A 144,179-nucleotide genomic window follows, 5' to 3' on the forward strand; every position below is an offset into this window, starting at 1 on the left:
TGGAAGCCCTTCAGCTTCAATGGTTTTCCAGCCTGAAACAGCATCCTTGATCAGCAAGGTGGTTGCAAGTCACAGCAAAACCTTTTGCATGCAGAAAGGAAACCATCAAAGAATAGATCAATTGATAAACTGATCAAAGGACTCCAGTGTTATAAGAGAAAAGATCTCATCAGCAGCACGAGGAAAATTACATCAGGAAAGTCAAAGGCAAAGAAAACAGACCCCAGCCAAGCAAATCTGGGAAAGCAGTGGCTAAGAAATCATGTGCAAAGGGCTCCCATGTCCATACAGAAGAATGGTCAGGAAATCAAGGAAACTAAGTGTATTGACACTGTTATTCACATCTGTGTATTTATTATTTATGAAAGGCCCATATTCCTGTTTTCTTCAGCTATCTAAAAAGGTAAGCTTTAAATCCAGAGTATTTGGAAGGCTGAAGATAGGACAGAGATGTCCTGAATCTGTTGATGTCCTACAGTTCATGATTCCAAAATCATACAGCAGGTGAGACATTAGAAAGTGTGCTGGAGAAGCCAAAGAGATGATCAATACTGCAGCTGACTTTGCCCCCATGTGCACAACTTAAATTCTTGCACCCCAACAAGTGTGCAGGTGGGCAAATCACTGTAAGGATGTAGGACCTCTCCTCAAAAGCAGAAATGTCCTAGAAAGTACCTCCACATTTGACTGCTCAGTCAAGTTGGAATCTTATTGCCATCACCACCACCACCACAGTTTCTATAGGCTTTATGGGAAAATAATCATTTTATTAAGAAAGCATCCCTTCTTTCACCCTGTATAACTCTTTATAGACTTGTTTTTAAACCCTACAGTCCTGGGAAGGTTGACATGGGCATTCAAGACTTCCAGGGCCCCAGTTCCATCCAGCAAAAAGCCAGGAGCCTTCAGTCAGTGTGCTTGGTTCTTTGAGCTCCTCTGGCTCCAGAGTCCCAGCACACAACTTGCCACCTACCTCTAGACAGAGACAGTGGCTACTTCTGTACTGTGAATTAAACTGCTTGGGGATATTGTCTGCCCCCAAAGCATCATCCAGGTGTAGCTACACACACTCACTCCAATCCCTCTTTCCCCAAAAACAGAATGGTATTGTCCATAAACTGTTTCAGGAACAGTGTTTGATCCACACCTTAATTCGCCAAACAAAACTGGGGCAGATGCTCTATGGGCCCAAACCATGCCATGGAGCCTGCTAACAGCAGGCTGAACTATTAGCCTCAGCTTAAGTCTGTACCTTGCCCAGCCACATTAGTACAACCAATCTTTCTGGAGTTTCTGGCACAAATCCAATGGTTCCCAGGGATGGAGCCCAGGGTGCAGGTTTAGTATTCTATCAGTGCGTCCAGCAGAACTAGATGCAGTATATCCAAGGAAACTCGGTGTATTTCTTGACTTTGCTTAGAGACTTATCAGTCCACTCCATTGTCCAGTGGCCTGCAGTCTAGGAAATACAAAATGCAGTACTGGATGAGGCCCCAGTAGCCAGCCTCATCAGTGGGTGCTTTGTGACTGGATCAAGGCTTCTTGACTCTAGGTTTCTATGGATGATTGTGCAGCCATTTCTACATATTACAGCTTAGGAATTCCACTACATCAAAAATCAGTGTTCAGTACACAGAGTGAGCAAATCCTGGCATTGTACCTGCATGTCCTGTGCCCCTCTAAGTGCTAGATGAGAAGACCAAGCTGAAAGTTTTTATTGCTCCATTTCCACAAAAGCTTTTCATTACATAAAGCCTCTGGACTGCTTAGTAGAATTGGGCAGAAAAAGAGGCAGAAAGACACAAAAAAAATAATCAAGCCTAACCTTTGATCTCAGTTCATCTGATAAAGCCCTGGCACAAGGCCTTCAAAAATAACTCAATATAGAACTCTGGAAGGATTATGCTGAACAAATGATAAAAGCACATGTCTTATTTTTATTGGCACTTTACAGACCCTGACCCTCTCATGTGCTGATTTCAGACAAAAAACACTTACTTTTTGCCTCCCAGATGAATTCCACTGGTCATTTTCCTACCATATAATTGTAAAGCCGCTTACATTATATATGGTGTGGCATCTTCCTCTCTCCACAGTGATCTCCAGACAACCCATCAGATTATGCTGAGGCTTTACAGCCAGAAAACATATGGAAGGAGCAGGAGTTCCTACTAACAGAGTCAAAACTACTCCACTGGGCTGGTGCACAAGCACCACATGCCAGTCCTCCTCAGCATTTCTCAGCTGAAGCAAACAGAGGCACTCTAAAACCAAGTTCTCTGCAGTCTGAACAAGATTGTTACCCATAATTCAGTCTTTGGCTTTATCCAAGTCCCCTACATTTGGCTTCTGACAACACAGCACCATAGTAGGCACCTGCTACAGGACTTGGTCTAGCTATGCACCATCTTCTGCATCCATCATCAAACCCTCTGCACACATTGCATGGCAGTCTTTACACATAGCCTCAGCCATCTTACGACTTTTGTGATAATATTTTTTTAACCATGGAGTTTGTCCTCTGAGTAGAGAGATTCTTAGTTGATCCTCTCTCAATCAGTTTAGAAATGATGGCATTGTTGAAGTGAGGGGGAGAACGACCATCCTATAATGCATCGAACTCTGAATTTATTGATCGATCAGTCACTTTAAATAACAGTGTTAATTAACTTCATGCATATTCCAAAATACAGCTTTATGATAGGCTAACAGAGAAAACTCTAACCACTCCTTTTGTTTTACAATACCGTTGATTGTTTACATCAAACAAAATCAGTGTTCTCACTGTGATACGAACGGTTCTCAAAACTTCCATAACTGTTCCCAGGGTGCCATCTTTTCCCAGAGAGGATGTTACCTTTGTTATGGGAAGACTGCCTGAGAACTTTATTGTTTATGCAAGGATGCCTGAGAGAGACTAATTGTTTATAGAAGTCAGGCTGGAAACTGCTTTGAAACTGCTTCACAGCTACCTGTTACTTTTCTCTCAGCTGCATGGCTTCGTGGCCTTTTTCTTTAAGCCATGCTTGAACTAAACTCCCGACATGGCATCATACCTGTAATTGCACAGTTTGGAACCACTGTCCTTTTGAAAGCACTCTTCAGTCTTTTTGGTCTATGTCAAGTGATGTAAAGAATGTACTGCCACTCTTTCCTGCTGTCCCAACACGGGTTTTCAAAGTTTGACTTCTCTTGACTGTACAGTTTTGAACAGTGCAATTCATAGTGTTAATCTCCCTACTGAAATCTATCCAATCTATCCTGGCAGAGAAAGGTGCCTTAAGGTCTCTTCTAGAAGACCACAGAAGATCACAGAATGTTTCAAAGTTCTGATTTCAGCTGGGGTAGAGTTAATTTTCTTCCTAGTAGGTGGCACGGTGGTGTGTTTTGGACATAGTATGAGAATAATGTTGATAACACTGGGGTTTTTTTGGTTATTGCCATGTAATACCTATAAGTCAAATACTTTTCAGCCTCTCATGGTCAGCCAGGACAGCTGACCCAAACTGGCCAAATGGATATTCCAGACCCTATGGTATCACGCTGAACAATAAAACTGTAACTGGTCAGGATAAGGGGATCCCTGCTCAAGGACGGGCTAGGCATCAGTCAGTGGGTGATGAGTAACTGCACTCTACATCACTGGCAGTGTGGGTGGGGGGTTTTGGAGCAAGTGGGTTATTTTTGTTTTCTCCCTTTTCATTATAACTGTCATTGTAATTGTTAGCATCTTACATTTTAATTATTAATATGTTCCTAAACTTCAACTGTTCTTGCACCAACCCATGCATTTTACCTTCTTCCTGACTCTCCTCCTCACATCAGAGAGAGAGGGGGTGTGAGTGAGCAGTTGTGTGGTACTGAGCTGCTGGCCGGTGTTAAACCACAACAGTCCTTTTTTTTTTGGTGCCCAGCATGGGGCAATGAAGGGTTGAGATAACAACAAGTACGATTATAGCATGTTAGAACAAACCAGTTATAAACATTCATTATTAAGTCACTGATCACAGTATTGATTTACTTGCTCTCAGAGCTGTTGTGCTTGTTTTCTGAGTTGCATCACGTTGTACTTTAATGCTGGTGTACGATAGGACAGAATTGCTGGTTATGAAACAAATCCGTTACTTGTACTCAGCACTGCTGTCATCTGTGTACTTTGTGAGCCGTCTACTGGAAACTATTAATAATAATATCTTTTACCTTTTCTCCTCAGAGAGCCAATCCATGGGAGAAACATCTCCACCTGTCTTCCTCTTCTCCTCCAGGCTAGTTACTACAGCTCTTGCAAATGTCAAATATCCTTGGGATGTTCAAACCAGCAGTTTCATTGCTGTGTCTTTTGACTGTGCTCCAGGTCTTGTTGAACACCTACTTAAGAAAACCACCCAGAGATCTGCCCTGAGATTGGACAGCTCTGAGAGGATGAGTTCATGGGATAGTGTGGGCAGCGGGTGTGCCTAGGACACTGGGTACCTCCAGCATTTTGGAACGTCCCCTGAACAAGCGCAGGATCCAGAAAAACTAGGAAAACACTTGGAAGAGGATGCCACCAGCCTGGCAGTTCCAGAGAGACGCAAATCACTGCAGTGTGCTGGGCCCTGGCCCATGAGCCCAGTTCAACACTAATTCAGGGTCCCCAAGGGAAAAGGATCTGCCTGGATTTGATGGCAGTGACAGGCACTGCAGCTGCTGCAACCCTGGCCCCAGGCCCTGCAGCTGCCCCGGAGCACCAGCCCTGCTGGTATCAGTCACCCCTTCCCACCAGGAGAAATGGACACAAGAGAGTTTGTTTAGCAAAGGAGAACAGAGCAGGGCCCTCACAAGAGCAGGAGGAAGAGGTGGAACAAGAGGGAACCACTCAGTCCCTGTCCCTGAGAGAGCTGTGGGATATGCAAAGAGATTTCAGCCATCACCCAGGTGATCACCTGACTGCTGGGATGCTGGGGAACAGGCTAGGAGTTACAATTAGAAGGATAGGGAAAATAGAATTCCTCTGCAATTAGAGGATAGGAAAACAAGCAGCTGGGATCACCTTCTAAGCTCTGGCAATATATTGATAATGTCATCATGTGAGGCACCAAACAGCAGAATCTTTTGAGAAAGGAAGGAAAATACTAAAAGCTATTATTTATTATTAAACATTTCTTAACTCAACCCATGGATTTTACCTTCTTTCCCATTTTTCTCCCCAACTCAATGGAAAAGGGAGCAGTATTAGCAAGTGGCTGTGTGGTACTTGGTTGCTGACTGGGGTTAAACCACAACACAGAGGGCAAAGAAAGCCTCAGGAGGGAAAGGTGAGAGCTAATGTGATTACAGATAGGTGCTGAAAATATATGGGCTATTTCCACATCACATAAAATCACAACTAAAACTTCCTACTGGAAGCTAGTAGAAGCAGTTCTTCTGTCTTCCTACTCATGCTGTATTAACCCTGGTGAATACAAGAGAAAATATCACTGCCCTGATGGCACTGCCATTCTTAAAAGTTCCTCAACCACTATTCCTCAGCCACACAGTTTTCTCAAACTGACCAGAAAACCTAACTCCAAGGGTTACAAATGGAAGCTAGATTGAGACTCATGAAAATAAACAGAGATAGAAATCAGTAAGGATTAATATCTCATGGAAGAGTTCCTCAGATCACCTGTAGCCATCACATGCTGTGGCAGCACTGAGAAATCACTTAAATCATTACCTTTTCCACAGATAGAGTTTTCCCCAGCTCACTCTGAAGCAAGTCACTTATATAACAGCATCACTGTATTTTCTGTTATTTTCTGCTAGATCAAGCCTTCCTGACTGCACTGAAAGGCTTCTTCCCATTTAATCTTTGTCAACATTTTACAGAGCCATCGTACAGTCACTGCTGCCAGTACCCCAGGTGCAGCAGTGCACACTTTATGGTGGCATTTTATGCTCCCATTAACAGAGAACAAACAGACACATTGGTAATTCACTGCTAACAGCTTTACAAGGTTTGAGTTTCAGTTACAGGCCATACTCTGCTTTATTACCTGCTACTCTGGTAGGACAATAACAAATAGTTGCATGCAATAAAAAAGCAGCAGTTAACGTTTATATCCTCTTTTAAGCTAAATTTTGATCTTGGGCTCCTTGCAAACCTAAAGCTACCTTACAGATAAGAATAAGCTGACACTCCTGCTCTGTTCTGGAAAACAAACCTTTCTGGCTCTCACCTCCTTTCTGACTGCTCCTTAAAATGCTAGGATGCTTCCCAGTCTCAGGTGAAATGGCAGGTCATGTAAGGACATAGTCTAGACTCCCCAGATAAGATGCAGCTCACTGCCCTGTAATTCTGAATGACATTTAATGGGATGTGAACTGAAATTACCTGTGAGGAGGAAAGGGCTTAGTCAAGGTCTGATCAGCATAACGAGAGATTCAAGCTCCCGAGGGAAGTGGTGGAGTCACCATCCCTGGAAGTGTTCAAAAAAATGAGTGGACCTGGCAGTTGGTGATACGGTTTAGTGGGCATGAGGTATCAGGGCAAAGGTTGAACTTGATTTTGCAGATCTTTTCCAACCTTAACAATTCAATGTGAGCTCTCTGGAGCCTCACAGAAAAAAACTAATCTCACAGAACATTTACAGCAAACTGCAAGAGAAAGGGAGGCAAGGAAAAACATCCTATCTTTCGTGATCAACACAATCTTGACCTTGGGTATATTGTGAAATCGGATCCAAACATCCAGGTGGACACAGCATACATGCAGAACAGCAGCATAGAGACCAGTGAATGTATGGGAGTTTGGGCTGTATTGGGCTCTTCAGGGAAGCTGCAGGATGTGGAGGTTTTCACAGGCACTTTTCACATGGCCAGTCTGAAGATTATGTGAATTTCTAATGTTTGGTGGGATATTGCCACTTTGCAAAACTAGCTACCCCTTTGAGTTGTAGTTACTGAGCACAGCAGTGGCAGTACAGGTGCACAAGGAATATGCCTGAAGGATTTTGAAAGCAAGTCTGTCCTACACCTTCCCCTACCAGAGATGAGGCAAGGTGTCACCCACTGCACAAAATCAACACAACTCCCTTAGTTGTCTCAATTTTATTCTTCAATTTCTGACAATCATCTTAACAAAAACCTACATAAAATAAATTTTTAAAAACCCTAAAATATAACTTTCATCCTGAATAAAGCCAGGAGTGAAGCCTCCATCAGTAACTGCAATGAGTGCACTGACTATATGAAACAAAAGGTGCAGTGGGAGCACACCTCAATAAAAACATTAAAGACACTATGAAGTCCATAGCTACTTCTTCAGCTCCTGTATATACTAAGGCAAGAAGTATTTACGAAGTTAGACAATGCAAAAGATCACACACTCACAGCTCTGCCTCAGCCAGAGATGCACAGAAATGACCAACACCGCTGGCCTGGCCCCGCGCTTTCTGCCCTTGACTAAAGGAGCATGGTGATAACCAGGGTGGAGGGTGAGGTTGATAAGACAAAGGTGGTGAAAGCACATGGGTTAATAGACACCAAGAACGTGACAGCACCACAAAATCACTGCAGCTGGAAGGGCTCTCTGGAAATCACCTGCTCCAAACCCCTACTCAACCCCCTAGGGACCTCTAGAGCCCATTGTCCAGAACCACATCCAGCCAGCTTTTGAAGTTTCCACTACCTCTCTGGCCACCTGCACCAGTGCTCAGTCACTTTCACAGTTAGAAGTGTCTCCTGACATTTACCCAAAACCTCCCACATTTCAGTTTATACCAAATGGTTCCAGCTCTGCCACTTGGCACCACTAAGAAGAGCTTAAGAGCTTGGCTCTTTACATCCTCCTTTTATACACATTGAGAAGCTCTTCCCGAGGTTTCTTCAGGCTGAAAAGTCCCACCTCTTGCAGCCTTTCCATATATGTGGGATGCTCATCTGTGTGGCCACTCAGTAGCACTCTCCAGTAACTCCATACCTCTTTTGAACCAGGAAGCCAGACTAGGATGTGTGGCTGCGGAATGGCTTTGCCAGTGCAGATGAGAAGGATCACCTGCCTGGGCCTGCTGGCCATGTTTTACCCAAGGGAGTACAGAGGGTTTAATGGCCCTTGCCACAGCTGATGTAAGAGCACCACCTGTCCTGTGGGAACTAGCAAGCACTAAAATAACCAACACCAAATGAGATTACTAGATTCAATGTAGACCTACATGAATATAAACAAATGAAGCACTAATTTCCATTTATTCTTCCTAATAAATGCATCTAAAAGTTTTGCTCATACTAATGTGCCTTTGCAAGAGCCAGGAAATGAAAAATACTGTAGTGGGAGTAGTTTGGTCCAGTGCTGTTAAAGATCTACACTCTATTTCCACAGAGACTTAAACTAAATAGCAAATAATCAAACCACCCCTCATAAAGTAGCCATTCTGAGCACAGAACAAGTAGCAGCATAACCTTTTATGAAACAAGTTACTGTGCTTTCCCCTTATTTTTCCTCTTGAGCAACAAGCAGTTTGCTTGATTAACTAGAACTATCCTTTATTCACAATTCTTCACCACCATCGCCTGTAATCAAAAGTTGCTTGTAGAACTTAGGAAAGACCACTAAATTGAAAGACTAGTATGTAGATTAAACTAATATCCTTGCTAAATAATTAATTAAGTTTTGGAAATGATAGCTAGAAATCCCCTAGTTTCTGGAACAGAAACCCCTCGTAACTAGACTATCAGAGTCTGGAGACAATTCCATCCTAAATCCAGATCTGTGGAAGCACTGGCTCTTTCCTGGAACTTCTACATTACCCAGCAGTGCATTTTTCTTCTTTCTTGGTAAAAAAAAATGAATGTTGGTGCTGCTCTGAAGACCATACAGCTTCTTCATACTCTTTCATTTTAGTTTCTAAATTAACAATTCCTATTACAATCGGTCACTTTTATATATACATCAAGTAAGACTGGGATTGGGTCAAAGGCCACAAGCATCAATCATGAGTACTTTAATCAGAACAATATGGATCAAGGCCAATGGAAATCAGAACATTGTGGGCTTTTGGTTTCCACTTCCCTACCTCCAAGTATGTTGAGAAGCCATTAAGGCAGAGTATACATGATTAATCCCTGATTAATGTCTCCTTTATAAAGGTCTTCTGCTATAAAGTTGCTACACAGCAAAGGAAGAAAGGTCACAAAGTAACAGCCCTAAGTGCAATATGAGACTAAGGTAAGGATCACACAGGGCAGCATTGCAAGCGCTCTAGCCCTTGACAGCTTTTCCATTTTTAACAGTGGAACAGGTAAAATTGTATCCCAGTAAAAAAACACTGCTGCAGAAAAATATCAACTACTTATCTGGAAAATTTTAAGGACAAACTATGAGAAAATATTTGGCTAATCTATGTAAAATAGCATTCATCAAACTTAAGGGGGTTTCCAGTAGAATGATTGAATACTGCACTCGTGTGGAGTGTGCCACACTACATAAGTGTGAAAAAAATCAGGACACCACCCTACCTCAGTAAAGAACAGGTTTGAGTCAGTTTTTGAATACTGATTGTATAGTCTGCAAGAAAACTTGGCCATAAACTGAGTACTTGAAGTCTTATACTTAAGCAAGAATTATAAAATTAAGTATGAACTGTTTAAAAGGACTTAAGGTGCAGAAACACTCTCCATTCCCCTGGATGAAAACCAGTATTTTCCACTTTTTCCTCCTTTAAGAGAGCTGCTTCATGTTCAGCTTCAGATAAAGTAAGGGTTTTGAAAGCCACTGGAAATGATACGTCTAACTACTTTGCCCCATTCTCTACCATGAAGACCACTCATTTACTGGCATCCTAATGAAACACCTATGCCACCTTTTGATATAACTTGACACATATTTCATCTCTCTCTACAGTGTACATGTATCGACTTCAGCAAGTGGGCCTCCTTTCATTAAGGGCAAAAAAGACAATATAAAATGCATTTTCCTTTACTAAAGTGGTATTGTTGATAGGAATAGCTGTTATGGGACAAACAGCTGTGTACCTGAGGCAAGGGGATGAAAAACCCCCAAGGGGACAGTTATTCTATATATAGGCAGCTCAAACACATTTGCTTATCTCTTGATCAAAATGACAAAAGATTTTTTTCTTTTTCAAGGTCAGCTTGTATTGAAAACCTCTGTAAAAACTCCCGTAATAGTGTAAGGTAGTACCAAAACAACACAGATAAATATTATTTTTCTTTAAACTGTTAAACTTTATTATAAATTAAAATTTCTTTACAAAAAATTGCACATAATTGACCACTCTTAGGTTCTGATGCACTGGCATTTGCAAAAGTTTCTTTAATCTTCAAGTTTAATAGTCTCTGCCATGAGTCCAATGCAGAAAAGGGCAGTAAGCAACCCTCTTAGAGCCTTCAAGTGCAAGAAGCATACTTGTGGCCACGGCAGTTACACTTTCCTTAAGAGCGGCTGCTTTTGTTTTAAATCCTGTAATGAAAAAGTCTCAAAAAAGGTTTAAAAAAGGAAAAAAACCCAAAATGGACTAGTTGCTTTTTACTGTAAACACAGCCCAGTAAATTAATCCCAAACACAGATCTCTCAGGCATCAGCGAGAGTGTCAAGTGAATCAGGAACAGCAAAACAAAGAAAATAGTAAATAAAAAGAAAACATAAAAAAATAAAGTCTGTCATTTTGATTAACTATACTTACGTAGATGATGTTATGAGAATCTGGCAGGGCCCAGAAGCAAGGCCAGACAGGGAGTTCATGTTTCCAGAGGAAGGTCATGTTAATTGTTTCCAGGTTCAAGGAAAGCAGACTGGAGACTTGATATGCTCAGCAATACTCATCTGCCTTACACAGATGCTAGGGCATGCATCAGCCTGAAGAATCATTCAACTGATTTTGGCATTTTATAGGACTTATGGCTGACCATACCCAGTGTTCAGAGATTCTTGTTTTCTGTTCTGTAAGTGTTTAAATTTAAAAGCTCATCTAGGCTGACTCCAACCTCTTGGCACTTGGAAACTAGTTTTCTCAGGTTATCAGTTTTACCTCCTCCTGATGCTTCAAACAAGAGTTGCTGAAAGAGATGGGGAAGCAGATATAAGATTTAGCCAGAGCCTGAGCATCACCACATCTATGGATATGGGATATGCAGAGAATTTATATGAAACCTCAAACTTAATCATAAGGAGAAAACATTACATCTTTCCACAGTGTTGCACATAGAGGTAACTTCTGAAGGGCTCTCTGATATAAATGATGGACCTGTAAAACAAAGGCAAGTATTAAAAGTCAGCACAATTTCATGCACGCAAAATGAATTATTTGAAGCACAAAAATCTCTTGCAATAATTTTTTAAATAGTTTTGAAGTGAAGCATTAAACTGGTACTAAAAGCAAAGGCAAGTTTATGTCTGACCTTAATTCTGACCCTTGTATGAATATGATTAGTTACATGAGGACTTGCTATTTTTCTTCACAAGATTCTTGCCTCATTCATTGCACAGGATGGAACACATTCAGGGAAGGAAGCAGCTTACTGAGTGTTTCTTTCACCACTCAATATGTAGTCTCAAGTCTTGTTTATTGCATATCATCACAATCCTGCAATGAAAATGACTGTTTCATGGGCTTTTTTCCTTCAGCATCTATCTATCTAAGCTTCAACAATCAGTTGCAACTCTCAAAAAAAATGGTTTTACCATTTTACGGTTCAAAACAGAGGACCAAAATATTTAATACTAGTACTTACTCAAGTGTCCTTCAACTACTGGTATCTTAAGTCCCAACTTCAATCAGAGTCACTAGGGGAGGTATTTGTTGGCATTTTAAATACTTGTACCCATTTTCATATTCTTTTAACAAACCTTTACATGACCTCTGAAGGAAATAAATGACAGGTTCTCCAGGAACAGGAAATCCAGAATCTGAATCACAATTCAATTTTAAACCAATATCCTACTTGCTTACTAGAATATCCAGTTATCTGGAACAATCACTGATTTGTGTAAACAGTTTTAAGTGCTCACTATATCCCAGACCAAAGACCCCCACAAAAACCCAACTGCACTGTGTGTGACTACTTAAGTCATAATTAGTGAGGTGGTTGCAGAAGAAAACCACAAGATTTCTTCTGGGTGTAATCCAGCTACAGTGTTTCACATATGCCTTCATTTAATTGGTTCATTTTCTTTAAGGGCCCTCTTTTTATGCATTTGACATATATTTTTCTAACCAAACAAATCAGAGCTCTTTTCAGTCACCAGCCTTACTACAGGCAGTGTTCTAAGATGTAGTCCATCTAATACAATGACTGAAGCAGGGATCTGTGATTAATTACAGATTACACCAAACCATCAACAGAGACAGAATTAAGGTTGAATAGGCAATTCAGCCTTTGATATCTCCTGACTTTGAGCTATTTGATCTAACAAATAAAGTAATTCTGCTTAGGGGATGTTCTTCTTAAACATTCTAGGAGACCATAGAAAACGAAAGAAAACATTTCATATGTGAGTCTGACAACAGCCATGCTACCCTTTATGGATCAGTTAAAGCTTTAACATTGATTCAGAAGACCACTGACAAAAAAGAAGGATGCTAAGAGTCAGCCACTATTAAGATGACACAAAACCAAATACAGCAGAGAAGTAGCTCAAATACCACAAGCAAGAGATGAATCACAAATCAAGGGCCTCATGACAGCCCCCACCCCCAAATACACAGATGGAAGAGTATTTTGAAGGTGACAGCAACAATACCAGGAAGATAATTCTATTTGAAAAGTGATGCAGTTGCTGTGCCAAAAAACCTCTTTGGTGTTTCTACACAGAGACATATTTCCCTACTCTAAGTATTAGTAAGTAAACCTATTATTTTGGAAAAAAGGAACTGGACTCTTGTGTGTGGTCAGGAACTATGGAAACTCTTTTCATACACTAGTTTGGCACCATTCCACCACCCTTCCAACTACTTCACAGAATAAAAGAATGGTTTAGGTTGGAAGGGATCTTACAGATTATCTAGATAACAAACCCCCTGCCATGGGTAGAGACATCTTCCACTGAACTAGACAAGGTTGCTCAAAACCCCACCCAGTCTGGCCTAGAAAGCTCATCCCTGGAAGCAATCTACAACTTCTCTGTGGACCCTGTTTGTATCTCACCACTTCAAAATAAAGCTGGTTTTTCTAATCTACTAAATCTATCCGCTTGAAGCTATTCCCTCTCACCCTAGTATGATGTGCTCTTGCAAAAAGTTTATCTCCAGCTCTCTTGTCCACTTGTAAAGACAGTCACTATCATCATCTTCCAGCATGAGTCTTGCTTCCCCCTCTGCTAGAACTTAAAATATAACAATCTCCTCCAGGTAAAAAGCAAAAAAAAAAAAATTGGGAGAAGAATATAGCCTTCCCAGTATGGGAAAGATACACAGAAAGAGCATGCAGTCACTATATAATCCATTCTACCTCAACTGTCAAAAACATTTCTCACACCTGAGGCACATGTTTTGGTGTCTATAAACAAGAGTATTTCAACTAACTAGAAATCTTGGATTTACAAGATTATCATTGTTTTGGATAAAGCCAAGGAGTGAGAAGTTTTACAGAATTTCATAATTACTCATTTTAGTACACTGTGTTGACTTACTTCTCTTTGTCCCATTAGAAAGCATTCGGCAGCAATGGCTCTGAGGAAAAGAAATATATAAAAACATTTATTCTTGAATTATTTTAAATGCCATTAATGGCAGAATACTGACTGTGGAATGGAATTACTAATTCCTTGAGAAGAAACTAACTTCCAATGAGATTAATCTATTGTGAAAATAGAAAAATAGCCATTTTTTAAAAACAACCTTACATGAGCAAGACATTTCAGTGGTTCCCCATTATGAACAAACACTGAAGAAAAAGATCAGTTCAGCATCACTGGATAATGGAGAATACCGCTATTGTGATATATAAAGGGGAGGGGTAGAGAGGGGGAGACAGAAGTCAATAGTTGAATTTTAAAAGGCAACTTTTAAATACATAATTCATATTTATCTGCATAATATCCATTCAGTTAAGTTTCCCCAAGAGGGAAATTTCATTTATCATTTTAAAGAAGTGACAGTACCTCTGTCTGCTGTAACGAAGTTACTCTCAAAATAAGCTTATGAAGAGAAGCTTCGAGTACAAGCCAAATTAGAAGGACATTTCAGATTTACCTTTGTGAAGTAAACCTTACAAACAAAAGCAATAGCTATGAAAACAGATGTATGACTGTTGCATTACATTTTCCAGATGGCCAGGCAAGTTGGGATATTATATGTAAACATCTTGGCTTGTAGTTTCAGAATCTGAACATTGCTCTCCTCCCAGTATCGCAGAAGTAGTCTGTAAAAGGCATTCATGAGAAAGGACCAGTGCTCTAATCACTTGGAATAGAAAAGCTATCCAAAGATAGAAACACATTACACAAAATACATTACACCTAATCTGAGTCAAGAGTTGCAAGTAGGAAAAAGCCCAAGCCACCATATACAAATTTGATATTTTCCTCAGAACAAAACAAGTTAAGATACACTTTCAGAGAATAACTAAAAAGTGCGAAATTAGAGAGAAAACATGATCTTGGCACATTACAAGTGGATTCACTTTTAGCATGCACAAGGTAACTACACATTTGAAAAAAGACAAATTAGCTTTATAGTAATGGGGCTAGGGATAATATTCAGTCAGTTCTGCTCACCCATTTCATGCAGTATCAACACTGTCTAAGGGAGCTGCAAGTTCCATCTAGACAGAATCGCAACTTGGGTTTAAAATGAAGCCATTCAACTTGATGTGCCAAAGGCAGGTGTGTCACACTCTCCCCCTGCCCACAACCACACGTGAGCCTTGCTCTGAGTTCTTTAGGGGTCACTCTTGATGATGAACAGTGTTTTGGGACTTCTCAATATTACTAAAATATTCATGTGTTCAGTGCACCTGAACACAGTAAAATATGGACTCTCATCCTGGGAGAGCACACTTTGAAACACTGTTCAAGAGCCAGTGCAATGCTTACATTAACTGGTTGTTTCCCATCAGATTTCCTTTAAATTATGATTTATCATTGCTAAATAAATGTCAAATTATGCTTAAGCATAAGTGTAGTTCTGGAACTACACTTGTAATAGATCATCAAGTAACAAAAATATTTTTATATATATCTGATGTTTCTCTACCCACTTGAAATTTTGACCATTTGAAGTCATCATGTCAATGCAGAGTTAATTTCTGTATAATTATAACCTGTCTGTAGACAGAACAGAACATTGTCAAGTCTAAGATTGAGGTGACGTCAGAAGGCACAATATGCCTCAAGCAACATGCAATGATAGAGGAATAGTTTTACTTCTGTAGTAGAAAGCAAATCATGCATATCTTGCACAAAAAACAATAGTTGTTAATCACCTGCCTTAATTGAAAGTATTTTTACATACCTCAGTGCAAGTCCAGGATTAGTAGGCATGGTAGAACAAAACCGTTCCAAGGTTTTGGAATGCTGTGATTTTGGAATGCAGCTCAAATAAAAAAGAATTACCTGTAGAATTTGAATTATAAACATTAATCCACTTTATAGTCTTGTTCTGCTAAGCATAATGGTATGACAAACTATGAACACTATGACTAAAATGAGTTGCCACCTTCAAACCTTATCCCTCAAGAATACATAAATCAATTTGAATAATATTACTTCAGTGTCAAGTTGCTAGCACCACCTATTTTAGTCTTTCTAGCCTGCATTTAATACATAAAGATAAATGCACTGCTTCCTAGCAAAAAGGGATCCAAGATTTCTGTAAGCTTTATTCTGTCTGTATAAGTGCTCAACTTCTCCCTCCTACTTAATTTCTTCTATTTCTCAACCATTATAACTTCTATGATCAAAACTCTTTTCATCTGCAGACCCCTCTTGTGTAACCATATCTTCCTTCCCTCACCAATTTTCTCTTTTCTCCAGAAAAAGATAATTTTTCATTACCATGTCATGAAGTTTCTCTTAGCATTACAGGACCTTTATTTGAAAAGGTGACTACTAGATACTCTTCTGCTCAAAACACTACTACACTCAGACACTTCCTTCTTTTGCCAGCTCTTAGTCTTCATATACTGGTGCTGGACTTGAACAAATAGATTACAGGTACCTGCAAACAGGTCATCAGCCACTTTGCTTAACTAAAACTGCCCACAGACACATTTTTACCTTATTATGAAACTCATAATTGGTCCAATAATCGGCAGTACTAAATGGAATTGGATATTGTGTGGGGACTGTCACCAGACATCTGTTCACTAGATCAGTAAAAAGCTTGAATTCTTGAACTTTGTTGCTGGATTCAACAACTTTGCTATTGAGAAAAACAAGGTAACTGGAAGAAAAAAAAAAGAAAAAAAATGGTTCTGGTAGTGTTCATTTAATGGTTGAGATTAATTAACTTTCTTCCGTTAAGAACTTACTCCAACCAAATGTTCTGAACAGTTTCCTGCTGCATCACTGCCCCCAGAGCTGCTTCATAAGCATCCAGTGCTTCACCAACACTTGCATGAAGAGACTGGCACAAACTGTTTATAATAAAAGATAAAAACCATTGTGTGTAACAATGACACAATTAAGAATTTCGCATTCTCAGATGCAAGAAAAAAACCAGTGTTTTCAGCTTAAATGTATCATGGACTAATTTATCAGTCAATTTATTAGAATGGTTAAGTCTCAAAAGCAGGTAACAAGGAATACCACGAAGTTTGAAATACAACCCTTAAAAGTAAGTATTACAAACTGTCTTCTACTCCTGTAAAGTACCCTTTACTAATACTAATAGGAATGCTGTGATTGCTGCAGAATATGGAGACAAGTCTTGAGTTTCCATTTTGAGAGCTCCAGAACAATACATTTTGAAGTCCAATTAAAGCCACTTGAGAAATAGCATCAGTCTCTGGCAACAAAGTTAGTATTTTGAAACAAACATTACCAGGATCTGGGGTAGAAATATACTGATTGCTTCAGAGGGAAAAAAAAAAAACTAACAAGAAAGGTCAAATCCCCCCCCCTAAATTTTCTTCAACAGTTTCTCAAAAAAACATACAGTTAGACCAACACACAAGACCTAATCAAAGACAGGAGCAGACACATTCTTAGATCAAGACACAGTAAAAACTTCATATTCCAAAGTGTAACATAAGAATGAAAAAAAAAAAAATTAAGGCTTGCAATAAGTAATGAGGGGGAAAATCTAACAACCTCATAAAGGAGTACACAGAAGTACATTAAGTGTAAATAGTGCTGACCTTGCTACCAAGCCCTCTTGACTAAAGTTACAGAATCTGTGGGTGATTCTACTCCTGCTTTCCCCAGGAATTATTAACTAAATCACCTATTTGCTACCCTTTCTAAAATAGTGTGTATATGCATTAGTGTGCAAACATGCATGCACACAAATGGTCTTTCCAAGTAAAACATTGTTATAAGACCTTTAAGGCTTTGCAGATTTCAATCTATTTTCACTTGGTAAAAGTCAACTTTTATGTTTTTGGTCCTCCATACCTAAAGAAAGGTAATATAGGTAACACAGGCCCAGGTACCTAGATACTTACTGCAGCAAAACTCAAAATGAGAAATACTCAATTATTAGCTCTGAAAGAAATTTAGGTACTCCCTCCTAGAAGAGGGTGCTAAAATACAGGAGAATCTGAGCTTAAGTCACCATATCTTATGACTAAATAGAGACCTAAAGTGTCTTAGTAATAATGCTTCTATTGTACAAGTGGTGAACCCAAAACTGAGCTTGTGAAATTTTGCTAAAAATCAAAATTAAGAAGTATTTAAGTTGACAGTAATAGACAGTGCAAAAAAATCCCATAAAGATAATCTTTAAATAAGGTTTTGATCAAATTTTCTTGAAAACTATACACTTTACCTCAAAGCTGTCCACCAATTAAAAACAATAAGCAATAGTGTTGAAGAAGTACTGTGGATTTTCACTCATTATGTGAAACAGTACCATCCTTCCCCTTTTACTTTTCTGAAAAGCCAAATAGCTACTTGTGAAGGCTGACAAACCTAGATCATGAAATGGTAAACTTCTTAAACAGTGTAAGCCAGCACCTCAGTAACCACACTTAAGTAACTGGTGTAAGCTACAGACAGCTAATAATGTAGTCTCTGGCAATCCTGTATACTGCTGCTATCAAAAGGAATGATGGAAGAAATAGAAAAAAAAAAACAAAAGAAAAAATATTGTGTATACATGACAAAGACATGTTCCATTATAACCTTTACAACCTCTTGTGGAGGAATAAGTCACCCTCCTGTATTACTTTGCTGTGGAGCTCCTTCATGAACAGCTAAAACAATGAGTCAAGGAGCTGGGGAGATCAGGACTAAACCGAATGGAAACTTACAGTAAAACTATTGTAAAATAAAAGGGAGACAACTGAAAGCCAAGAGAAAGAAAAACACTACTAGTAGCAGCAACCTAAACCAAAAGTAAAACAAAAAAACATTTTGAGATGAACACACCTATTACCATTCCTGTAGGTCAGAATTTCTGAAAGATTTCTCAAGTGGAAAATTTAAGCTGACATGCAACTCAGTTTCATAAAATTATCTCCATTGTGCAGCAGGCCAGTATGTTCTCTAAGGACTGGCCAATCATTTATTCAGAGAATCCAAAGTGATACACCCTCAGGCAAGTAATGAATGCTCTGCTTTTGAAAATGCAATTTTACTCAGACACAATAGCTCTTTCTCAGAAATCCCTGGGAAAATCTCACCAGTAGATCTGCCACAGATACGGGATTTGCTGGTTAACAACATCATCTGTGAGATGTTCTTTATAGAGAGGTGATGTAAATTCAATTGGCATTGGAAAATTCAAGAGATATCTACAAGAGAAAAAAGTAGTAGTAAACAAGAATAGCCTTCTACATGGAAGAATCCTATGTATATGTAACACTCAGTTACAAAGTCCAGTTCATGAAAAATACTAAAAAAATGCACTTCTCCTAGATTTCAGTTTAATTCTACCCAGATAAAATCTGTACAGAAAGCATTTCACAGAAATATAGAAGTAATTAATAAAGAAGGCATTCACTCTTTCACTATATATGAAGTTAAATGTTGCCCTATATGACAGACTCTCCTCTTCCTTCATAAAATGCATCAAGTACGTAAACAAATGCAAGCAAGAATAAAATCTAACATCTAACTTAGAGATAAAAACATTTCAAAAGCTCATCTGAATAAACTTTAGCATGGAAAGCTTTTGCTTTGAAGACCTTCACAAGCATCATAGGGAACTTGGCAGATTCCAAAACTTCTGTCTTTCAACTAGGTGCTAAATTTCCAGGGGGAAGTCATCAGGCTACATATGAAATCTGTATCTTCTCAACAATAATCTAATTAATAACATGCTGGACCTCTTGATGAAGGTCTTTTTCAAGTGCCTAAACAGTGTTATTTTAGATATGTAATTTTAGGCACCTAGCTTTAGGGGGGGAAAAAAAACCAAAACCAGCTTCGGTATATATATGATTGATTTTCATTACCCAAATCCAGACACTCAACATTTTTACTGTTTAATTTTTAGATATTCATGGCTCTACAAATTAGTGTCTGTGCAATAACAAGTGTAAACCTTATGCCCAAATCACTATGAGCTGAAGTTTTGGCAAAACATGCCATGCTAAAAAACACGAGTTTAAAAGTTCTAGATAACCATGCAATTCAAGAAAATGCCAATATTTCCAAACTTTAAATTATAATATTATTCTAAACATACCTTAAGAGATCCATGGGACCATGCTCTTGGCATGTATTCTCAAAGAAAGCTGCCACAAAATCTTGCAACAGTGGAAGAATACTGCTTGATCTTTCCTGTTTTGTTGTTGGGTTTTTTTTTAATGAAAAAAAAAATCAAATATCAACCTGAATATGGTGAGACTAATATAAGCAAAATAAATTACAAGTGGTGTGTCTATCTCTGCAATGCTCCACTGTCATCATTTTCTCACAAATGAAGTTTAAATGAGGCAGTCAGCAGTAGAAAGAAGATGAAAAAGTATTATATTGTGCTTTTACTTTCTGTTTTCTTTCTTAAGGATATTACTAACACTGAATTAGAACAACACCAACTATAAATCTATGGTTTTACGTAATTGCTAAGATTATCTTTTATCATGTCAATTGTCTTGCTAATTATACTTTTCCTATTTATAGGAAGGTGTAGTAGACATTACAAAAATATCACTAAGTTGATTCAATTTTGTAAGATTTTTAAACAACACACTGAGCCCAAACTTTGCAGAGCTAGCAGACCAGCAAGTTTTGAAGTGGAGTATTACCTGTGAAACAAGAAATTTACACAACCGATAAAAAATTTCTGCATTCTGAGGATTCTTCTCAAAAGCTCCAATCCACACCCTGTGGGCATTTTCACTCTGCTTCATCTGCAAATACAAGGTGGCCAAACTCTCCAAGAGCTGACAGTTGTTAGGGCAGAGCTCCAATAAAGACCTACAAAGTTCTGCAGCAGACTCCCACCTTAAAGAAAAGTAAAGGTTAAGTTTAATAAAAAAAAAAAAAAAGAAAGAGTCCAGTACTCCAGTTAAGAATGTCTTGAAACAGCTTACCTTTCAAGAAGTTTCAGCAAAGCTATCATGTTCCTATAGAGAGGAAAGCAGGTAGCTATTCTTTTGTCAGCCTCAAGGCTTTCATCAGTACATGTTTTGACTGCATCTACAAAACAAAAGTAAAAAACAAAGCCTTTACACCTGAAACAGTGTCAAAGTTATGTGAAGCCTTAACATAATAAAACGTCTCCTTGAACATAAGGAAAATACATAAGTGTGAAAAGATATTTCTGAGAGTGCTTTCTTTGCAAATTCTTAGAAACAGATGATCACCTTTGGAAAAGCTCTCATTACTTATCACCACAGTGCAAAGACAAAGCTTTCAGTTTCATCTCTTACTCCTTTTAAAAATAGGAACCATCCTACCAATGAAACACTAAAGCAATGTTACAGACAGAAGTATATCCCTAGATTTAAAACCACATTTCAGGATTTTCAGCATAGCTGCTGAAAGCTATTGAGGCAAAAGCTAATGCAAGGATATTCTTTTTCTCCTCAGCATAATAAAACCCCATTACCACAGCTAGACTGCCTTCACTCACACAGCTGGGCTACTCCACTAATTCTTGAGAATTTCAACACTGCATTACCAACAGCAGCATAGATATTTTCTCAGTGGCAACTCCATACTGCTGCTGGCTAACCACTTAATATTGACATTCAGTAATACTGAATAACAGTATTTGTCTGCTACTATGAAGTCTACCTCTGGCAGCACTACCATAAGCTAAGAATTCAATTTCTTCTATCTTCATTTTTCATTAAAAAAAAATTATTCAATTTACCTGAACAGTGAATTAAGATAAACAAATGCATTGTTCTGTCTCTTTCAAGGAAATACACTAATATTCCATGAAAGTAACTTCCCAATACACATATCCTACCTGAGGGGAAAAAGGGTAAGAAAAAATGACAGCTGAAGTTTGGTTTTATGCTTGCATAAGCCCAAGAAAACTAGCAATGTCATACAATCACAAGCCACTAACTGGTCTTTTTCTCTGAACTATCATATTCTACCAAGATAAAGCTGAACTGAAACCTCAGATGAAAAACTCAAGAGTGTTGCTTAAGCATCCAAGAACATGGATTTTCCTCACTATTCTGGTTAAATCAAAATGCAATATTCACTGGATTAATTCACTGGCTTAACATAGTCATCAACACTGACTTGAAATTCTGAAGTTGAATAATACTTCTTGAATTACAACATGTGAAGAAAATATTAAGTATTTATCACCTTAATCTTACCTTCAAACATAGCTAAAAGTGTATCAGGATCAGTCTTCACATCTTGAACTGTCTGCCAAGGTATTAAAAATGGCTCTTTGTGCACAATCCTTGAAGGACTGACATTAGCTGGATCATAGAACTTGACTGGGAGAACACCAAATTCAATTAGATGTATATAAGCCAGCCAAGCCAAGCAACGGTCACTTGCAGTAAGGTGTTCTGATATCATCTTTTCATTTGCTGATTTTAAAGCATTCTGTAAAGGGTGAAAGAAATACATCACATTTCAGTCAGAGTCTAAGATTTAAGAACAGGAAAAGAAAACAGGAAGAAGAGATTTTAATATTCTCAAAACTTTTCCAGAGAGTAGACTGGAACTAATTTGTTATGTAAATCAGAACCGTATTCAGCTTATGTGAATGTGTGGTTATTCACCTTATGCACAGTTTGTAGTAAAAGGTTCAAGAAAAACCACAGAAGACTGCTATTGCAAAAAGTGAAGAGACACTTTGAAAACACACATCTCCCAACATGTGTTCTTTCTGTTTTCCTGCTTTATTCTCCTATTACCTCCAGTTCCATAAGAAGTAATACAGTAGCTCTAGATACAACCCATCTACAATTTGGATTCAACTTGCTATATCCTACTAGGTCTTGTGCATTTGGGGTTGTCTGTTTGGCCTGGGGTTTTTATTTATTAAATTCTTGTTATAAAATTACTAAGTTACACCTATTAAAGTCCACCATCTCCAGACATGTTTTAAAAAACGTTTTGGAAACCTGAGAACAAGGATATTACTTGAAATTTTTCTACTGGTCATATGCAAAGATAGAAGAGTCCAGTTAATCTAGCAGATACTAAATAAAATAATTAGGGCATGCAATTAAATAAAGTCTAAACACAATTTCTTTCTAAAACACAACAGAACCTCATGACTACCAATGTGCCAACATTTTTCTGGACAAACACAGTAAGATCAAAGAATACATTTTTCAAGAGAACGAATATACTTGCAAATTTATGCAAAATTCAGCAGAACACATCCTGAAGTTGGCAAAAACTGGTGTTTCAAAAGCATTTCACTTAATACTTGAAAAATAAGTCCACAAAATACTTGAAAAAAATTGCTTTCAAGTTTTCCAATACACACTGCTATTTACTCTGAAGTAGCAGTTACTCCAAAATTATTCTCTCTGAAATACAATTAAATAATCTCATGCCAAGCCATTCTTTTCAACTACACATTTCAGATTCATTTAGGAAAAAAAAGTTTGACTTTGTGATGATGCTTTGAAGAAAGGTGAGGGTAACCAACCAGTGTAATTCCCCCTGGATTTCCATGTTGATTTGTCACAAAGAGTTTTTTCTCCAGAGCCCTGCTCTTTTTATGCATTCAGAGTTACATTTCTCAGTACATTTGGAGAAAGCCAGCACAGCACTGTGCTCTCTCATTCCAACTGGAGCCAGACAAAAGCCTGAGGTTCTCAAACTCTGAGGGCAGTGACAGGCTGCAGCAAGCAGCAAGTGGCACCTACTGGCAGGAATGAAACAACCTGTAACTGAAAGGACAGAGCTTCCACTCTGGGAGAGGGTGATGTCCATTTCTCACCTTCAGCCACCACTTTTATCATCAACACAAGAGTTAACAGTCACCTAAATTACTTCTACAGTCATAGTTCTGGCCTGAGATAACTCAATGACTTCAGGGTTGACAGGAGCAATAAAATCTAATTTAACAGTCTAGGGCAATTCTGTTAGATAGCTACTATGCTCTTTCCCAAGAACTACTGGTATGGTAATTTCTGTAGCAATTTTGAATACCTGAGACAATACTCTCAGACCTTTCACTGCAAAAACCTGATCTATGGTTTACAAGAAACCAAAAAATAAAGTATCTCCCTGGGAATTATTTTGAGACCTAGTAGTCTAGGCTATTAGCTACACAAACAAAAAAAAAGTAGGCAACAAAACCCTCAAAGCTACATGCAGCTTTTACAATGGCATCATAGCTCAAAGCAGAAGCCTCTACTTGCTGAAGAAATTCTCCTAAAGGAAGGCACAGCTCCACTAAAGTTCAAATTACCACAGTCACACAAATTAAAAAGGTGAAGCTATGAAAACACTCCTGGGGTGGTAACTTGGAAGTTACCTGCAGCAGAACAAGAGCATTCTGATGTCTTCCTGTAAAGAGGCTTAAATGAACCCTGTAGAGGAGTGTCTCCAGCAACTGAAAGGACACAAGATTTGGGTTTTCTCCTCCTCCTGTCACTTCCATTAAGAACTGCAGCATCCTCCCACATACATAGTCTTTTCCATCGAAGGAATTCTCCAAATTCAAAAACTAGAGAGAAATAATAGTAACAACAATCAAAATGCAAGTAAAGCTTCTACGTTAAGGTCTAAAAATCACACAGATCACAAACTTCAAATAATGCCTTTTGCTATCTTATCACGCCAAATTTTCATATTAAACCGCTAAAGATACCGCTTTTAATAGTACAAGAACACCCATGTTTTGCAATCAATTTAACACATTGATTTTAAATAATTTTTACTACCTGAGGAAAACTGATGATTTCTAGAAATAACCTGCAAGAACCTGAATAGTTTCATTTTCAACTTTTGATGTTTCCAAAATAGTACTTTTCATTTCACACTTTTCTGTCACGCACGCTGACTTTACAGAGTAGAAAACACATACTTACAGGAACATTTAATATATCATTTGGAATTTTTACTTACTGTCCACCAAATTTGATAAGAGGGAGCATATTCCACTGCTGTTTCACACATTTCCTGTATCTCCTCCTTGGTTCCTCTTTTTGAGAAAAGTCTGAGGTAATGACACCAAATTTCAGGATTTTCTTTGTTGCTCTCCAGGGCTCGAGCCAAAACATTTAAAGTAGAATCTAAACACTCAGATGAGGAGCTGTAGAAATTAAATATTGAAAAAAGGACTCACATCAGTTGTGCTGGTATTATGACTTCCACTGTATCAAATACGAAAATGGATGTTTTTAATTAGAATGGAAGTCACACACAATATCTTTTCTTAAACATTGTCCTTTACTACATCAAAGCTCCAGCAAGTTTTCAAGTTTCAGGTTAAGAGGTACAATTGTTATAGTGCACAGAAATAAGTACCCTATGAAGACTGCCAATTCAAATAAAAGAGTCCAAATTAACTGAAAATTGGTAAGATTGATCTCTAAGCAATCAGGATATAAAAGCATTTACATCATAGAGGCTTAAGAACTTAAGTAGATACTTCAGAGGTGTATTAAAGTAAGTTAGATTTTCGTTAAATATTTAATTTACTTTCTACAATCATTATATATAAGTCTTTATTTCAGCATATCATAAAGGTTCTGCCTCTAAGACATTAAAAAACCTGAAATTTTATTTTTTAAATAAAAAAATCATGAGACAATACCCACCAAGTAATATAAAATTAGCTGAAATAACTGATTATACTGCAAGCCACAGAGACAAGCTTTAATGCATAAATACATCTTCCATCAAACCACAGAATGTTTCTGAGGTCCCACTTATTCTGAAAACATCTTTAGAAATTATTTTGCATGGACATGTATGAGAAGAAATACACAAGTCTCAAAAAAAACCTAACACAGTTAATCATGCATAAATCGGAAGATTTCCCAATCCCACTACTTTCACTTACTAGAGCAGTCAAATTTCTTCAGAGTACTGAAGAAGCAGGAATGGGAGAGGTGGCGTTTTAAGAAAAGGATGTACATATCTTCCACTAGGGTTTCTCCCTTCTCTTGATTGTTTCCCAACTACACTTATATTCAGAAGGCATGCTCTTCTCATGCTGCTACTTGCCAGCAATACTTGGATTACCGGCCTTCCCAGTTCTACTCCTTCTATTGTTCAGGCACCTACTGATACAGTTAAACTGATTTGTTTCCTAATTTCCCACTATTCACAGTTTAAACAAGGCTTTTAAAGTAGAGCTGCTCCTCTCCATTCCCCTTGCTTCCTGCTACAGTTGCTCAGCTGTACCTCACTATTAAAACTGAAGTCAATCATCATAATGGATGAAACCATCATGACAGACTTCCTATTCAAGTGATCTGATTGCCAACAGAAACTTGGTACTCTGCAGCATAATTTTAAGGAAGAGAAGCAATTGAAACTCAGGAAATTGAAATTTTAAAAAAATATCACAAAATAAGAAACCAAGTGCTCAAGTGGATGATTTCTACAGGGATAAAACCAACTATCAAAACTGTCCTTTTAAGAAAGATGGCTGATGAAAGGAATTTCAAAAATTATTGCAACCATTCAGTCTGTAGGGGAAAATGATTTGAGTTCATTGGCCCATTTTTACTGCTGGAAGTACAACATTCCATTGTCATCTTACACAGAGCACTTTTCAAACATGAACAATTACTTCTCCCACACTACTTACCATCAACTTCCATTCTGAAAAAGAACCTACCCAAAGATAAACCATCAGTGTAATTTATTACTCATACACTGCACTAAATATAATCTATTTTTAACCTGCTTAAAGTAATGCATTATTTGTGGCATTGTTGAAGGAAGTTCTTTAATATCAAATAGGAAACTTGATCATAGCAGCAAGGGCAAATGTAGCAAGGTCTCATATGTAACAAACATACCCTTCATTTTGATTCAAGTATTTATATGCAAGTTTAATCCAAAGCTGTACATCACAGGGGTTTTCTTGGACACTTGCTTCCAAGTTGGAAATGTCATCAGTCTCACTTGTAAAATACCGGACATCGTCTGGAGTCACCACAGTATCAAGCACTGGAACTCTTTTTTTATGTTCTGAGGGATGGGCTGTAAATAATAGACAAATTTTTTAAAAAGAAAATTTCCTTTTTAAAACAGTAGTGACCAGTAACTCTCACAAGATGTGGCATTTACATATTTCAAGTACTCCCATCAATCACAAGTAAATAGCATTATCTCAGCATTCTTCAAACTGTATTGCTTGTAGAGAACTGGTTATATTCCAAATGTGAAAGAATGAAAGAATTAGCTGTAAAGTTTGCCTTGATCAACAGACACCAACTAAGGCAGTTCATCAGGCAGCATTACGAACTAGACATATTTGACAAAGAAAAATTTATCTCAACTCTGAGTCTCAAAAAATCCTTTTTAGAGATTTGCTAACAAATCCTAAAGCTCCTACCTGCAACAGTCACGTGTGAAATGCTATCAGGTTACTGATGCTCTAGCAGCTTCCAAGTCTCAAATGCTGCTTAACTGGCACCTTTTTTAACTCCTGACCTCACACCAAATACAAAATCTGTACAAATGTAAGGTAACTGAACACTGATGTTTTATTATTTAAAGTTCAGGGGGAGGAGGAAGGAGAAAGCAGGGCTGTTGAAGCAAAATAAAACTTTTTTAAAATCCTAATGGTATATGGGCAAGACTGAAACATTCTAGGGAAACAGTTCCTTATGCTCCTTATAAGAACAGATAATTAGACATTCCACCCTAAGTTCCAGTTACATTAAAGAAAAAATCTAATAGAATTACAAGTGTAGGTCAAAACTTTACCTAAAAAATTTATGCAAAATAAAGTCTGCATACAGGAAGTAGAAAGTAAAGAAAGCTATTAAATAAAGCCCTGGCTTTCTCAAAAAACCCTTTAAAAAATCAAGTGTTAGAAAGAGGTGGGTGGGTTTTTTCCTCTAGTATTCATTTAAAGGGTGCCACACATCCAGATTACCATATTTAATAGGTCCAAACTGTTCCTCTTCACTGCTGCTACTATCTAACAGAGGTTTTCTCCAGTACTTAGGTCTCCATTTTCTTTTCTCTTTCCAAGTTGTATGTGGAGGGGCTGTAAACAAAGTAGTAAAAATTCTTTCAATTTCTTTCTGTATTCAAGAGTAAAATATTTTTCCTAATAAAGATTTTAGATAAAAAGATGCTGTGAGTTCAACAGAAAGAAGTGCATAAATTTCAATACTACTTACTTGAAATTTATTGTGCTTAAGTGCATAAACAAATTCTACAAATGGAACTCCAAAACTATTGTATTATTGCCTTAAACTCTGTAGACTTTGTTACCATAATCAGAATTTATAATACTGAGATAAATAAATTATATTAAAATATATTTTTGGTTTACAAAACCATCAAGGTATACTCATACAGTTTTTACTCATTTATATACATTGTATTTAATCTACCAAGCTACTTACTGTGACTTTTACTCTCGTTGACGTTGCTGGCCAGAAGAACAGCCATCTGATCCACTGACATACGATCTCGGTTTATACCAAAAAGTTTTTCAACATATTTTTCTGAAACAAGTATATGTGCAGCTTAGGTAAGCATATAGATTAAACAATTAAGTAACTTAACAGTAATTTAACACAATCTATGATAAATTTATGAAATATGACTGCTGTAAGAGGCATGGTAATTTAACATCCTAGCACAAAAAAAATGAAAAATAACCAAGTTCTGTTTGGCCACTTGCCTATATGGCAAAGGCATTGTTATAAAACTCCAGCTCCACTGAAACAGGTCCGTCCAGTAGTTACAAAAACACTGAGGAAGGAGAGAGGTAAAGATTCCATGCTCACTGCTCCCCAACACCCTGAATCCCAGCAATACTTGTTTTTAATGAAATGTTCCTCAGACCAGTGATTCTTTTCTTTCTGTAAGACACCAATGTAACTACCCACTACAAAGGACTGAAACGGACAACCAAAGAAACTTCATATAGCTGTATCTTATATATTGCTTCACATCAAAGTCCTTGCACCTAGAGCTTTTAACGAAACTCATTCCCTTCAGAAAATAATTTTTAGATACAAAAGAGAACAAAAGACTCAATAACCTGTGGCAGTGCTGATTTCCTCATCAGTGCTTTTTTCTGAACAGCCAATGAGCTCTAAATTGTAAGACAGAATATCCTGAAAGAGCTGCTTACGGCTAAGAGTGCAATCTTTCATGTGCTGCCTAAAACAAATAAATAAGCAATTAATACATTTATCATAGCAACAAAATATTAAGAAAGTTTTAGTACACACTTGGGTGAGGCATAAAGAAAATAATACCCACAGAAAAAGTACTGTTTGCTTTGAAAGTTGGTTAAATCAAAGTTGGTTAAATGTATTTCTACATGAAACTTTTCTAAACCTTTCTCTCTAGGCTTTTTGTAAACTTTTCTCTCTAGGCTTTTTGTAAACTTTTCTCTCTAGGCTTTTTGTAAACTTTTCTCTCTAGGCTTTTTGTAAACTTTTCTCTCTAGGCTTTTTGTAAACTTTTCTCTCTAGGCTTTTTGTAAACTTTTCTCTCTAGGCTTTTTGTAAACTTTTCTCTCTAGGCTTTTTGTAAACTTTTCTCTCTAGGCTTTTTGTAAACTTAAGCCTACAGCACAGTATTTAGAACTTTCCAGTTCAAATAAAATAACTATAAGAATTAGATATCACTTTATATCTTAAAGAGTCTAACAATGGTCTGATGACAGCAGCTAAAAGCTGATCCAGAATAAAGTTCAGTCCAGTTTTACCAGTAGTTAGGTTTCCATACTGAGTATTAAAATTAACATTTTATCACAGCACTTTCTTGTCAGGGCAGTACAGGTCAGCTGTGTTTGTTCATGGACATATTAGGCTTTGGTTTTCCTGAGCCTCTGCATCTTTGACAGTGGTCCTGCTTCCCCATTGTACTTGCTGTCTGGACAGGATGTTCCACCAGAGGAAGTGCTCCTTGTGGAAAAGGCGTCAATTAGTTGTCCAACTGACCCTCACTCCTACTACCTCCCTTGTAGGCACAAGATAGATTGATTTGTTTAGTTATGTGCTTGCATTTGTTTTATAGCTTTTCCAAATGAGTAAAGCAGTAAGGCTTACAAGTTGCTGACTAAAGCAGGCAATAATGCAAATTTCCATTTCCACCATATGTCATCAGCCATTTATGTTAAATACAAGATAGTTTTTGAATGGGAGAAACATTAAAAATTTCTTTTTTAATGTTAATATGTTATATATGTTAATGTTAATATGTTAATATGCTTTCTCCATTCCACATTCCAAGCCAATTCATATCCACTTTTAAATATACTGCACAAGATTAGTAAACAAGTTATTTTTTAATACAATTTAACACCAGCCTTTAAAGAAACAAACTTAGCTAGTACTTTTCCAGGAAACTAGAATTACACTACAATATTATTGGTTTTTCACCTAATCATTGATTTGGTATACACTTTTCAAATCAAGGGCGCTTAACAGTTTCAACCACTATGTGAGGTTCTATGAGTTGAAGTTATGTTGAAGCTGTATATAACCAGATCCATTGGAATTACTAGAAAAATGTTAAAATATTCTCTATCAGGCTGTACTATTTTTCTAAATTCACATCTAAAGAGCCTCCTCCTTCTTCATGGCTTAGTTGAAAGGGGTTTTTCTTCCAACTAAGTATCTGTAATAGACTATTAAAAATAACCTTGTCTAGAACCTGTGCACAGGATCACATATCCAGATCTTTCAAAGAAAAGAAAACAGTACTTATTTCAGACTCAAAGGCAGACATCTAGAAGAGAGGTTTCGTTTAAGCCAGGAAAATAAAGAAGAACTTACCACTGACAGTCATCATCATTACACGTGCCTGTTAAATCAAAGCGGCAGAAACACTGTTTTGGCTCAATCATATTGCTATACGTTATTGAACTGAGGTACAGCTTCTCCTTGGTACGGAAATAAGGACTAAACCTAAAATGAAACAGCAAATTACGGTCAAAAAGTACACAAGGCAAGACAGCCGTTTTCTAAAAGTAATTAAAATCACTCGCAGTATTAAAACTCATTATTTCCAAATCCCTGCTACTAACCAAAAGCATCATTAACCTACAGGCTACAATCAAGGCAAGAACAAGGGCAAGAGGAAGGGAACAATGGAATATTTCTCAACCTAATTAAGTTTTCCTCTAGCATTCTCATCTCCTTTAGGTGCAGAACTTCATTAATATGAGAACAGGAGTGGAGTAAAAACCCAGTATGGAAAGCAAACTACTGAAAGTATATTTCAGTAGTTTATAGAATTAAGACCAACATCAAAAAGAAGTGTAAAGATAACTGTTAAAGACTAACTTAAGAAATAGTAGGGAAGAAAACATTTCAGCCTTAGAACACATAAACAAACAAAACCAGTCTTAGTCTAGCAGACTAACACTTCTTTTAAATCTTTAGCTGAAGTTTGACTACATCCATTTTGGGATTTCTAGCTCCTTCAGGAATTGACATCATAACCTACAAGTTAAAATGAATACTCCTGTAAAGATGGTTTTCTCCATCTTCTACTGCTTAAGTCCATAGCAATAAAAAAGCTGAAGCACATGGTAGGATACAACTTTTCCAGTTTAAATTCAACTTTTGTTGTCTACAATTTGACATGTAGGAACAAAGTTCTCTTTAGTCCAAAGACAGATGTGCCAAATTGATTACACTTGCAGCTATTACTGTCAAGTCAAGATGAATCACTGCGATTATGCCTCTTTCCAGTGAGGAGGAATCCAAAAATAGATGACTGAGCCAATTTTGACTCAGATTATGTAAATTCTAGCCAAGTTCAAAGACCGCATAACTGAAATATGCTTCTTGGATTTACACTGTTTCATACTAGATATAAAAATCCTGTTTTCAAACACTTAGCCGTGTTTTTAGTTTAGTTGTATCAAACAATGCACAATACAATGTAAAAGCAGCATATTGCACAAAACCAAAGGACATGTGCACAGCAGAAAAAAAAACCTGAATAAAATAATTCTATTTTCTAAACCAGGCAATATTGTTTAGGGATAGTCAAGTTTCTCACTAGGACTTGTCTTCCTGTACACATCTGGGTATCAAGGAAGAGCACTGAAGACCATATGAACAAGAACACACAAGTCAAAAAGCTGCTACAGTCTTCATACCTGTAGGATTTAAATAGCAGAAGAGGACTACGGTATGGTCCAAACGGAAATGGTTTCACTTCAGCTTGTTTACTTTGTGACGTAAAAATATCCACGTCCACTGAAATTTCCTAGGAAACAGATAAACAGATATACAGCAGCTGCTGGAGCACCTAATAACAACAAGCTTCATGTTTAATTGTACAACATTTACCTGACCACACAAGAGATCTTCCTTAGGCACAATACAGGCAGTACTTTTCATTAGCAGCTCTTTCAAGCTGTCAGCTTTAGCATAAAGTTTTTTCAGTTCATCAATATTCAATCCAAGGAACAGCTCGGGCTCCTCGGAAGCCCTTTTAGAAAGTTTGTTTATAGTTTCTTGTTTTGGAGTGTCCATGTGTTTTAAATTTGGCTTTGTAAAAGAATTCGATTCTCTGAAAGATCTCCTTCGTTCTCTGTTGGAATTAGACAAAACTTCATCATCAAAGTAATTTTCTTCACTGTCCAAAGTCAATTTGTCCTGTGTAAGATCATGAAGTGATGGCTGAGGTAATGCAAATTCAGATTCCTCTTCTACTTGAGGTGTGGTATTTGATTGTTCCTTGGTTTGAAGTGCACGGGCCTCCTTCAACTTCTGAATCTTTAGAGCATATTCATATTCTAGTTGCTGCAGTCGTTTTTTCTCTAGTGCAATCAATTCTGCTGAAGGCTTTTTTGGACTTGATGCAGGGGAGGTATCCAATTTCAACATTTTGCTTGGCTAAAAAGAGAAAAAAAAAACTCTTTATTTTAATTTTCTCATCTACTGATCTATTGACGGGAAGGAAAAACATAGCCAAAATACTTAACTCAGCGTTTATAAAAATGTATTTTAAACTCTCGCCTGAAGATTTCAACAAACAGCAGAAAAACAACAAAGGTTTGCCACAATTCAAGTGGCAGATCTGCATGTTTTGCAATAAAAATTACCCTCTATCATGTACAGAGAGGGAAGGCTTCAACAGAAGTTCTGGCCCAAATTAAAAGTTGAGCTATAAAACAAGTACCAAAAGTGATGTTGGGAGTAGAAGGACTAAAATTTAGAAAATTATTTTAGTCTTGTTTTTGTATATTTTGTTTTTCAAAACAGTATCAGATCCACTCTGCAGCAAGTTAGCTTGATAGTTTAACACAATCGTTGATGTCTACCAACAGAATTTTCTTTTTTCACAGCCACACAGCTCCTCTTATTACTTATCTATGAATGCCACTCCCCTAACATTGAAATGTAGGCTTTGAAGAGCTTTCTTCCTTAAATCATTATTGCCTTTTTTTTGAATTCTGAAAAATGAACAAAACCAATAAGAATATTCCCTACATTGTTTCTGAAATGCTTTCCTGAAATTCCACTTGAACTTTGTTAACCAAGATTTATAATCTTTTCCAAGTAGTTTGGTTTAAAAGCATGCTGACTTACACCAAGATGATCGTGCTCTAGCTTTCGTTTCCCAATTTCCTTACTTGCTACTGCTTTTGCTCGAGCAAGTTCTTCTCCGTATTTTAATGCCAGAGCTTTTTTCACTGTAACTCGTTGTTGAACTTTATGTATCTGAAAAAATAAAAATAAAAACTAAATACTACAGCAAGATGCAAATTTACAGATATGATCACATAATAAAATATAATTACATGGATTTAATGAGATATAATATAACTAGGTGGGAATTAGTAAGTAATTCCAAGAAAAGTCTACTGCCACCAAAAATCAGGCATCCCATTTTAAGATTTCCAACTCTAGGAAACAAGCATTTCAGAGTGCCAATTACATGTTCCTGAAGCCTCTTGAGAAATGCCTTGTTAGCATTCAAGATCTTCTCTGTTGCTTGTAGCTGTTCAGCCAGTTTGCTAATTTTATTCTCAGCAATTCGAACATTCTCTCTCTTCTTGGCCTGTTGTTGCAATAAATTTTTCAAGACAGACTCATCCTTTATCAACAGCATTCTGAAATAAAAAGGAACATACACATTTTTTCCAAAGGTAAACTACTTAGGGCAATTGCTGCTCCTCCAAAACCCCAGTTATTTAAGAAAATAGCTCTCCTAAGTCACAAGAAGACTACAAATTAAGCCTCTCCAAACAATCCTAATATTCAGAAGACAGTAAATACTGTCAATATATACAGCACATTTCAGCATCCCAAGTTCAGCATCTAAGTATAATGCAGAAAAAAAACATTCTAGTTACAAGGACAGGGGAAGGTAAGCAAATGCTCTATCTTTAAGACTGTTTTTAATAGAATGACAACCAAAACACACATTCTTGCTTTCTGTTAAGTAACAACCTACTTCCATATTAGGGCACATACACACACTTCCAGATTACAAGCCATAATGTTATGGCACAGCAACAGAGTAGACAAATTACAAAAAATGCATCAAGGGAAGATAAACACTTAGATGGGTGTGGATAGAGAGAGGATGGAAGATTATTTTTCAGTTGATGACTGATCACAACCTAGTTTGTTCACAAGACCATACAGAAATAATCAAGTGGAAAAAGAAGCTGAGAAGAGGATGCAAAGCACTTCTACTTCCAATTACTTTGTAATTTGAAATTAAGGTGAGAAACATGGAAGAGGCATGCCAGAAGAGAAAAGCCATATTAGGTGGCACAAATCAATCTTGTCACTGAACATAAATACAGCTGAAAACACTTAGCATGACAAATCATACATAAAAGTTATCAAACACCTCTCTGGCAATACAACACAATTCCTTTTGCACAGCAATAGAATTAAAGGCTGATAGTTCCAAGACAACAGGAAAAATCATTCCTTGCTCTTTAAATGCTACACATTTGAAAATATTTTCTCTTGATCCTGTTAAGCAAAAGGTAGGACTTAGGACAGTAAAATGCATACCTGTTTTTCTTCAGCTTTGCTTCTGCTTCTGTGACTTGTTTGGTCACTACTGCTATTCTCCCAATTCCATCAACTTCACCATCAGAATTTGCAGGGGACGAATTGTTCTTCACTGGATCAGACTTAATTAAGCGCTGTTTCTCACGACTGAAACAAACGTCAAAAACAAAGCTGTTCAGTAGCCTCAACAATCATTTTCATGTGTACACCCGTGAGTTTTTAAATTTTTGGAAATAGTAGCAGGACAAGATTTCGAGTTAAAAGAAAAAGTACTTTCCACAACTGCAATCAGTACTCTAAGTCAGTTCAAATCCCAGGATTTTCTTTAGACTTCTGTGTAGTCTTACCAAAAAACTGCATGGGGGGAAAAACCAGAAGGTGATGGCAAGGTTTTTAAACTCAGATCTTCCTTCAGGTTACAAAAGTAGACTAGTTAGCAAAGGGCTACAAATAAAACAGATTTTACATTAACAATTAAACTAAGATTACCTGGCAATCTCTTCTTTCAGAAGTCTGTACTCTATTTTCTTATCTTCTGGCAGAGCCTCTGGAGTTCTCATTGGATCATTCTCTTTTTCTGATTTTGGGGGGGCTTTGATTTTTGATGCCTGTTACAATTAGACTCAAGTCAGTACCAGTCACGCTAGATTAAAATACAGCTACCAAATAGTATTTATAAGAGGAATTTCAGGACTAACATAGCTGTTCAAGGCTAGTAAGATCTTTTAAGCCACTGTGTTTTTGCCTAACAATGCACTGAATTTTAATTGAAAAAAATCAAGCCAAAATATATTCCAAGTTCTATCCTCAGGACGGCATCTTCAACAAAAAAATTTTATTAGCTTGTGCAATCCAAATTACAATGTAGTTCTCCAGATGGGACTCTTACCCTCTTCTGATGCAATTCAGTATTTCTTGACTGAATTCTAACGTTTAAATTCAATATACAAGGAAAAATAATTAAAGTTTTTAAAATTTTGACATCATTTACCTCAACATTTCTCCTTGCTTCTTTTATCATAGATTCTAGTCCTCCAAACACACTGCTAGTTGAGTTAGAGGGCTCTCCATCAGACTCGCTGTCATCTGAGTCATTTAATGTAACGACAACGGACTTGTGTTTTGGAAGCTGGGGTGAGAATGCAAAAAGTTTTACAGTAAGAAAACAAAGTTAGAGACACAGGTATAATGGAAGACATACTTACAATAAGAGTAAAAGAAGGTTAACTCCTTTTGTTACCACACACATCAATCCCACATTGTAAGAAAAAATAAGCATTTGTACATCTCCACAAGACAGTAATATTACACATAGTCTTGATATTGTAACATGAAAGTTACTCCAACATTTTCAACCGACTCCCAAGTATCTGCAGCATATTTATTGGTTCATGGTCAGAGCATACAAATATCAAACATCTAACTACTATACTTGATTAATTCATTTAATTGCAATTAAAATTATCATCATCTGTCATTTGCAAGGAATTTTTTCAAGTAACTGAGAGGTAACAGCCAATCAAATCTGCATTAGAATTGGTGGCAGACACGCCAAAACTCCCTCATCTTTCTGCTACACAGCTGAGATGTCCCTTGTCCCACAGTTGTACTTAGTTGGTCTTGCAGTGAGCTGCTCAGGCAGTTTAATTGGAGAACACCATCAGAACGTAATGAATAGATGAAATCATGATTAATCACCTTTTGCCAACACAAATTTTAAAAGCTCACTGAAGATCAGGTGACTGCCAATTCCAGCACAAAAGAAAATGCAGAAACAAGCAGACAACCAAGATTAACCTCAAATGCTCTGGAGTTACAGCTTAGAAAAAAGTAACTTTTCTCACATTTCCAGGACTGCTCTTCTGATCTCCCACTGTAGATCTGGACAACTATAGCTATACATTACCCTTCATCTCAGAACAGAACCTTGTCAAAACTCTAGGTGTCTTTTAAAGCATTAACCCCGTTAAAAAGCCACCATTTTTTAAAATGAAAAATACTCAAATTTCCACAACCAGTTCTTTTTGATACTCTGGGCAATTCTCAAGATATGGGTTTTATCTACTACTGCTGAACATACTCCAGCTGCATCAATTTCTCACCACAACAGGATAGGCAGGTGAAGTTCCAGTTTATGTTGGTGCATAAACACTCCTCACAAACACTCTCTTCCAGCCACACTCATAGACATGCTAACTGACGTACACACCATTCACTGAAAAAATTCAACAACTCCTAGAAGGAAAATTACTTTTTCGCCACAGAAGTTAGTTTTCTAACCAATTTAGCATGTTAAGTATGTTCAGCAATGGGACTGATGCTCCAGACTCCCTTTAAAGGAAGGAAGACACCAACTGGCCAAGTGCAGGAGGAAAAGCAAGACTACTTCTGTTTTGGCAGTGGTGTCTGTGCTAGTCTGGATAAGAAAATACTTGAACTAGATTTACAATCTCTTAGTTCACTGTATGATGGCATATCTTGACACTCTCTTTAGCTATAAATTCTTGCCTCAAAGTCTTTCTAGAAGAGCATATGGATTGTCAAGGTGACTAATAATTCAAATGCTTAACTGAAGCTTCACTCTTCTGTGCTGTCTCACTAGAAAATCTAAGTCTGCTCTTTACTTAAACTGAGCTCAGTTTCAACTCATAGCCTTATTAGTAGGAAGCAGCAGTATTTCCTTACTGTGATCACTGCTCGTGGAAGCCTCGGTACTCTAACAAACTTTGTACTTTGCACCCGCGGCTGAGACACAGTATTAATACTGACAGCAGACAGATTACTTCTTGGCACAGGCTGCAAGTTGTCTGGAACAGGAGGGGAAGGTGGACCACTGTTACTTGATGTTTCCTAAAAAAAGAGAACAAATTATGGTCTTAAAAATGCACATTATACATAGCTGCTTTCAAAAGCATCAGTATAAATGCGACTGTTTCATACATGTCTTGGAACATGAAAAGGTGATTTAGCCAGACTACTGAAATGTACTAGACAAATGTTGCAATTCTGCAGTAATATCAAAAAGGCACGCAAGAGTAGGCCAGTTATTCACAGGTCAACTGCCAAAGATTCTTTAAGAAAGGTCAAAACTAGTATTTTTTCCAAAACCACAAGCTTAGCTTCTCACTCCAAGAGAAACCCTCAAAACAACAACAAAAAGTAGTGAACCTCTTCCAACATCTTTTCCTAAGAGGCTGAAACAAAGTTACTAGTCTTACTTTCTAAATGAAAAGTTCAAAAGTAATAAACATTTTCTGGCAGAAAACCCCCATTCCTTTGACTTACTCCATTTTCAGTACCTTGAAGTTTCATAATTCCTTCAGAAATAACAAAAAGGTACAATTTACAATTCCAGAATGGTTCTTGTAGATTGTTAAGCCTCTAGAAATGCAGCGTAATACCCCTGATAAGCCTCACTTACAGCTGGTCACACTGAAATTTTGGTCAGGACTGCCATCTAAAGGCTTACATTCAAAAAACAATAGAGTACCTCAGCTCTGAAAGCACGCTTGTTGGCTAGAGACTTGAGTAACTCTTCTCTTAAGAGCATCTCCTCCTCCTCTTCCTCATCAGCAAAGGGAGGTTTTGGTGGCTGTTCCGGCTCTTCAGGGGGAAGAGGGGGAAGAGGTGGAGGTGGCTCAAGAGAAACACAAGGAATACCCTCCATGTAAAGATGGCTCAAAGATGGTACGGGCTAAGAAAAGAAAATAAAACAAAGGTTTGAAATGTGGAAATTACTACCCCTTTATGATTACTTAGCAGAGGTTGAGACTGAGATCATTCCATGATTTAGAAGTAATTTAAACTGTGTCCTTTTAATTAACATTCAAACTACACTTACATCCCTGTCAAAGGCTGTGATTGAACAGTAAGTTATTTCTCACAGAGGTTAATGGAAGCAACAAACTTAGATTTAGATAGCAGAAGCTGTGGAGAAATACAAACTAAATCTAAGTGAGACTCTGAACCAGAGGTCATTTAGCCAGAGAAATATAGTTGACCAGCACTCTTTAAACAGTTTTATGGAAGTGTCTTAGCTAATACAATAACAATTTCCCTTAGTCGAAAGTTCAGAAGCTGTCATGAGAAGAAATGGTATCTTTCTATCGCTTTTCTGACAAGAGTAACAATCATTCACTGAAAAAAAAAGGGTAATGAAAAAAACTGCACTAATTGAACTTCATGTGGACTCTTAGGTGAGAAAACAGAAAACACAGTCTAAAGGCACAAAGCTGGAATGACTGATGAGCTGTATGTCTTGGCTTTTCCACCCTCTAGGTAACAAGTCAGAGATCAAGCCTATCTACCTACCTACGTGGCCTAGAGATAAGGGGCAAAGTTGCCTTGTGCTAATAGTTCCAATTCATTCTTTTTCCTTATGTGCTTCAGACAATTTTGTTTTTGTATGAAAAAGCACAGCTCTAGCAATGAAGTGAATTTCAATTCAATAGGGAAAACCTCCATTAACCAACAACTGCATCAGCCAAGAGGCAGCTGAAATAAAGACTTGAAAAAGCAACCACAAGTCTAAGAGATAGTTCAAGGGAATCATTAAACAGAGTATAGTACCCAAACCAGAATCTAAATTTAATCCTAGCTTTAGCATTAGAAATTGGATACAAAATGAGAATTATCAAGGTTACTTACTGGAATTGGAGGAGGTAGCGGCAAGGAAATTGGTGGTACTGGAGGTGGATAATATCCTCCTATTGGACACTCAAAGAAAGGAGGTTGAACTGGGGAAGAAGCTGTAATTAAAATACTGAATGTAAGATATCTGGCAGGTATTTATTAAACAACAACTCATGCTTTATGCTTCAACTGATCTAATGGAGCAGAAAGAGAAACATTTTTACAATGCACTAATTTCAAAGGCAACACCAAGCACAGCACAGTGCCTTTTTTTACATGTATGTGTATTTTTTAAAAAGCGTAGTTACATTTTCTTTTTCTGTTTTATATACAAAATGTAAGTACAGCCAACCAGTACTGCTAAGGTAATGCAGGCCTCAAACTGAATTTAAATTGCAAGAATTTACCTTCTCAAACAAGATATCTCAGTAGCCTGGTTACAGGCTACCAAAAACATAACACAACACAAGGTAGGACAGAAGCAGACAACAAAGCACTACTGATAAATTCTGAAACATTGAACAAGAAATTGAGATGCTTTATCAAGAGAGATTTGTGTAGTTTGTACATACAAAATAGCAGGTGCAGTATTTTAACAAAGTAATGCATAAGGAAGGCAGACAAGAAAGGAGAAAAAAGAAGCAAAAAAAAGAGAAAAGGGTGGAAGATGAAAGGCAAGAGAAAAAAGTATCCAATCAAGTACTATGCTTAATGAAGTTTTCTCAACTCTCCATATGTTGACATGGAACACAGAAACCCAACTACCTTAAATGCACCTCAGACTCAAGAGTCAATAAATCATTTAGGCCTGAAGAGACTTCTGGAAGGTATATGATCCAGCACAAGTGACCAAAGCAGGGCTGCCCCCAAAGTCAGGTTGTCAAGTTCCAGGTATATTTGACCACGGAGATTCCACAACATTTAAACCTGTGCTAGGGTTTGACTATCTTCTCTCTAAGCAGAATTTGTTTTGTTACAATTTAAGTGTTGCTACCTGTCCTTCTGCTGCCATTTGACAGATGAGTTTGGCTCTGTCCTGTCTGCAACTACCCACTAAGTAGTTGAAGACAGGAGCAAAATCCTTCCTTAGCCTTCTCAACACAAACGCAGCTTTCTCAGTCTCTTTCTGTAAGCCAAGCGCTCCAGTGTCTTGATGAACTTCATCAAAAACAAACCTGAAACAGTTTTCCTTAGTCATAAAGGTCTTTTGCTAGGCTCATTGTAGAATGTCACTCTCTCCTACTGTGAAACCAGAAAACTGGCCATCTCATCAGTGATTAACAGGCCCCTCCAGACAGTGACCCACAACAGTCACAGTGCCACAAACCAAGTTATGGCTTGCCTGTGACCCAAAGCCATACTGCCAACCCATTTGTCACTCAATGTCCACTGGGACCCCCAGGCCCTTTTTTTGCTGCTGTCTGTCCAGTCAACACCCTGCACAGGCAACTGGGAAGATACAAGCATAAACCTACAGTACTCCCATGAGAAAAATACACCCTGAAGAAAAAAAATCCCACTACAGCCGAGATGGAAAGAGTCAGTGTTAAGACAATTAGCTCACCTTAAAATGTTATTTCTATAATGCAGACAGCTCAAAACACTTTCTTTCTAGAACAGTGGCTTATTTCCTACATTTTACCTATTTTTACCAACCACCATATAAGAAAACTGTAAGTCTTACCTGGTGAGTTAGTTTCACTGTCTGTATCCATAGCAACTTCATCATAATTATCATACTGATATATGCCTCCTGCACTCTCTGTAGATTGCTTATCCAAAGACCATCTCAAGTCTGTATCTGATGACTAAACACACAAAAATGTATTTTATTTACCTGGTCTTACATCATTATTTCAGAGTAAACTACTAAGAAATGAATTCTGAAAGAAGGCCCTTAGAATTTTTTCTTCTAATTGATTTATAAATACCATTTACTTATCTCGTACAAGAAGAAGAAACTGAATATTACTTTTAATCAAATCCGCTGCAAGTAGCAACTAGAGAAATCCACAGGCAGTTTTAAAACTGTATCTCTTCCAGGATGATGGGGTGGGGGGGTGTTATGATACATAGAAAAAAAATTTAAATACCTTTTAGGTTATTATATATCTGGTAAATGGACATGGTTATATATTTCTGAAGATTGCAAGTGAATTAAATGCTTTATTACTTCTGGTAATCTGCCATGACGACTAGCAAGAATGCTTGAATTACCCTTGCCAGAAACAACTCTCAGGTGAAGAATCTTTTTATTGTCCCAGAAGGAGCCACATGCCACACTGAGACAAACCCAGAGACAATCATAAATCAGACTGTTTTAAGATCTCCTAACACTGTATGGATGCCAATCAATGCTCAGGACTGAAAACATGCAGAACACCTAGGTACGACTTCTCAGACTCCGTAACTTGTATCTTTCAGAGGCATACAGAAGACATTTTGGTAGCTTCCAGAATATCAACTGTTTGCAGTCAAACATCTTTAGTCTCCATTTTCCACTCAGTATTAATATAACTATGACTCTTCTACAACATGACCTCAAACAGGGAGCCTCAATTCCCTTAGGTGCTGTTTCTTCTCACAGCATTGGTGGCTCCAAGCACTTGAAGCATGCAGCAGCTCCAGTGGCTGCATTGCTTCCAGGCTGTAAGAATGAATGCTACAGAAACAGTAATTTTTTTCTGTAATGTACCAGTGTTTTAGAGACATTGGCATTAGTTACTCAAGTGCCTTTTGCTAATCTCAATATGAGAAAACAAGAACAGCCACGACGATAGCACGATGATCACTGCACTAACTCTATCACTTGATCAATTTGACACTATGTAAAGTAAAACTAATTATCTTTGGTCTTGGTGTATCTTATGTCTCAACAAAATAGATTAAATACTACATTGAAAAAATACTACAAAGCAACATTGACATTTTGAAAGAAGCAACTCACTGAAGTTGTATACACAGAAAAAGTCTAAAAATGTGAAGAAGAAAACCTTGAAATCTAAAAGAAAAAAGCCAAAGAAGTTTCACTAATTGGTAATTGTTAAATTATAGGCTGCTCTTTGATCACTACGTTCAAAATGTCTTTAGGAGAAAAATGGTTTATCATTGACTTGCAAAGGTACAACTCATAGAAAACTGATTTTCCAAATCCAAGAGGAATGTTTCTCTAGCATGGGATTAAAACACTGTAAACACTGCAGTACATTGAGCTTTTCTTGCTCATATTTTGATTATTCTAGGAGTGGGGGAAGCAGGGAGAAGGACAGGGGGATTCAGAAAGGATAGTGACACAAAACCAGGTGAAGAAAGACAAATCATTCATGAATCCTAAACGTAACACCAGAACACCATGTAAGAAATTTCTTACCCTGCTTCTTGATCTCCTCTTTCCTCCAACTAGCTTCATAAATCGATTGTACTGCTCTTCCTGATTTGAGAGGTCCCTAATCTTTCTTATTTCTTCTTCTCTCTTTCTTCTCTCCTCCTCTTCTTCTTGTTTCCTCTGGTCTTCCTCTTTCTGCCGCCTGTCTAGCTCCTTTTGCTGCTGCATCTTCTTTGAGGTCTTTGTCTGTTGCTTCCTCAAAGTTTGCTTGCCTTTAAATAAAGAAGTTTGTGATTAACACTATCTTACCTAATTGGTTCCACCTAATCCTAGATTCTTCAAGAGCTTTGAGTAAATGTGAGAGTTTAGAATGACTAAAGGCTCATTGCTCACATTTGCTTTTTTTTTAGGCCATGCCATTGACAGTCATTTCAGTAACATCAAACTTATTACCTGTAGTACTAGGTTTTTTTGTTGAATGTGCTTTTGTACTGGTTTTGATTTTCTGTGTTACACTTTTCGTTTTTGTTAATTTTTCCTTGCTTTCCTTCATCACCTGTTGTTCTTTTTGCTGCCATTTTTTACTAGCAGACTGAAGTGCAAGAAGCCTAAGTTGCAATTCAGACATCTCCTCCTCATCATCAAGCAGCTTCTTGAGAAGAAAACAGAAGAAAGGACAAGACAAAAAGTCAAGAAACATAATTTAGCAACTTTTTTATTTGCAAGGTCTTTTGGAATCTTTCCCCAATATTTTTACTAAAAGAAAGCTCAAAATGGTGTAATTTATTAAAAATTGACAGTTCCTATTACTGTAATGCTTCTGGACTGCCATTTGGAAAAAGCTATCAAGTACGATAATGCAATCATGCCTCATCTATTGAGGAATATTTTCTTACCTTTTCTGATGCAACATCTGAACTGCTAAGCTTTCGCACTGATGTTTGCTCTTTGTCTTCTGTACCTTCCAAGAGAAAAATACCATATTTTTGAACAAGCTGTTTCTCCTGAGACAGAGCTACATTAAAATGATACATGAATTTTAATCTACATACAACCATATTTTATCAGTATCACTGATACACAGTATAAAACAACAGCAGTGGTACATGCAAGATCACATGAACAAACATTCATATAAATTTGGCATGTCTGATAAAATCATGACTCCATAAGCCTAAGGCAAGACTTGTCATTTCTTAGTAAACCTATCTTAAGGTTCACATGTACTTTGTCAGAAACAGAAAAACAGATTTGCAAACAAGGGGAAAAGAAGACTTCTTGTCATGTGTTTTATACCCCATCTCGTATCAGCTGCTGTCCTGAGCATCTCATATTTCCCTGGCAGCTATTTTGAGTAACTGGTCATTCTTTTGCAGAATTAAATATAAAGGCCCAAAGCTGCAGTAAGAACACACTTCCTTCATTTCACAGCAAAGGCAAACAGAAAAAAGATATTGTGAAATGAATAGTGGAAACTAATAGTACAGCACTGTTTTTCCATAAATATTTAGGTGCTAAAATATTAATTTCTTAGACATCACAAAATATATCCAATTTTCATAATGTACATATAAACACATATATTGACAAACTATATTTTACACATGTATACATAATGCTGTACATATTGCAGTATTACATAATTTATTATAGCAAATAGTCAGTAATATAATTGGCTGAAAATAGTTATGCATTTTTATATAACCATCCATGCTTATAAGCATCAAACAAAGGAAAAACTTCAGAGTAAGAGCAATATAGCAAAAGAACTCCAAGCTTCTCTAAATTTTCTTTCCTCAAAGGAAGATTCCTTCCCATTATTCAAAATGGTGAAAAATAAACTCCAATTCTGTACAGCTTTAACCTTTCCTAGCATTTCATAAAAACTACATTCAGAAAGGCACTGTTTAAAGTACAGCAATATCTTATACGTAAACAAAAATGAAACTTTAAAAATGCAGGTCTTCCTCTTTGCACAAGCATGCCTTTTTTAAAAATGCACTTACAAAAAAAAAAAAGAAGAGTAATATCTAATACCCATATGAACTAGAGAAAAACTTTTAAGAAGTTAGTATAGTTATGTGAAGTTCCTAACCATCCACTTCACAGGATGAAAGTAGGAAGACAGATAGTACAGTAGGTTTTTTTATGCAAGCACACGAAGGGACATTCTATACAAATACAAATGCTCTTTCAAACCAGAAGGGGACACAGGCACATGGACACAACAGGCTAATGCACAACACAGGAAGTAAAGTAGAGAATATTGTCAAGCCTGTCAGAGCACCTGAACCACAAGGTTCAGGGAACCACAGAAAATTAATATAACAGACTGAAACTTCATAAGTTTTACGACAATTTCCTCAATTTTTGCAAGCCTGCAGAAACACCTAGTACAGTATTTAAAAAAACATAAAATGTGAAAACCAAATTTTGCTTATTTCCCAATACATGTAGGAGGTATTGCGGCAGTAAAGAGATTAATGTAGCATATATTCACTTAATGCACATGAATCTGCAATAACTCCAATTAGCTGAATTTTTCTTTGGAAGCCTGCCTTACATTGTCATAATCATATATAATCTGTCTGCTTTCAGATCATTCATATATCATAGATTTGAAAATCATGCAAAAATTAAATGCTTTTAATTTGCGTATTACGGCATCTATTTTTCACTATCATATCAACTGTATTATCAACTTTTTAAGTTTGGAAACTGGATTTTTGAGACTATTTTGCTTTTTAAACAGCTTTTTTACTCCTGTCCTGCTATGTACTCTTCCCACAGACTACTAGTTTTTCTTTTATTACCAAAATCAGTTTTATTCATGTGTGTCAATAAAATCTTATGACCTCTTAAAGAACACCAAAAAACACTATTATTAATGGGAAACACACAAGGGGGAGAAACTACCAGAATGAGGTGGTTTGACTAATAATTATCAGTTTTCTCTTTTGTTTTCTTTACAAGACCTGTCTTGTTTCTGAAGTCATACATAAATCATTCTGACTTTTAGTGCTCCTAGTCCTACCTTTCTTCATATTCCATACTCCTGCCAATTACTCACCTGCATTCTTAATCAATCCATTAACTACTTTGTCTCTTCCCACTCAAATTGACAGTTTACACACACTGGCAAATTAGTGAACACCAGATGACAAGTGATAGCCCCAAGCACCACCCTCAACCACAGCAATAACTTACTAGAACGACATGCAGCTTATGTCAGCTGCCTTATTTTGCTGCAGACTTAGAAGTAAGCTCTCAGTACAGGCCAGGTGGACATGATCACTTGTTTTTCAGTAACTGGCTAATGCAGCTCAGCAATTACCCTTTTTAGTCAGCAGCCCTGAACTATCTTAGACAAGACATTAATATTCTACCCTTGAGCTTCATTTTGTCTACAAATCCTTTCCATTTCTGGCCTATGATTTCTTGACTACTCGTGAATACCAACAATGATCAAAGTAATTCTTGTGAAAATATCTTATGGTGTTAATAACACCAAGGTTGTAGGTTTGATCCCTGTGTGGGACATTAACTTTTAAGCGTCAGACTTGATGATCCTTGCCTTCCAACTCAGAATACTCCGTGATCCTCATCTTACACTTTAACTAACATCTTACATCTTACACTTTAACTAACACAAAAAGGTGAAATGCAGAAAAAGGGGTCTCTAAATGTCTCTTTTCAGCTAAAAAACCCCACATTTTGCTTCTGCAGAAAAGAAACAAGGCAAAAGCAGAAGTAAAACTTTCAGTAGACAGTCAATGATTTCTGCTGTGAGCAGCAATTAAAACCTTCAAGTCTTGTCCTCATGCTTTCTGCCAAACAATTAAAGAAAACTCATTGTTTAAAATACAAATCCAAAGTAAAACATGCTTCCAAACATGTTTATGTAATTCAATGAATTAAAAAACACAAGAGTTAAGTACATTAAATCTTTAACTTGTAACTTCTAACATTTTAATTAAAGTTTTGCCCAACAACTAATAAATACAATAGGTAACACTGATGCCTTAAGTTTTTAGCTTTCATATTTTTCAGATTCTGTACTGCCTTAGTGTGCAACTGTGAACTTCATATAAAGAGTTAGCAAGTTGTCATCACAGTTCAGTTAGACAAAACAATCCTTTTCCAGCTTGAGAACCAAGGACACCATTGCAGCTTCAGGCCCAAAAAGTGTAAACAACAGCAAATTGAGGAGAGCAATCTGGGAGGATGGGGCTTCAAAATCTGAAGCTGTAATTGGACAATTAACCCCAATTCATAAATGGACCAAAAATAAAACTTAACACTTGGGACCAAGCGCCCATCTTAGGTGGAGCCACAGCCTGGCTCTTGTACTGCCTAAAGTGCATCCTTTGAAGGCCTTTTTAATAAATACCTACTTTATTCCTTTAATACTGTCTAGCCTCTGTTCTAGGTAGCCTCACAAGGCACCAACAGCTAAAATAACTTTACAAGTATTTCTTTACCTTGGCCAGATTCTGTTGCTTCAGATTTTTGCGAGGACTGCTTCATTCCTTCTTTGCCTTTTTTCAATCTGCTCCTCTCAGCTGGAGTAGGCAGTTTTTGTCTGAGAGGTTTCAGTTCAAATGCCTGAAAGCCCATAACCGGATTTTTCTCCTCAGGAGGTCCTTCTTTTACAGAGTCCGTTTTAATACTGTCATTTTCTACAGTTTTTTGGTCCTCAGTGTCCACTGTTTTTTCACCATCTTGTTTTTCATTTTCTTCCCTGTTGCTCAAAGCCAGTCTTTCATCTTTATTAATGTGTTCAAGTTCTAATTGTATCTGCTTATACTTCAAGAGAAGATCCTCAAAACTTTCTTCCACAGAGCTTTCATTTTTAGAAGAGTGGTTCTGCTTTCTAGATGGGGACCTTCCAAAAGTTTTAGCTGAAATACGGGTCAAGAAATTCAAGACAAGGACTTGTATAATCTTAAAACAGTACCGATATTACCACTGAAGACCAACTAAGACAAATGTAACTTATGACCATTCTCATATATTTTACCTTAAGGCTAGTTTGAAAAATATTCTGAATAAATACAAGCAGCATGCAAAAGCTGTAGCCATTATTACATACTGACAAACATTTTTCTCAAACTGACAATTTCAAATATCCTACTTATGACAAGAAGCTCATGAATTGCTAAGAAGTCTCATCTCTTACTCACACAACCCTCCTGGAAACAAGCTATAATGTTGACATGGTTCTCTATCATGGGAAGTCAAGCTTCCAGAATTCATAGTACTGACTTGCCATCTCACATTCTGGAAAAGACAGGTTAAATTCTTTCTTACTCATTTTAGACTTCCATAAAATGCCACATCTAGCCAATACTAAGCCCATAGCACAATTACACACTGCAGTAAATACAGTTCAGCAAATCAGGTAAGGCAAAGAAGAATCCATGAACAACTGAAGGGAATAAAAAAAAGTAACAGACTTGAAACCAAAACATTCAGAAATGCTGAAGACAACTGACAATTACTAATTACTCAGAAAAGTTTACCAATGAATGTTCAAGGCAAGCAGTGGAAATATTCTTAGGCGCCGCCATCCATAACAAAAGTTGCCACTATTTTGTCACTATCAACTCCTCTCACCTTAAGCTGACCCTCGAAAACGATCATGTAAAATAATCATGCTCAAGGGGAAATCTTTTAGGATACCAAGTCAGGTTTTACTCATTTGACTCACAGTATCAACCCCACTGTGCTAACAGCTGACTCACACACTCAGTTACACAAAACGCTTTTTGAACAACATCATCTCTTAAAACAATAAACAGAGTAAAACCAGAGGCTAAAATAGGTGTCCTCTGAATGCAGACATACTGAATCCAAAGGAAAACATACTTGTCTTCTGCTCTCAACAAGCATCGACTACTTGGATGTTTCTCTGTGTTAAGTTCTAACATTAGTATGAAGAATCTCTAAGTATCCAGCAAAAGCTACTTCCGTAATACCGGGAAATGTTTTGCTTTACAGTGCTTTCTCAACTGTCAGCACAAAAAGCAGAAACCTGCAAAGACAAACCACATAAAATCCAAAAAGCAATCAAAACAGTCTATAAATATGTTTAAAATGCTAAAAGCTGTATGCAGTATAACACCAAATTATGCAATAAGAATATCTGCTGAATTCCCTTCCAACACATATCTACTTCCAAAGAACCAGCTACATTCGCAATTTTGTAAGTCACAAGGAATTCTGAAGCTAATAAGTCTAACTGCTATTTGCTATTGGAATACTTAAGTAGCTTCCAAAGTCATCTGGAGATGGATAACAAGACAGTTTTGAGATTTTTTTTTTGTGCTCAAGATCATACAATTGCTAGAAGCTCCCACCAGAAATTCTGTGGTTCACATATGTAGAAAAAAGTTTTTTAGCGCTTTTACACATAGAATGCAAGACTCCATTAAGTGCTGTGAAAGGCAGACAAGCATGTACAAATTGAAACAACTATGCTTCAACCAACTCAAGAGAAACTTCATCCAAGAACCAGAAAGAAGAAACTGGGAGTTAGAAATGAAGAAAAATGTACACTGCAAAGAATTCAAAATTCAATGGAAACAGGAAGTTCCATAACAGTTCTGTATTTCAGACTCAAATTCCACAATTCTCTATGCAAGAATTCCTGAAGAATTACTATATAACAGCTTAACATTAAAGTTGCCAAGAATTGAAAGGGAAAAGCCTAATAAAAGCTAACATCCAAAAAGAGTAACAGGAATTCTTTAAGTGCTCTATCTTAAAGAATGTCCCTTATTCCACTTACATATATATTCCTATAAAACATGGTGCAAAGCACAAGTTCCAAGGATAAATCAAGTAAACAATCCCTGTCTTACCAGACTGTCATGGTTTACCCCCCTCAGCAACTTATTACCACACACTCTCACTCCTCCCTCCCTTCCATGGTGGGATGGGGAAAGAACTTGGAAAAGGGAAATGTGGGTTGAGGGAACATGGACTGATAAAAGAACAATTTAATAATGAAAAGCAAGTAAAATAGTAATAATAATGAAAATGGAGATAACAAAAAGAGTAGAATAACGCCCAAGGAAGGAGGGTGATACACAATACAACTGCTCACTACCCACTGAGAGATGCCCAGCCCAGCCCCAGGCAGCAAGCAGTGGCTCTCAGCTAGCTCCCCACAGTCTATACACTGGGCATGGCATTCTGTGGGATGCAACACCACTTTGGCCAAGTCTGGGTCTCAGTTTTGCACACTACCAGCCTCTTGTGCAGCTCCTCACCGGCACAGCATGGGACACTGGAAGTCCATGACTTAGTGCAGGCACTTCTCAGCTAAACACACTTCTCAGTGTATTATTAACATTATTCTCACATTACACCCAAAACACCACACCGTACCGGCTACTAAGAAGGCCAAAATCAGGACTCAAGACACTTAAAACATTTTATTTTCCAGAGGGAACTTCAGATACCATTCCAGGCCACAAGTCTCCTTGTACCAGTTGATATGAAAGTCTCCTCTGAAGTCACATGCCAATGAACTACAGTGGTACTCCAGTAATGTTACCAACATGGAGGTACCTTAGTATTGATTAATTCTCTAAAGTTGACTGTATTAGGTGGCAAGGAAGTTTAAAAAAACAGGAAGTAACTCATATTGAGGGAAAATCATGGACCTTCCTTAACTATATGATCCATAAACAATTGAATGGTCAATTACTAAAGAGCAAGAGTAACAGAACATCCTCCATCTACCATGTTTCAACAGATGTTTAAATCTTAAGTGCCAAGAACAAGAACACTTCCAACATCGTCATTTTCTACTTTTGGTTTGAAAATGGAATTATTCGTTTCGGAATCTCTTTTAATTAAAAGACAGAAGGAGACTGCATCAGTCTCATTAAGAAACATTACAAGTTCTGTTTTGGACAATCTCCACACTTGTCCTGCTAAACTCCTTATACAGAAAGTAACAACCTCCAGGTAGTCAGAGCACCACTACAAAGAGACTTGAAATCTATTTTCAGCATTAGAATTGTCTTACTGTGAAACCTTGGGCAAATCACATCTTCACTTGCCTCTCAGGATAAAACCCTTCAATGAAAGGCTCCAATGAAGCCTTCAATAATGCCATAATTTGAGACGAAATAAAATCATCTCTATTGCTAATTTACACATTCCATCTATATTTAAACAAATAAATATTAATGACATAAATAATAATCTTGTATCTAAAACAAGATTCAAGAGACCCAAGAAATCAACCCATGCAAATTTTGGTTCTAGCAAAAACACATCCTTTGACTATTGACATGAAGGACAATAGAACACTGTAAAATTCTGGAGAATAGGATTTAACCACTATCTCCCTTGCTCACTGCTTTTACACTCATCTACATTTTCAGTAATGCAACAATGCAGTCACATCAAGTAACCAGGTGCCCCAAGCTACACTCAGCATCAGTTCTTTACTTCCTCTAGCAGAGAAGAAAAATTAGGCAAGCTTTTCCCACCACTTTTGCAATTCCTGCTCTGAAAAGCACAAAATATCGAAATTCTCGTAATGAATCACCTAAACTCTTAAGATAAATCAGTGGAGAAAATCCTACAAGAAATGGTGGGTACGGCTTTCATCTGAATGCCCATACAAACTACAATTTGTGTGTGCAGATCCACTCCAGCTTAGCTAAAACTGACTAAAGCTAAACCTATGTGTAATAGCCTCTGAAGAGATGAAAGTGAAAATGAAAAAAACACTAGATCCTTCATTGCCCAATACAGTAAATTAACAAGCTTAGGGTTCTATCTTTACAATTGTGACATTAATGATACATATTAAAATTGCCGCACCAAAGACTGACCCCACTTCACAATATTCGCACTTGGGGCTAGAAAAGCAGCCGCCCGAATCCAATCGACAAAAGCTTCCTTTCAGGCTATGCTTTTCCTTTTTCCCTACACCCGACGGATCGGCCAAGCCGCCAGCTAGGCCACGGCTGTAATCCGACTTCCCAGCAGCCTCTCCTTAAGCAGGGCCGGCTGCCCCGGCCAATCCCCAGGATTAGCTTTGGAGCTTCCCTCTCCGTTAGCGCTGCGGGAATCCCGCTGCCAGCGCGGAGGGAACCGCGTCCTTCTCACGGCCACGTAGCGCGGCGCGGCCCCACCCAGGCCCACCGCAGCAGCACGGGCCCCCCGCCCCGCTCACGTCCCAAGGATACATTTCCGAGGCGAGGGCTCCCTCCAGCCCTGGCTGCTGCTGAACCCGGCGCCGCCTCCCCCTCCGGGCGGCCTCCCGGGAGGGTTGCCCGGCCGATCGCTGCAGCCTCGGCTCCGGCCCCAGCGCCCACCGCCCCGGTAGGGCCGGCCTCGGAAGCGGAACCGATCCAGGGCGTTGTGGCTGCGCTCCCAGAAGGAGAGCCGGGGGCCCGCGTCGGAGTGCGAGCCCGGCGGCATCCGCGGCGCCGGCGGGTGGGAGCGGAACGAGTCCTTAGGCCGGTAGCCGCCGTGGCCGTGCACGTGTCCCGTGTCGGGCGGAGGCTGGTGCCGCGAACGCGGGAAGGGCCGCCCGGGGGAGGACATGGAGCCGCTCCCATGGAGCCCGGGGGGCGGCCGGCGCCTCGAGTACGGCCTGCTACTGCTGCTGCTGCTACCGCCGCTACCGAGGCCGCCGGCATGCTCGGAGCCGCCGCCATAGGGCCCGAAGCCGTTGTTGTCATCGTCGCTGATCTCGCCATCCTCCAGCTCCCCTTCCTCCTTCGGGGAGAGCCCGCTGGGGTCGGGCGCGGCCGCCGCCTCCGCGGCCGCCATGGGCCCACGACAACGGTCTCGGCGCGCCCTGCGGCCCCTCGGCTGGCCCGCGCGGACTCTCGCGAGACCACGCCCCGTCCCTCCCGCTTGGGAGGAGACAGAGCCGAGATGCGTAAGAGAAGAAACGGCTCCGGGGGACGCCCCTATTGCGGGGTATCCTGGGTAATGTAGTTCTCCACTCGGGGCGAGCCCGTGCAAAGCACGGCCGAGGGACGCCGGCGCCTCAACCAATCGCGCAGCGGCGGCGGGCGGCGAGCGCCAATGGGCGCGCGGCCCTCCATGTTGGTAGGGGAGCGGGTGGGGAGGAGGAGGCCGCCATCTTATCGAAGGGCATGGCATTGCGTGGGAATGGAGCGGTGGCATGGCGGCGGGCTGCTGTGCCCTGCCCTGCCCTGCCCTGCCCTCCGGCGCAGGATGATCAGTGGCAGCTTCCTTTAGCGCCGTCCAGGCTGCGGGGGCTTGTGCCTCCTGGGTGCTGATTGCAGGTGCTGGGTGCCATTTCTCTGTTGGTGCGGCCTGTGCCCTGCTGCTCTCCCCAACAGTGCACAGGCTGCTTGAGAAGGGAAAGCAGCGAGTGTTCAGGCATTAACCCTCAGAACCCTCCTAGTAGCTAAACTAATGTTAAAATCTTTAAGAAGGAGGTGTCTGCAAAGCCTTCCAGAGTTGTAATTGCCTAGAAGTGAAATGTCCTAATGCCTTCCATGATAAAAGTGACAAGTGAGTATCAGAGAATGTAAAACTTCATAAACAACTTCAATAATTTGTTTTATTTTGGTATCTCTAAGTAGCATTCTGTTGCTACCTGGTTGGTTGTTGAGGTATGCAACATCCTGCCAAGACTGCTGACTGGAGAGCAGTAATGACTTGGTTGTGCAGAAAAAAACTCATTTTAAATAAAGCTTTTCTAAGTCAGATTGGTGTCTCCTGTAAAACTCACAAAGCCTGACTTTAAAAACTGAGAAACCTGAGAGGTTCCTTTGAATTATGCACGCTAAATGTCTTTGCAGATTTGCCATGGTTTTCAAACTTGGAGAAGGATGGCTGCATCTTCATGCTTTCCCTGAGAGCGAATTATTAAGATGTTTTGTAGGGTATTTTTTAGTGAGTAATATGCTATGAAATCACAAGCACCAAAATAAAACTCAGTATCATGTTGCTATTTATTTCCCCTTGCCTTCCTCTCTGGACTTTGTTTAAATCCAGCAAGAATAGAGAGAGTGGATAAAGCATATGCTTTGTAAAGTCCAAAATGTTGTGCCAAACAAGCTTACTTTTCTTAGCTCAAAACACTTTTCACCCTCTTTTTTTTTTGATCTAACAGGACAAACTATATGAGTCAAAATAGATAGCATTGCAGTGACTTCATACAAAACTGGATAGAGTAATGGAAGATGTATATCATATCCTAAATTTCTCAATTTTTTTTCTGTTTAAAACAATATGCATTCTTTGAAGATGTTTACAGGGAAGCAAGTTAAAGGCTTGCTGTTTCACTCCCCCTCCCCAGCCCATGTATACATCATTGTACATTAGTATGCTGTTTGTGTCAGTACTTCTACTCAAATTGTTGGTGTCTCTAGGAATCAGGCTTGAGTTATTTTACATATCCCACAGGACTAAAAACATGCAAATATTACTTAGGACATACTGAAAACTTTATCAAGTAGCAGCTGGAGGTCAAGCAGGTTTTTAAACATTGCTAGGTGCCTGTGTCCATGTCTGAAATCTAACCCACTGTAGTTACAAAGCAGTTTCAGTATCACTACATGTAAGCTGCAGAAATTTCCCTCCCAGCACACGTCCTTACTTGGGCATCCCAGGGCTTTGCATATATCTGATTCCAGTTGCATTTGAATAGTTACCTTTATTTTTAAGTTTGTTCACACACCAGTAGGAAATTACTATCAGTGTCTTTTAGACAGAAAAGGAAAACATTTCTAGAACTGTAAAATATTGGCAAAACATCAGCTCTTTTGTGGAAAATTACTTTGACATGGGTATTCCTACTCTGTTGATTTTTATTGTATGTTTGCTTACTGTTCATCCAACAACTGTGCTGAATTTATTCAAAAATGCTATATGATCTGTATTATAAACTTCTGTCTAAGAGAAAACTTAACCATCTGTACTTAACCATCTGTAAAAGAATACCCTGAGAATCTTCCAGTAGTTTTGTATATCCTGTGGTATCATATGTCCCTTCCTTCATTTCAGTCATCTGATATTCCTAGCTTTTTGCTATCATCTAGGGTTATCACATGAGTAATTTTAAATTTTCAGAAACAAGCAGATTCACCACAGCTATTAAATAGAGAAATTGATAGTGTTCTTTTCTGTAAAGGGAATAAAAAGGCATATGTAAAAAGAATGTTTTTCTGATGGTTTTGCTACCTACATATTTGAACAAAGGCCATAAATGTGAAAACTGCAAGGGAGCTGCCATTCAAGTAGAAAATATGAAGGAACTTCCTTGCTTATGACATGAGTAATAGATAAAGATATTTTTGTGAGGTTTTATTGAAATGTGTGAACTTAAGAGAAAAAAGAAAGAAATTTTATTTTAGCTGCATTTGACTTCATGCCTGTAAAACAGACTATATTGCTGCTGGAGAAAAAAAATTATTAAATAGTGAATATATTTTCAGTAAAGGACAAATAAAATAATTTAAAATACAGAAGATAGTGCATTTTAGTACAGGAGCACAGAATTTAACTTGTTTCAAAGTTTGAGGCAGGAAATTAGTTACATGTTTACCATATAAATTAAATTCAATGATAAAAAGTAAAGTGGTTTTTGTTTTTACAGAAGCACAGTCTGAGTTACAAGAACTTGGTCAGATTTCAGACATGTAAGACATTCAGTATTTTTTGGTACTATAATATTTGGCTTAGGCTAAAATTAATTTTGCTCTTCTTGCTTTGCAAGTGTCAATTACTATCATAGGTTCAGGGTAGATCCCCTAGTTGTTGAGGTAACAAAGATAAATATATTCTTAGCATTTCTTCCACAGTTTTGTAGTTTTTCCTGTGTTCTGCCTGTGCCAGCTGACACAATGTCCAGTTAATCCACAATTTGACACTGTTGCACTATTTGACATAATTTTGTTGTTCCGTTTCTTAACTCATTTCTTCTGGATTATTTTTGTTTGTTTTTTTTTTTTTTTTTAACAGAAAGTTGGGTGAAATCTTCCAAAGAAGAAAGTTGCTATCCAATTAGGAACATCCAACTTCAAAATAAGCAGTAAGGTAGGTAATTTCTTACTGAGCATAGTCTGAACACAATGCCTTCAAAATGTCTTGAACAAAATGCCTTCAAAATATATACGAAAGTAAAAAGAAGTAAAAATTAGAGGAGACTGTAGGATTGAAAAAAGAACAAAGAATCACATTCAAATAGCAGGCAGAGCTGCATAATGATAGAATTAAATACTCACCTCAGGACATGCTTAAAATTAATTAATATTTTACCAAGAGATATATCTGAGCAAATTATATTAAATGCCTAAAGGAATCTTCCCTTGGATGAGGTAAAAGTATGAGATATTTATATTTTACAGAAGACTATTCATAAAAGTTTTTAAAATAAAAAAAATAGTCTGTAATTTTTATTTTGGTATTTATAGTGAATTAATGGTAAAATACAAATCAGTCCCATTGTTATGTTCTCGGACATGCACTTGGTGATGAGAAAAATCTTTTTATGACTGCAATTATTCAATACCTATCAGTTACTAAAAAAGATGTTTTTAAAATCTGGAAGATGTCAAAATGCAGTTTTAGGTTTTCACCTCAGGTATTAATAGTCTGATGGAAGAGCTGATTCTAAGAGTTCTGTCTTCCCAAAAGACAGAACTCTTGCACACAAGAAGCTTTTTTCTTTTGCAAGAGATTTTATTTTTAGGAACATAAAATAATCACTGCAGATAACTTCAGATGAAACACACTTAAGTAGCAGTTAACTCCCTCCTGCTAGATGTTGGTAAAAGAATGGAAATTTCCTCTCAGGAACCTCAGCACCCTTTCCTGCATCCTCAGAGGTTTTCAACTGAGGATCCTGCATTGCTACTTGAGACCTACACAAGCTTTTGAGCGAGGACTCCTGGAAGTGGGCAACATGTTGAAGAGAAGTGTGCAAGCAAGGTCTGAAACTGAACCACAGAACTCATGTCCTCTTTAGGGCAAAGAAGACTATAGGCTTTTTCTGTTGAGTTTATACTTGTATTGGACACCTAGCCCATGATTAAGACTGTTATGAGTGTGTAATGCTCTTTTTTTTTTTTTGCCCTTTGATGGCATGTTTGTTGTTCCTTAAGTCTTCAAATTGTGTACAGAGAGGGTTGATAATAGTTATTTATAGTGTTATTTGTAGAATACAGATGCTACAGCCAAGTTAGAGATATTTAACAGATCAAGTGTCTGTGGTAATTTTTTATGCTTGGATAGATATGCAAGTACATACATAGTAGATTACATGCAGCACTTCAACTATTTTGGTATTTTCCTCAGTGATTTTTAAATACTTCAGATATTCCTCAAAACATAAACTCTGAAACTAAAAGCTCAAATTAGCATGATTCAAAATAGTATAAACAATTGTAACTTTTCTATTTGACAGGTAAATACTGCAATGGATTTGGTTCCACAGAGAATGATAGAAGGAGAAAGAAGTGAAGAAATAAACTTCACAATAATTTCCTGGGATTTTTTTTTTCTGAAATTATAGTGTAGTGTTGTCATCTATGTATGAAAGGTATGATACCTTTCTTTTTGTTAAAAACACTGTAGAAACATATAGAAGCAATATCCTAAAATGTCCTGCAATTTTGAGAATTACTCTTTCCCATGTGGCATGTTGCATTTGCTTTCAAATAACAAGTGTTCCCAGGTGCAACTAATCCCTGGTGATGGGTAGGAGTTGGAGCTTCATGCATATCTCTATTGGATCAACTTGGATCAGTTCCCATCTGTGGCCTTGGACAAGGAATTTCTGCCTTCAGGGCTTTCCAGATTGGCTGTTTTACTGACAAATTATATGCCATAAGAAGCATGATGACACCTTCACTAGAGTGAAGAGGGATATTGAAACACACCCAGCATTTTGAAATATTTAAGTCTTTAGCATAATGGTAGGCCAACTGAAGATATTTTAATAGGTTATGTAAAGATACAAAAATTTTCAACTGTTTGGGGGCAAAGCATTTGTATGGATCTGATGCTGTTGATATTGAGTCCTGTGTGTGTCACTTTTGTGTAGACTCAGGTCTGGGGTCCACAATGGTGGTACATTCAGAGGCAAGTTCTGGAAGTATTTCTTTTTTTTTCAACCTGTGAGTGAGTAGTCTTGCCACTATTAGAGCTCACCTGTTGCTTGGATCTATGTGATGGATTAGGTGAGCTCTGCAGCAACCTTATGGGCTTACCTGTTGCAATTTCCCATGGACATAGTGTGTTTTTTTTATTCATTGTGACCTTGATGTATATTAGGGCCAAAGGGAAAGCATTTGTGCCTTTTAGGCTAGTTTATTCACAAAGTTTGGCCAGTGTAATTCTTAAACAGATTTCTTCCTTTCAGCCCCTTCAAAGTGTAAACACCCTTGGCTTCCTAGGGCTTGACAGGTCCTCTGGACAACAGGTCCTGTGAAATGAGTCTCCTGGTCACTATGTGGTACAGTGAGTATTCCAAAATGATACATTGTCTGAAAAGTTTCTTAGTGACAGTAGTAGCATCAGCATTTCTATATGGACAGACCTCTACCCATCCTGAGAAAAAGTTTATGATTAAACAAGTGTATTTGTGGTTACATTGTTTGGATATCTGCATAAAATCCACTTGCAAATTTACAAGGAAACCCATGTGTCTAAATGTGCTGCATCTTTGGTTTTGACCCTTCAGCTGATGTTATGAACCAAACAAATTGGACAAGTGCTGCAGTACTGCTGTGCTCTTATAGAAAATTTGGGGCAACCCAAGCTTGCACTGATGCAATCACACCCCCTTGCCGGGGTGAGCCACCAGGTGAGTCACACCAGCAAAGTGAGGAGGAGCTGAGGTGCAACAAGGTGGTCATCTGGGGACAGCCATGAGGACTCAAGGTGTAACTGGCACACCTGGCACAGTCAGGCAATGTTTTCATCTTCTAGGGCTGAGTCCTGCAAAACAGTTCTGAAAGAGAAGCAGATGGTGACTGCTGTGTGGAAAGGCTGATGAGAGCATTTACAGGAGTGTGCCAGCCAGAAGGACCCACTGTCCTTGCTGATTGATTAATTAAGGCCATTTCTTGTTTGATATCATCATAAGGAAAAACATGAGTGTAGTATTTTACTATTGCTAAGAGCAGGCAGTACTAATGCTTGCAGAAGAGCTTCAACATAGCAGCCAGGCACTTACATTGGAGTGCAAAGGGATGTTGAGAAGCTGAGTTGCTTTCAAAGTTATCCACAACTGTGCATAGCCCCAAAGGTATATCAGGAATTGGTGTAACACATAGCTAAGGAAAGCCCATGGCTCTTGTGCAAGTACAGAAGTGCTAATCAGGACAGCAAGTCCTGCAGTTTATACTGGAGAGCAATAATAAGCTTCCACTCCTTTGGTGGAAGTACAGACATCACATCCTGGAGCTGCATCAGAGGGCTGGAACACCTCTCCTATGAAGAAAGGCTGAGAGAGTTGTGTCAGTTCAGCCTGGAGAAGAGAAGGTACAGGGAGACCTTTTAGCACCTTCCAGTACCTAAAGGGGCTGACAAGAGAGCTGGAGAGGGACTTGTTACAAGGGTGTGTAATGATAGGAAAAGGGGAGATGGCTTTAAAACTAAAAGAGGGTCAGTTTAGAAGCAATACTAGGAAGATCTTCTTTAGTGTGAGGGTGGAGAGGCACTGGAATAGGTTGCCCAGGGAATTCATGGATGCCCTATCCCTAGAAGTGTTCAAGGCCAGGGTGGAAGGGGCTCTAGGCAACCTGATCTAGTGGAAAGTGTCTCTGCCCATGGTAGGTTGGTTGGAAGTAGATGGTCTTTAAGGTCGCTTCCAACACAGACCATTCATTGACTCCATGGATGGCCTGTGGAGCCACAGGGAGCCATCTATAAGAGGGATTATGTCTGGCTTCTGTAGGAGAAAATCTCTGATTTCATGGAAGGGTGCTAAGGGAGTTCTATGGCAGCAGGGCAGTCATGGCAATCTCCACAGGCAGGGCCACGATGTAATGCTACAGGGTTAAGGACAGAACAGCAAGAGTCTTTGCTGTTGGAAGGAGTTTTTGTTGGAAAATATGTCTGTGCTAGTCGGAAATATGCAGAGTTCTCCCTTTATAAAAGGGCTGCAACAGGATGGGGAACAGCAACAGTTAGGGGATATCCTAGAACTAGAGTATCAGGGTGGGAGGTTTTTTTTTTAATTAAAAAAACAGCTGCAATGACTTTTCATAATTTCTTTTGCTTAGATTTTATTTAGCTTTTTTCCATTCGATGTCTTTTCATACCAGCTGAAAAAGACATCCCATTGGACTGTGCCACCAGGTTGCCTGATTATTTATACTATTAAACATTCCAACAAGAGAGCCAGACTTTAAAAAATGAATGGCTAATAAAAGTGATATTACAAAAAAGGAGTATGCATATTACTTCTCAGTTGGTAGCTGTGAAGTGTTGGGACTGCAGGCCCAGAGAATTAAACTGATAAATGAAGAGGTGTGACGTGACCCTCAATACCAGGACAATTTCTCAGCTTTTCTTGAAGCACTTCACTGTTATTTTTAAATGTAATCTGAACTATGAATATGTAAGAAAATTAAAGAATTTTAAATATTTTGTCCAGCTCCAAACAGCTTTTCTTTACGCTATTTCCAGGAAAACTCAGGAACCTTAACTTGGCAAGGAAACAAGTTGAAAGGGACGGTAGTCACAAAGGCACAGAGGGCTGATATTTGACTTTGCCTGTTTTGCTAAATAGGTGAACACAGATTCAATCCTTCAAGAGCAGCTGGTGCTTAGGACTAGCCCACTCTCTAGGGACTTCCTGGAATCATCTCCTCAGAGCAGTCCAAATACATCTGGAGAGTAGCTGTACAGTTAAGCAGTGTCAATTACTGAGAGGTCAGTGTTTCAACTGCACGCAGCTACTTTTATTTTTTATTTTTCATTTAGCAGTATAAATATATAATCAAAGTCTTCTCTCTTAGTTAATACAGAAAGAAAAGTTTCTTTGCTGTTTGTTTCAGTTCCTCTGAGGTAACAGACTTCAGAGGGGTGATACATTGCAGGAATCTCCTTCTGTTAATTAGTAGGAGGAGAGTGACATCCATAGGCTCAAATTGACTGTATATATGCAAATGTCCTAAGGCAATTCTTGAACATCATGTCATGAGCCATTTCTGTAAAAGTTTCAGTACCTTCTGTCAGCCAGCAGCTAATAGTGGCCTGATTATTGTACAGAAAATTTTTCATTACTAGCTATATTTGCATGTGAGCCTTTTCTAGTAAAACTGTAAGATCAGTTTTCAGGAAAAAAGAATAACAAATTCAGAATCTCTCTGTTCTGACTCTGGAAGAGTTCTCGAGTTTCTTGTTTTCACAGTCTTTGACAAATGTTCTTTTGGGTTTGAATCTTTAGGGGAAGGGGAAAAAAAAACAGCTCCAGTGTACCTAAGGCTGACACCTAAATCAGTGTCTGACATAAGAGAAATTAAACATATAAGATGAATTCCAGATACTTGGACATATTTACAGGTGGAAGTCTCAAATAATTAACATAAAAGCAGGCTGGTAAAGTCTCAAGCCAAAAGTCTGCAAAATATATTTTAAAAAAGTCATGAGCCATTCTACTAAAATAATAATGAATGTTTAAAATGTTCACTTTTTATTTATTTATTGAGATTTCTTCTGAGAAGATTTTGTTTGAATCCTAGTTATTCTCATTTCTGCATCTATATTATCAAATGTCCATGTCATCAAGAAAAAATAAATGACTTGCAAGACTTGGCAGCTGGGAGATACTCCATTCTTCAGTTCTGTGAACTCTAGAACATCACTGTTGTTATAGTGATGTTCTAGAGTTCACAGAACTGAAGAATATAGTATCTTGAAAAGCAGAGCACCAAGTGTTGTTTATGTTTGTTATGAGAAAGGCATAAATAAGGCATAAATGCAGATTCCTTTCACAGATGAAGAAGATACTTCCACACACACCCTCCCACAAACCCCCCCCCCCACCCCCAGCTTGTCAAAACTTTTTTTTCAGAGATTAAAACCAGTGCTACCTTTGAGTATTATGTACAATGACAGGATGTTCTGGGACTTCAATACCAATTTCTGACACTGGGTGGATCTCTGAAGTCAGGAGAACAAGAAAATAAATCTTTAATTGCCACTGTTTTGGCATGAGAAGAGTGGATTGGGCTCCGCCCTGTTTGTCAGTCTTGACTTCTCCATTTTTAATCTGCTTCAGGACGGAATGATTTCCTGTGGCATCACTTTACTGTTGTTGACTCAAAGAATCAGAATAAATTTTCACAGCAAAGAGGCAGAATAAGCAGTGCAATAGTCTTTCTGATGAGAAACTTCAGTTGCTGAAAACATTGGGAATCTGCAACTCTTTGTCATAGGACTTAAACTCATCTTGGCTTTGAAATACTTCTTCTGCACCAGTCTGCTGAATCTGGACTGAAGAGTATACGGTAAGGGATATTTCTGCTTAACTTTTGAACATGTGTTGTTATAGCCACCTCTTCTCAGTAAAACTTTCCTTCCTTATTCTGTAGTTTTAGTTTTCCAGGATATTTTCATATTTCATACTAAATTATCCAGTTTCTAAACTGAAAAAGTCTTCAGTTCCATAGCAGTGTTTGAAGTTGGATGTGTGGGTATTTGCCCTGCGTGAACCAGGACCAAAATTCTCTACTGCCAAAGTCAAAATATTGTATTTACATGACTTATTTTTTTAATAAATATTCAATGATAAAAAGCTCATTCTTTATTACAAAGTAGATTTCCCAAAATCCAGTTTATTGATCACAGAGTACTTGCTGCTTTTGTCTATCTGCAAAATACAGCTAAATCTGTAGTGCACTTGGCAAGTGCATTATCCTCCAATATTTGTCTCTCTGAGGAAGTAATAATTATCTGGTTTTATAAAAAACTGAACATTTGCCCACGTAAGACACAATATATAATTTTTCAGATACAACCTTACAAATACAAATTTACAATCTGCAGTAAATCTAATAATTATGAGTTTTATAATATAAAACTTCATCATGATTGCTGCAGTGTAAGTAAGAAAAATAAGTCTCTTCAAAAACGTAAGACACCACTGCTGTCCATAGTAGTTTTTAATAGGCTACTACTAAAGTGTAGGGTCTTCTGTGGCACAAGACCAAATCAGTACAAGATTTCTACAAGATTTCATTGTAATAAATGAGGAAGGTCCCATTATGCTGTGGATTTGAATCTGCATTCAACCCACAGCTGAATATTTCCCTCATGAATTTTCCTTATAGTTGTTAAATGAGTAACAATAGAAAAATTATTTTATTATTTATCTTATTATAGGATCCAGAGATTCTGCTTAGGACTGAAGGCAATTTTTACAAACGTTTAATAAAATCTTCAATAACATGTTTCACTGTGTATAAAAAAAATGGCAGATCATCTGGTTTTATGTTGTTGTTAAGTTTTTCATGTGATCTGGAACAAGGCATTGACTGATATTACTTCCCTTCCTTAAACTTTGCCCATTTGTGAAGATTTTTAACTTCTTATGATTAGCTGCTATAGAAACATAAAGTACTTGTTGTTGATTCAGAGAGACACAATATCCTCAGTATTTAAGCTGTGTCTTCATAGCTGATGCTTGTGCCTCTCATCTGTATATAACACCCTATAAAGACACTAATAGTGCCTTTATTCAGTTTTAGTATTCATATTAATTTTGATACTTCACTTTCAACTATTCCATGCTTTTAGTAACATAAAAAGATTAAATAAAGTTGAAAGTGATTTAAGAGGCATTTTACATGCCTTAGTAGATTGCATATAATGGATTATAAATGTAAACTAAGAAATATAACTGCAGAAAAGAGGTATAGCAAATATTTTTTTATACTTCCCTAGTCAGAACTGAATTATGTACATATGCAGTAACCTCTCCTGTGCCTCTAGTATTAATCAACTGAAATAGATATAAATGAGGACTACATTCAGTTGTGGATGAAGTGATGTTACTGTATTTCTCCCATCAGTATTCATTATATGGTTTCATCCATTTGATGGCGTTGATATAATCTCCCTTGAGTTTCTGGGTCAGTCTTCTCATTGTATCACCACATCTTCCCTGACTTGCATGGCATTGCAGCATCGTACAGCCACTCCAGAATGCATGAAGTCTGTTTTGTTACAAAAGCATCCCACTCTCTTCACATGGAAAAGGCAGAGAGCTGGACTCACTATGGCCTAGAGCAACTGAAAACAATGTTAGGAAAAGGCAGTGGGGAAGATAAGAAAGTATGTCCTGACTGGAGACCCAACAGATGAAACACTATCACCTATTGATTACACTGAAGAGTTTGCCCTTCAGAAGCCATTGTGTGGTTTAGTGCCCTTTTATTTCAGATGCAAATAAAGACATTTTGAGCAACTGCTTGGAAAGTCTCAGTCAGAAACTATTCACATAGACACAGCATCTGGGTACTTGATCAAAGAAAAGGTAATTTATCATCCCATTAAGGAGATTATTTTTTAAATGAGCCACACATTTCCATTGCTCTTCCTTTCCAGTGGCTCAGTGTGGTCTACGCTTTGAACCTCTACAATGAAATATAAATTCACAAATAGTTGGACTTGATAGCATGTTCATGTGGTTTCTTTATTAGGAAATGTTTAGGAATATTACAATTACTTTTTTCCTTTTGCTAAGTGCTGCTGAGCTAGTATCAAAACATACCAGTTGTATCTGATTTTTTTGCTTTGTTTTGTTTGTTTGCTTATTTTTGTTTGTTATGCGTTTTTGTTTGTTTGGGTTTTTTTGTTGGAGAGCTTCTAAAGTCAGTACAGAATACAAACAAAACTCTTGTAATACAGACATCCCCTAGGAAATCCATCAGTCTGCTGGTTGGAATAGTCAGTTAAAAATAGTAAATCAAATTTCCATCTTTGTTCTGCTTAGTTCTGGCAAACCAAGACTAGTAGGCATTGGTCATCTACACGCTCAGTGATTTCCAAGTCATTGATAAAACTATCATGTCTGCATTCAGACATCTCTTTTTGAGCTCATTACATTCAATCTTGATAACAAGAAGACACAAAAAAATTTTTTTAAATATTTGGCAAGCTAGTCAGAATCCAGGCCTGGTCACTAACAATCTGGAGGTAATGTTTTTTTATTAAGATTTTATTCCATGTGTAGATGTAGCTTTGGTTGACCCCCTCACCTCCCAGTATCTCTTAAAAATTATTTTAAGCACAATGAAAGTTAGTAATCTTAAATCTTTAGCAGTATTTACTAGAATCATCTGCTAAAGAACCTAAACGTATGACAGACTTCTTGAGCCAAAGATCTGTCCTGGTTTAGGCTGGGATAGAGTTAATTTCTTCTTGGCAGTGGTGCATTGCTGTGTTTTGGATTCGGTATGAGAATAATGTTGATAACACCCTGGTGTTTTGGTTGTTGCTAAGCTGTGTTTATCCAAGGACTTTCTTGGTCTCTTGCTCTGACAGTGAGGTGGTACACAAGCCTAAAAAAACCACAAACAAAAAAAATAACCAAAAACCAAAACAAAAAACCATAAACAGACCAAAAAAAAAAAAAAACAAAACAAAAAAACCCCCCAAAAAACACAACTAAAACCCTCCACCCAAACAAAAACAAAACCCCAAAAACAAAATCTATGACAACAAGAAAACCCAAAACAACTGTGAGGGAGCATAGCTTGAGCAGCTCATCTGAAGTGGCAAAAGGGATATTCCACACTGCAGACCATCCTGCCCTGTGGGATCTCAGCACCTCAGGATGGAGGTGCAGAGTGGCTGAGACCACCCTTGGGGGGCTCGAGGGTCCTGGAATGTTGCCAGAAGTGTCTGGTGGCAGGGCTTTGATCCTACACAGGAGACGACACCTGTATGAGGACTGGGAGGAATTCACTGGGTGAATGGTGAAGGGATAAGTTAATTAGAGTGTAAAACACAGGGTTTAGGATTTTGGTACAGGGGGGTCCAAAGAAGTAAGATGGAGGAATTGGGGCGTGTCCTCTTCTTCTTCTTCTTCTTCTTGGCCTCCATCTTCTGTGGTGATGGTGGCACTTTGGGATTGGTCATTACTAAAAGTGCACTGGTTAATAAGGGTAGAAGGTATTGGGGAAAAATTATAAATATTGTACACATAACTTTGGGTATAAAGATAAGTGACCGCCCCGGGGGCTTGCTGAGTGTGCCCATGGCTGACTTGCTGTGCAGACCTCTGTCGGGCTGAAAGAAAATCTTTTAGATAAACAATTAATAAACACCGAGACAAGATCAGAAGTCTCTCCTCGTCCTTTGAAGCGCCGGCTCTTCAAGGCCATCCCTGGGGCTTTCCAGGCCACCTAGACAGCACAGAAAACTTACACTGCCCTATTACATAAACTGATGGAGTTACCTGTAAGAGGGGCTAACAGGGGTTCAGGGATGGTGTCTGGCATCAGTCAGCAGATGGTGAGCAATTGCTTTGTTCATCACTTGGTTTTCTTTTTTACTGTCATTATTATTCTTTTTTTTTTCTTTTATTTCAATTATTCAACTGTTCTTATCTCAATTTACAAGTTTTGCTTTTGACTCTCCTCCCCATTCCACCAGGGTGGGGAGGAGGTAAGTGAGTGACTGTCGGGTTCTTAGTTGCCAACTGGGTTTAAACCCCAACAAGACCCTAAAATCTAACTATGACCAGTGTGGGAAAAATATATATATGCATAGTTCCATCACTGCTTCTCAGTCTGCCTAAACAAGTTAAACTGCTGATTTGAATCATTATGTATGACAAGTTACACCTACTTGCTGTGACAGATGTGGAAGACATGAGTTTTCACAGGATAAAAATGTATATAACATAATGATTCTGAATAATTTAGAAGTTATCTCAATCTGAAATCCAGCCAGTCCTGTTTCTGCATAGCCATAATTCTGCACAGACAGTAACATGACTAACACCATACAGCAGAGATGCAGCTCTGATGCCAGTCAGTGGTACTCTACCAAGCCAACCCTTGGAGACCAGCTTGCTCTCTTGAAGACCAGGGCAGTGAGCTTTTTCTGCACCTTCATCACGGCTCTAAGTATCTTGAAAGCCACCATTCCATGGTCACTCACAGCCAAAGCTGCCCTTGAGCATCACGTGCTGCAGCAGCCCCTCCTTGTTGGTGAGACGAGGCCCAGCAAAGAACTGTGGGAACTCAGCACATCACTATTGATGTCCAGAGTTGCCGAGATAACCCCTGGGGGACTCGGAAATCCTGGAATGTTGCCAGAAGTGCTTGGTGGTTGGATTTTGACCCTGCATGGGATGTGCCACCTGTATGAGGACGAGAGGATCACTTGGGGATAAGTGGTGAAGGAATTGATTATTCACAGGGTGAAAACACAGGTTTTGGGATTTCGGTACAGGGGGGTTTTTAGGAGACAAGATGGAGGAATTAGGGCGTGTCTTGTCCTTCTCCTCTTCTTCTTGTCATCCATCTTTGATGGTGATGTTGGCACTTTGGGATTGGTTCACATTAAATCTGCACTTGTTAATAAGAGTAAAAGGTATTGAAAGGTAAAGGTAAATATCTTATACGTAGTTTTTAGTATAAAAATAGATGACCGCCCAGTGGGAGGTCAGTTGTGCCCATGGCTGTCTTGCTGGGCAGACCTCTGTCAGGCTGGGAGACAACTTTGTAGATAAGAATTAATAAACAATATTGAAGACCAAAAAATCTGAAGAGTGCACTCGTCCTTTGGAGTGCGGGCTGTCCCAAGGCCATTCTACGCCTAACCGGGCAGAGACAACAGGCCGAGAACGGAGAAGGAACCTCTCCTTGTTGGCTTCTGTGTCACTTGGAGAAGGAAGTTATCATCAACACACTTCAGGAACCTCCTGTATTGCTTATGGCCTGCTGTGTTGTCCTTCCAATAGATATGGTTATGGCTGAAGTCCCTTGGGAAGGTGAGGGCTTGTGAATATGAGGGTGCTCCTATCTGTTGCTGAAGAGATGCATCCTTCTGGTATGACTTCATTCTAACACCATCCCACCATATCTCTATGGTTCCAGTAAGAGTGTGGCTCTGCAGCCATGTGCATCTCTAACTCCTTGCTGTTTATTCCCCATGCTGTGTGTGTTTTCATAGAGCCATTTAAGTTGGGACCCCCAATGAAACCAGCTCTGGTTGAAGTTGCTGGAATTCCTTTGTGCTGCTCTTGAGGTACTCTCCTGCTACCTACTGCTGCCTAAAATCAGAAGAAAAACTTTCCAAACAATGTTAGAATGGATAGCATAAAGAGCAGTCTTTCAATGAAAGGTTATGTGCACATGCAGCATCAAATTTTTTTAGACGGTTTTTAGAAGTTTAACTAATTAGTATATCTAGCTAGTACATCCAATGGGAGACTGGTTGTCCTGGTAACCCACCCTTGGACCTGCCCCACTGGAGTCACTCCAAGGGGTTCTTAGCCCTGCATCTTGTTATGTCCTTGTTGGAAATCCTTTTCCTTGAAAATAAGACCAAACTGCATTTCCAGAAGGTGACATAATGTGTGAGAAAGGGTAACTACTGTTCTAAAGCGTAAGAAAGTGCTAGAAACTATACAGCTACATATTAAAATCTACAAAGCTACAAATATATAAAGAAGCTAAAAATCTTTAGGCATCACTATAATCCTCCTCCAGGGTCTGGACATCTCTTGTGGGGCACTGGCATCAAACCAGTGATGGGATTGGGATGAAAGGAGGTTCTCCTCCCCTGGCAACTTTAAAGCCTCTTTACCATCTTAGCAAGTCTATGACTGAAGACGGACATTCCTTGTGCACAGTTCTTTTAGATCTTTACATGCTTTGCTTACTGTTACCCTTCCCCATTACTGAATTACCCACTGCTGAACCCTTTTTTTTTCCATTAACATATTTTTGCACTCTAGTTTAATTCTTTAACTTCATTCTCTGTAGAATGCAAATATACTAGAGATATCACAATCTTGAAAATATGCTACTTTCAATATGTTGGTTCTTTCCTTTATCTACTTGATAAAGTAGAAAAACACAGCATAAACACATAGTAAAAAGCTGGGTCATTTGTAATAAATGACCGGAAAAAGGACAATTAGGCTACTAGGAATAATTTTAATTGGTGTCGTTGTCCTTGGATTCATTTAACGCAATGCAAAAGCCTATCCACACATATTTAATAAATTTAATACTTAAAGCTTCATTCTAGGTTCTGTTCTTTTTTGGTAAGCGATTTGGATATTTATTCTTCATTGGCCGCTTTGTAGTCCACAATCCAAATCCTGGTATGAATAGTTTTGCTATAGTCTTAAACCCTGACATTTTTAACTGCCTCAAAAATGTTAGGAATTCATCTGTACAGCAACTCCTTCAGTATGAAAATGACTGTTTGCAATTTGGTTGGTATTTTCACAGGTGGCTACTAATTATGAATGCTCTACTTAAGATGAATATTTATCTGCAGTATAACTTTTCCCCTTCTGTTTTCTGTTACTATCTAAATACACTATCAGCATAAAATTTTACAATCTTACTATGTTGTCTTTTCTAAGAGCGTGAATATTATTCAAGGCCCTTGTGAACAGCTATACTTAATACAATGTTAACAGTTTTTACAGATTTTTAATTTCATGTATTGAACAGTATTTTGTCTTCAATCAAAGAAGAAACAATTGAGAAAACAAGATTATTTGTTGTTGTTCTATTAAGAAAACAAGATTAACAAAGGAGAATAAAAGATGTTTAAATTAGTATTTAACTTTCAAGCTATATTATTCATAATGCACTCTATCAAGCATAAGTGTGAATAATGTTTTAAGCAGTGAAGACAACTGGAAAGTTTTATCTCCGAGATACAAAAAAAAAAGTCCAAAATCTACTTCTAAAATTGCCATAAAAGTTTAGAAATGTTATGCTGTATTATGGCAAATCTACTAAATTCCTAGGAAAAGAATAAGTGTAAAAGACTTATTAGCATGCTGTGTACAGTAACATCTTCTTATCTTTCTGTTGCACTGCTTTTAATAATCTCACATTCCTGCCTCTTATTAAATCTTACTTTTTTCTTTTTTTTTTTCTCCTAGAGACTGCACTGGCAGTGCTTTGCATCCTATACATTTAGGTAAAAGGTAAGAAGAAACTCTTCTTCTAAATATTGGGTAGCTTATCATTCCAATTTTTTTAATTCAAACTTTTCAAGTTTTTCTTATTCCACATATGAATTTGGATGGGAAAGTGTGAGGAAAAGCTTTCAGATCTATTTGTTGTAAACAACTGTTTCTTGTTTTTTTTTAATTGTCAAGCTTATCACTACTATTAGGTGTGAATAAGGAATGGGGGGAGGGTTATAAGTAAAAACTGACTATGAAATTAATGTATTGCATGTATTAAATATAATACAGAAAATATTAAATATTTTCTGACTGTTTCAGGATGGCTTTTTAAATACATTCATTCTGTATTCACAATATTGTAAGCATCTAGATGGCAATTTAAATTTTTTAAAAACCCAGCTTTTACTAATTAAAAGTGGTGTTGGTGGTGTTGTTGTGGTGTTGTTATTATTACCATTATTACAGGACCTAGTGAAAAAAGAGCAACATCTAGAAAAGAATAGTTTAAACACAATATATGGGGCAATTACAGAGCTGTTGTAGACATTACTTTCAAAATTGTAGCTACTTCTTTCAGCTTCCAAATGTAGAAAGAAGTCTAATTTTGTGTGCCTTTCTTCCTTGTTTTCTAATCTACTTGCAACATTTAATGTGTACCAAGCTACTGCAGGAAAATTTGTTGGCAATCAGAAACACTGGAAGAAAGATGTTTGAAGCCACATTTAACAAAAGACTTAGAGCTGAAACAGGAGTCAAAGCCAACATTATTCATGCACTGGTTGTTAGACGTTTCCTGACCAGAACCACCTCTCTCACACCAGGAGTGGAGAGCTGTGGTCCCTTTTGCTGCTCTTGCTCAGGTAAACTCCAGCAGCAGCACCTTTGGCTCTAAGCCAAGAGACAAGGTCTGTAGATAAACCAGTGCAATAGCCTGGTATGTCCCTAAATCAGTGCCAAGTGCTACTTCACATGGGGATGGGATCTATGAAGGAAGCTGAAGAGTCCTTTAGAGCTCCTCAAACCTGCCCCCTCTTCACACCAGCCTGTGTGCTACCATTAATCACAATCCCACAGTTTTACAGAACCACACATAACAGCCAGGGCTCTAGGATTCCTGCAGGAATGTTTGTTTCTCCACCAGAAATTCCAGTATCAGTCTGTTACAGTTTAGAAAACAAAAAGTAAGCAATAAATTAAACAACTTATTACAGTTAAGGATGTATTTGAATGAGTACATTTATGGGAGTTCATTGTACCAGAACAAGCAGCTGCTTGTTCAGCCACCAGTTTAAGTAGAGTTGATCTTGTTCTGGTTGAAAATCTCAACTAGTTAGATTTTTGCAGAAGAGCCTAAGCAATGTCATATCAGTGCTATTCTTAAAAGGTGTCCTGTTCTTACAAAGCAGCCCAGCTACTGCATGTCTGATTGTTAGATCTCAAATTCAGACCTCAAATGGATGTTTAATGAAAATTTGGGAGGTAAGAGAGAAGACTAGATATATCAAAATCAGTACACCTACATTAGTATTACTGTTTTAGGTATCTCTACTTGAGATAATTATGGATGTTACCAGTACTTGTTACCAATAAATATAGCAGAAAATAAAATAAAGCCTTGTCTAAGGCACCTTATTCAAGTTTTGTCTCTAATTGCCTGGAAAAAATACATTGTAAGCACCCAAGTATTAACTTAGCCTCTGAAATAGGCCTAGTTTCTTCAGCTAAAATCAAGTAAATCTTTAAGGAGTAAGTTTCTTAGTTTAGACAACATTTGAAGAAGCAGCTCTGAGTCATAACTAAGTATTTCTTTCACAACAACATGAAAATATATCCAAGTTTATGAGAGAAATGAATCATGTTCTTTTTCTGAGAGAAAAAGAACACACGGACTGGAGTTCACACCTTAATAGAAAGCTACTCCAGATACTGAATGGAAAATAAGAGAACATGCGTCAAAAATAAATGGGTTCCACAAGCCAGAATTATTCCCAAATTCAGTAAGGAAATTTTCATCTCCTAAATCAAGATTGCTCACTTGAATTTTCTAGCTTTACGTCTCTTGTGTATCAAAGATCTTTTCCTGTCCTTTTTTTATTACTCTGCCTCTTGCTGAATTTTTAAATAAATATTCTGTTCTGCTGCTGCTGCTGCTACAAGTCCATAGGAAAGAAGCACCTGATGTTATTTATTGATGTTCATGAGGGGACTCATTTGTACCACTTGAAGGTTTTGGTCTATGTTCCACTGATCAAGCGCTGAATGCTTAAATGCTTCTTCAGCATTATTTCCTGGGATGCCTGAAGTCTTATTTATTTCATTTATTTCTAGTTTATTTTGAGGCTGCTGCCTCAAAACAATGGGTTGTTGGGAAGTTGTGAAGTTTCACCTCTTACCGTGCTTTGTTGAGAAAGCTCTGATGTGTGGAAGTGGGAGCTGTGCAGTCTGTCCCGTAGCTAATGTCAGCTTGTTTTCAACTCGAGTGTTTTGGGAGGCATTCTGACGTGCCCCAAGAAAAGCCACCAGGCAGGTTTGGCATGTTTTCCTCCCAAGTCAACTTTAGGAAACGTTTCAAGTCTCTTTCTTCTGCTGTTAATGAACTTCGAAGTGCTCCAACAAGTTTCAAACCTCATCCAGGTACTCATTGGTCTCACTAATTACCCGCAGACTTCATGCCTTTCACAGGCGTGTCGTTCTTGGTTTTATTTCGCAAACTGGATCTCCACTGGCAGCGTCTGTCGGAGGGGCGCGACCCCATCCCCGCCCGAGGGCAGCGAGATCTCCTCAGGGCGCGGGCCCGGCCCCGGCCCCAGCCGCAGCCGCAGCTGCAGCGCCCCCTCGCTGCGGCGCAGGCGCGGGCGGGCCCGCGCGGCTGCCTGCGGAGCATGCGCGGGGAGGCCGCGGGGCGGGATGGCGGCGGCGCCCGCGGCCCCAGGGAACAGGTCGGTGACGGGGCCGGGCGCTGCGAGCGCCTCCGGCCGCCCGGTACCGCGCAGCGCAGCCCGGGGTGGGCCGGCCGAGGTGGCCGCAGCAGCCTCTCCATGAGCGCCTCGGTGCCTCCCGGCAGCGCCCCTGGGGCGGTGCGGGCCGGGCCCGGCCGCGGCTCCGGCCGGGCGGGAGGAGAAAGAGGAGAAGAAGGAGGTGGTGGCCGTGTCGTTGATGCCCTGCGCCTTGTGTTTTCCCAGCAGGTGTTGTCCTTCTTGATTCCCATGTCCTATTACCAGGAGGATTTCTTCAGAGAATACCTCAAGATGATGGCGAATATGGTCATCCTGAATTTGCTCATTTGTATTTCGCTGGCGTTCTGGATCGTGTCGATGACTGCAAGTACGTACTACGGTGAGTCCAAAGGCCGGGAGAGGCTGACATGGCACGGCCACGGGCGAACCCTCCCCTCCGGCCTCTAGGCAGGGGACAGAAATGGGAGGAGGGGTGTGCGCAGCCCCTTCCTTCCTTCGTCAGTAGAGCCGGTAACTCAGCTCTCACGGTAGGTGATGGTGCTTTAGAAGATGCTGACAGCAGCTTACTTGCAGCTCTGCCGAGGGATCATGTACAATTTAAAATGTTGGTGTCCTTTGTGATGTCTTTCTCCAGAAGAAAGCAAATAAAAATTAAGAAGTGAAAGGAAAAGCTGAGCTGACAAAGGTGTTTCTGTATCAGGGGAAGTACGTGACAGCATGGGAAGAGTGTGCCTGCTTTCAGAACTGTTTTAGGAATCAGCAACATCTGCAACGTGCAGAACAGGTCATGCAGGAAGACTTCCTTAGTCGAGGAACAGAGAAACGGGAAATGCTATAAGAAGACAGGGATGTATGGATGGAGTGCCTGGCTGAGGTGTGTACTGTCAGCTCAGCGTTCTGCTCAGGCTGGTTGTGACTTAGTTGTGTGCAGTTGCAGGGACACAAGTCCTCTCTGTGGTCTCTCATTTCGGCTCTAGGGCCACTCTTACAGCAGTGTGCAAGTCCAGCTGATACTGCCTGCAGTATCAGTTTATGCCTAGAAAAATTCAGTTGTGTTTCTGAGACAGGTAAAGACTTACCATTCAGACCCCAGCTGGTTTGATACTGGAAGAGCTTCAGTGTCATTGCAGTATTGCTGAAAGTGCGTAGAGATAGAGTATGAGCACCTTCAACTGCCTAGTAACACCTTGGGTCCAGAAGAAACTACAATAAATACCCCACCAGTATAAGCTGACTTTTGTAGAGGCAGTTGCATGTCTCTGCTCAGTGTTTTTCAGTGCTTTAGGATGGGTTACTTCTGGTACAGCATTAAATCTGTGTTGTCTGCATATTTCTGGTTTGGCTTGTAGTGAGATGCCAGATGTATAGAAGGTATGCAGAAGCAGGCTTCACAACCAGGTTTTATTTGTGTCATTTATCACTACCCAAGTGGAATTTAAACATGCAACTTCATTCATGTGTGTCTGCTCTCCAAAGGTATAGCTTTTCTGACAATTAGGATATTCTAGTCCTTGTTCTTATAAGTGAGTGGAAATTTACAGTATAGCATGGGGAGACCTGCTACCAGCTAAATCAGTACAGGGCCTGATAGAAAGGAGAAAACTGTGGACAAATCCTCCTTTCTGTAGGGAATGGTTATGGAACAAGAAGGACATAAAACTTCTGTCATTCATTTGCCTGAGACTAGAAAGACCTTGGCTTTTCAAGAAGGTGAATGAAACACACAGTAGTTAATGGGCTTTAAATAATTCATCCCATTTAAAGTGGTAAAATTCACAGTCTGAAATATAAAAATACTGCAAACATACTTTTATTAATGTAGTGTTTATAATATTTCTTAAGCTCCAAACAGTGGGCCAGATGTTAGTGAAGCCAGAATGTTCAAGAGCGTATTCATTGTTTTATTATAGATCCTAACTTGGTCTTACTTAGTAGTAATTTAATACAAATACTTTTCTCTCCTACAAGCAAATCAAAAAGGTTTAGTTTAAAAATGACCTTGAAGAAATGAAAATTCTGTTTGTTAGCCAAAGAAAAGGAACCCCTTTGTGTTCCAGTACTGCTTACACTCAAGTCTGCACCAAGAGCTGCCTTGGTTTGTGACAAGCAATACCAGGCTACAGCACTGGAGGGCTCTTAGTACACAGCTGGTGTTCATCTTTGGAATTTCTGACGCAGCCTGGGCTGCAAGAGTCCCCTTGCTCACCTGCTATGGCTTTGGGGCTTTTCAGTACACAGAAGAGAATTTTTTTCTTGCGAATCTTTACGTTCCAATGAGTGTTTTCCTGTGTCCTGCTTTGCACCAGGGTGCCAGTGTTTGTGCAGAGGTTGGGGTACTGATGACACAAAAGTTCTTGCTGAGAACCATCATGTTTATCTTTCCAGCAAGACAAGCCTCTGTGAAATCTTTCTTTTACAAGATTGAGACTTACTTGAGTGCAAGATTTGTGATGTCTTGTATTTGTATAGGAGATATAATAAATACTCAAGATTTTTTTTTTTCAAAACCTACATTAGCTATTTGCTTTAGCTTTTAGAAGTTTGTGTGTGTTTCAAACTGAAACTGTCACTTCAAATCTTGCTGAGAAAGTAATCAGCTCAAAGTGTATTTTAAAGAGCCTTACATTAAGGGCCTTGCATCATCTTTCAGAAGAACTGACAGGGCTGGTGTTTCATAAAGTGGTCACACTACTTTCACCTAGCAGACTGTCTTGCTTGGCTTTTTTTGGTAGTGGAATTTTGTCACAGTAAATTCAGATGTTAGTTTTTGAGCTTCATAAATCCCTTTTAGAATGGAAAATATCACCATATTTATTTCTTGTCACATTTTGCTATTTTTTGGTAATTAATTTCAGTTCATTAAATATATTTTCTTTTGACAGCTGAATGGAAAAATTGAGTAGATAATTGCAGATATATTGTCCTTCGGTCCATATGATTATCTTTCTTCTGAAGAATAAAAAGTTTTAATATCTATTAAGATCAAAATTTAAGTACATATCAGGAAATAATGACTTTTCAGACATGAAGACATAAAGGCTTTATGAGGATCATGTGTAACCCAAGCCTGTTATTTGATTTATCAGGTACTTTACGACCCATTTCTCCATGGCGCTGGCTTTTTTCAGTCTTGGTTCCACTAATTATTGCTACACAGGGATTTAAGAAGAAGAGTCTAGATCACAGTGGTGCATTGGGAGGTATGTTTTTTCTGAGACTTAAGCTGAACATTTGATAAACTAAAGGTCCTTTTTATTGTTTGCAGTTTAAGACCTCACATAGTTCTATTGTAATGAAATATAAATGTAAGCATACATACCCCAGATTCATACAGGGTTTTTTTTCTCATGCTTGTTTAAACAGTCAAGTAACCCTGTGCTACTGTTCATAATTGATTTGATTAATGCTATTATAGTTATATAAACCTTGAAGATTCTTTTAAACTTCAGTACAGTATGAAGTTAAATCATATGGTTTGGTTTAACATATAGAAGGATTCACAGAGAAACAAGGAAATGGCAGAGGTAGTGGTAAAGAAAGACCCTAAACTGATCATGTCAGCAGCCTTCCTGCTTGGAGGGAAATCAGTTCTTTTTTCTGTATGCTTCCCCTTTCAGTAACAGAAGCTGTTCGAGGCATTTTCTGGCCTGGCAAAAATAAGAAAATTAAATCTGTACTTCAATAAGAACAAATGACCGTTTCTGAAAAATTTTTCTAGACCACATGATGAAAAGCCCAGCGTAGTGTACAATAGTGTTTATTGAAATCTGATGCAACATTTCAGGGTGAAGTGATTCACCCTTGTCTTGTGACATTGCCTGAATTGATGTTCAGTGGAGTAAAACAGGGCCTCAAATCCTTCCTTCCCTTGTCACCCATTTTGCAAATCTTCTGTCTGTGAGAGTTAAGGGAAGCATTTTCTACACTGACAAAAATCTTTCTGACTTTTATGTTCCGACCTCTTAACAGCTCTGCTAGCCGATTTATACTGGCATTTGCTCTTAAATGCAACCATTTTTCTTTCAGTCCTTTAGAACTCATGGTGACGAGTGAAATTAGGCCTCCCCTGTGAAAGGGGACATAAAAGTGAATTGCATCAAGGACATCAAATACTTTAAAAAATTACAGCAATAAAGAGGTGTAATTAAAATCAGAAATTAACAAAGAAAAGAATAGAGAAATAGCATCTGCTAAGATTTGGAGAAGGGTTTTACAGGTTATCTTGGAGACCTTGGGTGTGGGATTCAATACCTAAACTGATGATAAACTTGCTGATAGAGGCACAGCCACAGATATATATTTGCTCCTTATAAAAATTATAATATTCTTCAGGCAGAGTACTTGAATTGCAGTTATATTTTCTTTGGATTCTGGGGGTTTTTATTGCTTCTCTTTTATTTTTGCACAGTATAACTGATTTGTGGCAAAAGGTCTTAAAAATCACGTTTCAGCAGTTAGAATAAAATTAGCAATTTTCAATAGAATCCCTTATTGCATGATTGTCTTAGGTTTAGCAGGAAGTTACTCTTCATATTCAGAAAATTTGAAGTACTTAATTGCTTTACAAAACAACCATTGTTACATGAAGGAACTTTATATACTTCTTTTTTCTTCACAGGTCTGGTGGTTGGATTTATCCTTACAGTCGCAAATTACAGTTTCTTCTCTTCTTTGTTTGTATTTTTTGTTACTTCTTCAAAACTTACCAAGTGGAAAAAAGATATAAAGAAACAAATAGATTCAGAATACAAAGAAGGTAAGCCAAAATACTTTAATTCTTTTAGATCCCTTGTAGAGAATAAATACTGCATGTTTCTTGTTCCTTTCAAAGGGTCAGATGAGATGTAACATCTAGAATAGGGAACACTGTTGAGACTTGCTTTGACCCTATCCCTTGAAAAGCAATCCACCTTGCTTTTGCTTCTGTTCTGTTAAATAAATTTCCATAAAGTTTCTGTTTTGAATGTTTGTCTTTTTAAATTTAACTTTAGATATGTGTTATTTTGGTTTTGCCTCATGCTGTTGCCTGAAATTACTAAAATTCAGTTTCTGTACTTCAGGTGGCCAGAGGAATTGGGTTCAGGTATTCTGTAATGGTGGTGTTCCTACTGAGCTGGCTCTCTTATATATGATAGAAAATGGACCAGGTGAAATTCCTATTGACTTTTCAAAGGAATACACAGCATCATGGATGTGCTTATCCCTTTTGGGAGCTTTGGCATGCTCTGCTGGTGATACATGGGCTTCAGAGATTGGTAGTGTTATGAGTAAAAGCAAACCAAGATTGATAACAACCTGGGAACAGGTTCCAGTAGGTAAGGTGTTACCTCTTCTACATGTTCTTAATATTTTGTTAATCTGTTTTGAATTATACATCCAATTTGTAAAGTTCCAAGAAAGACATAGAAAAATAAATATTAGAAATCTGGGATTTGAAAAGGTTACTAGGAATGCATTCTCTGAAATGGAATATAGTCAACTGTGTTTCTTCCGATCTTGATGAGATGCACGAGCATAGCAACCACGGAGCTAAAATCATTCTGAATGCTGTCACTTCTAATCTCTGACAATAGTAAAAGAGTTTATACTTCTAATATGAATAATGCAAGTTATCAACTGATATTTTTCAGGCATTATTTTAACAAGTAATATACATATATATTCAACGGAGACAGTACAGAAAATTCACTTCATAACCAAATCACTCATTTCCTTTAATATCCTCCCAAGGGTGAATAAAGTGAACTTTCTGTCTGTCAAACGTTGTCTCCATGGTGGGTGCCACTGCTGCTTTAAAGCAATATACCTTTTTAGAGTCTTGCTGACAAATTGATCAGAGGAACAGATCTTGTTGGATAGGAGTTAAATGTATGGGAATTTTTTTTCTTTATATGCACTCTTCAGATTTTTATTCAATGAGCTCTCAAACATCTCTGTTTATGGATTTAGTTCTTTTATTTTTAAATGTGCTGGTAAAACATGTCGTAGTATACTACTTCTGAAAGAGGGCATTGCTTTAATGTGCTCATCTCAAGGTTTGTTTTTCTTGAGCAAATCTCTTCTTGTATTACCCCACCACCTCCTAGAGCAGGCAAATACCAGGTGACATTGAGAGGTGTGTGCTGTCTAGTTTTATTTAATTTAATGCTGGTGAATATTTCTAGAGAACTAGCCCTAGAGACGGGAAAGGAGTAGTAACAGGCAGTAATGGTGCAGGCTAAGCTGCTCAACAGCATAATGGGAATTGCAAAAAGCTGCAGTAGATGTAAGGGGAGAAGCTCACTATGGGCAGTTTGGATTTCATGTAAAATGTTTAAATTATCACAAGTCTTTTAAAACCAGTTTGTAAATGAGCTATACTTTATTTGGCTTAGGTACTAATGGAGCAGTTACTTTAGTGGGCCTGATCTCAAGTTTGCTTGGAGGCATGACAGTAGGTATAGCCTACTTTATAACTCAACTCCTTTGTGTGAGTGATCTGGAAATATCTGCTCCACAATGGCCCATCATAGTGTTTGGTGCAGCAGCTGGCCTACTGGGATCAATTGTTGATTCGTATTTGGGAGCTACGATGCAATACAGTGGTAAGAGTCTTCTTTTTTTTTTTTCTTTTCTCCCAGTGTAACCTAAAATTTGACTTGAGCTTCAAGAAGGGCTGGGGATATGATTTTTAAATGGCAAGATTACAGAAATAGCAGCATAAACGACAAAGGGAGCAAAGGGACATAGAAATGAAAAGGAGTAAGGGTGGTTGGCCCTTTTCCACATTTTGATTTGTTCATTGTAGCTTATTGTCATGCTGATGACTGAAAGAGACAGATACCCAACAAGTTACCTTGGAAGAAGCAATTGCTGCCCTCTCCTTTTCTATATGTCTAATTATAGTATTTTATAAGAAAGAATGTCAGTTTAGTTGGATTAAGTTGTCACTGCAGAAGCTCCATTCCTAATTTTGAAGTCCTAGCAATAGGCTCAAGTGTAAGAATTAAGTAAGAAAAAGTGAACCTTCTGTTTTTTTCACTGCTTCCTGTAGAAGCTCTATAATACAGAGCACTGTTTCCTATAAGTTAAGCTTATCACAGACTAGCTGTGACTTTAAATAAAAAGACAAGATGTATTTTAAAAAAAATATGTTGACTGGCTGGTTCTAAATTATTTCAGTGTTTACTCATTGCCTGTGAATAAACACTACAGACAACCTTTAGGCTAAGCTGTAAACTTATCCCATGTTTCAAAATTATTTAGAAACCATATGTGACACTGTTGTGTTTACCAGCTTGTTTACAGAGAGAACTTAAGTTTCCAGGTTTCATTGTTGGTATACTTATTAATTGGAAGTCAAGGTGTGAATGTGCAGATGAACTGCCTCAGAGACACAAATCCTTTAGGTCTGCCTTTACAGTGAGATCTACCAACTCTTGCTGATGCTCTGGATTTGGCTATACAGCATTTTTTATGCTCTATTCTTTGTAATTCCATTAAATTTCAAAATACAATGGAGTGTTTAACTATTTGATGAAGTTTTAGATATTTCTGTCCTGAGCAAGAAACACTTAAGCACTCAGACAATGTTGCAAGCTCCTAATGAGGCAGATGCATTAAGAGAATGGAGTAAACCTAGCTAATGCATGCCTGCATTTATCAGCATCTATTTCTTCTTCATTTCATGTGTTTTTTCCATGCTCAGCAACTTACCTTTTTAGCTGCAGCAGGGACAGCGTGCAAGTTACACAGTTTATTTTACAAATTCAAAAGCATTGCTGGAGTACGTACACCATGTTGTGTATGTACATGCTGTGATGTGTATGTGATGTGATGCTGGCAAAATTGTGCTGCTCATTTGAGTCTCTCCTTCAGCCCACTTTTTTGTTCCCCTTTTCAGTGTGGACTCAGAAGGAATACTCTAGTTTCTGCAGCATCTTGAAAAACAATAAATATGGCAGTGGGAATAAAGAATTGTCTCTTTTTTTAAAACAGTATGCTGCTAATTCTTTCTGCCAATGTTTTTTCTTTTGGTGATATTCCTAGATGTGGTGTATCTAATAGCCTGTGATACCCACTGTTTCTGAAAGAAAATCCACTCCTGCCTGCACAGTTATTAATTCAATCTTTGAATAGCTGTGAAGAATACGATTCAAATTTGCTCATGTTATCAGTCTATGCCTATTCTGTAAATAACACAGCTAACAAAAGGACTCTTACTTCACCTACTTGTTCATTATTGGAATACACACTTTATGTACAATTGAGGCATATATTTAGAAAAAGATAATTCCAGTTTTTCCTCAAAGAAAGTACTACTCTCTAAACATAGCAAGTGTCGAGAGTTAAGCTATTAGACTTTGAAGTTTGATTTTTCTGTAGCTGTTTTGCATTATTTAGGGCCAGGTTTAAATGTATGTTTCAAAACAGTATTACCAACTATATCCCTGCCAGGGAGGTTTGTAGTGTGGGATTTTTTAAATTTTGTCTGAGATGCAGATTTTTTTTTTTATTACAGTAGCAGCTTTCTTTGAAATTTACAGGTTGTGAGTGTTGAAAGTAAAATCTAAGAAGAAAAAAATTAATATAAAATATACTGATTTCATTTGGAATGTTCCAACCTTTAAAGTTTGCATGTGCATGTACCCAGTTACACTTCACTACAGTGTGAGTTAAGATCAAGCATTCTAGATTGGTGTGGTTTTATCAGCATAGAGAATGGTGCAGCTGGACAAAACATAGGATAATGGTGTCTGTACAGTAATACCTAATGAAGTAATATTAAAGTATTGATAATACAAAGGTAGAGCAAGAAATTACCTAAGTACTACAGAAAAATGCTGGTAGTATAAAATTGCTGTGTAAATAGAATTTATAAATTCAGCCTTTGTAAGGAGCTTGTTTTCTGTCAGATTAAGTAATAATGGTGTTTCCATTTTTTTTTTAAACAAACATGTCTTCCTGCCAGAAAACATGTTGCTAATAAGTTGTTTTTGTTCAAAACAGCATCCTTTCCTTTAGAGTGACTTGGAGCAGCTTTTTCCTCTTCTAATTTAACTTGTTTCATTCCTTTCTTTGCTGTGTAACTACATAAAGAGAGAAGACTTGACAGAAGTGTAACTTCTAATGTAAAATACTGCATTTATACCCCATTCTTTGAAGGTACCAAATTAAACTAACTGTAATTTAGCTTAGTCTGAAGATGTCTTCTTACAGAGATTTAACACTGTTATAGTAAAATAAATTTAGGAAGGTATATATACTTGGTTATTAAGTTTCTCTTCATTTCAGTTGGCTTTGTAAAATGAAGTTTTTATCTTTTTCCAGGTTTTGACCAGACAATTGGCATGGTTGTTAACCACCAAACAAAAGACTCCAAGCACATATCTGGAAAACCTATATTAGACAACAACGCCGTAAATCTTTTTTCTTCTGTAATCATTGCTCTGGTGCTTCCAGGCATGTCATGGTTTTTCTGGCCAAGACGTTGAAATGGTTTAAGGTCTTCTGCATGCAAATAATTTATGTTCAGTCCTGCTCAGAGACTCCAAGGAGTCTGTAAGAGATGGATCTGAAACGTTCAAAGAGCCGAAGGACTTTCCATCTCAACTTGTTAAGGCTGTAAACCTCATGTGGCAATCAGCATCTCTCAGGAAGATGCTTTGTCAATAATGCTCTTGCTGCTCCTCAGGTGGATGTAGGTCATTGCCAAGTGAGGTGAAGCACTTGATTCATTTATCCTCCATTTATGGAGCTGAAGTGTTGGTGTCTATTCTCTCCAGTTCCCAGCATCTGGAAAGGCAGGAAGCTGGAAATAGAAGTCTAATCCACATCAATCAGTGTGATGGAGCCTTGTGGCTATTATCCAAGTTAGACACAAAATACACTGCAGCTTTATAAAGGCAATGGTAACATGGATGGAGTGGGTGAATTCTGGTATTTCTCATTAACTACAGTTTTTAAGGTCTTTTGGAGGTATTTGGGCAGGGAAGAAAGAATTCAGCCTTATTGCCTATTCTCTATCCTGATACTATCTCCACTTCCCTGAGAAAAGGTTTGATAAAAATGATCTATACATAACATTGGAAACAAAAGTCTAAATTTAAAGTAGAAACTTTAAGCTGTTCCAGTGAGAATAATAAAATTTTCTGTGCTTTTTTGACATTTTTATTTCAAAAATAATGATATTTATGAAGATTTGTCAATACTGTGGTACTCATAAAATACTTTAAAATTAAATATGACAGCTGTGGATTCACAATCATCCCTTTAGAAAGTTAATGTTTTTTTTCTATAAGTGTTCCATTTTTCTAGAATTGTTCCATTGTGTTTGGCATTCTAACTAAACTATACTCCCTGGTTATTTCTCAGCAGTGGAAATGTTTCCCATTTTGTCTGGGGCTTCTATTTAGAGATGATGGCCTCAGCCAAAGAAACTGCAGATGTTATCCTTGTTGGAAATGGGGGAAATCACGCATATAAACCATTTAAAAATAGAGATTTAATTTTTGATGCTCAGGTTCCTGTGTTAGGTAATTCTGTCTTCCATCATTCATTTATAAAAGTTGCAGAACTAGTGTAGCCAGTACGGATTGTATTTGAACTTTAGAGATACCTTCATAACTTCTCTGCGGTGACATTCAGAAGTGTGGGCCCATACTTTTAACTTATGAAAAGCTTTTCCTTTTTTGTTAAAGGTAGATTAATGTTTTGTATTGAACATCTGGGTTTTTTTACAAGTGTCTTGTGTATATTACCTGTCTTAATTCAATTGACTTTTTTATTTTGTCACCTTTTATGGGAATATTAAAAAACTTTAACACCTTCCATACTGAGTTTACTCTTTATAAGTCTAGTCTGTATAGATCTGGAATTCATCACTGGAACTACTTCACTGTATTCCCCTATTATAAAGATGAGATCTCAAAGTAGTAAAAGCTTTTTGTAAAGAACAAATTGTATAGCTGCTCTATGTCTGTTCCTGTGGAAGGGCACAAAATTATGGAAGTAATATATGCACTTAAACTGTAACAATAAACACTTGGGAATTTGATGCACTGTTTGGACTTATGCTGCTTCTAAATAAACACAAATTGGTTGTCTTCTATGATTTTATTAATAATGTTGTGGTTTCTAGAATTGAGCAAGTAAAATTTTTGTAAGATACTTTTTTTTTCAGATAAATGCCTTATTCTTGTATTGTTTTGTTTCCTGAAATGAAGTGTACTTTCAGCCACTGAAGTGGACATGGTCAGCTTTTTTCACTATTTTTTATGAGTCCGTTTGAAAACCAGCTTACCATGGTGAGAAGACATCTGATTTCATATTCATAGCAGCATGAAATGCTTTGATCTGTGATCATATGAACAAATATGATCTCACTGAATTCCTGTAGTTAGCATCTTCAAAGGCCATTATTTTGGAATTTTTTTTGTCATGTCTTGGTTATGATACTTGAGTTGCTTTTGAAATTTCCACTCATAAGTTTCCAGTATACAGAAAGATCTGAGCACACTTAAACTCTGAAAAGGACAGCATTAACTTCAGGTGTATTGACTGTAGCTTAGCCAGATATTGTTACATTTAACTACTCGGTAGCTGTAAACTGACAAGCTCTGGGCGAAGGTGGTGCGCAATGGCAGACTGTGACAAAATGCCTGTAACTTGGTGTGGGTCACCAAGCACTTTCTGGGCTCACAAGGCAGCAGATGGATAGCCCCTGTCCCAGTGCTACTTGGAGAGACAAAAATGCAGGAAGTAAAAAGAAAAAGGAGGAGTTAAGAGAAAACCAGGAAGTTGATCAATTGGAAATTGGAAAATAAGTTACTGCAGTTAACAAATTTAATTCCATTCTTAAAATGCTAGAATTATTCTTTAGCTTCAGAACCATCGGTACCCCTAGTATATACTTCTGTCACTGATTTTGCATTAATAATTAAGTGGCATCAATATTTCCACAGCACCAAGGCAATACACTCAAAAACCTTTTAATTGAAGCAGTTACAATTGTGACTTACAGGTCCTCATGCTTGTCTTGATTGGTGGATGTGATAGATGTTTAAGTAAAATTTTGACATAATTACATGCGAGAAATCTTTAGTCAGGTGTCACCCAGACTTGGTGCTGTGATTGTTGAAGTATACTGGTATCAGAATCACCAGTATCTATTTTAAATTTCTATTTCATTGTTACAGCTGCAGATTGTCTTGGGTCTGCACATGCTGCATTTGAGTGGTCCATCATTACCCAGTTTCCTGGGACAGCAGAATAAAGTGGTGTAAAAAATAAAGGGGGTATACCACCTGTCTTGGGTATTAGAACAAGCTGATTCCGCAGATTGACTTTTTCTGACAGTGAAGGGCTGAAATGTCATGAAATTCTGTTGGTGTTTTACACAACCAACTTGGGCACTATTCACATTGCAATCTGTTAGGAGCGGGCATCTCAGATTTGTAAGTGGGATTTGTTTTCCCTGCATTTCTTCCAGCAGTGCTTTGGTCCCCATGCAGCCTTTTATTTACATCTCATTATCTAACATTTTGAATTGGCATTAAGTCACTTTTCTTCAAGCAGGAGTTAACCTGTTTTACAGGAAAGTTATTCCCTTAAAGCTTTGTAGGTATGCTTCTGGCTATTGCTATAACTGGATAATAATTTTTAATTTAAACACTGCTTCTGTTGGGGGATAAGGTGCAGCCCAGGGATACAATTATGTGCCTGTTGTAATGCATAAATCAGAGAAGGTACATGAATTCACTCAGACTATGTGGGTCCCTGCAGCACTACAACCACTAATTAAATCATAGAATCACAGAACAGCCCAGGTCAGAAGGGACTTTTGCGAGATCATCTGGTCCAACCTTTTGTGAGCAAGGGACCTTTGGTGAGATAATCTAGCAATAATCAATCTGTCCAATCACATTTAAATACCTTTGATGATGGGCACTCTACCACATCGTTACACATCAGAGTTTTCCTTGAAACATAATAAGGTGGTTGCATAGGGAAGTAGATGATCACCATTATGATTTCTGATCAGGAAACATTTTGTGACTGACTGATGGTATGAAGCAAGTGTCATACACGATATAATTTTGAAAATATCTTCATAATAAATGTATCCTCCTACAGCAGACCAACCAGCAGCATTGCTTGCTCAGTGCTGTTCTGGGATTTGCCATTTTAGAGCAAAGACAAGTGTTTGCTAATCCAGGTGAGATTCAAGAAGTGAAGACTGGATTCACCAACATGTGGAGGAACCAGCCTGAGCTATGCTGAGGGAAGGAGAACTGCACCAGTATGGAAACAGCTGCCTGTTTGCAGGCAGCTACCTGGCTGGACCTGCTGAGTCACCTGGGAAGCCTTGCATAACTTGTTTGCACCTCTCTTGTCTGGTGGCTGCCTTTTTGTGGCTTTGTTCAAACAAGCATAAAGCAGAGTGCATACTGCAATGTGATCACTGTCCAAATTGGTCTTGGAGGTTCAAATCCACACCATTAGCAAGGATGACAGTGGTTTAAAAAAACAATGCATCCTGCAATGAGAAGAAGCATCAGTCGAAAGTAGTAAGAAATTTTCTGGTGCTCATTTGTTAATACCCTTTAGTATCTTTAGTAACATTTTTTGTAAGGTCTTTGCAGGTGCAGCCCTAGCTGCAAAGCTGGGAAAGTAGAAGGACACCATAAAAAAATCGTGTGACTGTGTTCTGATGTTTCTTGATAAAGGGCTCTTGCTGCATTGGCTTATGCAGAGTTCAGCCCAGTACTAGACAAGCAACAACTTCTGTCATCCTACTCTTTTTGTCACTATTACTTGTTTTCCTGATATTTCATTGTTTCACTTGTTGACTTCCTAAGTCCTGAATTCATTCCACTGTCAAAAGCTGCTGCGATAGAATGGTCCCCCAAAGCAGCAGCGGTCTCAGTCTGCCTTAAACTGCCAAATGTTCTGGTTATGGTGCTCCCAACAGGTGCACATCATCTCATTCCATTAAGTGTCTCATCCTAATATAATTTTAAATGAAAAAGTGAAAGGAACTGATTCATGATGCATTGGGATGAGGAGCATGAGTGTTACTCACCTCTGCATTCTGGAAACTCTGTCTTTTGGTAGGTGCCATAAGAAAACAAAGACATGGGTGTCAGCATCTGACCATTGCACTTGGTGTTGTCTACTTGAGGAGCTCTGTAGTGGATTTATTTAGCTTGTGCCAAGCTATGCCAGAAAAAAAAAAGCATTCCGCATCAACCAAACCATGGCAAGTGCCCAAAACCCTTATCACAAGACAAAAAAGGAAGTGTAATGTTATTTACTGTTCTTTAGAATTTGAAGTTAAATGAACAAAAATATTCTCACATTGTTTGCTTGCAAATTTGAGTAATAAACCACTTACATTCAAACAGGTTTGGTGTGGAGTAGATTAACAAATGTTTCCCTTGGGTTCAGAACTTATCTGAAATAAGGATGTAATCTAGATGTTAAATTCTTATGCCTTACCTTTTTCTTTCCTCTCTCTAATGAAGAAAGCTTTCTATAATATATTTTGGGGTTTTTCCCCAGTGGCAAAAAAATGGATGCCTACATATCAGTCTGTGCCCATGTCACGGAGTCTGCAAGTCCAAAAATCACTCCTGCATGTATGCAGGAGATTTTGGGGTTTTTGTCTCTAGTTCTTGGCAATTGTAATCATTAAAGGTCTTCCACAATTGTTAAATATCCTCTTGTGTTTGTTTTCTGCCATTATTTGAAATAAGCAGGTTGGGTTTAATTCCAGTTTTGTTTATCTCTTTCTCTGTTTTACCACCCCAACTCCTGGACTGGAGTACACAGCTCTTCTTTGATCCTGACTGTGAGTAAGAGGAACCACAGAACAATATCTCTTTTCATAGCAGCAGGTACAAAGTCAGTGTCTGTTCTGGGCATGACACAGAACTGATCTATTTTGTGCAATTATTTTTCTTTGCTAGTGCAAATAGTCATATAAAACTACTATTTTATGTCCTCTGGGACCTATAATGTTTCCCTTCCCATCCAGGTTTAGGGAGAAATGAAATGTAAACCCACAAAAACTGGCAGCTAGGGCTGAAAGTTGCAGAAATCTGAGCTTCACTTTTGCATTAAGGATTCTGAGGAGTGCTATGGTATCCTGATATATATGAGAGTTTAATGCAGAATTTACCTTAAGGTTAGAAGGCAGTTGTAAAAAAATGAACTCAGTTCTTCCCCAGAATCACAGCATCAGTTCTGTGTGAGGCCATATCAAGACACAACAGAGATAGATGCACACCAGTATTATTTCATTACTCTACCCAAGAGTGCCTAGAAGAGCTTTCTTCCCAATTTTTTTCAGACAGGAAAGCTGAAAAACAGAAAAATAACCCCGTGTTGGCAGATAGCTTGTTCAGGGGTACAATGCAACTTGGTGTAGTGCTCTCACTCCCAGGAGGCTTTGGCCAGAAACACATCACTGCTGCTGCTTGTTACAACATCATTCTCAAAAATGTAATCCTAATCTAATCAGGCAATGTGCGACCCCATGGGACCATTCATGTTCAGAATCCCTTGACAGCACGGAAGATTTCTTTTTTCCTGCAGAACTGAAAAGACATGGGTAACCCCCCAGCCCCTCACAATGCCCTGGGGCATCACCTGCTTCAGGCATGAGGGCAGGAGTCATACATTTTTCTATACAGAAAAAATACAGTCAAAGCATTTTTCTATACAGAAAATGTGACCAATATTTCTATCACTACAGCTCTCCATTTCTAACAACAAAATACAAACATTTTAAAAGAAAATATTTCATTGGTCAAAGCAGCAAAAATGTGTTGGTTTTAGGGGAAGTATTCTGCTGAAAGTAATATGCACTTGACCTTGATAAAGTTTTATTTGCATTTTGCCTATGTGACTTTCTTGAAACTGGGTTACTTGGTGTAATTAAAAGAAGCACTGGCTTTAATTTGAAATTTCTAACGGAAGAAATTATGAATAAAGGAATAGGCTAGCTGATTCAATTCCATTTGTTCAGTCACAGAAAGGAAAGCACCTGCTTTAAGAGTTTACATGATCATCCCGGTGTCCAGTCACTTGTCCTTTAGACAATATTTTAAAATGCAGGACTGAGCAAGGGTGATAATTGACAATGTAATTGTTGTTGCTGGTTTGTTTACCTGCTCATCACCAATGTCTGCTGAGCAAAACACTTCAAGGAATCCTTCACAAAAGAAAGTGTCTGCAAATGCATATGTATTTTAAGAGCACAGCAATATATTTTATATCAATGGTAGGAGTTGAATGATAACATTAAAAAAGGTTTATTAAGTCTTTTCCTTTTTTTAAAGGCTACTTTAGGATAACTTGCTTCAATTTAAACCATACAGCATAATCTTGGGATTTCTCCATTAATTCCCATGAAGTATATGTTTAGAATACAAGTTTTCTTCTAAATTTTAGAAGGCTTAGTTGAAGGACCTACATTTAGTGAGATGTGGTTCTCATTTGGGCCATTAATAATTCTGTCTTTTTTCAGCACTGAATATGATGAATACAATATTGAAAAAATAAAATTATTTGAAATTGCTGTTAGATGTGAGAGCTGGTAGAGATAGTCAATCTCCTGTGAACTGGTCCTGAGGCCTGCCTGAAATGCAATCTGTATCTGGCCAAATTCATGTCACCAGGCTACCCAACACCCTTCAAGCAAAACTGTCAGAAAATAAGGAATTATTTGTTTCACTTGGTAATTGGTCTTTAAAAACTTGTGTTTCATTTTGAATCTGAATGTGTCTGGCTTTATATTCCTGCTATTAGTTCTTTCCTTGTGCCTGTTCCTGCTACAGCACTGATGAGCTGACCAAAGTGAGCCCTTTCCTTTTCTCTGCCCTATTTTTAAGCTGTGGGCCAAATTCCAGTTTTATCAGTGCCATGCACTGAGATTAAAAATTTCATTACTTCCTTATTTCATATCCAGGAATTACCTCTGCCCTTTTGCTGCAGTCATATACTTAGACACCTGCTAGGTTTTGACAATCTAATTTGTTACATTGACTATGAAGGTAACACTTTTGTATTCCTTACAATGTTTCCACTTTTCATTTTCAGATGACAGCTTTTTATACAGTTTTGCTGGACACCCCATTTTTGTCACTGTGTATCACACTGACAGTGCCATATCGCTTCAAGTTTGATTGGCAGTGATTTTATATTTACTTTACAGGCCATTTAGGAAACCCAAAAGGACCTGAAGGAAACATCAGTTTTCAAAGACAACTGTCTCACCAATAACTACTCTGAACTGCTCATCTAGTTCTTGATGCAATGAATTTGTCTTTCATTGCATAAAAAAATAGTTTTTTCCCATTGTTAGCATGTGGGTACTAAGTCAAGCTCCTGAAAAAATCAGTACAGCTATGGCCTTACCTTTGAACAGCCAAAGACTGTAATGCCATCTTAGGTTTCTCTGATGAGACCTAATTTTCCATTAGATTCTGTTGACTGGCACACATAACATTTGAATGCTTCATTTAATTACTAGTTTTTCTTTTGTGTCATTACTTTTCCTTGTGTCATCATCTGCTCCTCCCCGCAGCTGAAGGTGTGACTGCCATGGTGAAGATGGGTGGATCAGGGCTTTTGTGTGTACAGAAGGCTGTGCGAGCCTGTGTGCAACAGGCAATTACCATTGCCAAAGAGTAGGTCTGTGGACAGGCTGGTTGCTGTTACAGAGAAGATGATTTTGATGAATAGGTGATTAAGTAAGCTTTCCATGATTCCAAACAGGCCCATTTTGCTCACAGCAGCTCATTTCTATCCTCTGCTCACTGCTTAGCTGAAGCTCGGCTACACTGGAACTGGCAGGTTTTAGGATGTCCCTGAGGAACCCTTTTGGCACCCACGCTTCCTTTCTGTTTCCATTCCTTTGTAGAAGCTCTTGGAAAATCTGCTGGCTTATCAGCCAGTAAATGAAAACTTCCCTTTTGCTGTTACTGCTGTGGCCCACAGTGAGCATCCTGCAAGATCTTGCTTGCACTTCTCTCCCACCCTGAGCAGAGTCTGAGGAAGCCTGCAGTGCCACTGATGTCCCCATCTCCTGCTGTACCACACAGCAGCAAGTTATTCTGGTGCAAATTCCATTCTTTATATGTGCCATGAAGTGAGTACAGCCCTGTTGGTCTGTTCTTGAACCTGCCTGCTTCTGTGTTTGAAAACATTGGCATGACTGTTTAGACAAGGTTTGCCAGTGACTGGTACTATTCTAGGTAGTTTATGATTGTATGGGTCCCATTTTTACTTTTTTAATTTTAACCAGTTCTGCCTTCCTCTGGAATTTCCCCGGTCTGGCAATTTGTGTTTAAAATCTTCATTTCTGTCTTCTTTTTTTTTTAATTTTTATTTTTATGTCTTTTTTAATGTTTTCATTCTTAATACTGTTATAGCATACATCTAGTGAAGAAGCTCCTGCAGAAGGGAAGTTTTGTCTTTTGTAACTCTGACACTTTAAAACTATTACTTTTATAAGCCATTGGTTTACATTCTCTTAGAGGGTTAGGGCCTCTCCTTTGGAGCTGGAACATTGCCTTTGCTCCTGAACGTAGAAACACCAATAGCAAGGGGTCAATTAATGGTAGAGCAGCATGTTTGCTGTTCTCAGCATACATCCAGGATGCTGCTTCTCAGGAAGGGGATCTGCCTGGATTGCATGGGCATGGTATTCAGCATTGCTGTGGGTGTATGAAAACCATAATGCAAAGTGGTAAAGAATTCAGAACTGCTTATCCTGGGGGAAATGACATTTGCAGACAATGCTGCTTCGAGATGGAGAACTGAACTTTTAGAAAATAATACTCTTTCTCTTTACAAGAAAAACTAACATTGTTCCTTGCTGGCATGGTTTCTTAGGTACAAAACAGATTCTATGTTTTATTTATTTCTATAAATCAGAAAATCCTTCCCTTCCCTTCCCTTCCCTTCCCTTCCCTTCCCTTCCCTTCCCTTCCCTTCCCTTCCCTTCCCTTCCCTTCCCTTCCCTTCCCTTCCCTTCCCTTCCCTTCCCTTCCCTTCCCTTCCCTTCCCTTCCCTTCCCTTCCCTTCCCTTCCCTTCCCTTCCCTTCCCACTTTGCTTTTCACCTTTATTCTTTCCTCTTCTTTGTCTTCTGAATCCTTCTTTTAGACAATATTATTAAGTTTATTTTAAGTGGGTTTTTGTTGTTATTATTAGGTTGGGGTTTTTCCCCTGGTCTGATTTCTTGCCTTTTTGGACATCTTGTACTCTTATTGACATTGATGTTATACAACTGTACACAATTTGGCTAAGATTTTGTATTATGATTATTTTCCAAGGAAATCAAATAAATTCAGAACATTTTTCTGCAAGTGTATCAAATTATGCTCAGAAATATTCTCCAAAGGAAAAAAATAGAAAAAAAAGACTGACATTATCTGCAAATCAACTCCTACCTTTATAATATTCAACACATAATGGTCCCAGAAATGAGTTGTGTGTTGGAAGCTTGGGGGGTGCTGTTTATGCTGTTGTAGATTTAACCAACTTAAGTATCTCCACTGACAGCTACTGCATTCACTTAAGTTCACAGTGGAATTAACACATTTAAAATTTTTGTAAGGAGATCTGATAATGCAAGCTGAAAGAAGAACATTATTTTCACTTTTAGAGATGACACCACCTGTGAAATAAAACACTTGAGTAGTCTTCAGAGAAATGGTCAAAGGTCATGACAATGCATACAGTAGTACAATTTGTTTTGGTTTAATAACATGCAAAGTATTGTAGTATCTTCATTAAATATAAAATACATCTTGAAAGGCATTTCTCAGCAACACAGAAGGTCTGCTACAAGTGATTTTAGGAAGCTGTGTAAAAAGGAGAAGCAAAATAAATTGAAGATAAAAGAGCCATTCTCTTCTCAAATTCTATGAAACAAAATAAACACTTCCCAAATTAAGACCATTAAAATAACTTGGTAACAGTCCCAGATAATTAAACCTACAGATTTTACAAAGTTGCATATGAGATTACAGTGAAACTTCAGGTAGCTCTGAGACAATTTCTGTTCTCAGCCAGATCAGCCTTTTAGTTTTATTTAATACTGGTGACTGAAGTTTTGAAAGTATGGGACTTCTCATACAACAAAATCAGTAATGACAGAGAGAACAGAAAGGATGGAATACTGTAGTTACCTGCAGCAGTCTACTGTCAGTGGGAAATGCATTGTTTGACTCTGCACCACGGCAGAGGTTTGCTTTCCTTACCTCTGGAGGAAATGAAACCAATCCATTCTGTGTGAATGTAATACTGTTCGGTGATGAGGCTTCTTTCTCCAGGAAATCCAGTCCTTGTTCTCCTGGATGCATTCTCTGTTCTTTCCTCTTTTCTTTCTCATACAACACAGCATTAATACTGACAGAGAAAGAGGAAATTGCACTATGAAGCCTTTTCGTAGCCATTATTTTTCTTACCACTAAATGATCACTAGAGAGAGGTTGCCTTGCAGTTGTTTGGATTGGTTTGTGAGGATTGCTTTTAACTGGGGAATGATACCCAGTTTTACAAGGCAGTTATCCAATTCTTGTGTATAAAACTGCTGGACCCCTGCTAGCAAGGAACTCGACGCGAGAACGTTTTTCTCCTGCCTTTTTCTTCACCTGCTCCCACATCCCTGTTTTAAAGTACTTTATTACGGACTTTTATTTTGCAAACATTTAGAGACTAGTGTAGCTTAGTTCACAGGAACGAGAGTCACACAAAATCCGCGCCGGTGTTTATTAGGGGCTCTCTGTATCCCGGGCAGCGCTCGGCGGGCGCGTGCGCGGCAGGAGGAACCCCGGGCAGGGGACTTGGGGACAAATCCCCACGGGCGCGGGGTCCCTGCCTGGCCCCGCCCCCTGTCCGCACAAGCCCCGCCCCCGGAGCCGCCCAGCAGCCGCGGGGAGGGCGGGGCCTCCCGCCGCCGCCGCTTCCGCCCCTCCCATTGGCGGCGGGGGCTGCGCGTGACCGGGCGGTGCGTGACGTAGGAGGAAGAAGCCGCCATTAGGGGCAGCGGGGCCGCGGCCGCCGGGCACGTTCGGTTGCCGTGTCCCTCTCCAGCCTCTGTCTCCGCGGCTTCGCCGGTGCCTCCCCATCCCCGCCGGCACTTCCCCCACCCCGCGGGCCCTCGTTCCGGTGGGCGGCGGCGGCGCCGCGGTGCGGCCCGTTGATGTGAGGCGCGGCTCGGCGGCGGGGCGCGGATGGCGGCGGGGGCCGGTGCGGCGGCCGGGGGCCGCAGCTTCTCCTTCAAGGTGGTGCTGCTCGGGGAGGGCTGCGTGGGCAAAACCTCGCTGGTGCTGCGCTACTGCGAGAACAAGTTCAACGATAAGCACATCACCACCCTGCAGGTGCGGGCCGGGCCGGGGGGCTGTGCTGGTGTGGGGGTCCCGCTGTTGTTCTCCCCTCACCTTGCGCCTCTCCGCGCGCTGCCGGCCGTGTCTGCTCTGCCGCTTCAGGGGCAGCCCGAGGCACTGCTCGCTCGCTCATAGTGCCTGTCCCCTGCCCGGTTTGCTGGAAGCCAGTTTTCTCTTTATTTTCACGCCTCAGATTCAAGCTTTCAGTATGTTTAGGCCTCGTTTCTACTCTGCATACTAACTGCTCCGTTTTTTCCAATTACGTATATGAATGTCTTCATTTGAATCGTGGAAAGTATGATGGAAAAGTAATGTTGTTATTGTAATCGTTGTTAGTGGACTGATGACTAAGTGTTTCATACGTGCTGCGTTTCTGTTAATCATGGTCTTCCTCGTGTTCTCAAATCCTAGCATTAGCACTATCTAAACGTTTCTGTTTAAGGGGAGCAGCTTACACAAAATGGTTTATGAGATTAGGGCTTATGATTTAATAATGGGAAAGATTCTTAAAGCTGAACTGCTTGTCACGATAGCTCCCTGAATTTTGGCTGGATTCTCAGTAGTACTGTCTGTTGTTATAAAGAGCTACAAAGTGATGTTCCACACATGAAATGTGACAGGCTGCCTGCTGGAAAGTAATGGGTTTTTTCATGGCCTACTAGTTAGTGATGGATGGCATGTATGCCCTGGTACGAAATGAACTGCTTTTACTCTCTGTGGTCTCAGAAAACATGTCTTGAAGTTCTTTTTGTGAGTGGTATGTTAAGTCTTTCAAGATCTCGCCTTGCATACATGGGAGCGTTGATTCAATGTATGCCACTCTTAATATTTCTTTTTTAAAATAAACAAGCCATGTCTCTTGGTGGACCAGTAGTGGGTTTTGAACTAATTTTGAATTTCCTGAAGTACAGAAGTAGTAGCAGGTGGTGTTAAAAAGAAAAGAGTTTTAAGATAGTTATGTGCCATTCCCATGCATTTAGGGGAAGCTTCTTGAATTGTGTATCTCAGAAGGAATTAATAGTGAAACTTTCCCCTAAAATGAAAGCAGCATTATAGATGCACTAGAAGCAGTACAGGAAATGTTTCATAAACAAATAACATAACTCCATTTTTTGCTGTGAAGAGGTAAAAAAAACATGATTTAGACTTTGTTATCCTGTGTTCATACTCAGGTTTTGGGTTAAGCTGTAGGTGGGTTTGCTAGGCAAGGTATTTATAGGAAGCTAGCTGAAGCTGTCATGCCACAATTGATGCTTGGTATGCCACAGAGCTACCTGGTAGCTTGTAGGAGTCAGAGGTGCAGCAGAAGTGCAGCATTGAGCAAACAGTCAGTTGAAGTGCATCAAAATGGTCATGTGTAGCTGAATTCTCATATCCCGTGTTTTAAGAGTAGGTCCAAGTAGATTATGTGGTAATGCTTATGTTTGTTGTTTGGGTTTTTTTGTTCTTTAAATCTGTAGTGGAAAGCCTAAAATTGTGAGCAAAAACTGGGTTGGAATACAGACTTGGGCCACAAATATCATAAAACACACTTTTAAATTGCTCCAAAATGCTGATAGGAAATGTCTGTAGATAGCGTGGCTGCAGACGTTTTGGTTTTGCCTGTCTGCCGAGGGGTGTGTTGAAGAGTGGACGCACGTGCTTGCAGTTCCTACTGAGCTTTTGTTTCTCCACTGTAACCAGGTTTGTGGCTGCTGCCTGTGTTGTTTAACTGACTGCTCGTTGTTTATCAAGTTGTTGGCTTTTCTGTTCTGAGCCTCCTTAGCCACATGTGCATCTTACTGATGTATATGTAAAATACAATGTCAATTGCTGTTGAATCTTACCATGCATCATGTGCACTTGTTAAATATTATCTTTATTATTTTTATTTCCCTACATCTTACTGTTCTAGAAAAAAAAAAAGGAAGTGAGTTCTTCTGCTATCAAATTAAAAGATAGTTATCTGATTAAGCAGTGAAGTAACATGTTTGCAAAGCATCCTTTGTTGATTTTTTTTTTTTTGGGAGATAAAAGTCTTAATCTGATAAGGTTGCTTTGTTTCATGGCAACAGTTCAAAGTAATGCACCAAATTCCTTTTGTTCCAATAAAGTCAAAATTAGATAAATACTTTGCTCCTGGTCCAGCAGAGGAGTGACAATGGTGAATCATATGAAGAGATCACTAACTGTTGAGACAAGAGGCTCTCCATCCACAATAACTTAAAAAAGAAAGTATTGCATAGTGTTTTCTTCCAGTATGTTTGCAACAAAAAAAGGGTGGTGAGACTGTAACCTTCCGGAAACCTCACCTAGTGATGTTATTCTACTGTGAAGTAATTCTTTTTATACCCAAATAGGTAAGCTTCTTTGGTGCTAGTAACAGAAGTCTTGGACTAAAAGGGAGCAATTTCTCCTCCCTGCCCGCTCCCCTCTCTCAGTGCCAATGGAGTGCACTGGAACCCCCTGTGATCTAGGGGGCTGCTGGGATGTGTTGCTGTAGTTGTGTTAGTATCAATCATGTACTTAAGTTGTTTATGACCTGCCTGTTGAAGTGAAGGTAGCTACTGATTCACAGAAGAAAGCATCTACTTAGAGCATTGTGGAAAAGCTGATGCAGGAAAAGTAGGGAATTTTGCACACAATTAATATAATTCATGACCTGTGGGCAGACCTGGTGGGGCAGTTAAAATTGGTTCCCATTGTTTGAAATACTGAAGTGCCCTCATCTTCATACAGTAATTATAAAGATATAAATTGATATCAAGTGAACTGTGCTGGAATTCCTCTAATAATAAACCTACTGTCAAACTATTGGGCTTTTTAATTTGGTAAATCCTTTTTATAATTTAATTACTCAGGAAAAATACAACTTCTGAATACTGCTCTCTTAAATGTGTGGAGGATTGCAGAGTATCCAACCCAAGAGAGCTGCTGATTGCTTTGATGGACTTGGCATAACCTGGAAAAGCTGTCTTGGTTATCAGGATAGCTGGGGGGTGAGTGAAAGGCAGTGTAAGGAAGTTCAGTGCTATGTGCAGTGTTTGTATGCCTGACCTGCTTCTGTTGAACATGAAGCACTCAAGGGCAGGTGCCACACACCTGCTTTTGTTCAGTGACTTTTGGGAGACTCTCTTCCAGCTGTGTCTTCCTTGTGTTCTACTCAAGCCCCTTTATCAGCTCCTGGCAGGGCCTGGTGGGCATACAAAACTGAGGTCATAGAAGAAAATTAAAAGAACGAAAGTATTTTCTACAGCCACATCAAAAGATTGGAATTTTAGCTCTTATAATTGCATTATTCTTTTCTAAGAGCCTAAGTATTTTTCAAACCAGTCATAAGACAGTAGAGTCAAAATATGAAGATTAGAAGCTTCAAAGAGTTGTTTGAAATTACTAATATTTGAATTAACCATGTTCCTTTAAGTTTTTGAAAGTCCTAGCAAAAATGAGCTGTCATAGTAATTAAAATAATATGGAGAATAGCTACTGATTGTAAATTGAGTCACAGCTCAGACTTGAGTACTTCTAGTACTCAATTCAGTAATTTTTTTGGAATTAGAGAAAATGTTGAAGCTTTTTCTATGTGTAATTACCTAATGCCCTGTAAGTAGTCAAAGGCTTTGATTTTGAAACTTGACAAACTTTAAAATCCTGGCAACTGACTTTTTCTCTAAAGTATCTCAAAATAGAAGCTGAGACTCTTGCTTATGTGTTGGGTTTTCCCAAATTTCTAAAAACTGCACATCCTGCTATTCTCTTTGTTGGTTTTGGGTTTTTTTGCTCCCTCACTAACCTCAGAATGGCTTGGGGAGGCTATATGTGAGTTGAAAGGTTAAAAGATATTAGCTGATTTGTCTTTGGTGTGTTTACCACTGTGGATGTAAAAATGTTTTATTGATAGTAAATGCACCGAACTTACCCATACCTACTAATTCATGAGCAGAGCCTGCTAACTGGATTCTTCAAGTATATGAACAAAATAAAGAAGAATGAAGAATTAAATCTGTAGTATAGTATTGATGGCTTCCCTCCAGCATGTTCACAAAGCTGTCTGCTCATTACTAAACGTGACTGCTTCAAATACAAAGTTCCAATCTTGTTATCAGACAAACCTGCTTGTTATCAGGGTATCTGATAGAGGATACTGTCTCTCCTTTTTTGATTATGGGCCTCAGACTTTAGATAGACTAAAACTTAGTCATTACATATTCATCAAATTTTAATACAAGAGCAGGTATGATAGCCCAATGGTAAATGCCCTTGCCACAGTCTTCTGTGGTTATGGATGCTTTTGCAGTACAAAAAAGCATGCATGTAGGAGTATTTTAGTGCTGGGCTATATAAAAAATGAAAATCTATATCTGAGTGATAAAAGACAGTATTCCTAGCAAAAGCTGTAGTACCTGAAGGACGGGTTATACTGAAGCAAAACTTACCTATGTAGACAAACCTACTTTAGTTTTGCTCTGTCAGATAGGAGATTTACTTGTGATATTAACTGGGTTGTTGTCTAAAGGTACAATGATATATCTTTATGGACACTGAGTTCTCTGTGTTTTTAAATATAAATCCTCTTTCTGTGAAAGATTTTTCTGCTCAGAAATTGATTCTCAAACACTTGTGTGGAATTCACATCAACTAAGCAGGTTTGGATTGTTGGTATTATGACAAAAGCAAACATTGCTCAGATGAGCTTTTCCTTTGAGATTTGCAGTAGAATATTGAGTACTATAGTACAGCAGATCAATAAAATATTGTCAGGTAAGCTTGATTCATTGTGCCTACAATAGCTTCTCTCCCTGTGGCCCAAGTGTTGGTGAATTAAAACTTCTGGCGTTACCTCCAAGCTTCTGGCTTTTAAACTGTGGCGTAACACAACAAGTGACGACTACTGATGAGTTAATCCTCAGGGACAGCTGTTTGAAAGCCATCAACTACCTTCTCTAGAGTTTTTAATTAAAGAATGAAAAGTTTTCTGATGTTGAAGATTTGTTACTCTTCTTTTAAGCTGTTTTTTACAGGTTGCTTAGAGGGCCAAATCCATTTAATGTGCTGTCTGGAAATTTTCCAGACTTTTGACATTTCAGTGAGTCTCCTCACTGTAAGACTGAGAGGGTAGTGTAGTGTTAATGCTTTAGGTATGTAGAACACAAGGGTTGTAGTGATCAGTTCTTTGCTATCTGTTCTTGCAAAGTGTTTTTCTTCTGGTTTGTTCTCTCTCTCTTTGTTCTTTTTATCAGGCTTTGTGGAAAAGTTTGGGGGAAGGTACAACTTAAAGATGGAAAGGATTTTTTTAATCATCTCATCTTGGGTCATACAGATGCCAGGGAAGTAGCTGAAGAGCAGGAGCTGCTCTAGCAACTGAATGTTGAGTGACTTAACTGTAACATAGGCAGCACTCCAGAAAGAGGCTTTGACAGTGGTTTAGGCTGGTGTGCATTGAACCGCTGTGGTCTCCTGTGTGCATTTCTGGTTGCTTGTTTAGTTAAGCAGCAAGCTGGTTCAAGCAGCTCATCTGGCCCATGACACTTTCCACACATGTGACTCGATTCTGTGGCTGGTCAGTGCTCATACAGAGAGCTCCTCTGGAGCTACTGCAATCCAGCCTAAGATAATCTGTGATGAAGGTGTCATAAAATACCACTGAGTACTTGTTTGAACCCAAACGCAAACTGAGGTAAAACTGAAATGAAAACTCACTATAATTTAAGGCAGAAGAAAAAAGTTAGCCCTTGGTGACTGAATACCATATTACTGCTAGTCTTCAGAAGGGGGAGAGCAAGTTCCTAATGCATCAACACCTTGAGACCCTGTTCTGGTCCATTAAACTTGTGTTAAATTATGTTCCCTTTTTAGCCATCAAATTACAGACCTGGTAACAGAGGTGGTTCATGTAAGTTTGGAGGAAACTAGACCTACTCAAGTTACTGAAATTAGATTAACCTTACAATGTGCTGTGGTCCTGTAAAATATTTCCAGAAGTTAAAGTAGTAGAATTCTAAAGCAGCTTTTGTGCTTATTCTGAGGCTTCTCAGCTCAAACAAACAAAAATACAGAACCAAAAAACAGATGTGGGTGAGTTGTAGGCTCACTTCAGCAAAAAAGGGAAAAGTTACAGACAAGGAAACTTGTGGAATACTCATGTTCCAAGATATTTAGTGTTAAAATAAAACAATTGTTTATGGTTCTAGTATCTTAGTAATAGTGAACTACTTTCCATAATTCCTACAGCTTAAAAATTCTGTTAGGCTTGTTCCTACCTGAACTTCACAGATTCTTGTGAAATGCTTTGAGTTCAGCTTAGACTTATCAGTGTTGTGAGTTCAGAGTCTTTCCACACAGCTCATTCTTCCCAAATTATTCAGAACAACTGCAAAGAGATGTAGTAAATGATTAGCCTAACTCAAATTTATTTAGAATAGACTGCTGGCAAACTACAGTGAAATTACTAACTGGCTTAATATTGACTTAGCCTTCTTGCTTAGATTTTTGATCTGGAAATTTGTCTTTTATTGATTCTGATGCTTTATTAATTATTTTCAAGTCAAATTATGTGTTTGGTGCATAAAACTTAACTCTAATCTGTTTTGCTTTCCAGGCATCTTTTCTTACGAAGAAACTAAATATTGGTGGAAAAAGAGTAAACCTTGCAATATGGGTATGTTTCTATTTTTTTTTATTTCTTAGCTAATTGGAATGTTTTTCTGAAAAAAAAAAAAGATACTTGGTTTTACTATATCACAAGTGTTAAGCACTTCTTAATAAAGTATTTGGAGTTCTTTGAAGTATTGTTTGCTTTGTCTTAAATGCTAACAAGTGTATTTTAAATGCAGGATACAGCTGGGCAAGAAAGATTCCATGCATTGGGGCCTATCTACTACAGGGACTCTAATGGCGCTATTCTAGTATATGATATAACAGATGAAGACTCTTTTCAAAAGGTACTGGGCAGCTTTTACATCTCAACTGTGAACTGCTTGAAAGATAATCTGTGATATGTGCAAACAGAACTCTTCTGTTTTCAGCAATATATATAATATTTGCAAATGTAGATCATGTAATGTAAGTATACAGTTTATTAGTATTCTTTTGAAGACTGCCTTCCCTGCTATCAGGTTATTCAAAGAACACCAAAACATTACCTCAGTTTCTTGGAGCACAGTGCAAATAATGCCAAAGTTGTGGGTTTGATCCCTGTATGGGCCATTCATTCAACAATTGCACTTCATGATCCTTTTGGATCCCCTCCAGCTCAAAATAATCTGTGATGTAGCTGTGCAAGTTACCTGTGACATAAACCTGGACTGTAGCTGTGCAAGTTACCTGTAAACATAAACATGGACTGTTGTCATGGATGGTCTTTAGTGTATAAACCAAATTACTAAAAGATACTAAGTGGCATGACCTTTTACAGATCTGAGAACTTTGAAATTGCAATATGTGATAGTGGAGCCATTACTTCCTCTGTGATAAGTTATTTGTTGTCAAATCGTCATCAAAATGTGTAATTTGATGGCTAGTTATTTTATGGCTCTATTAGTTGATCAGTTTGATCAGGTGAGTTTTTTCCACCCTGTGTTACTCTGTGCTACCACTCTATAGGATTTTTCAGCTGAAAACTGGTGACACTCTTTTAAGCAAGTTTGTCTCTGATTTTCAGCAAAACTAGTCAGATTTCTGTGTAGAGAGAAGTGAAAAAGTGTGGTTGCATGGGCAGGGCTTGGGTTAGCAGTGATGGAAATAGTGTAAGGGTACAGATCCACAACAGTTTATCTAATTTAAATAGTCTGGTGTAGAGCAAGTAAAGCACTTGTGCTAGCAGTTCAACATTTGTGGCCACCTGCAGAATGATGGTGACTTGTGGGTGCTACTTCAGCTTGTGCCTTTTCATGCTGAGTCCTACATAGTAAAACCCTGTGATACCAAGACATTTAAATGTGCAGAAAAAAGAGGGAAAGCTGATTTACAGAAGTTACTGCAGAAGTACTACTGGATCATGTAGCTTAACTTATTTTTAGATTCTTGAAGTGCTTGCCTCTCTTCACAATTATTCCCTTAAAATAGCAGTTCCTAAGTCAATGCAGTGATCATACCACTTTCAAACTTTTCATGACAGCAGATTTGTTAACAGATACCTTACCATCAGCTGACTCAACATGCTTGTCCCATTTGTTTTCTCATGAAATAAACATCTGTTATAATCTAACCTGAAAAACTTACTTTAGGTGCCTCTACCTCTAAAGTACCGTTTGTGGTCTGTCAGTAAGTGCCTGTTGATAAAAGATCTCATGTCTGACCTAAAGTGGCCCATGCAGTGAACTTGCTATATTGAGTGTGGTGAGTTATATTTTTGGAGTAATTGAACCATTTTATCTAAGTAATTTGCTCTTAATTTCACCTCTGAAATAAAACCTGCTGAACAAGGGCCATATGTAGCAGTCTAAATAATATTTTCTCATCTGTGTTGCTCTAAACATTTTTGCTTTAAGTTTAGAGTAGATGGTTAATGAAGGAAATGGAATGGTTCCACACTGCCTAAGATAATAGCATATTGAGTGAAAACAAACTCACCTCTGTTCTTTTTGCAGGTAAAAAACTGGGTTAAGGAATTAAGAAAAATGTTGGGAAATGAAATCTGTTTATGTATAGTAGGTAAGTCTTTTTCAACATGACTGAAGTGGAAACATCTCTTGATCAATAGCATCTTCCAAATGCTGCTTTGACAGCTTGTGCATGTGAAGGGGTGAAGGTTATGTTAGATATTTAAAATTAAACTGGAGCTAGAAGTTTCAGTAGATCACATGGAGGAAAATAAGAGTTTGATTGAAAAAAATAACCTGTTTAATTATACACTATTAGAAGTGCATGGTACCGATACCTGCAGACTGTAGTTTAACAAAAAATGTACATTTTCCTTCTTTCAAGTACTCAAACTCATGGCTTTTTTCGGTGGCATAGACTAGGTGCTTGTCTGTTTTGATAATTAAGTGCTTGCAAGTTGGAGTGAGTCTTAAAGATTGGAAATTTTAATGCAAATGGAATGCAACAGAAGTGCTGGGTTTGGATTTAAATCTGATCTAATTATTAAAACACTTCCATGAGGTTACATATGTGGACATTCTACAAAAATTACCTCTGCAGCATGTGGAAGGCACTAATAAATCACAAAAAAGTGCAAAAGGCTGAATTGGGTGGAGGCATTTAGCTGTCCTGATCTCTCTACAGAACTAGCACCTTATAGCATGTAAATGCTTGGTGAAAGGAGATTCTGAAATCATAGTGTTCTTGAAAGTGAGACCTGTGTAAGAGCTGCTCTTTACTTGGACAGCTTGAGAAAATGGAGTACCATGATTACATGTCTGCTTTCTTTTTGGGTAATTTTAGAGTACAAAGACTTAAAGGATTAACTTGTTTCCAACAGGTAACAAAATAGACTTGGAAAAAGAGAGACACGTTTCAGTGCAAGAAGCAGAAATGTAAGTCACACCTATTACTAACAGAAACAGTCATTGCAGAATTATGCTGGAGTAATAAACTCGTGATGCTGTTATCATAGCAGCCAGCTAGGCACTGCTGGCTTATGCCTGCCAGTTGTTGAGTGTTCTGTTAGTGTCTGAGTCACAGGGTGTCCTGGCTGGCCAAACTGTAGTTTGAGAGTTGTTTGTGATTAAAGTCAACATTTACAGTTTAAATCCCTTTCTAGACATGAAGTTTTCTTAATTTCAACTAGTGTGCTGCATCAGTTGTGGCAGTTTTAAACACAACTCCTTTTTTTGTATTAAATAAGCATGTGTGGATTAACTCTGAGGTCAGAATAAAACCTCTTGTGGTCGTCTTATTCCTTCATGTAAAGTGGCTTAGAAAGATTGAGTCCTTTACTACAATGAGGCTCCATATCTTAATTTCTACAGGTATGCTGAATCTGTTGGAGCAAAACATTATCATACGTCAGCTAAACAGAACAAAGGAATTGAAGAACTGTTTCTTGACCTTTGCAAAAGTAAGTATTATTATTAGTATATTATGTAGTTTGTTGGTAAGGAGTTGATTCATAAAATGCTTCAGGCTTCAGAAATGTGTTTCAGACCATATAGAAAGTTTGAGTGTTAAGTGCTACTTGCAACTGACTTCATTTCAGTCTATTCCAAATCACTTGTGTTCTGTAACAGCTCTGGAAGCTTCATGTATGTATGCTCACAATACTGCAAATTCATGCTCTACTCCAAAAATGTCTTGGTCTTTTGTTGGAGCACTGACTGCTGTTCTACTTACCACACATAAATAGTAACCCAAATCAAACTTCATGTTCCTGGTCTCACCACTGCTTGCTTTAAATCCTCTGTTTCATACTCTTTCAAAAATTTTCTTAAATTATGTCAATTACAAATCATAAACTCAAAGCTCTAACAATGGAGATTTTATGCAGAAATCTCAACAAATGGTAAAGATCATGGTATGTGGGATGAAAATCCAGCATAAGCAAATCATCCTATTAGTTGTATTTATGAGATAAAAGAATTTAAGGAAGAGGTCTTGTGCATTTCCAAAGAGGTAGTTGCTTGGGGTATTTGGGGGGGTGGAGTTTCTTGTTTGTTTGGTTGGGTTTTTTTAACAGTGTTACTGATATAGGTGTGTAAATCTAGCTTTTCAAGTCACTACTCCAGGACACCTGAGGATCACTACGGTCTCCCTTAGGTACCAGGAGCTCGTGTATGTTGGGTGCTTTAGAAAACAGATTTAATATGTTCTTGCTGTTATTCCATGTGATACCTGAGTACTTAGTTCTGCATAACAAATAGGAGAACCACTCTTGCTGAACTTTTCTCTCTGTGCATATAGTTCAGAGAGATTAAAATAGCAGAGTCTTAATGTAAAAGTACAATGGAATGTCATCTAATACACATCTTTCTTTACAGGAATGATAGAAACTGCTCAAGTGGATGAAAGAGCAAGAGGCAATGGCTCCAGTCAGTCAGGAACAGCAAGGCGAGGTGTACAGATCATTGATGATGAGCCACAAGTACAGAGCAGCGGAGGGTGCTGTTCTTCTGGATAATTATAAAACTGTGCATCACTGCCCTCTCAATATGAAGACTGCCATATTCCAAGTCACACGTTCTTTACCAATGGAGTAATAGAATTAACAGTATTTAAAAATAATCACATGTAACACTGCAGAGACCTTAAGTGCTAAACTAGTGGCGTCTGTGACCAGAGAATTGGCGTTTTCTACAGTGGTTAACAAAGCAATTACCAATGGCCTTTTTACATATTTTTCTTTAATGAGGAATAATATGCATGTAGAAAAGACCTACTTAAAGGCTTCATTTATATTCTTTTAAATCAGATCATTATTTAATAACTTATATACATTGTTGTTGGAATGGTATACGTTTTTGCAGCTCTTTGTACTTTGTGGTAGATGGAATTGTATCACTTCTAAAATGCAAATTGATTTTTTTTTTAAATTAGCAGATATCTGAATTAATATTTTTGCAGGGCCTCTACAAGCCTATAACTCAACTACTTTGATATATTCTGTTCATCTGTATGCCAAGCTGATAAAATACATTGTAAATTACATATTAAATATTTTATCTGCTTTTACAGTTGCAGGTGCAGAAATATGTACATCAGTCTTGTCTGTGATCGTGAAGTGAATAAGTCAGTGAAAGATGCAAGCTTTTCATGTGCACTGTTAAATTGCTCATTCTAGTCCCCTACCTGAAAACAGCTTTGTTTTGGGTACATCCATAGCTACAGCAATTCTTTAATCCATTTCTGGCAAGCAGCAGTATTTAGAGCATCCCCTTACTGGAAGAGAATGCTTCTGTAAACTGCTGTTTAACATTGAGGTGTTTGACTTGCAGCTAAAACAGTTGGTGCATGCACATACCTTGCCTCTGCAGTTACTTTGTTCTCTCAGAAGATCCCCAGAAAGTCAAAGCAACCTTAGCCCTCATCTGTCTGGTAGCCAGTAAACCAGATGCATGGGAAACTCTTTAGCTGCTCTAATAGATTTGTTTCCAAAGACGGCATTATAAACTATTCTTGAGCATATTTTTCTTCCCTGTAGGGCTTGAGTGAACAATTAATTGACATTAACTAGAACTTCTAATTTGGAGTGATTAAATTGAAGGTGTGAAACTTGCCAGATGTAGCTGTAACTAAGGGGATTCTAGGCAGAATTGAACTTATTCCTGACTTGCTCTTTCTCTTGTAAAGTGTTTTGAAAAAGCCCATTTAAGTTTCAGGAGGAGGATTTTCTGAAAAAAAGTGTGAACTACTTTCAGAAAAAACCACAAGTGGTGGTAGCTGAAATTTCGAAATGTTTTGTGCTCTGACTTTTTTTACTTAAGTTGTCATGCTTGGAAAAACAGTAAAGGTGATGTCTATGACAAAGTAGAATATCTTTGGCCTTCCTTTTTCTGAAAGGTAGATTTAGTATTGCATATGAATGCACTGAATGGTGTGGGTATGTTCTGATAGACAAAAAAGTAGTAGTAATGAATTAGTCTGTGTAAGAAGTGTGCTGTCTTCAATCTGATTTTTATTTTCTCTGAAATACTAGAGGGCTTTGATACAGACTGATCCTCGTGCATTTTCTCCTTTCCTGCCTTAACTGTAGTGTAGATACTTTTTCTTAGACCACCATTGCTGTGTTCTTCTGACGTGTTTGTGTGCATGATGGAGAAAGGTGGTCTGTTCCTGGTAGTGAAGATCAAGTTTCTTGGCTGTGCAGAGCTTTGGTGTGAACCTAAAGTCTGTGATTATATGTGTCAACATGTAGCAACACTGTTACCTTTCACATATCTAACAACAGTGAGCTCTGACAAAGTTGAAAACCAGATCAGTTTGGTCTAACCCTGGTATCTGACAATCAGCCTTGTGATACAATATATGAAGAGTGAAATTGTCAAGTCTTGATGTTCAAAAATGGAATTGCCTCAGAATAGGAGTTTCCGTTTTTTTTATTAAAATTTAACTTTTTCCATCTCTGCAAATAAAACCCTGAGCAGCCCAACTTCAACTAGACATAGTTGAAGCAGTGTGTAGAACATATCTTTCTGCCTGCAGCTGAGGAGTTTTTTAGTGTATTGTGTGGTAGGGGCATCGCATGTGACTTCTGTCAATTACAAAACTAATGAAGGCATGTTGATACTAGTTCTTAAGTCTCTTATAGAATTAAAACTATTACTACTGAAAACTTAGGTGGGGATAAAGAAGTCTACAATTTTATAATACTAAAAAGATTCTGGTTGCTATTAGTGGAATATTTTTAAAATTCTCAAGTTACTTTTCTTACTTAAGCTACAACATAAATATTCACTGGAAATCTTCCTGTCTAAGCTGTGGTTTGGTTGGACTTGATTTATGGAACTTAAAACCTGTGTTTGCAGGGTATCATTGTATAACTGGATGAAAGTATAGCTTTGTGAAGTGAGGGAAGCTGGTTGAAGACTAGACAGAAGTTGAAAACATTAATTGTTTGGACTAATTTACATAGGACTTCAGCTATTCATTGTTAGCAGACAAAATACAACAGTTCCAGGAGAAAGCATCTTTGTCAAAGATACCAAGAGTGTTCTTTGCACTTGATATACAGAAAAGCACAAATAGCTTGGTTTGCTATATTTGAGCAGAATCTTACTCAAGTAACCTGGTAACTAGTATGTGAGTTGTTTTTCAAGAGTCTTGAATTTTGCATTTGATCTAGATTGCCTGGTTTGTACGTCTGAAGGAGAACTGTTTTCTTGTTGCTGATTTCTGTGGCTGTAAACAAGTAAGCTATTTTTCATTCTTCTGAGAAGTGAAAGAGAAGAGGCTGCCTGTCTTTGGGAAGTACCTCTGTTGTGGGCCAGACACCCACTATAGCATGTGCAAATCAACACTGAGCACACTTCCTCAGGGTGTATCTTGACAGAGATTACTCACATACATACTAAAATAAAATGTAACTTTGTACAATACCTTTCTTAAACAACTTTAAGTGCTTGCTCACAGTCTTGATGCTGCTACTGTGAATACATGAGCTGCCTATGAAACTTTATCCCTTGCTGAAATAAAATCCAACAAGCCAAAGTCCAACAGCTTTAATGCAGCAGTATGTCTCTCTGCTGGTTGTTATTTATGGGCACTGTATACTGCACTTAGACTTTACTTCAGAAGCTATAAAAGATGGGATAGACCGATTCAGCCAAGGACACACAAATTCAGATGTATCATATTTGGACATGACTGTAACTAGCTGCAAAGACTGGGAGAGATGGCTTCATCTGGCTAGCAGTGGTCTTGCACATGATTCCAGAATGGGGGTATCCAATGGCCAGATTAACTGTATGAGATGGTCTTTTGAAGCAGTCAAGTAATTGAGTGTTGCCTTGATTATATTTCATGCTTTCCTTCAGTGTTCACATATTTTGTGGACAGGTATTTTTGCATTCTACCACATAGAAAACTGCCTGCAGTTCTTAAAGAACTTAGTGATTAAATTTCTACTTTAGTTTCCAAACAAGATGAAAAAGACTTTGCAAAAAGGTATGAATTATGGAAAGTAGTTAGATCTCAAATGGAGTTCTCAAAAAATGCTGGATGCTGTCAAAATGAAAAAATGTAAAAATGCAGGTCAGGAATCTCCATAAGCTGAAAGCAGTTAAGTGATATGAATAGTAGAGTATGGGAATGAGTTGGAGCCAGCCACATCCCATTTTTCTGCTTTTAGTGGAATGAAAAGGAGAAGTAGAGAAAAAAAGCAATGTTGGAAAAACTGAGGTTGGTGGTGGTAGGCTGCTGAGTAAGATGCCAAGTTAACCTTTTCTTTGAGTTACTAGAGAGTCTCAGGAATGGCAATATCGTACTCAGGACTTCTGATAGCACTTCTTGGGTTGTTCCTACTTCTGTGAAATACTGTTCTTCCTTCATTAAAGAGAATGCAACTAACTTTGAGCAGGCTTTCAGGCACAATACTAACCTGCTTAAAATATTTTTAATTAGAATATGCTAATTTATTAACTATTTACATTTCACTGACTTTGTTAATCTTAGTCTGCATCGTATCCTAGGAGTTTTTCTTGAGAAGTTGGGAAGTACATCATGCCATGAGGATAACTTTCACTGCAGTTGTGTCAAGGAGTTGCAGATGATGACCAAGATCCTTTGCACTACTTGCTGTGCAAGCTCAACAAGGTCCCCAAACTAGCTCACTAGCTCTTAACAGTGCTAGGCACTTGCTTCTGATATTCTTTGGAGGATTCTGCTCAACACCAGGTTTTTCCTTCCATACAGGCTGAGCCTGTGCATCTCAATGATGTAGCTGTCTAATAAATTTAGGCTTTTTCTATCAAATAACAATGTATACTCTGCTCCTGCGTTTTTTGGGGCTGTCATTGGCCCCTGTATTGAGCAGAATGAGATGGAAATGATTTTGAGAGTTGTAGAGAATATGTAATGTTTCTTGTCTTGAGATGGCTTGAAAAGTGAGAGTCCATGAAAAATTCAACATTATGACAAAGTATTATTCTGCCCAAGATAACAGAAAATAGTTTGACTCAGATAAATTTTTGCTGTAATATGTTCAAAATGATAAATTGCTCTACTTCTAAAGTGAAAACTTATTTCAAGCTGATCTCTCTAGTCTTAATTTTTTTTTTAGGTTTACTTAACTTGGCCAAAGCCTTAAATTGAGTGCCATTTATACAGCCGTAAACTAAACTTTGATTGTTGGGAAGAACAGCATACTTGTTCATATTCCGCTGGCCGGTTTAGATCTAAGATTGTGTTTATTCAATACCAGGTGTTAAAAGATAGATTAAAACTATTTTTCAGTCTATTTCCACTGCTTTGTGCATTCAGGCAAGTAACATGGATGTGATGCAGCTGCAGGGTCACTGTGAAAAGGAGACTTCTCTTTCTTTTCCTGCTTCTTGGCTGCATTGATCTGTGTTGCTAAATTCCTCCTACAGGAAACAGTGCTGTGCAAGAAAGGAAGTGCACGTTTGCTCCTTGCTTCTCTAGCTCCTGAAGACAGGCACTATAGCAGTAATACCCAGTACCTCTCACTTTGATGACCCTTTTTTTCCCTCAAGTGGAGCTTTTCTTACATCTTGACAAATCATTCTTTTTGTGTATCTAGTCTCACCGAGCCCTTCAAAGGATTTTAATACTTTATTGTCGTTTACCTAAAAGATGTTTAATTTGAAAGCATGACAAGGAAGGATAATGAGTAGCAATTTTGCAGCAGTCTTCCCTGACAATTGGCCATATCCCATCTCTAAAACAACGAAGAGAGAATATTCAAAGTTTAATAGTGAGTCCTTGCTCTGTATCTGACTCCTGATTCTTGAATATTAGAAGTGACTTATAAGAAATCTCAGTTGAGAGGATTTGAGAGAGCAAGGACTTCCTCATGAGATGCAAATTATTGATACCATGATTCAAACTCATGGTTTTTTTTGAACTGTTGAAATTGTTAAATTGCAGATCCTTCTTCAGGTTAACCATCACTCCATTCTGAAAAGTCAACAAATTTGGGACTTGCAGTGGAAGAGAACCAAGTATTTTCTTTTTCAGAACAGGAAACTTTAAACTGACTAATCAAGCCTGTATTAGTAAAAAGAGAAAAACCATTTGATACCTAAATCTATAAGTGCTGTCAGTGCTATTTGACCATACAGGCATTATAATCATTGTCTTACTAGATTTTTCTCATCAGATAAGCTCATTAAGCTTATCAGTCATACTCAAATAGAAGCAAAACATTAGCAGGGCAAATCCAATGCTGAAAAGGATGCAGCATTTTTAAAGTTGAGTAACTTAACATTGTCAAATGTTACAAGAATAATCTATTTGGCATTTGTGGATAAAAGAAATTTTGTTAAAACATACTAAAAATATCTTGCAGAGGCTTCACGAATGTTAACTTTCCCAGTGCATTTCTGCATTTCTGGAGTTCTTAAATACATCTTGATATATTTTATATACCAGTGCATTTACAAGAAGATAGTCCTGTGATAAATTAATGCCAAATGGTCAATTAACTATAAAAACAAGGTTTCTTTTGTTATGACTGCTGCTTGATCAATGCTCATATTGAAAGTGAAAATGCATAGAAATGGATCAATAGGGGGGAAAAAGTGTACTGAAAATCAATGCAGAAAGAAAATATTGTCACTTCTTACATTTACAGAATGTTACAGAATTTGAAATTTGATGACAGTGTATAATAAAGCGGCACTGAAAGTTATTGGAAATTGGGGGCAGTGACTGAGACCAGAGGTTTTTTTATGTTATATGTTATATAATATTTCTGAACTCACCTGAGCATGATGTGTCAAAAGATGGCTTTAAGATGTCAAACCAGGCTCACTGAGGTTACTGTAAATTATCCTGGCATATACCCCAGAGATTGTAGTGTGAGCATATCCCAGTAAAATAAAGCTTTGACTCTCAACACTGGTCTTTGGCATCTCAGAACAGAGGAAGGAGCAGTTGCTGTTGAACCACATTTATGTTTAATACTAGCCTCAGGGATGCTGCCTCTGTGCAGCAAAACAAAGTCAAACATGGAACCAAGGCTAGGGTGGGGATTTTCCACTGTAACGTGCTGCTGTCCTGTCTCCACCATGAGTGCTCGTTCATGCTTCCCTAGTGAAAACTGCTAGCTGGCTGATGCTGTGGATTTGAAGTGGGTGGACAATGTGAGTGAGAACAGCAAGCAACAGGAAAAGCACAGCAAGATGACAGCAATTGGCATGTTTCTGCTTTAGCTGTTCTTAGCCCTTTCACTTGCAGTTCTAAGAAGTCAGCAATTACATCCTACTGTCTTCTTGTCACAGAATCACTGAATCGGTCAGGTTGGAAGGGACCACAGTGGGTCATCTGGTCCAGCCTCCCTGCTCAAGCAGGATCATCCTAGAGTACATTACAGGGAATTGTCCAGCCAGTTCTTTAGTATCTCCAGTAAGGGAGTCTCCACAACCTCTCTCAAAAAAGGTGTATTTTCTAGTAAGTGGGAATTTTTTTGTTGTTGTTCAAGAAACTAAAATCCAGAGTTTTTTAGAATAAATGTAATTCCTTCACAATTTGTTTTTCAAAATATGTCAGCATTTCTCTAAAGGGGCTATATTAAGTAGTGAAGAGCAAGTGTACTTGTAGTTACACCCTGTAATCAGAGTCCTAGGGTCAGTATTTCAAATAGCAAGAGGCAGCACAGTATCTGGTATACCTCTGAAGTCCATCTACTCTCCCACTGTTTTGTGATGTAGAGTAATTGCAAAACAATCCTCAGCTGTAAGCTGTGTCCATCCTGAAGTTGGATTGGGGCTTAAAATGGCTCCAATCAATGGCCTGCAAGGAATCCTTTCAGCATGTGAAAACTGCAGTGTTTAGCACTATGTGCACCTTTTCTTTTTCAGATACTTAGGGATTTCAGCCTGTATGGGAAATTAAGTGATCTCTGAAGATGATAATGGTAGCAAATTAAGATCAAGAAGTAAACATTGACTGCCCTTACACTAAAACAATTGTTCTCTTACTTATCTGCTCTTTCCAGGAAATGTTGTTTGTTGCTATTATGATGTATATGTAGAAGTGACCCGTGCTGCATTCCTAGGTCTGGCAATACTGGTGTGCCAATGGCAAACAACAGATCAGTTTCTGTTTAGTCATCGCTGTCGGATAGCTTCCAGCTACCCTCTGTGGAGGCTGATGCAATCATGAATTTCTCCTTGCATGACAAATGCAGAGCATTCATGTTAGTATCTGCTCTGCTTCTTTTGTATTTACAAGCCCCACAGTTTTATACCCCACTGAGAGAAAAAAGCTATTGTAAAGTGATGGTTGGTTACACCAACCACAATGTTTTCTTATGTGACAACATAAGAAAACATTTCTATATGTTTTGGGTTGATTCATATTCTGGAATTGTATCGATACACAGATAAAAAATCAAGTTCACAAACATGAACTCAGTGCTGTGCTTAAGGATATTCAAAATGTGATGCTGCAAATGCTTCAAGAAATCTCATCACCCAGCATACATGCCTTCATGTCTTGTTACATCTCCATGCCTTCACACTGTAAATACAAATAAATGCCACTGGGGTATGGTATTTCCTTCCTTTTAATTTTGGTCTCTGTATACTTAGTTTGTCTCCATTCTTGTCTAACGTTGTTGCAGAAGGTAGCTAAGCATGGAACAGTGCTCTATCTTCATGCTCTACTTGTTCAGGTTAGTGGGCTTTTTATGTTTTCTTTGAGGAACAGGTTAGAAAGGCTATCCTATCTTTAGCTCTCAGTTTCTGCTTTGAGGTAGAAACAATTGGTAAGTAGAGAAGGTCCTAAGTGGTCCCAGAGGCTACATTTTCTGGCAAATAAATTAGGCCAGAGTGCATAAGGAGCTCTGGCCTTGAGAGCAGATGGCACAATGCAGCTTTAATCCAAGTGCTTTAGTCCTCTTCTGCCCTTTAAATCATATTTACATGCTGCCAGCTTGCAGTGGCTGTGCTGTCCCCACCCCATCTCTATGTATTAGCCTGAGAAACCGTAAGTGGTATGGTCCATAATTACATAAAAGAGCAAACTAATAATAAAGTGCAAAGGCTGACTCTACCCCAGGGGCTTTCTTGGTTGACCTGTATGGATGTGGTCAGGGACTGATCTCTTTCCTTCTCTCCTAATTGTGGAATAGAATGGGAGGAATTTTTAAAAATCTTTTCCTCTTGCATGGGGAAAATAAGAGCATTTCACAGGTAAATCCTTGGATATTTCATTTATTGTCTACAGTACAACTAATGCTGAGGAAGGGTACCTCTTGAAATATGAGGAACTTGAAAAGCCTAGTCTGCAGCTCTTTCCTGGGTGACTTGCTGCATCCAGAGTCCAGGACAGCACCCCATTCACTATCTCATTGTGGTCTGTGATAAACTGGAATAGCCTAGAAAAATTGTGGGTTGCATCTGTCCATGCAAGGCTTGGAATACATCCATTTCCTATGAGAAGAAATAAAGATCAAAGGGAAAGATATTTTTGGTACTGTTTTTCTTTGTTCCTCTGCTGAGGGGTTGTTTGTACAAATTAAGCCTGTGATGGAAGGACTTGACAGAACCCGCACTTGTCTTGTGTGGGCCAGGTTTTCATGTGGTTGAGCATGTGGGCAGCTGACACTTCTGAATACAGCAAAGTATCTTGGAACTCTGCTGAAATAGCTGTGTGAACAACAACAATAGCAGCTGCTGCAGCTTTTGGCACAGCAGTAATAGCTATGCTTGCAGCTGTGACAGCAACAGAAGCCACGGGAAAGCCAGGAACACTCTGGCTGCACACTCAGTGCTGGCTGCTGTGCTGTGACCACCTTTTATGTGACAGAAGTGTTAGAGCAGATGGTTAATTAAAATCCAACAAAGAGTGGGCCCCCAGGCTACAGATACCCTCCTCCTTAGACTCCCATCTGTGTAGTGTGTGAAAGGTTGGACTTCAGCACAGAGCTACAGAGTGTCCCATTATTTCCTTAAGGGGCTTATGGAGGAGGGAGAGGGAACTGCTAGCACCATGTCAGCCCATGGAACTTGCTGTTGTGTATCATTCAGGTTTGCAAAGTACAATAATGTAACTCACCAATAATGTAGGCTGGGAAGCAGCCTTGCACAAAGGTATCTGAGTGTCAAAAACTCTGCACAACAAATCAATCTTGAGCCAGAAAATAAAGCCATCCTGGGCTCCTTCAGGAAGAATACTGCCAGCAAGGTGAGGGGTGATGATACTTCCTCAGCCCTCATGAGAGAGTTCTGGAATGCTGGGTCTAGTTCTGGATTCCCTGGTAGAATGGAGACACTGACAGTCTGGAGTGAGACCTTTGAAGGGCAATCAAAGGCAATTAGGAGACTGGACCATCTGTCATACAAAGAGACGCTGACAGATGTGAGACTGTTGTCTCTAGAAGGCTCAGAGGATCTTTTCAATATCTAAATATAGATTATGAGAGGAAATAAAGAAGGCACTGGTATCTTTAGTGGTATTCAATGACAAAATGGACTCAAACCAAAATACAAGAAATTCCATTTAAGCATAAGAAAAACCTTTGGCATTCCAAAAGCAACCAAACACTGATGAAAGAGCTTGACCGAGAAGGCTGTGGTTATGTATATTCTTGAAGATTCTCAAACCTCAAACTTTATAAAGCTCTGAGCAATCATTTGGGGTTTGCTCTGGGCAGAAGGGTTGGATTAGATGAACTCTAAAGATTCCTGCCAACTTCAAACTTTCAGCAGTCCTTTGATAGAGCAGCCTGATAAAGAGAAATTTTGCTCAAGTAACAATATACACATTGTTATACAATGAAAATTTGCTACAAGGGAGAAGGCCCAAGATGGATGTCTAGAAGATTGGGTAAGTAGCTAGAAGATGGTCATATATATCTCATGGAGTTGATTGGTCTGTGGGACTGATTTATCTGAAACATACTGGCCTTCTTGACACTGAGGTAATGGTGACTGGCACGCTAAGAGCAGCACAAATGGGATTTATCTTTTAATTTTTTACTTAGTTGACAGCTCCAGGAACGTCAGCTTGAGGAAAAAGCCTTTCACACAACTTGTTCGCAAATTTTACAAATAATAGGCAAAGTCTAGCACTGAGCTGACTTGACAGAAGCAGGACCTTTGGCAGTGAGTGAGAGTGGGTGGCAATTGCCCTCAAAATGAATAATGGCATTTTATCTTGGGCCCTGTAGAAGGGTGGGAGTGGGTAGATGAACAGGAGGAATTAAGATGAGAGGGTTAAAATAATATGGGCTGGATGAATGACTAAGACATTCTGCAGAAGTCTGGATGTATCAAAATGGCATGAGTCACTGTCAGCAAACAGAATGTTACAAGAGAAAATATTTAGCTGTGTGGATAGATGGGGAAAGCTGTGATTTAGTGCTGTTGTACTAGAAAATGCCAGCAAGGGAGTTGGGTAAAGCATGTAAAGACAGAGTTCAGAGAGTTCTCTAAGACTAAGGCATCAACCAAGCTGTGGGCCCTGGAGACATATGGTTATTGATATTGAAGAGGGAGATGACTGCCAAGAGAATCTGGAGGAAAATAAAACCATTTTGTCTGTTAGCTATCTGCAATGATAAAAAGAGATTTTAATTTGGATCAGAATTAATGGCTATGGTAGAAATATGGCAATGAGTCATGAGATAAATATGTATTTATTGATGCAATTTCCTACCAAGAAACAAAGGCTTTGATTCAATATGCTAATGATCAAGTTCAAGAGACAGGAGAACTAGAAACTGGCAATCATGCTAGTAAAGAGAGCAGACCTCAAGGAGTCATTGTAGACTGTGGCTTGACTAACAGAGTTGAAATCTGAATCTCAATTTTGAGCTTCTCCTAGGAAAGAAACCTTGACAAAGCGGTTTCATTGAAGAGGCAGAACAAGGGGATGCAATGGAACCAATCAAAGGAAGTCCTCAGTGTTCATTGCAAATTTCAGGGAGGTTAGAGATGAAAAGGAAGTGCAGAGGGAACAGGATTACAGATGGTGTGAAAGTAATGTATGGTTATATTGCAAGGAGTAAGAAATAAAGGGTAGGAAAAGGAAAGGATGAAAAGGAACACATGGGATACCAAGTGTTCCAACCAAATGAGATTAAACCAATATGGAAGATAGGTAAAACACTTGCACCCCTCAAAGCAATTAATTTATGGTGATGTGTGATGCATTTTTAGTGTAGCCTTCTCCCTTGTACTCATCATGACATTGTGTTCTTAAACAAAAGGACCCCCAAAGTTAGGTGTCCGTTTTTGCTACACTTTCCAGACCTAGAGATTACTACAAGAACTTGTGATCTGTGTTTTTATTCAATTTTCTCATCTTTATGCATGTTTATATACAGAGAGTCACAACAGGCTTTTCCAGCTTTGAAGCAGATCAGTATTTGTCTTGAAATTTGGAAATCTGGTTTTCCAAGGTAAGTAGGGTATGGGTATTAATCTAACTAAATGGGGTTTTAATTCAAAAAGTCAGAAGGGAATTATAATGCCACTTTATGACAGAAATAAAACCCCCCAACCAACCCACTCCAAAACTCAAATTACCTTTGCTCCTTCAGAGAAGCAAATCACTTCCCTGCACACATCTCAAATAAACACTATTTGGGGATATACTGTTTGCTCAAAATGTTTTATGATATTGTTGGAATATAACCAATGTGTTAAAAACCATCTTTATTATGTTTCAGACATTATGTGAAAGCCAATTTTTTAAAAGTAATACCACACATAATATACTTTTCCAGATAAAGAAGACCAATCAAAATCCATTTACTTTTGCAGAATTCTTTCAGGCTTTATAAATTTGTACATGTATGAGAGCTGAATATTTGCTAAGATGGATGAGATTGTAATTAAGATCTACTTTTGTAGAACCTTCTAGAACCTTCCAGTACCTAAAGGGGGTCTGCAAGATAGCTGGAGAGAGACTGTTTGCAAGGGAATGGACCAGTAAGACAAGGGGGAACGGCTTCAAGCAGGCAGAGGGTGTGTTCAGAACAGATATTAGAGAGAAATTCTTCGCTGTGTGGGTGGTGAGGTGCTGGGACAAGTTGTAAAGAGGAGTTCTGGATGTCCATCCCTGGCAGTGCTCAAGGCCAGGCTGGATGGGGCTTTGAGCAACCTGGTCCAGTGGAAGGTGTCCCTGGCCATGAGAGGGTTGGAACTAGATGATGTTTAAGGTCCCTTCCAACCCAAACTATTCTATGATTCTGTGACTGGACAACAGCGTAAAGAGAAAGAAAATAGTTTGAGAGAGTATGATGTGTGCTTTATATCAACTATATAACGTTGCTCAAATTACAATTGCAATCTCAGGGAGCTCTGAAAAAGGGTGAGAGTGGAAAAAAGAAAAAAAAAAAAATAAAAAGAGCAACAATCCCCTTTCCTCCTCGCCGCGCTGTGGAGCGGTCACCGCTGCCCCGGCCGCCGCGGGGCCCGCGGCTGCACACTGGGCAACCTCCCGGAAGGCTGCGGCCGGGACAGGGATTCAACAGGAGCGACGAGACCGCGGCCACCGTCGGGAACAGCACAGCGCAGCCAGCCCTCGCTCCCTGTCCCGGGCCGCAGCCTTTGGCACGGCACGGCACGGCGCAGCACAGCGCCAGCCCTCGCTCCCTGTCCCGGCCGCAGCCTGTGACACAGCACGGCGCAGCCCCAGCCCTCGCTCCCTGTCCCGGCCGCAGCCTGTGACACAGCGCAGCCCCAGCCCTCGCTCCCTGTCCCGGCCGCAGCCTGTGACACAGCACGGCGCAGCCCCAGCCCTCGCTCCCTGTCCCGGCCGCAGCCTGTGACACAGCGCAGCCCCAGCCCTCGCTCCCTGTCCCGGCCGCAGCCTGTGACACAGCACGGCGCAGCCCCAGCCCTCGCTCCCTGTCCCGGCCGCAGCCTGCGACACAGCACGGCGCAGCCCCAGCCCTCGCTCACTGTCCCGGCCGCAGCCTGTGACACAGCGCAGCCCCAGCCCTCGCTCCCTGTCCCGCCCGCAGCCTTTGACACAGCGCAGCCCCAGCCCTCGCTCCCTGTCCCGCCCGCAGCCTTTGGCACAGCACGGCGCAGCCCCAGCCCTCGCTCCCTGTCCCGGCCGCAGCCTGTGACACAGCACGGCGCAGCCCCAGCCCTCGCTCACTGTCCCGGCCGCAGCCTGTGACACAGCGCAGCCCCAGCCCTCGCTCCCTGTCCCGCCCGCAGCCTTTCCCGGGTCTGGGCCCCGCGCCGTGCGCATGCGCGGCTCGCAGCAGTGACGCTGTTGTTGTGGCGCGGCGGGGAAGCACGTGAGGAGTGCGACGTCACCATAAACACTCGTGGGCAACATGGCGGCGCCGCCGAGCGGCAAGGTAACGGGGGCGGGCGGTGGCGGGGCCGGCCTCTCCCCCCGCGGGACGCGCCGTGTCGGGCGCTGGGTCGTCCCAGCTGGCGGGAGTCGCGGGGGAGGGGGGGTTGGGCCGCTGAATGGCCGGGCGCCTTTTCCCCTGCCTGTGGGTGTCGCCTCCTGGGGCCGCGTCTCCGGGTGCCGTCCTGGCCCCGGGCGGACCCAGCCGGGCGCTGGCAGCGGCCGCGGACCCTCTGCGCCGGAGGCGGTCGCGGCCTCGGGCGGGACTCGGGCCCTTCCCGCACCTGCCGGCCGGGCAGCGCCCCGCGCCTCCGCGGCAGCTCGGCCCCGGCCCTGGCCCCGGGGTGGCGGGAGGCCGCTCTCCGCAGGACAGGGCAGCCCCGCGGCCGCGCTGGCTCCCCGCCTGAGGCTGAGGAACGCCGCTTGTCCCGTCTACGTGTCCGAGCGTCCCGGAGGCGCTCAGGGACGGTAGCGGCCTTTTCCCCGGCCTGCGCGCTGGTAGCGGGTGGGAAGCTGCCCCCGGCGTGCGTACAAAGCCCTGTCAGTCCCATAGTTTAGTAGTTTAAAAATTTTGGTGCGCCGCGGATTCTTGCCGAGCGTTGTGGAGCGAAACATTATTGCTTGACAGGGACTGAGCTCGCAGGAGGGGGAGGTACAAGCAACACCCACTGTTTCCCTCCGCCCCCGCCAACACATACGAATTGTGTCTGTATTGGTTTTTTTGTAAAAATAGTTTTATTTCATTACTCTTTCTTATGAAAGCGTTGCTTTGCAGCGCGGTGTTCTCGAGCACGTGGATCCTTTCTTTAGGATTTAAAATCTCGGTGCGGTGTCCGATTGTATGTAGCAGCCGTGGTGAGCGTGTGATAGTGTGCGGTTTCACTGTTCCAGCCCGGGCCAGAAGATGATGGTTTCAGTTCACGCTGATCTCGGCGCAAGAGAACACCCGTAATTAGCCACGTCTGCGCTTCCCCGCGGGTGCTGAGGAGTGCCCTTCGCTATAGCACCAAAATTCCGTCCGGGTGTTGAAAGCAGATCCGTTTCAACCAGAATTGTTGGAGCAGGCAATTTGTGCTCGAATTTTTTTTAAATGTTCTTTACTGGTGTTAGGTGTGTAAATATAAAGATAGCCATAATGTTCTCCCAGCTGTTTCTAGCTATGCACATCCACTTTTTATATATACAGAAAAGTTCCTTTTTTAGTTTTACCCATTTTAATATCAATACAGAAGTTTATTGGATGAAGGGAAATATTTTAATTTTTTTGGTAAATATTTAAATGTTTTAATTTTTCAGGTTGTTTTTGGTTTTCCACTTAGGCTTTTATCGGGATCTTCTTCAGGATGTCTCTCGTGAAAGCAGCTGTATTGTGATGGATTATATGAGATGCTAGAATGATTGTGGATTAGTTGTTTATAAATTTGCTGTGTATTCATTGTTCCTTTCCAAGAGCCATGTTTGCCTGAGATTAAATCTCCAAGATGTTGCAAAACTGTTTTAGTTATGCCACGTCCACAGTCCTAATGCAATTTGTTAATGCAACTCTAATTCAGTAACATTCTTTGCTGTGTCTCTTTTAACACAGAGGAAAAATGACAGTTGTGTTTTCTCAAATTTCATGAAGTGGCTGGGCTGGTTTGACATTTCACTGCTCTCAGGAGCAGTTCCATCCTTCTCTGTATTTCCCCACCTGTGTGTTGCACTGTTGCTTTCTTGGATACTGTACTCATTTGATCTGTCAGTAATTAGATGTAGCAAGCTGAAATAATACATACAACTGTGCTTACTTTTGTCTGGGTTAGTTTTCTGTTGGGAGCACATTGGACCACAAATTGTTCCTTTGAGTGGCTGCAGGATTTTGGGAGGGCTTACAAACTAATGAAATTTCACTCCAGGTAGAATAAATGCAGTGTAGGTTGGTACAGACCCAGCATTCTCACTTCAGGCCTTTTGCACTTCAGTGTCTGCACAAGCTGTGGATGTCGTAAGTTAACTGCAGTGTTCCTTCTGGCTCTGCAATATGTTATAATGGGGTGTTTCAGGTGGTGGCCTTCTCAAGGATTAGTAGGCATTAGTTTGTGGAGTACTTTATTCTCATGTGGCAGATCTTATCACATGAAAGTAATGTATTTTAATGAATGTGCTCTTTTCTGCAAAATATTACACAAAGTGGTTCCCATGGAAAGCTCATGCCATGCCAGTGGATTAAGCAGCTGGGATAACCTGCATTGTTTCAGCTTTCACAAAAACTTGTTTCAGCAAGCCATAAAAGATTGTGGTTTCTATTGCATTTTTACCCTGTTTGCCTTTCTCTTCTCTATTTTTTGGGCTTTGGGGGGGGGGGGGGGCTTTTGTTTGTTTTTTTGTTTTGTTTGTTTTTATTTTTAATTTTATTTCCCAGACCTTATTAATATCAGTAGATTCAGAATCCTGCTGTTTCATGTAGTCTCTGGTTTCTGCTCCATACAATAATGGGATATGAATTATAAATGTGATTATCTCATGTACTACTTTACTTGGACTTTTGTCCTGTGATTTTTTTTTCTTGCTGGAACTTCTCATGAGGTTCTTATCAGTGTTTTTCTCTATATGGATAGTTAACTCTGTTCAGGAAAAGTTACTGCTGTTGAATTCTGGAGTCATGACTCATTCTTTATAAATGACTGTCTGCCCTAGAACAGTGTGAACTTCAGTTTTTTGCCCTTTCTTAGAGTTGCCAGTTTTTTTCTGGAAGTAACTTGGTAATAAGGTCATTTGTTTTCAGAGCTTTTGGCTTTATGCAAACAGGTATATTTATATATTATACTTTATGAAAACAGGTACATTTTCTCTCTTTTTGTTGCTTAGCAAATGGCAGTTTATTGTATTCAGAGAACCTATTCTGGATTCACCCTTATAACAGAAACCACGTCAGAAAATGAGCTAAAAAGTTGAGAAGTGCAAGCTTCAATTTCAGTCTGTCAGTATACAGCTGACTATTGCAGCTGATCTAAAGACAGTAATGATACTTTTTTAATGTTCTTGGAGTTCAGAGTATCTTCAGCACATGGGCGATTAAATCTTTCTCAGGTTACCAATTGACACATGGGCTGTCAGATAAGTTATTTTTCACTTGCTTGTGCTCTTGCTCTTGGAGTTAAAGTTTCAGAGTGTTAACTGGCCAAACATCTGAGCTTTGTCTCTAAGCTCAGATGTCTGGCCAGTTCAGCAACTAGAAGTGTCCAAGGAGCACTGCAGCTATTGCTAAATAGTGGTGTAAGTGCTGTATGTTTGGGAAGGGGATTTGTGTTTACTGTGGAAGTTTTTTTGGTTTTTTTTTTTTTTTTTTTAAATTTGGAATGTTCAAACTAACTTTGCATCTTTTAGGTATTTTGTTGACAAAGACACAGTGAGTTATTTTAGGTGTATACCTATTCTGTGGGATAGGCAATGTCTTGCTCCACCTTCTACTAGTTAAATGTGAGTGCACAAAACTCCTGTACTGTGCATTGTTGTGCCACTTTATTAAACATTTGATTTAAACATTTGTTATATCTTTTTCAGCCTTTATAATTTACAATGAATACAATCATAATTCTTTTTTATTATACTGTACTTTGTGGGTTTTCTTTGTGAACAGAAGACTATCTCTCTTGAATTTATTTAAGGCTTTATTATGCTTGAATGTATAGCAGTTCAGTGATATTTCTGAAATTTCTATATTTTCTTTCTTTTTTCTATTCATTAAGGATTTCTCTTTGCAGAAGTGCTTACAATGGGACCCGTGGGTTACTACCTGAAGCTCTTGCTCTCTCAGACTTATATTTTCACTGAACAGACTTATATTTTCACTGATACCCTGCTGTTGTTGCATGAGTAGCAGAAATACTTGTGGTTCAAGAAATCTTCAGAGCACGAGGCAGAGCTTGAAATATGTAGTGTGGTCAAGTAGGAGACTTTTCTTATGTAGTTCCTGGTGTTGACAGCTTTCTCGTATTTGTCACAACATGAGCAACATTTGTGGGGTTCTGTCCCTCACCACCCCTTCCCTACTTAGAAATTGGGCATCTTTAAGACTAGCAGGTGTGAAATTTTACTTTCTTGGGAAAAAAGTTGAGCCACAGGCTCAGCAAACAAAAGGCATGCAAGATTCAACAAGGCCAAATGTGGGGCAGTCCCAAGCACAAGTACAGTCTGGGTGACGAATGGATTGAGGTGAGCTCAGGGAGAAAAACTTGAGGGTGTTTGTGGGTGAAGAGCTCAGTATCATTCAAATGTCCACCTGCAGCTCGGCCAACTGTGTTTTGGGCCATATCAAAGGCAGTGTGGTCAGCAGATCATGGGAGAGGATTTTCCCCCTCTCCTGTGCCCTCATAGGACACCACGTGGACGCTGTGTCCATCTCTGGAGTCCCCACCATAGGCATAGATCCAGTGTAATAAAGAGGGCTATGAAGATGGTCAGAGAGCTGGAGCACCTCTCCTATGAAGGAAGGCTGAGAGAGTGGGGGTTTTTCAGTCTGGAGAAGAGGAGGCTCCGGGGACACCCTGGAGCACCCTCCAGTACATAAAGGGGGCTTACAAGAGAGCTGGAGAGGGATTTTTTCCAGAGGAATGTAGTGATAGGATGAGGGGTCATAGCCTTCAGCTGAAGGGGGAGCATAGGTCTACATTGGGTATCAGGAAGAAGTTCTTTGCTCTGAGTGTGGTGAGACCCTGAAGCAGATTGCCCAGAGAGGTTGCCTGCTCCCTATCTCTGGAAGTATTCAAGACCAGGCTGGATGGGGCTGTGAGTAACCTGGTCTAGTGGAATGTTGCCTGCCCATTGTGGGGGTCTTGCAGCTAGGTGATCTTTAGGGTCCCTTCCAACGCAAACCATTCTGTGATTTGCATTTTATTACAAGCTGAATGCCAGATATTGTAGCATGTCTTCTGTGGAGCAGAAGAGTAAGTTGACCAAGTTAATGTTGGCTTGATGCTTTGTAGGACACTCTAATGTGTTGGCACCTAGTCCTTGGAAACAGACTCCACATGCAGCAGGTACATCACTGTGCCCAGTGACACCTTAGCAGTGGATATGTGAGTAAGCTTTGGGCAAACATCAGCTTTTCCAAAGAGGAAGATGGAAATTCAAGCAGTATAATTATATTATATTCAATGTCATGTAATTTATATTGAATTATATTTCTTTTTACTTAATGCACAGTTCTAAACTAAGATGCTTTCTTTTGTGGGTGTGATGTCACTTAGGCCAACCATTCTCTGAATTGAATTAATTTTATTGGCCTGTAATTGTTTCCTTACAGTGTAACATTTTTTGTTTGTTTTCTTTCCATCAGAATCTGAAAATAAGGTGCTGCACAGCTGCTGTATCTGTTGTTGATGTTTGTGGACAGAGCCATTTTTCCTTAATTTGAAGTTTGCAGAACATTCAGACTTTTCTGCTCAGTCACTTTCTATGAGCATTCCCATTTGCTGTTTCAGCTGTTGAACCCTTGGTGAGGTCCTCTACCTGATTCCCTAACATGAGGCAAAAAATGAAGTAACTGCTATTGAAAAGTTGTTAATACCAGTATTTACACTGTGCCATAATTAGTTACTCCAGAGCAGTGGCTCATTGACTATGTAAGAGCTTCAAACTGTGTCTGTTATGAGATGCTGGATGGCATTTTGGCAGAGCAGTGCTGGCCTTGAGCTGTACTTGGTGGCAGAAAAGGGGAGTGAGTGGAACACACTCTCCAAGAACACAGGGTGAGAATATGAAGTGTCTGAAACATGGGACAAACTGACTGGGAGAGTTGCAGCTTCTCCTTCTGTCAACTGTTCTGTGTTTGACAGGTTGTTGGCATGTTACAGACCTAGGAACAGGAGATACAACAATCAGTACACGTGGTGACAGCCAATACTTAGGTGCTCAGCACAGGCAGGGTGGAAAATACATAGGTGAGGATGGCAGGACCATCCTGTTCTGTGGCAGCCCCAGATCTTAGCTCTCCTTTTATTTGTTGTCTGTACTTCATTGTCTTAGGGTGCAATGTTGTCATCTTTCACTAGCGGGTAGCACAGGGCTGTAAATTGCTATCAAATGGCAAGCATTAAATCACAAGGCTTTGCTTGTATTCTCTCATATATTGTTGGTGGTGCTGTAGCATCCCAAGGCCTTCTGCTCATACAGGTTTTTAGCAATAAAAATGCTACAGACATTGCCTGTTTGCTGCTCAGTGTAAACAGAACAAAAAAAATATGGAGATATGCATTGTCCATGCTGTGTCCTTATGTTATTAAGAATCATACCATTTATTTCTCAGAAAATGTTACTGGGGCAATGGTGGGACTTCAGAAACCTATTTTTTGCTGGACACAGACTATAAATACTTGAAGAGTTTTCCAGAACCTTAACTAGCATATGCCATGACATGTAAACTGAGCCTACATCCTGCTGCTTCCATCTGTTTTTTTTTAATAGTAGGTGGGTAGGCAGCTATTGCTTTGTGCAGCTTTCCTGAATTTTCTGCTGTGGTTCCCTGTTTCTATAGACCCTCACTCAGGATACGAGTTGGAATAGCTGTTGTCTCTGTGTGGAACAGTGCTTTCAATGACTGATCAGATGAATTGTGAATTTGCCTTTAACCTCTGTAGCACCCATGGAAAAAAAGAATCAGGTGAAAGTGGCTCACTAGCATTTGGAAACTTGCATCAACTTTCAGCTTTTGGTGGGATTCTGAAACAGACAGGCAATGGGTGTAGTTTTCATTCAGTAGAACTGGACAAATAAATATGCTGTGAATTGTGCTTGTACGCTGCCAGCACGGACTGCTTTATAAGCAGGAAAGACTTATGCTCATAAGCTTCTCGGGTACATCTTATTTCAAACTTGAAACTTTAGGATTATTAAAAAGTGATACTTAAATCATACTAACTTTTTTCCTACTGTCTCCATGATTTTCTTAGAGAAAAAAGTTGCCAGCTGAATGCTTTTACAGTCTTAAGTTGCCTGAAGTAATGCTTATGATTTGAAGTATTTTAGGAACTTAAGGATACCAAGGATGGATAAATCTGGTCTGCACAGAACTAGCTTTAAGCTAGTAAAATGTCTGAAAATCTTTCAGTAATTTCAGTGTATAGCCACAAGATATAATTAAAATTTGTTTGAAATCAAGTTATTTTCAAAGTTGTGTAGCTCCTGTCACATTACATCTTCATTTGCTTTGGTTGCATTGGTGTGTGCTTTTGATAAGCACTCTTCTTTTTTTCACTTGTGTTTTTGTTGTGGAACCAACAGAGTCTGGCTTTCATGTAGGTAATAACATCTAAACCTGTGACATATGCTTCTCTGTGGGCAGTTCAGTAGATGTTTGCAAACAGGTACAGAAGAGAACAGAACAATCACTGTTTAAATCTGTAGTGAGGTCTGTCATTGGTGGACAGCTGTTTTGGCCTCGAGCATCTGAGCAACACAAGCGGCTTTTCTTCCCTGAGGTTCTGTTTCAGTGGATGGACTGCAGAACACAGAATTCTTATTAGCTGCATGGGTGGAAGGGCTGTAATTCTGGGGAATCCTAGGAACATGTCAACTTATCTAGTGACCTGTGGTATGCACTTATTAACATCAACTTGTCTTTTTTTTATGATGATGGGCTTAGTGATTTTGTGTAGATTTAGGGGAAGAGTGATGGCTCTAATCATATGAAAACGAACCAAAAGATTGAGTTTGTCTCCACCTTCTTCTTACCTCTATAAAGGAGCCCATGTGAAATATGGAAGAGCCCATATGTAAAATAATAAATAGTGCAAAACCAAGGTGAGCCAGCAGTGTGTTTTCCTGTCTTGTAATACAAAAAGCATAATGGACTAACTGAGCAGATAATATTCTTTAAAATTGAATTCTCTTGAATTCTTTCACACAGTGGGTAATGAGGCCTTCCTAGTTCACTAAAGGCTAAAGATTATCAAGATTTCATGCAGTTTAGGTTGCTTTCCTGCGCCGAGGGCATTGACAGGTAGTACTGAAGCAGATTTGGGTTGGGTTTGGAGGGGTTATAGTTACTTCAACAGCTAATGAGGGGCATCAGTCTCATTATCTTGCCCTGCCTGTATATAGTTCCTTCTGTTCTCTCCATACGTAGCAGGATCTCACTATGCAGTTGTTGCATGCAGACCTTACACAAGTCCCTGGTATTTTACTGATGCTTCAGGTAATCCTCTAACATCTGCTGCCTTTTTGCATGTTCTGCAGTAACCTACTGCTTAGGCAAGAGTCAGTGTGTGAAGCCATTAGTTACTTTTGAAATCTGTTTTCCTGAATGCTTAAGAGGTCCACGTGTGCTGACTCACCAGGCGTTTCCCTGAGCATTGGGCTGCAGAGGCCCTGGGCAAAAACCTTTGTAGGCTACATGGTGTGTGAGATTGAGCTGCTAAGTGTAGTAGTGGTTGTCTGCTGGTGGATGGGGTTTTAGTCAAATCTAGCTATTGGTATACTGTCTTTCAGTTTGATACTTTCCTTAGTACTAATTACTTGTACCTGTAGATTAACATTACTTTTCCTCTTTAAATTGATTTTGAATAGCTTGTCAGTGTTGCAGTACCAGAAAACAAAAATCTGTAACAAACTGTAAAGTACTGTAAGAATACTTAATGGCATTTTTGAATTTTCAGCTTGCTAAGAACACTGTGTGAAATATAGCCACTCAATGTAGCTAATTTTCAGGTGCTGCCACTATAGAATTACATTCCCAAACTCAGTTTGTTCAAATGCATTTATGGAGTTACCTTACAAAGTAGTGCTGAATAGAGTGGCTCAGGATTTTGAAGAATTCAATATGGTAACTCCCAAAATGTTTTGCAGAGGGATTAACTGAAAAAACGTCTAGATACTCTTTTGTACAATAATGTTATCTCTTTCTTCAAATTAGTTACAGTTCTAGTTAGCAGTTGGAAAAAGTCAGTAAGTACATCATACTTGTGATTGGAAAAGAAGAATCTCAGCAGCTTGGCCTTCTGGCCTTTCAAACTTGTAGAAGATTTTCTCTTAAATAATAGTATGAGGGGAATAAGGTGCTTTGTGACCAGTCCTCTGTTTTACAGACACAGTCTGAAATTCTGAGCGTGTGCTTTGGGTTTTTTGGTGGAGCATGGCACAGGGAGCTGGAGCTGTTACAAAGAGCAGTGTAAGATTTTTCAGTTGCATGACAACTGTAGCATTAGAAACACATTTTCTTTTTCCATGAAAGGAAGTGTTTGTCCTTCTGAGAGATTAATGGACAAAAGAATAATAAAACCAGTTATTAGATGGCATACCTTCTAGACTGAGAAGGTATACTTTATGATACATTTTTGGCAGAAGTGCACTGCTACCAGTATAACTCTGATACAAATAGATTTTATTTTTTCTTTCTGGAGCAGCTGTCCAAAGGGTTGATGACTGATTCATATTTCTGACTAGTTTTCATGATAGATCAGGTCCAAATAGCTAGAAGGTAAAATTTAAATAAACATCGAGGTTGCCTTGTTTGAACAGAACTGAATTTGAAAACAGATAATTGCACCAGTGATGATCTGCATTTTGTTTTATTCTTTGCAGAATTCTGGTTATTTCTTTTGTATCATGTTGGACAGTAATTAGGGTGGGGTTTTTTGATAGAAAAGAGAAAAAAACTGTAATGGAGAACGGGAAGGAAGACTTCCAATATTTGAAAGGCAATGATGTTAATAGTCCTTCAAGCAGGAGATGTGCTAAGTGACCTTTAGAGATTTCTTCCAAGTGATATTTCTGCTTAACTAGAGCACTTCTGAAATTTCTTGCTTGTGTTAAAGGTAGAGAAATTGCAGCAAAACTAAAACAGAAAGGATGAATTAGGTAAATTTTATGGCTCTTTTTAAGCCATGTTTTCTCATCTAGCTAGTTAAGCTTTCACACCTAACCTTTTGAAACAGACAGGCAAAAATAACCTTTTAGTTTACTGGCCTGACTACAAGTGTCATGATTTTAGAAAGCAGATAAATGAGAAAAATAGCTCCTGTTATTTTAGAACCAAAGAAATACATTATCTGTCTCTGAATAGTTTAAAATTTCTAAGCTTTGCCTTTAAAAATATGTTTCTGAAGGCAGTGTTTGGAGTTTGGTGTGAAAATGAAAATGGTTCTCAAACAATTACTGTTACTGTTTATTTCACTTTCACAAAATTGAAGGGACTTTTCACTCTTAGACCTGTGTAAAATAGGATCCATTTACAGTCATTATAGAGCTTTTAAGAGTATGTGTATGTAGCTTTCAAAAGGCTGCTAAATTTTGACAGCCAAGGGTTCTTTGATTTTCTTTTAATTTTTTTTTTTTGAGAGCATGATCAGAATACTGTGAAGGGTTTTGCAAATGCTTGAATGCAAAAGTTATGTGGGCCATGTGCACTCCTACAAGCCCTTCTTATCCAACTGTTACATATTCTGCCTTTCAGATAGAATCTTTGCCACTGGCCCTGAATTTAATTTCAGGGTATATTTTTTTATTTCTCTGGAGTTCATATTTTTACAGTATTTTGCACTAATTTAAATTAGTTTTATAATTTCAACATGCTTAATGGCAGGTGGCAGAAAGGCAGGCTATATAAGAAAGCCTTTTAATGTTTTAAAAACTGTATAGGACTTTCACTGAACCTGTACCTGCTGATTTAAAAATAATTAGGTATTGAATACATTTTCTTGTGGTGTTTTAACAAAGTAGTACTAGTCAGTATGTTGCTTAGGGAGTAAGTTTGATCAGTTTATTGTTTCTTGATTTAGGTAAGTGAAAGACTGGGATCTTGGACTCTTTGTAACAAAATCCCTAACAAGACAGAAGTGTTTATTTCAACTTCTCTCAGCGAGTCAAAATGATAATGAGTACAATAGGGGGATAAACAATTTAAAGGATTTTAAAACATTGTTTTTTAAATTTCATTACTCATTTTGTTATAGGTTGTATATGAGCAAGAAGGAGTTTTCATTCACTCCTCCTGTGGAAAAAATGATGACCAGGACAACTTGATAGCAGGAATACTGCGTGTCATAGAAAAGGTATGTACATAATACACTTAATGAACTGTTGTATTTGTTGGCAAAACACATATAACAAGTTTGGCAAATCTTAAATGCCTTTTTAAAGTGTAGGATTTTGTACATGAACAAACATCACATTGTGTTTGACATTGTCATCATCTCTATGTATATGTAAATTCTAACGTAGACACACGGTGACTATATATGCCAATAAATACTTTGCTGTGTGGTGTTGAATTTTTTGTGATTTGTATTGTAGGAAAATGAAGTGGTAGTGGACTGGAGACCACTGGATGAGACTTTGGATACTTCTAATATCCTCTGTGCTGGAAAGGTTTGTTTGTTAGCTATCAGTGTTCTTCATTATGTTTCTCTAGGGATTTTATTTTGTGTTAACTAATGTATAGGTGATTTCATAACTGGAAGCAAAGCTTATTTATTATTGGTAGTAATAGCTATATGTAGGAATCTTATTTGCAGACTGCTGGCCAGTTCAGGTTATTAGAATATATGTGTAGGTTGACTGTGTTTAGTTTTTACTTGGTTCACAAATAAAATAGTAGAGGACTAACTATGAATAGTGAAGACCAAATGAGTGTAAATATATCACCACCAGTCCCTCTGCATCTACTGTGTTGTAGTTTGGTGATTCACTCTTCATAGTTAGACACAAAAGTGAGAGGTGCTGTTCTAATGCAAAATAAAAATAGAAGTCTGTGGGGGTTCCAAGATGCAGTGATATGTGGTATTTAATCAGTATTAAGAGTATGTGACTAAAAAAGATTCAAGTTTTACACTTAAATGAATAATTTGTTATGCTCATAAAGTCTGCAAGAGAGGCAAAGATATTTTAGGATGTTGGAATTTACTAAGTAAAACCACATAGTCTTAGTCATAAGTCCAAATTTCCTGTGTTGAACTGTATTATGTTTCTGAGGATTTCAATAAATTTTCTTTTAATCTACAAAATAGAGATGCTGATTCTTCAGGTTGAATCAGAGAAACCAGTTCAATTTTCATGTCTTGTGTTTTTTGATAGTTGCTTTTGTTGTTTTATCTCAGGATTCCAGTTCTGTTGTGGAGTGGACTCAAACTCCGAAGGAAAAATGTTCCCGAGGAGCAGATCGTCCGAGTAGTTATGAAGCAGAATGGGACATGGTCACCACAGTCTCTTTTAAGAAGAAACCTCATTCAAATGGAGGTACTTAAAAACAATATGGAGGGTATTTTTATGTGTACAGTGTTTTGGTTTTCTTCCATGATGGTAACTTGTAACTAAAGAATTGCCTTTAAGAATAGCCTTTTTGAAAGGCTGGGATTCATTTGTGGGAAGAGATGAATCTCTGGGTGTGGAAAAAAATTCACAAGTGGAATAGCTGTCATCAGCCTCTGTTTTTTTCCTTAATTTGGTAGAGAATTGTATTGAAAAAGAACATTAAATCTAACTTCTTGCTTCATCATTAGATGTAGTAGCAGTTTTATCTGCACTTGCATTCTTTAAAACAAGTGGAATTCAAACTAGGTGTCATGATAGAAATGAAAATGGAAAAATAAGTGGTTTGCTACTCAAATGCCTTTCCATACTGCAGCAGCAGGGGGAGATGGAATGTGCAGTTATGACATTCATGGGTCTTTAATATGGTCTTTTTTACGTGGGCAAAATAATTCTATAGCTACAACATTTTTGTTATAGTGTCTCAGTAGACATGTTGAAAAACAAGTTGTGATGAAAGAACAGTGATTCTTGAGTAATCTTTTTTTCTCTGATTCTCACATAGTGTTTCTTCTTTAATAATACTTGTTTTCCATGTAGTATTTCACATCCTGTAACTGGGGATTATTGTGCTTGTTTTACCATCTTTATAATGGTTTTAAATGTCATATCTGTCATCTACAGGGTTTGGATGTCAGATTATGAATGCTTTTGAGTAAAACACAGTCCTTGGCTTTTATATATACACACACATACACACACACACAGCATCTCTGTTGGGTAAATATGGTTTACCACATCACTAGTTTGTATTGAATTTTCATCTCCAGTCAGCAGGGCATGCCTTCATCCATAGTGACTGTCACTGAGGATTACTTTGATTATGCTCTTTGCCATTTCTTGCTTATTTCCAATTGCCGTAATTTGATGGGAGCAGGCCAGGGGGTGTCCCAAATTCCTTCTGGACATGCTGGCAATTTTGTGCCCTCTGGTAAAGTACACTTTAATCCCATCTCCTTGAATATATGGAGTTTTGCACAGCATGTATGCAAGTTTGCACACTACTGGAGGAAAGGGTGAGGGGGAGATTTCCAAATCCTTTACCCTTACTTCAGCAGTAGCCTTACATGGCATGTGGCTAGTAACTGTGGGTAATATATAGGTTACAGGATTGTAGCACATATGATGTTTAGTTTGGGTAAGTAGTCCTACCTGGTGGAGGTGCAGGTTGGATTTAGCTTACTGCTGGAATTTGATACAGCAGATGTACATTTAACTGCTTGATCACTTCTGTTGTAGTATCACAGAGTATCTTGAGTTGCAGGTAACCCACAGGGATCATTAAAGTCCAGCTCTTGGCCCTGCACAGGCCAACCCCAAGAATCCCACCATGTACCTGAGAGTGTTGTCAAAAATGCTTCTTGAACTCTTGTTAAGTTTAAGCATTAAACTTAAACATTAAACTTCCCTGGGAGCTTGTTCCGGTGCCCAACCATCCTCTGGGTGAAAAACCTTTTTCTATAAACTGTAGGTACAGTTTTAGAGGAGTAGCCTGATGGACTTGGTCACTGTTTTACAAGTCCGTAGAAGACAAGGAGGCTCAAAGGAAAATGCAGAAATAGTAGTTACAGTGTGTATTTTATTATTAGAACCAGTGCTGGTGTTTATGTTTTGAGTTTGTTTTTTAGGAACAGTGACAGATATCATGTATTTATAGTTGCTAACACTGAAAGTCAAACTGAAATAATGTGCTAATTTTGTTTTTAAGATGCTACAACTCATGCAAACAGAGAAAGCAAGTGGTCGTTCCTGTTCAGTTTGACAGATCTGAAATCAATCAAACAAAACAAAGAAGGCATGGGATGGTCTTATTTGGTGTTCTGTCTGAAGGATGATGTGAAACTTCCAGCTCTTCATTTTCATCATGGAGATAGCAAATCATTGATTAAATGTCTTGAAAAGCATGTTGCACTGAATGAGTAAGTATCAGACAACTCTTAGTTCTGTAAAATACAGATTATTGGTTTACTTAAACCACGTAATGAATTTCAGAGTAATACTTCCTGATTGTTATTCCATTCCTTTTTTATTAGTAGAAATAGTTTTCAACATGACTGAAACTGTGGTTTCACATTTGGGATGTAAGCTGAAGTTTAAAAATTATTGGATTGATTTATGAAGTATTTTAGAATCTGAAGTGTTACTAGCTCCGAATGCCTCAGTTGCTCCCTCTAGTGGATGCAGAAGCTTGTTACGAACATGCAGTGTAAAAGTTAAATCCTTCATGAGCTACTCTATAAAATGGGATAATTTGTGTTGCAATTTGACATGCTCTCCTTTGTGCAAAATATGCACGAGTATTAATGTGAATGTGCAAGGTAAGTTACAGTACTGTCAGCTAAATCAATTAGTATATAAATGTTTTCTCCCACAGTTCTGTTCCCTTGTAATTTCTTGCCTGGTCAGTGTTTCACTTTTCACTCTTGATCTTTACCACACAAATCCACTATCTGGGTGTAAATATAGTTAAGATCCTATCGTTCTGTTAAATAATTTGGTGTTGTTATGTAGTTATATTGTGCTACCACCCAAGGTTTTTACTAGGATAGCCTTTTTGATCAGTATGCATGAGTGTAGAATAAAATAAAATTTTCTGCGCTCACCATGTAGGCATAAATATAGTTGAAGCAGCCAACAGGTAAATAAGGTTAGATAGAATATGAAGAAAAAAATGTGCTATAACACGATACCTATAACAGCTGTAATATTAGTGTAGCATGTAATCTGTTTTAACAGTGTTTTGCTGTTGTGACTTGCAGCATAACAGTGTGATGACAGATTTGAAGGTGGATAGTGAAATGGCTGTAAGAATTCTTACAGAGGGCTCTTCTTACATTAGTAGCATCACTGGGGCCAGAGATGCCTTCAACAACTAGAGCAGGCTGATGCTGAGTAATACTAAGGAAAATTTTGCTGGAGAGCAAGTCAGTAGGACATGAGTGGTTGTATATTTATGGAATTGATTTGTGAGAGGCTTTGTGATAATCAGAAATTTTCAGCTGCTTGGAGAAGGTAGCATGGTCAGTGTGTCCAGTTGGTGGAATGCCACTGGCTGTAGCATTGTATGTGAGCTTTGTAAAGGGAAAAGTCAGGAAGAGCAAAGGAGGGGCTAGTAGGGGGACAAGATGAACTTGTAAATAGGAATATTCTCTGTAAAACTATAGATAAGAAAATCCTGAATCAAAACGTCATCTTAAATCCTGAAGGTTTTTTTTCTCTAGGTTCCCTTCCTTAAACATCCTCATTTAATTTCATAATTTCCTAGCCTCTGCAGGTATAGGGAAACATTGTTGTCCTGCCATCCCACTCTTCCTTTTTCCCCAAGGAAACTGTTCCTTTTTGAGCATACTGTGTTTAGTTATTTGCGGATACCTTCTGACTAGCTGCTGGTAAGCTGGAGCAGGTTTTTAGGAGCAACTGATGTAGCAAACTCTGGAAAAAGACTGTGTTCTATGGTGAGTTACAGAAAGCTTTATATCAGATCTATGTAATCTGTTACCTGTGGACTGCAGCAACATATTTGAAATTTTCTAACTGATTTCTAGGATAAAACAGCAAAACTTGAGATGATGTTCAAGCTTGGAGGATGAGCTGTACTGCTGTATTGTATTGCCACCTTGAACAGTTGTAAGCATTAACGAATGCAAGAGCAGATACTTCAGGGACTTTGAAATAAAAAGCGATAATAGCTACAGAAATTCAGTTTGGATGGCCTTAAGCATTGACCTGAGCAGGAATATTGAGTTTTAGTTTTCTTATTCAGTTAAGATGTCTTCTGTCACCAAATTCTCTCCTGTTGCTTGGTCATGAATTATGACCATTATTGTTTTCTAAGGAAAGAGAAAAGAACAAATAGGCCATCCAAGTTATGGAAATGACAGAGTCAATCTGTATGTTTCTGTTGTTTCCTAATGGTTATTCATTCTTTAGTACATAATGTATCTCAGCTCACAACCTCATTTAGTAAAAGATGTTTACTCAGCTGTCTGGATGCCACAAGCAAATATTTGTCAGTGTAATTACTTGTTATCACAACTTGTATTTCATAAACATGGGATATTGATATTGATATTAAGGCAGAAATTTTAGCTTATGTATGTATTATCTTTATGTTATTGGCATTTTTTTATGTTCCTATTACCTCAAAAGATTTTGTTCTTCTCTAACACCATTCTTTATAAATACCATGTCATTGCTGAAATCAGCATGAAGCAGCTAAATTTATACAAAATAGTTGTACTTTGTTGTCCTTAGGATTAGGTGCCTTCTAGTTTAATTACACTAGTCTAATATTGAGAAAATATCATGTGCACAGATGACACTTTCTAAGTCACAGGACTATGAGGAAGTTTCAGAAAATGTGTAGCTCGCAAATTTTTGAACATTACCTAATATGTTGATACACATCAGGTAATGTTCAAAAATTACATATCAGTCCCCCTGACTGTCCAGAAAGTGTGTTTAATTAAAAGGGAGGTGTGGTACAAAGTTTTAATTATTTTAGTTAAGAGAAACATAATGCATGACTCAGCCTTTGCCCCTGTGCTGCTCTTTAGAAAAAGCCAGTTGAGTTTCATTAACTGTTGGTGCCTCAGAACTATGACTGTGAGGTCTGGCTGTCTCAAAAGAAGATCTCTTGTTGCATTTCATATCCGTCAGTGTTTACAGTGTCCTGTCCTGTTGGAATGGGAAGGAGATAAGGCTTATTAAATTTCTTATCTTTGACTTTAATAACATGGCAGATGATGCAGGTGCTAATAAAAAGAAAAGTAATTTTTCTTTCAAAAACTAGAAATAGTGGATTTAAACTTTGTGAGAGAGCAATAGAGAGGTATTTTATAAATGTAAGTCTGTGCAATGAATTAGGGTCAGTTGGCAAAGTGCTTGGCTTTCTCTTGCCTGGATACAAACTCTGAGGCTTGAATGTCAGCCTGCTTTCTGAGCTGTTCTCTCTTCTGTCACCTACTGAGCAGTAAATTGGTGATTCAGCAGCTGCTTAAGGAAGTAATGGGGTGCCTGTGCTGAAGAAGGGGGCAAAATGGGATGTTGCAGGGGGAGTAGGTGTTAGAGCAAAAGAACAGATTCATTACTGGGAGCAGCATGGTTTCAGTGCCTTTGTTGTTCACTATTTTCATCTGCCTGTGGAACCCTATTGAGTAGCAAATGTGTTGAGCAGGAGTGTACAAATACAGTGAGTTAGACCAAGTCAGGTTTGTATTCATTGAGCTTCTGGAGTCTACACAGAAATATATTTGCAGGGCTGTACTGAGATGGTTCTGTTTTGCAGTACAATGGCTCTGGTGTCTTTTAAGCTCCTATCAGTATGAATCTTAGAATAATTCTGACAGGATCTCTTGTAGTACTATTGATTAGAAATTTGTTGATGTACTTTCATACATTGAAAAGCACTTTGTATTCCTTAATGTAATGTTTTACAGGGTGCTACAATGTAAGATTTAGTGACTGGTAGAAAGAATTCCTTAACTGTATGGGTGACATAGGCTCTTTTCACTTCCTCTATTATGTTAAGGGAGTTTCAGCATATATTGTGTTGAGGCTGGCTATGTCTCACTACATTTCCTGTGTCACATTTTTTTGTCCATTGTCAAAACTAGAAAAATGTACTGAAGAAAATTTTGTCACCTACATACATGTAAATGGAGTTATCTTCCAGAGTAATTTCTCAAAAAGTTTTCTAAAGCTTCATTTTTCAGGGAATGAAATAGTACAATTCAGAATTAATATGAAAATAACACAGTCTTTTGAAAAATGAAGGTTCTGTTTTATGTAGAGTTAGATGTCTACGTTGTGCCAAGGACTGATCTTGCATCATATGAATGATCTTGCATAATAAAAAATCTTTTTATTTTTTGCACAAAGCCTGAAATGTGACTTCATAAAACCAGTAAATGTTCTGAGGACTTAACAGAAAAAACATTTGCACCCAGACACCCTTTTTAAATTTTATTGCAGATCTCCACATGATGAACGGGTTCTTCTTGTGAAGACTCAGAAGTCACTGTCTCAGTCTTTTGAAAATCTCTTTGATGAACCATCATATGGCTTATTACAAGTATGTATTATCTTCACATTTTTTATTCTGAAGACATGTATTGAAAAAATGCACCCTTCCATGTCACAGGAACATTTGCTGAGTAATGATTTAATGCCATTGTAGAAGCATTAACTATATCCTAAACCAAATGCTTACTATAGAAAGTACACTTAATTGTATGTTGTTTTCTGTGATGTAATAACTTCTTAACTTTCCTGTGGTGTTATTTCAAACCTATTCAAGTTCATGTTCTCTGTGATTCAGACATTTGCCTTAGTATTAGTGAGGAAAGGAAATACTTTAGGAGTTATCACAACATATTAATGATAATTTTCTAAGTTTTCCTTGACTAAGTATTCTTTTCATTGATATTTTCTGAGGCTTTTGAAAAGATAATGGAAATACAGCAGCAAAGAGAACAGTGTTGGCTAAAAATATGGGGTTTTTTAATACTACAGTGGCTTATCATTTGGTGGAGCTTATGGACTTGTGAAAGTCAGGAGCAAAACTTGGGTGACTAAAATGAGGCCAGAGGGTTGATCCACTGATGTGTTGAATTAAAGAAATTCTTCATTAATTAATTGCGTTAGTTTCTGGATTTAGTTGTCAAATAAAAATTTGTGTGAAATTCCTAGCAGAGTACATGATTGTTCAGACTGTTTTTTCTGTGAGGATGGAGAAATTGGGTGTAAGGTTTCTGTTTTGTGCCATGAATCACTGACAGCAAACAGTGGATCTGATCCACTTCTACGTGTAGGTCAGGCTTACTGAGAACACTGCTATCCAATCTTTCACATCAATTAGCAGTATTATCTTCATACTTAAGATGTGTTTTTTGATCATGTGATGACTGTTCTGTATTACTACCAATACATGAAACTTAAATAATTTTGAGATCTACAGTACCTTTCCTGATGTTTTTCTTTGAGTACAAGAATTACAAGTATATGTATATATATAAAACAAATATATTAATAACACAGATGTTTGTGTTTTTCTTGTTTTCCATGTTCTAACAGAAATGGAAGAAAGATCCATACGTAGTCACAATGGGAAAATTTTCCAAAGTCACAAACTATATCGTTGGTACTTTACGTTCAAGCGATCAGTCAAATCAGAGGCGACCACCATCAGAAATGGCAGACTTTTTCAATGACACCATTCCAGGGCTGAAGATAAATCAGCAGGAAGAGCCAGGATTTGAAGTCATTACACGAGTGAGTCTATAAATTAATGATATGGATGCGCTGTTTGTTTTTATGCGCTCCTTTAAAAGAATGGTAGGACTTGAAGCATGATGAGTTATACTGTTTATGCAATTGTGGCATATTACCATTTATTCTCAGGAGTTAAGATCATCATCAGTTACTTTTGAATATTTCATTTTTATGCCTGCAAATGCGAGTTTTCTTTGAAGGGAAGTTTGTAATTAATGAAATGGTGACTATAGTTATGTTAGAGGCACTACCTTAAAAGGTGACTGATTTTATGTTCAGTGTTTCCTCTGAGGTCAATTAGACCTCCGTTAAGTAAAATTGGAGCATGCAGGCTAATAACCAACTTTCTTGGCTAATCGCTCCTAACATCTCAGTTTCTTTTGAGATTAAAAAAAAAATTTAATTGGATGATTAATGTCTAGGGTGTTTAAATTACAGATATATGCATGATTTGAATGAAAGCTAGAATGAACTTATAATTGGATCATGAATCACTGTGGACACCTTTTGGAGTCTTTTACAGATATATGGAAAAGGTTTATTTTTAAATGCTTGTGATTATTATTTGAGAAGCTTACAAATTTTTAAAACATTAAACTGTTTTATATGGGGGATTTTTTGAGTTCAAGCTAGTGTTAATATCTCAGCAGTAGCTGCATGAACAATATAATTCTAAGAAGTTGCTGCCTAGCACTTAATTTGTCAATGAGAAAAAGTGTAACCAATGCTATATATGGAAATTGACATTGACCTATATGTCTTAATCTGACAAATGCCTTGGACTTATAAAAAGTTGAAATACAAATTGATTTGGGGGTTCCTATCATAAAAATGTTTTTAGAAAGTAACAATTTGCTTTCTGCTGAATTCTCTTGTACATAGAATTTCGGAACTGAGAGACTAAGCACAAACTGAAACTTTTCATGGGTGTTATAAATTCTGAAAGTTCATACATCCTTGGTATTTTTAAGAGGCTGTGTACCAAAACTGATCTTTCCAGTCACAATGTGCAGTCTATGTAGGGATAGCATCTCTAAACCCAAGCTGGTTGTCAGGTCTCTTGTAAGATGCACTCGTGTATCAGGAATGTGTTTTTGAGGTGAAGCTCCCAATTGTCCTTGTTTGCTGTGTTGCATTAGTTCATGGGATGCTAGCTCAGAGGTGTTTGTGGAATTAGAAGGTTATTTAAAATACACATACATCCTCCAAAATCTGAAATATTAACATGTATAGTCAGGTCCTCAGCACTGAGTGTTTTACTCTAAAGATCTGCTTGTGTTGGCCCACTCTGCTTGCTCACGTGGGTGCAGCCTTAGATCCGTAGAGGTGCTGAGGTATGTGCATGTGGAAATGCAATTGCACTGACTATTAGAAACTGGCAGGCTTAGTACCATTTGTGCAGTTGTTTGCAACTACTGAAGCACTTCATTGGGATTCATATAAGGCCTTTGTGTGTGTTTCAGATCGACCTAGGGAAACAGCCTGAAGTTAGTAGAAGAGAGCCTGTGTCAGCTGAAGAATGGGCTAAGAATATGGACTCTGAAGGAAGAATTTTAGATGTTGACTACATAAAACGATTGATATTCAAAGGGGTAACTAGTTTTTCTAAATTCAGCAAGACCGGTGGCTTGATTCTGGCTTTTTCTTTCCTTCCCAAACTGTGGATATGCTGTTTTCATTAACTTGTAATGTTTCATGCAGAACTTTGAGCATGACCCAGACTGTCTTTATTGGGAGACTTCATAAAGCATGGTTTCATGCCAGTCAAATCCCTCAGCAGTCTTGCAGCTATATGAAGTGCTCTACAAGGAGAGAGATCTTGTTATGGCTGACTAAAGGAAATGAGTTGGAAATACAGAAGCTTAAGTGATAAAACAAATGAAAGTGACTTTCAGGAAAAGACCAGTATTTCAGTGTTAGGATATTTGGTTTATTCTTTTCTCTTAGCATGTTTTTTCCAATCCTTCTCTAGCAGAAGCTTCTGGTTTTGCCCAGCTGTTTGCTGGGATTTGACCCTGTTTAGCAGAGCAGTGCTAAATACTTTTGCTGGTATTTTTAATTGAACTGAGGGGTTTTGCAATATGAATGTGAATTTAGTCTCAGGGATGGAAATATTGAAAACTAATTTTGTCCTGTAGTTTTTCTGCCTAATGTTACTTCAGTATTTCTATATTTTGGTGGGAATGCAGCTGCCTTCATGCATTCATTTTGTGCCTGCTGATGTATGTTTCTTAGTGCAAGCAGAAGTAGAGTATGATAGCACTGTTCCTTAATGTTTTTGTGCCCGATGTGCTCAATTAAGGACCCTTCCACAATCATGAAAATTACTACAAACCTTTTCTTCTGTAGCCCACTTTCCTATCAATCTCTGCCCATTAACAGGGGACTGAGTGCCCTATTTTATTTATGACTCAAGATCCCCAAAGTGGGGACTCTCATAGCAAAAGTTCCTTATTCTTATGACTGTACTACAGGAGTTACAAGAAACTCTTGATGAGAGCAGGATATGACTCAGCTCCATATATTTTTGTCATCTGAAAATGTTGAGCATTACTTGGGAATATTTCTGACAAGCAGGCTTTTTGAATGGATACTAGTATTTTTGACTGAAAGATTAATTGAAGGTTGGCTATGTGAGATGAAAATATTTCTTTAAAAAAAATAAATGGAGGACTAGTCCTCAAGGTCACTTTATGGCAAGACCAGAAATTTTGCAACTGTGACCAGAACCAGCATTATATTTTTATACATTTTTATAGGTACTTTTTTTACTTCTTAAAGTTTGTGATGCCTTGTAAGTTCTTTATTTTTAGCAGTGAAGCAAAAATATAGGAAGAAAATTATTTTCTAAAGTTTCTTTTCTTACCTAAGTGTGGATCCAGTGCTTCCACAGTATTCTGTGTAGTCATTCTCTTTTCCTCCTGCTTCCTCCCAGTGTGAGACCTAGGTAGCACGTGAGACTTGGCTACAATGTAAAAAGAAACCAACTTGAAGTTGCTACTTTGGGAAGTGTTATATCAATCTAGGAATATTTCCTCACAGTATGATAATAGTTTTGTTGATGCATCATACCCATTTTTCCCTAGGGTCTCTGCCATACTTTAAGAAAAGAGGCATGGAAATTTCTTTTGGGATATTTTCCTTGGAATAGCACTAAAGAAGAGAGAGCAAATCTGCAAAAAAGGAAAACGTGAGTACAGTGACTTTTTTCTTACAAAAGAAATTTTAAAGGTGCATCTTTTTTAAGACATAGTGATGGTAGAAAGCCGTTTGAAAGACAGCTGCTAAAACTGTTGAATGCAAGAACCTGTGACATTTTCTTAAAAATTGTTTTACTAAAAACATTACATAAACAGTGTTGTTATTCCATTTATCTCAAAGAAGACATGGAATGAATGAATGCTTAAATTAAAAAAAAGGAAATGTGGATGTTTGGTTTCAAAATTGTCGTTCTTCTTCAGGGATGAATATTTCAGGATGAAACTGCAGTGGAAATCTGTCAGTGAGGAACAGGAAAAGCGAAACTCAAGATTAAGAGATTACCGGAGTCTTATAGGTAAATTCATGTTTAGACACATACCTAAATGCACACACACTTTTAAAAGCTTATGTGAAATTGAAGAGCCTGCATGAAGAGGCACTAAAAATGAAATGTTACTCTTTTCAGAGGTGTCTAAACTTGGTTATATACTTAATATTAAAACTTTCTCAAGTAGAGTGACTCAGAGCTTTACATATTAGTGTTACAAACTGATTTTTGGCTGGATTTTTAAACTTCCTTTACTCAATAACAAAAGACTCTTCATTTTGTGTTATATCATAATGTGTTTCTGCTGGAAATGTTTTTAAAATAAGGACATACAATAAGAATGTGAAAATGTGTCTGTTCATATTTTATAATTTCTTATAGGGATTTGTGTATGTGGATTCTCATTTGTGGGGTTTTACACCTACTTCTAAAAATTTCATCAAATTATGTTGAGTATTAGCAGTTTGTATTCTCATTTCTCTTTGGTAGTGAGATTTGGGCACCAGTGTTGTGGATTACTAAATATTTTTTCAGGAGTCAGGCCAAGATTTCTTTGTTATTCTGAGAGAAAGACTAAACTTATTTCAGGCAGTTATTCAACAAGCAAGCTGAAAGGGTCAAAGTAGTCTTTTTCTTGGTAGACTAATAAACTATATTTTTAGAGAATGATAACAGAAAAAAATATATTCTGAGTTTAAAAAAGGCCAGGTGTTTGTTTCTGTTGAGACAATTATTTTAATTTTTAAGCATTTGAAATGTATGTGACAGTATTAGAGTTATGTAGTAAAATAGATTAAAATCTACAAAATACTCCTTTTATCAAATTGCATTCAAAAATTTTGCAAAATTTCAAAATATATTGGTCTTGAATATCACCTTATTATGGAGTATGCTGTGTGCTTGGTGTGTTTCAGACATCAAAACTACCTGATGAAAGAGGCAGTTTCATCTGCTCTGAGTTACAGGAGCTTGTTACACAGTATTTATAAAATGCTGTTATGAACTGTCACAGTGTCTTTGAGATGATCATGTGGGAACGTTCCAGCTATGGATTATGCTGTCGCATCAGTATTCATAAATGGCATTGTAGAGTTAGCTCACATAAAATTGTTTTTAATCCTCTTAAATCTAAAACATTTTTGCTGAATTATAATCAGGATTTTTTCCATAAAATGTATTATCAAAGAAGAGGCAGAAAGCTTTAAAATTTGTTTGTAAGCAAATACTTTCATTGGAGATAGGAAGGATTTTATTTATTTTAAAACATTCTTTATTTTGAAATGACATTCAGTTATGCTAAACACTTCAAAGCTTTGCAACAGTGTTTGAGGAAGAAATCATCAGCTTAGATATTCTGAATTAATTTGATACTGTCTTTGTACAACTGGTTTTGAAAGTGTTTTTAAATCTGGACTGTTTTCTTAGAAAAAGATGTTAACAGGACAGATCGAACAAATAAGTTCTATGAAGGTGAAGATAATCCAGGACTGATTTTACTTCATGATATTTTGATGACCTATTGCATGTATGACTTTGACTTAGGTAAGTTGTGTCCCTCTGAATGTAAAAGCCTTCTTGGCTTGTGACATGCAGCTTTGCTTATGCAAAGTCCTGTTAATAGAATTGAACTTGTATTGATTGTGGTGCTTTTTGTACATGTTTTAAAAAAGATGTAATAGTTTGTAGTGTTCAATAATGTAGATAACTTTGTTCAGTTTTTCTTTCTCTTTTCAATTTGGTGTCTGTCTTAGGCATCTGAACTCATCAATTGTGGTGGGATTGGAAATTAAGTGGTAGTTTGTCTTCACCACAGACCTACTGTTGTGGGGCTCTTTTGCTGTTTTTGGGGTTTTTGTGGTTTAGTTTTTTGGGACTTAACTTTTTAAAAAGAATTGAAGCAGTCTTGCTTTTCAGAGTTTTAAATGGGTTTGGGTCTTTGGAGCTTGAGTGTTATATATGTTTTTAAGACTGATAATATCATAAAAATGATAAGCCAGCTGCCACTGCTGTAATTAAAGCTCAGCGTGCTGAACCAGCTGTTTGTAAACATGGTGTTCTTGTGAATGCTGGTTCTTGAGAAGTGCACTTAGCAGTCTGTCAAAAATTACATTTTAGTGCATGCATCTGCTGCAGAGAGAAGAGCATATA

General features: G+C 38.5%; 4 protein-coding genes across 14 annotated transcripts in view; 3 read left to right on the forward strand and 1 right to left on the reverse strand.

The window, feature by feature from the left end:
- Nucleotides 1-10,182: 10,182 nt before the first annotated feature.
- Nucleotides 10,183-52,429, reverse strand: ZFC3H1 (zinc finger C3H1-type containing). 4 transcript variants are annotated; one of them, XM_059471960.1, is made up of 35 exons: nucleotides 51,838-52,429; nucleotides 47,107-47,526; nucleotides 43,522-43,580; nucleotides 43,079-43,274; nucleotides 42,671-42,897; nucleotides 40,985-41,108; nucleotides 39,316-39,416; nucleotides 38,159-38,362; nucleotides 37,354-37,518; nucleotides 35,660-35,797; nucleotides 35,158-35,276; nucleotides 34,669-34,815; nucleotides 33,575-33,749; nucleotides 33,226-33,357; nucleotides 31,981-32,529; nucleotides 31,788-31,897; nucleotides 30,454-30,585; nucleotides 28,707-28,828; nucleotides 28,063-28,164; nucleotides 27,585-27,698; nucleotides 26,500-26,683; nucleotides 24,593-24,779; nucleotides 24,000-24,191; nucleotides 21,868-22,105; nucleotides 20,620-20,725; nucleotides 20,332-20,530; nucleotides 19,770-19,864; nucleotides 18,763-18,873; nucleotides 16,450-16,554; nucleotides 16,196-16,361; nucleotides 15,432-15,532; nucleotides 14,239-14,340; nucleotides 13,610-13,649; nucleotides 11,163-11,225; nucleotides 10,183-11,037 (listed from the first exon to the last, which is right to left on the reverse strand). In XM_059471960.1, exons 1-35 carry the CDS (start codon nucleotides 52,424-52,426, stop codon nucleotides 10,900-10,902), a joined length of 5,952 nt encoding a protein of 1,983 aa, XP_059327943.1. In that variant the 5' UTR covers nucleotides 52,427-52,429; the 3' UTR covers nucleotides 10,183-10,899. The 4 variants fall into 4 exon arrangements, with proteins under 4 accessions (XP_059327943.1, XP_059327941.1, XP_059327940.1 ...); XM_059471958.1 differs by having other exon boundaries at nucleotides 43,079-43,277; XM_059471957.1 differs by having other exon boundaries at nucleotides 43,522-43,586.
- Nucleotides 52,430-61,870: 9,441 nt separating this feature from the next.
- On the forward strand, nucleotides 61,871-83,807 carry TMEM19 (transmembrane protein 19). Of its 4 annotated transcripts, XM_059472698.1 has the most exons (8): nucleotides 61,871-62,097; nucleotides 69,732-69,776; nucleotides 72,944-73,097; nucleotides 75,805-75,918; nucleotides 77,337-77,474; nucleotides 77,779-78,033; nucleotides 79,093-79,302; nucleotides 82,028-83,807. In XM_059472698.1, exons 3-8 carry the CDS (start codon nucleotides 72,968-72,970, stop codon nucleotides 82,189-82,191), a joined length of 1,011 nt encoding a protein of 336 aa, XP_059328681.1. In that variant the 5' UTR covers nucleotides 61,871-62,097; nucleotides 69,732-69,776; nucleotides 72,944-72,967; the 3' UTR covers nucleotides 82,192-83,807. The 4 variants fall into 4 exon arrangements, with proteins under 4 accessions (XP_059328681.1, XP_059328680.1, XP_059328682.1 ...); XM_059472697.1 differs by lacking the exons at nucleotides 61,871-62,097; nucleotides 69,732-69,776 and adding an exon at nucleotides 72,657-72,700 and having other exon boundaries at nucleotides 72,947-73,097; XM_059472699.1 differs by lacking the exons at nucleotides 61,871-62,097; nucleotides 69,732-69,776 and adding an exon at nucleotides 72,686-72,700.
- A 9,935-nt stretch (nucleotides 83,808-93,742) lies between these two features.
- Nucleotides 93,743-111,524, forward strand: RAB21 (RAB21, member RAS oncogene family). Its single transcript, XM_059472704.1, has 7 exons — nucleotides 93,743-94,090; nucleotides 100,674-100,733; nucleotides 100,909-101,016; nucleotides 102,664-102,727; nucleotides 103,497-103,551; nucleotides 103,987-104,075; nucleotides 104,992-111,524. The coding sequence occupies exons 1-7, from the start codon at nucleotides 93,944-93,946 to the stop codon at nucleotides 105,129-105,131; spliced, it is 663 nt and encodes a 220-aa protein (XP_059328687.1). The 5' UTR covers nucleotides 93,743-93,943; the 3' UTR covers nucleotides 105,132-111,524.
- Nucleotides 111,525-118,863: 7,339 nt separating this feature from the next.
- The window catches only part of TBC1D15 (TBC1 domain family member 15), a 35,771-nt gene continuing 10,455 nt past the window's right edge, over nucleotides 118,864-144,179 (forward strand). Inside the window, exons 1-11 of one of the 5 annotated variants that reach the window (XM_059472061.1) lie at nucleotides 118,864-118,952; nucleotides 129,877-129,975; nucleotides 130,217-130,291; nucleotides 131,020-131,158; nucleotides 132,939-133,149; nucleotides 137,204-137,303; nucleotides 138,305-138,502; nucleotides 139,966-140,094; nucleotides 141,589-141,692; nucleotides 141,964-142,058; nucleotides 143,457-143,573. In XM_059472061.1, the coding sequence (XP_059328044.1) occupies nucleotides 118,929-118,952; nucleotides 129,877-129,975; nucleotides 130,217-130,291; nucleotides 131,020-131,158; nucleotides 132,939-133,149; nucleotides 137,204-137,303; nucleotides 138,305-138,502; nucleotides 139,966-140,094; nucleotides 141,589-141,692; nucleotides 141,964-142,058; nucleotides 143,457-143,573 (1,291 nt within the window). In that variant the 5' untranslated portion in view covers nucleotides 118,864-118,928. Of the gene's footprint in view, nucleotides 118,953-119,541; nucleotides 120,059-129,876; nucleotides 129,976-130,216; nucleotides 130,292-131,019; nucleotides 131,159-132,938; nucleotides 133,150-137,203; nucleotides 137,304-138,304; nucleotides 138,503-139,965; nucleotides 140,095-141,588; nucleotides 141,693-141,963; nucleotides 142,059-143,456; nucleotides 143,574-144,179 lie in introns of those variants that run through there. The other 4 variants (XM_059472063.1, XM_059472060.1, XM_059472064.1 and 1 more) reach the window with 4 other exon arrangements.

This window comes from Ammospiza nelsoni, chromosome 5 (assembly GCF_027579445.1).
Source record: "Ammospiza nelsoni isolate bAmmNel1 chromosome 5, bAmmNel1.pri, whole genome shotgun sequence".
Classification (NCBI taxonomy): domain Eukaryota; kingdom Metazoa; phylum Chordata; class Aves; order Passeriformes; family Passerellidae; genus Ammospiza; species Ammospiza nelsoni.

Bases quoted from the DNA above. Each gene is read 5' to 3' on its own strand.
- TMEM19 (XM_059472696.1), top strand. From the start codon at position 72,800: ATGAGCGCCTCGGTGCCTCCCGGCAGCGCCCCTGGGGCGGTGCGGGCC. The intron at 77,475-77,778 runs GTAAGCCAAAAT...TCTGTACTTCAG, and splicing joins AGATTCAGAATACAAAGAAG to GTGGCCAGAGGAATTGGGTT. The intron at 79,303-82,027 runs GTAAGAGTCTTC...ATCTTTTTCCAG, and splicing joins AGCTACGATGCAATACAGTG to GTTTTGACCAGACAATTGGC.
- ZFC3H1 (XM_059471956.1), bottom strand. From the start codon at position 52,426: ATGGCGGCCGCGGAGGCGGCGGCCGCGCCCGACCCCAGCGGGCTCTCC. The intron at 43,278-43,521 runs GTAAGAAAATAT...TTTCTTCTCAAG, and splicing joins CAGATGTTGCATCAGAAAAG to AAGCTGCTTGATGATGAGGA. The intron at 20,726-21,867 runs GTAAGATTAAGG...TTTGTTTTGTAG, and splicing joins ACTTTTAGCTATGTTTGAAG to ATGCAGTCAAAACATGTACT.
- RAB21 (XM_059472704.1), top strand. From the start codon at position 93,944: ATGGCGGCGGGGGCCGGTGCGGCGGCCGGGGGCCGCAGCTTCTCCTTC. The intron at 94,091-100,673 runs GTGCGGGCCGGG...TTTGCTTTCCAG, and splicing joins AGCACATCACCACCCTGCAG to GCATCTTTTCTTACGAAGAA. The intron at 104,076-104,991 runs GTAAGTATTATT...CTTTCTTTACAG, and splicing joins GTTTCTTGACCTTTGCAAAA to GAATGATAGAAACTGCTCAA.